The 144,179-nt window shown below is 37.2% G+C and overlaps 4 protein-coding genes across 14 annotated transcripts in view; 2 read left to right on the top strand and 2 right to left on the bottom strand.

The window, feature by feature from the left end:
* Positions 1-10,824, top strand: part of LOC115217090 (tigger transposable element-derived protein 4) — a 15,062-nt gene extending 4,238 nt beyond the window's left edge. For both annotated transcript variants that reach the window (XR_003882154.2, XM_029786687.2), the window contains exon 2: positions 10,621-10,824. The gene's annotated coding sequence lies outside the window, so the exon portion shown is untranslated. The remainder of the gene's footprint in view (positions 1-10,620) is intronic.
* A 13,487-nt stretch (positions 10,825-24,311) lies between these two features.
* On the top strand, positions 24,312-48,099 carry LOC115217019 (solute carrier family 35 member E3). Of its 8 annotated transcripts, none has more exons than XM_029786551.2 (7): positions 24,312-24,860; positions 29,811-29,921; positions 33,837-33,989; positions 38,094-38,176; positions 39,658-39,770; positions 40,707-40,830; positions 47,909-48,099. In XM_029786551.2, exons 1-6 carry the CDS (start codon positions 24,474-24,476, stop codon positions 40,811-40,813), a joined length of 954 nt encoding a protein of 317 aa, XP_029642411.1. In that variant the 5' UTR covers positions 24,312-24,473; the 3' UTR covers positions 40,814-40,830; positions 47,909-48,099. The 8 variants fall into 8 exon arrangements, with proteins under 8 accessions (XP_029642411.1, XP_029642413.1, XP_029642410.1 ...); XM_029786553.2 differs by lacking the exon at positions 47,909-48,099 and adding an exon at positions 42,920-43,370 and having other exon boundaries at positions 40,707-40,777; XM_029786550.2 differs by lacking the exon at positions 47,909-48,099 and adding an exon at positions 42,920-43,370 and having other exon boundaries at positions 40,707-40,835.
* Positions 48,100-51,986: 3,887 nt separating this feature from the next.
* On the bottom strand, positions 51,987-66,839 carry LOC115217210 (m7GpppX diphosphatase). The gene is made up of 4 exons (XM_029786850.2): positions 66,422-66,839; positions 61,990-62,135; positions 59,035-59,259; positions 51,987-52,558 (listed from the first exon to the last, which is right to left on the bottom strand). The coding sequence occupies exons 1-4, from the start codon at positions 66,735-66,737 to the stop codon at positions 52,235-52,237; spliced, it is 1,011 nt and encodes a 336-aa protein (XP_029642710.1). The 5' UTR covers positions 66,738-66,839; the 3' UTR covers positions 51,987-52,234.
* Positions 66,840-76,191: 9,352 nt separating this feature from the next.
* On the bottom strand, positions 76,192-135,553 carry LOC115217129 (COP1-interactive protein 1). Of its 3 annotated transcripts, none has more exons than XM_036507547.1 (27): positions 135,369-135,553; positions 132,151-132,194; positions 127,771-127,856; positions 126,898-126,965; positions 126,414-126,481; positions 125,268-125,463; positions 124,006-124,080; positions 123,258-123,409; positions 119,840-119,878; positions 115,255-115,378; positions 114,072-114,189; positions 111,768-111,873; positions 111,170-111,395; positions 109,730-109,893; positions 108,025-108,321; positions 103,372-106,786; positions 101,089-101,279; positions 100,594-100,845; positions 99,929-100,075; positions 96,168-96,393; positions 93,225-93,329; positions 91,422-91,524; positions 89,995-90,065; positions 87,282-87,496; positions 85,591-85,716; positions 84,148-84,234; positions 76,192-76,992 (listed from the first exon to the last, which is right to left on the bottom strand). In XM_036507547.1, exons 2-27 carry the CDS (start codon positions 132,184-132,186, stop codon positions 76,930-76,932), a joined length of 6,756 nt encoding a protein of 2,251 aa, XP_036363440.1. In that variant the 5' UTR covers positions 132,187-132,194; positions 135,369-135,553; the 3' UTR covers positions 76,192-76,929. The 3 variants fall into 3 exon arrangements, with proteins under 3 accessions (XP_036363440.1, XP_036363441.1, XP_029642596.2); XM_036507548.1 differs by having other exon boundaries at positions 123,258-123,397; XM_029786736.2 differs by lacking the exons at positions 84,148-84,234; positions 85,591-85,716.
* Between the last annotated feature and the right edge of the window lie 8,626 nt (positions 135,554-144,179).

Below are 144,179 nucleotides of genomic sequence, written 5' to 3'. Positions count from 1 at the left end.
TTATGATTCTTAATGCAATGTTTCTTTTGGATAATTGAACTCTTTCCTGTAAATAAAGTATAAGTTTGCATTTTGTTACATATTGTGATATTGACAATGTGAATAATGAAAAGGAGTAGTATTTGTTTTTTAAAAAGAAATTGCCTTAAATTTAGAATCAGGCAAGTTTTCATTATCACTAATAGACCTCACATCGTGATTGGCATACCTAATACATGATAAGCAGAACATGCAGCATGTTTAAAGTTTTCAGAAATATTTTGAAAGAAATTTTTACAGAACAAGAAAATGCATGCATGCATTCTTACACACACACACACACACACACACACACAGATAGATATAGATATGTACTTTCATTTTTCTCTTTTTTCTTTAGTCCATTTTCCAATTTTTACCATTTCTGATACAAGGCCCTATTTCCTTTTCCAAGTGTAAAGGATAACATGTTTTACTGATTTCTAAAAAATGTAAACAAACATACATGCATGCATAATTCATATACTCACACATGCATACACACATGTATATCTATGCATATCCATAGGTATATATGAATATGAGTATAAATGTGTGTGTGTGTGTGTGTGTGTGTGTGTGTGTCTGTATGCAAGAGAGAGAGAGATATGTCTGTGCATTTATATGTGTATATAAATGTATGTTAATATACTTTGTGGTGGCATCTGTGTGTGTGTATATATATGTATATAGGTGTATATATATATACGTGTGTATTTATATGTACATATATATGTATATGTACAGATGTGCGTGTGTGTGTATATTCACACATTATAATCGTATCTGATTGTTCAAGTGATTCAATTCTTTGTATGTACATATACTTACTAGATTGCTGACAATTATTAATGGTTTATCTCATATTCTATCATTAATAAAACTCTGCATATTTCATGACACAGGTATGCTGGTGTGTGTGTGTGTAAATATACACTGGCGAAAATAAATTTAAGACCGATGATAAAAGTTCTATTTCTTACAAAATATTTTGTTACTAACACCATACAAATTATTTTTATCTTTTACACCTTATGCAGAATGTATTTCTCTTTTGAATGATGCAGACAATAACTATTTTTATACGACTTGAAGAATTCTAATGCTAAATTAATATAAATGTTTCAAATTTACCGGCAAAATTAATTTAAGACCATGTAATATGTATGCAAATTTTTTTGCCAAAATGGGTGATCACACAACTAGCCTAACTGCACTATATAGTGTTATAATTTAATGTTATTATACAATTGATTAATAATGGGAAAACAACGTAGCTTCAGTCCTGTCATAAGAGCAAAAATTGTATTGCTCCACCAGCAAAAAGTTTCCTTTACATAAAAATATGTAAAACAAATGATAGACGAACAAAAGACAAAACAAATGAGGTCATGAAATGGGATTATGCTCCAACCCCACGAGCCCTGTCCCACCACTGATACTTGTGATAAGGTCTATGGCATGTTCATGAGGTATCTTTCACACTCAGCACTCATGCTACATGCTTCCATCTATCTTTGAACATTTTCTCTGACAGGCATTTCCTTTTCAGGTGAGAAGTGAAAAAACTCACTAGCCCCAGACCAGAGATGAAATTGCCTGTTGCCATTCCTTTCATTCTCAACTTCCATATCACCTCTCTTGTGATTGCTACTACCATGGGAAAACAATTCTTACCTTTTTTTGTTAGAAAATCAGGTGGGTTAAATTTTATAATTGACTCAGACGACAGCTGTACTCTTCTTGTGTCAGACAACAGGTGTTCTGTATAAGCCCACACTTCTGACACTTCCGGACATTGAACAATAGTGTGCAGGATGGTTTCCCTATCCTGCTCACATCTTGGACAGGCCGATGGGCTGGGATGACCGTGTCTAGTAAGCTTATCCCAAATGGGTAAGGCCCCTCAGTAACATTGCCAGGCCAGAGACTTTTGGAAGTTATCCAATGTCTTCAGCCCAAACATCCATTGGAACAGACTGTCCAGTTGATTATTATCGAGACCCAGGGTCTCCCCTAGGGCATCATCACATCAAGACTCTACCAACCTGCTATAAAATTATGTGGTTGTACCAAAACCACTGGCATTGCCCGAGTGACAGAAAAGCAGGAGAGCCTTACGACACTCCGTGTACAATGTACCCTATTTCGATCTTCGATGGAACCAGTTTTCTTGTCCACCAAAACTAGTGAACCTGGGAAACATCCGTTTCGTCAGTGAAGACCACACCCATTCACCATCCAGGAGGAGCCAAAGATGCCTCAACCTCAGCACATGTTTGCGCATCAACAGCCAAGGTATCCCTAGTCCACACTTCAATGGTGTTTGACAGCAGATAGAATGTCTCACAAGTGGAGTCGAGCCTTTCCACAAGAAGTGGAAGATCTGTCTCTCCAACTTGCCCAACAATAAATCTTATATGATTCCCTTTGAGTCGAATGTTTGCATTTATACATGATTTTTTGACAGTCTTTCCTCTTTTTTTTTCCTTATACTGTTCATATTTCACTACAGACGGTGGAGTGTCATGCAACCATATCCTGTCCATCACACTTACCAATCCACCGAATGCATCCACAAATCCATCAAACCCCACTGTCCCGCACAAGAACTCCTCTATCATCTCTGTCAAACTCCTCTCTCAGCAGCTTCACTCTCACCAGTCCCTTCCACTCTGCCATTCTTTTCTCCACCTCCACACTCCTTTTGCAGACCATCAGAATCCCTTTCAATTACATTCCTCTTTCTTTGTTGTTCCTCTTCCTGCTGCTTGCGTACTTTCAAGTTTAGGTTGTTCCTCAACCCTTTGTGGCCTCCTCTTGGCTTCTGTTGCTGGTCCCTGTTCTAGCCTTCCTTCCTCTTTTGGGGCCAACAAACCCATCACTCCCCTCCTCGACCTCTTACCTCAATTCCTTTCTTCTCCCTTGCATCACTGCCACACTCAATATTGCTCCTGTCCTTCCCTGTTTCAGCTCTCCCATCTCCTTTTCCTGCTCCCCTTCTCCTACCTTCGAGCATGCTCAAACCTGGAGCACTGTGTCTTCACATGACCCCTCACTCCACATATACAACAATTGGGTTGTCGTCCCTCTACAACAACCTTCAACACACCTTCCTCTGCTATCTCAATCTGGTAGGGGACTCATCCTATGTCCCCAAACATGGCAAAAATCCATATCTCTACACTGAATCCCCACCAGTTTAATGTATTTGTCTCTCCCATTGGTCCCAGTTCTGAACTCTCCTCAGTGGCAGCCAGAACAGCCACTACCAACCACTCTGTCTTGATTTCAGGCAGCACTCTCGCCACTCTGACTCGAACTCTGCACTCTCTCCCGTACATGGGCAACAGTGCTACCCTGCTTGACCACAGAATTGAGGTGAAATGTGAGGCTGCCTCCTCTTTGGTGACAAATCTCACCTCCACCGTGCCGTATCCTCCTCCTCTGCCAATAAAAGTAGCTTTCCTCATTACGTCTCCCAGACACTCCTCAACATCGTCCTCCAACAACCTCTCCATCCTGCTGGTGGCGACTGCTTGTGTGCGGTACACTACCGTCCCATCGCTCCCATCCTTCACTGTTTTCTGTGGAGGGACCAGCTTGATAGTGTCTCCTACCCTCTACATAAGTTGTTCACCTCTCAAAACCTCCTCCATATCAACCTCCATCTGCCTTGCTTCCAACAGTGCAGCAGTCCTTGCATAGCTTTCCATGATAGGAAAAGCTAAGCCTTTTCTCACCCACAATAGGGAGAAAAACAGCAAATAACAAATACACATAAGTCACTTCAACAGTAATGATAATTGTAATAACAACAGCAAGTCTCAAAAACACAATTCTCCTCCATTACACTGTGGTCAGAAATGACTAAACTAGAAAAATGGCTGCCATCATACTTGATTCTTTATTATCCACTAGGGGCCAACATAGATGGGGATAGTACAATCTGAGGGGTCAGATACAACAAAATGAATTTTACAAGAAAATGCAGTTAAAAATTTATATATAATACATACAAAAAATGATGACAACACAACAGACAACACAGATGGAGTGGTGTTTGGGTTCAGCTCTGACCCCACGAGCCCCAATTCACCACTGATACCTTTAAGACACTTTATGGTATATTCACACAGTTACAACCACTCGCAACACTCATGCTACATATTTCCAGCTTTCGTTAAACACTTTCTCCAACAGACACCTCTTCTCTATCTTTGTAAGGCAAGGCCAGAGATGAAGCTGCCTGTCATTACTCCTTTCGGCATTCCTTGACAAAACCAAAACAAACATTCTACTGTTTCTGTGACAACTCCACAGACCTCCGTGACAGCTGCTAAAATGGGAGGAGGAGAAGAAAGCTAATGGGTTGTGTGTGCGTGCTTTTTCTTGTCTGTGTGTGTGTGCATGCTTATTCTTGTCTACACACAGACAAGAACACGCACACACAGACAAGAACAAGCACGCACGCTCACACAGACAAGAACAAGCACGCACGCACACACAGACAAGAACAAGCACGCACGCTCACACAGACAAGACCAAGCACACACACACACAGACAAGAACAAGCACACACGCACACACAGACAAGAACAAGCATGCACACACAACCCATCAGCTTTCTTCTCCTTCTATTTCAGCAACTGTCACGAAATTATTTGAAGTGAATTGTCGAGTTGTCATGGAAACAGTCAAATGTTTGTTTTGGTTTTGTCAAGTTAAATCGAAGGAACACCTTCCTTTCATTTTTGTCTTCCATACCATCTCTTTCGCTATTGGTACTACAGTGAGAAAGCAATTCTTACCTTCATTTGACAGAAAATTAGGCGGGTCAATTTTTATAATTGACTCAGTCGATAGCTGTATTCTTCCTGTACCAGACAACAGATGTTCCGCATAAGTCCACATCTCCGATACCTCTGGACACTGAACAAAAGCGTGCAGGACGGTTTCTCTATCCCGCTCACATCTTGCGCAAGTTGGCGTATCACATTGACTGTGTCTTGGAAGCTTATCCCAAACCTCTGTAACATTGCCAGGTCAAGGACTTTTGGAAGTTATCCAGTGTCCACAACCCAAACGTACGAAAAAACAGGCTGTCAAGTTGAATATGCCTGAGACTCTGAGTCTCTACTGTAGTACTGTCACCACTGGCATTATCTGAGCAATGGAATAGCAGGAGGGCTATGTGACACTCCGTATGCCATTCACTCAACCTAGATCTACGAAAGCACCAGGCTTCCCATCCACCAAAACTAGCAAATGAGGGATACGTTTGTTTCACCAGCAGAGACCACACCCGTTCACCATCCAGAAGAATCCATAGATGTCTCAACCTCAGTGTGTGTTTGCGCATCAACAGCCAAGGCATCCCTAGTCTTCCCTTTAACAGTCTTTGACAGCAAATAGAGCGTTTTACAACTGGCTTTGAGCCCTTCCACACAAAAATGAAAGAGCTGTCTTTCCAACTTGATCAACCATGAATCCAGCAAATAATAATGGTTAGACGGTAGGCCAATGTGTTCATCACATTGGTCATTACAACCGATGCGAGGAACACATTGGCCACCTCTGCCCGCCCTTTCAGGGACAGCCACTGTCAAGACCAGGTTCTGACTATGTGAGCCACTCTGCTCGTAACTTCAGCCCAGTTCTTCTCTACATGGAGGTCTTGACCAAACCAGAACCCTAGCAACTTAACCGGGCCCTCTGTCAAAGTCCTACGACGCTGTCTGAAGGCATCGACTTGCCCCTCCAGGTACCAAGTTGCAAGCCGACCAATTTTTCCAGGTTAATCTTTGCTCCTGCCACCGTCTCATAAACCTCAATGGCCTTGCCTACCTCCTGTAAGTGTTCCATTTTCGTCATCTGCATAAGCTGAAACCGACTTTCAACATCCTGGCACTCTTGGGATGTCACTCAACCTTTTGCAGTAACAGCTCAAGAGCCAAAACATACAAAAGCAATGAGAGTGGACACCCTTGGTGACCGAGTGTTTGATCCAGCGGATCATGCTAGCTCCATTTCTTTCAAGCCTACGCGTGTCCTCCGCAGTCATGGCCCATGTTTCACTACTGTGAAGCATGGCAGTTCGCACACATGCGTTGTACAATCTACCTTTCACTCAGAACGAGAGACCCTTTGTTGCCAGTAGAGGAAGAAGCTTTCTAAACTTCGTCCAGGCTATTTCTTATTCTAGTGGTAACACTCGCTGAGCATCCACCCCAACTAATAACTTGGTCACCTAGGTAGCGGAAGCTATCAACTACTTCTAGTTTCTTCCCCTGGAGTGTGATGGAATCTGTTTTCTGAGTATCTGTGGTGTCTATTACCCCTGTGCGTCTGCCGTACAAGAATGCTATCTTCTCGCTTAATTTTTCTTTGATGTTGCTGCACTTCTTATGTGTCCATAGCTTACACTGGGTACATCTTATGGAGTTTCTACCTACACCTTTTCTACATATTGAGCTGGGCCACCTACCTAAGGGGTGTGTGATGAGTTCACCTTCCTACTTACTAGAACTTTGGTCTTTGCTACATTGACTCTAAGGCCTTTTGATTCTAAACCTAGCTTCCACACCCAAAATTTCTTTTCTAGTTCCGGTAGTGATTCTGCTATGAGGGCCAGGTCATCAGCATTGAGGAGCTACCAGGGGCAACCTGTCTTGAATTCCTCTGTTATTGTCTGGAGGACTATGATGAATAAAAGAGGACTGAGGGCTGAACCTTGGTGGACCCCTATTTCTACCCGGAATTCTTCACTATACTCATTGCCAATCCTAACCTTACTAACGGCCTCTCTGTAAAGGGCCTCTACAGCCCTTGTTAACCATTCGTCAATCTCCAGTTTCCGCATCACCCACCAGATAAGAGATCGGGGGACCCTGTGAAAGGCTTTCTTCAAGTTCACAAAAGCTTAGTATAGGGGTTTATCTTTAGCTAGGTATTTCTTCTGCAGTTGTTGAACCAGGAATATGGCATCAGTGGTGCTTCTACCCGGCACAAAACCAACATGCATTTCATCTAAGCAGACACTCTCCCTAATGAGATGGGCTATGACCCTCTCTGTGACTTTCATCACCCGATCCAGCAGTTTGATACCCCTGTAGTTAATTCTATCTAGCACATCACCTTTACCCTTGTAGCAGTTGACTATGGTGCTGCTACGCCAGTCGTTGGGTATGACTCCATCATGAGTACCTGGTTTACAATGCGGGTGACTAGGCCATAGCCCACACCACCAGATGTTTTAAGCATCTCAGCAGTGATTTCTGATGGGCCGGGGGCTTTTCCTGGCTTCATACCCCTTAATTGCTTTATCTACTTGGGAGCTGTCTATTTGGATAGCTGGTCCCTCTACTGGGTCAACACTTGGCAGCCTCTCCTCCTCCCATTCATTCTCCACATTTAGTAGTCTTTCAAAATAGCTTCTCCAAGCCTCTTTCTTTTCAGAATCATTAAAATCAAGTGCACCATCATTCATGCACATTTCTCTCCTGTGACATCACAATTTTCTCTCACACAGTCTTGCAATCCGAAATACCTCAGTTCTTTGGCCCTCACGTTGCTGGACATTGGCAAGCTTCTTCTTTTCCACCTCGCTCTTGGCTGTGTATACCTTCTGCCCAGCCTCCTTTTTGGCTACCTGATACAGTTTCCTACAACTCCCATTCTTCCGGGCTTTCCAGGCCTGTTTCTTTGCTCTAATGGTCCTGTCTACCATACTATTCCACCACCATGTAACTCTAGGTCTGGAAGGGACTTTGCACCATCCGCAGACTTAGTCTGTAGCACTCAGCAAGCTGTCCTGTAGGAATTTCCAGCTACCTTCTATGTCCAATGTTTGTAGCTCCTCCTCCCTCTCCTCAAATTTTTTGATGAGGATATCCCTAAATCTTTGACCATGTGAAGGGTTCTTTATGTTCCAAATCCTTCTTTTTTGGATTGGTCTGCTTCTTGGTATCCTTCTGGTCTCGAGCCCAAAGTCACTAACGACCAGCCTTTGCTGGGGAGTACATTCTTCACCCGGAAGGGTCTTTGTATTTAAGAGTAACCCTGCGTCCTGTTGTCTGGTGAGTATGAAATCAATTTGGCTAGCAGAGTCCCCTGATTGATAGGTTATAAGATGGCTGTCTGGCTTCCTGAAGTTAGTGTTGCAGATTAAAAGGTTTCACGCATCACAAAACTCCAGTAGCCTGGTTCCCTCATCGTTTCAGGTGCCAATACCATGGCCACCGTGTACCCCAGTGAAGACACCAGATTCCTGCCCAACATGCCCATTAAAGTCTCCAACCACAAAGATGAGGTCATTGCCACTCGTCTTTGAGGTAGCCTGTAGAAGGGTATCATAAAAGTGGTCCTTCTGATCATTTTGTGGTCCTGCATGTGGGGCGTAGGCAGAGATAATTGTAGCTGTGCTGTTCTGCAGGACTAGCCTGAGCTTAAGCACTCTATCGCATACCCTAACAACCTCTATGACCTTATCCACCCATTTCTCTGTGAGGAGTATGCCTACATCCCTTACACCATCCATGTTGCCTTGCCAGAAGACTTTATACCTATGTACCTTGCCTGTGAGGACCCTAGCTGAAGCTCCTCTCCATCTTACCTCTTGTATGCAGCATACATCAACCCGTCTCCTTTCAAGTATTTCTGCAATCTCACTAGACCTACCTTTCAGTGTGCCAACATTGACAGTGCCAAGTCTGAAAACTGGGAAGGGAATGTAGGGTTAGGTTTGGGGAGGAGGGATGTTATTCAGTGTCTGAAAAGAAGAGGGTTGTTGCGGTGTTCGTTTTTTAGGCATGCTTCTTCTGTTCTCTCTTCCGACCTGACAACATTCAAGCATGTTAAGATTGTTGCCCCTACTGGAGGTAGGAGCCGGTGTTAGCGTTGTAAGCATAAGCATTATGGTCATCGAATGATGTAGATTCAAGCGGTGTAGCAAAAATATGGATATTCCAATGTTAGGTTAGGAAGGGGTCAGCTGAAACTGGTTGTGTTTGTTCCGGTAGAGGGGGATTGCAGGTATAATGGAGGGTACCACCAGCAAGGAAGGGTTCAGACAGAGAGAGAGGAAAAGCTCATTCCTATATATACACAAGCACACTCACACACAGGAACAAGCACACAAGGACAGCCAAATAGCTTTCTCCTTCACTTCGTAAGGCCAAGGAAAATTCCTGGGTAGTTGTTGTCATGTTTCTATACAGAATGAAAATGGAATGAACGATAGCTGGTTAAGTAGGTGGGCAGATAACTTGGTTGCGTTTGTCCCAGTAGAGAGATAGTGAAGGTGCAGGTAATAGAAGGAACAGCACCAGTGAGGAGGGGGGAATTGGGAGAAGAGATAACTGGAAGGGGTGGTGACAAATTTCTAGACAGAATGAAACGTAAGATAGTCAGTGAAGTGGGTGGGTGGATGAGCAGCTGGGCTGGTTGCATTTGTCCTAGGAGAGAGAGAAGTGAAGGTAATATATGGAGAACAGCCCAGTGAGGAGGAGAGTGGGAGAATAGACACAGGTAATGGTGGTGGGAGAAGGGATATCCAGTGTAGATGGTGGGAAGATAGAGATATCCAGTATTGGTTGTGGTGGTGGGAAGATAGAGATATCCGGTATTGGTGTTGGGGTGGGTGCACTGTAAACAAGCAAAGATTTGTTTGGGGGACAGAGGAGAAACACACATATGTGTACAATGTATGGCGGTTTAGTTCACAGGTGATCCCAGTGATTAGGTATGCTAGGTAAGTGCTGTAACGGATTACTAGGGCTCCAAGTTTATAGCCAAGATGGCAGTTATGGAGACATTGCAGATTTCCGATGCAGTGGATATATAATTGTTAAACAGGTCAACAAACATTAAGGCAAGGCAAACATCTCGAGTGATATACACTATTATTATAACAAGAAATTCAAAGTCTTATAGCTGTTTGGGGGATATTCCATCATCACAAAGAAATAGCGGGTAAAAAATATGGAAAATGAAAATGGTATATATCAATATGATGACAACATAGAGGAAGGGTGTAAAAGAATAAGGAGATGGAAAGCGAGAAGAACAAAGAAGCATAAAAGTTCATAGTTCAACTTTCTGAAGTTACAGACACCAGAGAATGAGTCCTTAGGTGCAATCCTACGTAGATCTATGAGTGTAAGTCTTTTGGTGCAATCCTGCATATATCCATGTGGGTTAAAGTCCTGATATAGTAGACATCCCAAGCAAAAGACGCGAATATATCAATGTTCTATAACAGAATGGTAGCAGAGGTAGCTATTAATTGGTGAAAGTAAAGAAGAAGAAAAAAGAAATAGGAAGATAGGTAGATAGAGTGAGGGGGGGGATTTCAGGATCAACTATAGGACAAAGTAAGGTGCATATGTGTATGGGGTAGCCGAGAAGATGAGAAAGAAGTAGAGGTACCCTATCTTTCATCCCTTTTCATTTCTTAGCCCAAGTGTTGATAAAATAAGTGTTATTGATATTGTTATTAACATAGTTTATTTAATTCAGCTACATGCCTCTTGTCCTAAAATCAATCTCTTGTACTTAACAAAAGAAATTGGTGGTTGAAGTTCTATATATTTTACATTTCAGGTTGTGGGAAGCACGTTGAAAGTGTGATGAAAGATGTTCCAGATGAGGACAAATGTAAATGTGAGGTTCACAACCCTAAATCATGTTCAGCAATTTGAAAATAAGTTTATTCCTTCAGTTTATCAACTGAAAATGCAGTAGCATGAATATTTTGTTATCTCTATTTTCATCAACCATGAATCATTAAAAGTGTTAAACAATGTCGATTTTGTTGAAGTTTTTCTTTCATATGTTTTCTCATGAATAATACCTGATTATCTTACTGCACTTCTGTTTTTGATGTGGCAGTATTTCACTTGAATAATGGTGTTGCTCTAGTGTAAGTATTACAATCCAATTTTAGTTCCTAGTTAAATTTCCTTTACATTTGTAATGCATTTCAAATACTTGGCTGTTTTAAATTTTTATTCTTGTCCTCATTTTTATGAGGATGAGACCTGATTTTATACTGCTATAAAAATACAATTTGGTGATCAGAGTTTTTTTTTATCTAATCTTACTTGGAACAAGAGTCTAGAGTTTTTTAAGTAAAATTCAAAAAAAGTATTTAGATATTTGTACATTTATTCAACCACATATGTCACGTTTTGTTCCATTACCTTTTGCCATATTTAAGGCAGTCTCATGATCCCATTCTCTCAGAACTTGGCATCTTTCTGGATCATGAACTGTTCTAAGTGGTTTTTACGAACTTCCAAAGAATCGAAGTCTCTCCCATTAAGAGAATTTTGTAAGGTTTGAAATAAATGGTAATCTGAAGTTGCAAGATCGGGTGAATACAGTGGATGTGGTAGGGCATCCCAACCAAGCTGTACCAATTTCTGTTGGATCTGCAAGGAAACATGAAATCTAGTGTTGTCCTGAATGAAGATGACACCCTTCTGATTGACCAATTCTGGATGTTTTTCATCAATTGCCTCCTTTAATTGGTCTGATTGGCAACAACAATTGTCTGAATTCAACCGCTGAATTTGCACGAGCATGTAATACACAATACCCTTCCAATCCTTCCTGATACTGAGCATCAACTTCAGATACTACCAGCTTTTGGAGTGATTAAAGGCGGTTCATTTTGTTTTCTGATGAACTTTGTTTACTGTACATTGTTGTAAATAATCCATTTTTCATCATATGCGATTGTTCTATTCAAAAATGGCTAATTTTTGTTGAGTTTGAGCAGAGAATTCAAGATGGAAATGCAGTCCATTAGATTATGAGGCACCCAAATATCAGCAATTTGGGTACCCAAATAGTTGTAAATACGTTATGACACTCATAAGAAATATGTGAAGTATCTCTGCAACATCTTGTCGTGTGACCTGGATTATTTTTGATTAGCATTTCAGTTTGGTTGCCATTAATGCAAGGATGTTCATGGTCTTCCAGTTCAAAATTTTCACTCCTTAACCTCATGATGACTTACAGTCCTCTCAGCTATGGTACTATCTCCATAAATTGTATCTTTTTTGCTGTTTGTACAGCATTTTCCTCCTTTCTGGAAAAAAAGAGCATCAAACGATGAAAATGTATCTCATATTCTTCCATTTTCATTTTTAATGTAAAAACAGTAGAAATGGGTGGGGGAAGGAATCATAGAGACGATGCATATCCTGCACACAAGGTTAAAATAAAATTTAATTTAATAACTATATTCTTAGACGAATTCATATTTCAACAAAATGACATCAAGAGTTATTTCCCCTCCGTATTTATACAATATGTAACAAAGTATAAAAAAGGCATTTTGATTCACCCGTCCACCAAAATTTTATGAGTTCAAGCCTCTCAACCAATGAGTATTTCTGCCAAATTTGGTGCAAATCCATTCAGCCGTTTTCCAGTTATAAACTATTCCCACAGTAATAATATAGAGACTTGTTGAAACGTCACCCTTCAGAAAATACATATATGTCATATGCTTCTATCACATGAGATTTAAATCACCTTGTTTAAATGCCACCAATTGAAAAGTGAAACAAACTTGTTCCAGCTCTATGTCCAACTTTTTCTCTTAAACTGTTGAGTTATTTTGTATTAGATATAAAACGTCCAGTGATGGCTGGAAGAACTGTCTTTTTGATGTCACTTGAGTAAATCCCCATGCTTATTAACAAATCAAAAGTTTATGCATGGTCTGTTATTGGCAACTTATGACTATGTTGTCAAAGTTGTATATATTTTCTTAATATGCACAGATATTCACATCAAGGAATACACATATATGATGTGTAACAAAAACAACTGATCAATGCTTTTAAGGGAAACAACATTGGAGAAGGAAACCAGGTGTGTCTTCTATAAGGAGTAATGAAGTAAAACCATGAAAATGGTCTATCACACAAACTTCTTTTTTCACATCAAAAGAATAGAATGAATGTGTTTACAGTCTTATACCCTCGCAGCTAAGCATTCTAATATTTAAAGTTTTATTTCTTTTCTAATTCATGCTGTGTTGTGCATCATCTATATTGTTTAATTAATGAAAATCTATCTGAAGTACTATTATGCACATTAAGCTATCCTCTTCTGTGTTAGCACAATCTATTACTGCTTTACATGCTAAATATCTCATGGGAGGAAGATACTGGGTATGTCTTTTCTATGGAAGAATCAACAAACCATGAAATTTTCCACCAGGAAACTCTGCTGTTCTTTTTTGTTCTGCACAGTCTAAAAATGGCTGGACAATTGTGAAACATGAAGAGGGAGCAGGATGCCCACCAGCCCCTACCACTGACAAGAAAATTCAACACTTTCAAGAGATGGTTCTGGCAAACCAGTGAGTGACCATTGATGAGATAGCATGTTCTCTGCAAATTAGTCATGGTTCTGCATACAAAATCATCCATGACAGATTTCACCTCTGCAAAGTCTGTGCAAGATGAGTACCAAGAGAGCTTTCTGAAATGCATAAGTAAAATTGTGTGGAGATCTATCAATGCTTAGTTGACCACTACAATGGTGAAGGCAAAACTGTTTTAGGAGAAAATAGTCACAGGAAATGAGACCTGGGTTCATCATTTCAAGCCAAACTCCAAAAGGCAGAGTATGGAGTAAAAACACCTGCAATTGCCAGTGAAAAAGAAATTTGAGACAATAGAAAAAGTGGTAATAAGTTTTTGGGGATACACAAGGGCCTATACTGGAATATTACCTGGAAAAGGGGGTTTACAGCCACCAGTGAAGGGTTTGGCCAACAAACTGAAACAAGTAATTTGCACCAAACACCAAGGTCTATTGTTAAGATAAGTGTTATTGTTTCATGACTAATCATGCCACACCATTGAAACCATTGAAAAATTAGGTTTCAAGTTACTCGAATACTCTGCATATTGTCCAGATCTCACCTTTTCTGACTATCACCTCTTTTGACTGCTCAAACTTCCTTTATGAAAAAGCTCAGAAAGCAGTGCATAAATGGCTGCATTGATGAGATGGTATGTTCTCTGCAAATTAGTCATGGTTCTGCATACAAAATTATCTGTGGTAAGCTTCACTTCTGCAAAATCTGTGTGAGATGGGTGTCAAGAGAGCTTAAGCAAGCTTGTTGGCTGCTGGAAGAAGTGCATCAAAAAGCAAGTAGACTATGACAAAAAATTATGTAACTGTTCAATGCCGTGCTTTTGTTTTAATAACTTAGAGAAACAAGAGTGTGTGCAATTATTGACTTACCTGCATATATGTTTTTTTTATTCATTTTCACGTGTGTTTTTTCTACTAGCATGTATCGATGTATATATTATTGAGACATTGTTTTACAGCTGGGTACCCTTCCTGTCACTAAACCATGCTAGGTTTCAAGAAAAGGATCCCATAATTTAGATGTCTTTGTGTGAAGTGAGTTGATAATTCATTGACAGCAGTGCCAACAACACTGTTCATAGCTCGCAACTTTCAAGGAACACATGCAAATAAATACACAGATACATATACATACATAGACACATACACGTGTGTGTGTGTGTACATATATATATATACATATATATACATACATTTATATGTATATATCTATATACATACGTAGACGTAGGACCAGCTTGCTTATGAACCACATGGTTCTGGATTCAGTCCCACTGCATGGCACATTGGTCAAGTGTCTTCTACTGTAGCCTCGAGCTGACCAAAGCCTTGTGAGTAGATTCGGTAGACGGAATCTGAAAGAAGCCCATCGTATATATATGTGTGTGTCTGTGTTTGTTCCCCCAACATCACTTGACAATCGATGCTGGTGTGTTTACATCCCCGTAATTTAGCGGTTTGGCAAAAGAGACCGATAGAATAAGTACTAGGCTTACAAAGAATAAATCCTGGGGTCGATTTGCTTGAATAAAAGGCGGTGCTCTAGCATAGCTGCAGTCAAATGACTGAAACAAGTAAAAGAGTATATATATATATAGATAGATAGATAGATTGTCAGTATAGCTTATATGAAAAAAAGCACACTCTAAAGAATAGCGCAGTAAGTATTAAAGCAAAAGTTAAATTTTGGTCATAGAGTGACCAATGGTTTCGTATCCACAAAAGTTACAGCCTTGTGCACAGCTCTTTAGACTCTATACAAAGGCAAACTTAACTTTTCCCTTCCCCGATGTGAGGAAACGCTAAGATATCGAAATCTAGTGGCTGACCTACAAAAACGTTAAATCTCCCCTTGACCATTGGATAAATAGAAGCTATAATCAAAATCTTTACGGTCTAATAGTTTAACCAGCAAATGGGGAGATCCAATTTTCTAGTAACACATTTTGTGAAAATTTCTTTACAACTATTTAACGTACCAGCTAAATTGACCAATGTACAGGGAAGGGCAGAGAGAATAAAAGATGCAGTAAATAATAGTAAAGGAGTTGGTGACGTGATGGGTGGTGTTGGAGAGGTAAGGGCAGGTGCCACAGCACGAGTGAGAGCAGAGTAAGGAGCCAGGCAGGGGTAGGGGAGAAACTGGACCAGGAGGTCACGCAGGTTGTGGGCTCGTTTGAAGGAGGGAAGGGATAGCTTAGTGAAGATGTACAAGGTGGAAGAGTCGGAGAATGATGCATTGGAGGGGTAGGTGAGGGGAAACAGGAGACGGATAAGGGCGGTGTGGGTGTGAAGAGAAAGAGGAGAGGCATGGTCCACAGACTGTGCCCAGGTCAGGGTATTGTGAATAATATATATATATAGAGAGAGAGAGGTGTAACTATGTGGTAAGAAGCTTGCTTCCCAACCACATGGTTCCGGGTTCAATCCCACTGCGTGGCATCTTGGGCAAGTGTCTTTTAATATAGCTTCAGATCAACCAAAGCCTTGTTAGTGGATTTGGTAGATGGAAACTGAAAGAAGCCTGTCATATATATGTCTGTGTATCTATGTTTGTCCTCTCACCATTGCTTGAAAACCAATGCTGGTGTGTTTACTTACCTGTAATTTAGCAGTTCAGCAAAAGAGACCAATAGAATAAGTATCACGCTTATAAAGAATAAGTCCTAGGGTCAATTTGTTCGACTAAAGGCAGTGCTCCAGCATGGCCACAGTCAAATCTCTGAAACAAGTAAAAGAATTAAAAATAAAGAGATATATATTGTATAGAGGTAGTGATGGATGTGCAGCATATACCACTGGTAGACCTGCAAAAGATCTTCCTTCCACTCCTTCACATCAAACTTTGCCTCATGGAAAACTTCGTAAAAGCAATGACACACGATGGTTGTGCTTCCAGTACCCTACAAGTAAACTTGGTACAGAGCAAAGTGATGCAAAACTGAAAGCAGGCATTTTCATTGGACCCGAGATCAGAGAATTGATGTCTGATAGCAAATTCAGAGATAAACTGAATCTAGTTGAGTTGACGGCATGGGATTCATTTGTGTTAGTTGTACAGAACTTTCTTGGAAATCATTGAGCTGAAAACTATGCTGATTTAATAAACAACATGTTAACGATGTATGAAAGAATGGGATATTGAATGTCTCTTAAAATGCACTTCTTGCATTCTCATCTCGATTTTTGCAACGAATCTTGGTGCCATTAGTGATGAGCATGGTGAGAGGTTCCACCACGACATTGATGGAAATGAGGTATCAAGGCCAGTTCAATCCACACATGATGGGTGACTATTGCTGGTTCCTACAATGGGATGCATAAACACAAGAGCAAGTGTCTCAAACATTTTTTACCCATATTTGTAAGTACTCATTTTCCCTCTCCTTATATCTTATTCTTTTTCTCTCAACATACTTTTCTCCTCTGCTACCATGACCCATACTGCTTTACCTCAATGCTTATTTCTTCCTGCCTCTTTGTCTGGTCTGATGACATTCCTAATTGAGTTATGATTTGCTTAGCATTAACTTTACCACCTGTAACATTTTGTTTCAGTTGGCTGATTTTAATTTTATTCTTTGCCCTACTCTCTTCTCACTGTCTCTTCTATTTTATCCTTCTTCCTTTCTTCTTATATTCTAGAAGTTCTTCCTCTTATCCTTGATTTTGTTCTGCTTCCTCTACCTGTAACTTTTCTTTTTTTTTTTTTGCTAACACTACTACTATATGAATTGCATTTGCCAATCTTCTCTTGGTAAAGGAAGCCAGACATATTGTAATATCTTCATATGACTGGTTACATACCTATGATTTTTTGCATATTTCATTTGCAAATCATGATTATTATCATTATTAGGTGACTTTTGGCTTCCTGAAACAGATGTCAAAATTACAGCCATTATGAGATTACATATTTTATTCTATATTTTTTGAGCTCCATATAAATATATTTATATCAAGCCTGTGTTTATCTCCATTACTACCTCCATATCAGGTCAATTTGGATTTTTCTTATAACCACTGTATGCCTTGTCCTGGATGAAGACTTTGCAATATAAGTTCAAAACCTTTTGAGTACTACTATGTGTTTTCAATACTAAGCATGCACAGCTCTCACCTCTTGTCTGCATATATATATATATATATGCTCATGTAGAGCACTTGTGAAATTAATAGTGACAGTTGTTTGTTTAGAAAACATCTTAGTGAGAAACTAAAAACTGCTCTGTCACCCTTCCTTCACTGTCATCTGAAAATTTTATATGGGAATGTTATATCTGGTGTATAGTTTCATCAATATAGTAAAGAAGAATCTAGTTCATTTCATAGGAAATACTATGTAATTTATAGTGTTTTCTATTAATACTCGCTGACTGACATTTCTTCAATGGTCAGCTCTCTGGTCTGATTCAACAGTGAAGTTATGAGAGATGTTATAGTGGAATATGAAACTGCTGTCATGAACAAATTCTTTCTTAAACACACACACACATGCTGGTATATAGGTGCAAAACAAGTTGAAGAAAATAGCATTCAAATATCAAAGGTAGAGAAAAATATAGTATTATTCTATTGAAGCCAAAAATCTTTACAAACTGCTACTTAAAGTTTCATGTAGCCAATCAAGAGAAAAGATCTTTTGAAGCAATAGGATGGTTTATACATGCTTTTAAATGGTGCAAGTTATAATCAGTGGTATATACTCATAAAGACAGGAAGGCGTAGAATTTGATAAGATGGAGTACTCCACATTGATCCTTCAGTTATGTGTCATTCTTTGTTAATAACTGTTTCCTGTTGAAGTATTTCTTGGTATAGATATAAACTTTCTTTGTGACTAATTAACAGATGGCATATTCAATAGAATGTGAACTGATGCTGACTGATCCTGACTTAGTTGACACATGGTTAGAATGGTTTTTGCCTCCTCAAGAACAAAGAAATTGCATGATGGTCCAAAAGGGAGAACAGACACATATTTTATACTGAAAGCTGATATCACAACTATACTGAAGACATTGCTAATGGTTCATCTGAAAGAGCTGGGGGACATGTGCTCAGCAAAATACATATGATTATAATGAAGAATATGTGGCTTACAAAGAAACTGGTCATTGCTGAACACAAGTGTCAAGAATTGTCTGAGCCCATTGCAAAGTTTTTGCACCATGTTTGTAACAACTTGATATTGTGAGTTTGATAACATTGGCCAAAGTGACCAAAGTATAAAAGAAGAATTAATATAAATGAGGCTATTGAAGGCATTTACCAAACTTTCCATAAATCAAGACTACTGGAATAAGTACAGCTGAGAAACATGTCATTTGATACATGGGTGAACTCCATACAACAATAGATGATTTCTAAGATATCACTACCAATAACAGCCCTTCTTGTTTCTTGAGATGGACAAGTATGTTACATGGCATGAAAACCACAAGTGCCGTTTTCCAACATTCAATAAAAAAAAATTTTTTTAAATGGAAGCCTAGCTATATGGTTTCGGGTTCAGTCCCACTGCGTGGCACTTTGGGTAGGTGTCTTCCACTATAGCCCCGAGCCGACCGCAGCTTTGTGATTGAATTCGGTAGGTGGAAGTTACTGCCGTGTGTGTATGTGTGCGTTTAGCTGCTCAGTGCCTCTCCGAAAGAGAGAGAGAGGGGGATATGCTCATCACAACAGAATTGAGATCCTAAAACCAAGGAGCCTCATAAAAAGCATTGGTATAGGTATGGGTGCTGGTGCTATGTAAAAAGCACTGGTGTTAGTGCTATGTAAGAAGTACCCTGTACACTATATGGAGTGGTTGGTATTTTAGAACAGCATCCAGCCATAGAAAGCAAACCAAAACAGACTATGGAACCTGGTGCAGTCCCTGGCCTTGCCAGTTCCTGTCAAACTGTTCAACCATGTCAGCATAGAAACTGATGTTAAATGTTGATGATATACATACATATATATATATATATATATATATACATATATATGTTGATGATATACATACATACATATATATATATATAAAAACACACATATGTTTGTATGTATTTGTGTGTGTGTGTCTGTCTGTATGTATATTTATATATATATATATATATATATATATATAGGATCATCCTATAAATAATGCAGTTTTTTTATACTTCTTTTATTTTTCAAAATTAAGATAAGGTTCTCTTGTCATCTAAAATATACTCTCCTTCTCTTTCTATAATGCTCTTTCATCTATCTGGTTAACTTGCAAGCTCCCTCTTCCAAAATTCACTTGCCCGTTATGAAAAATACTCCTCTAGTACTGTTCTGACCTCATATACAGAATTCCTGCTTTTTCTGTACAAATGATTTTGAAGACTGTGGAATAAATGATAATCAGATGGGGTAGTGTGTGGCAAATATGGTGGGTGGGGCATTATTTCCCATTCAGAATGATCCAGCCTTTCGAATGTCATCCTAGCTGTATGTGGCCAAGCATTATCCTGATGGAAGAACACCGTTTGTCTTCAAACCAAAGATGGTCGTTTTCCTTCTAGTACTGACTAGAGCCATTCAGGCTGCTCACAGTAGATTTCCTTTGTTATCATTTGGTTTGGGTTTAAAAGTTCAAAGTGGAATAAACCTTTCATATCCCACCAAACAGATATCAACACCTTACATGGGTGAAGACCTTCTTTAGCTTGGGGTGCTGGTGTTTCTCCTTTCCCTACCTACTGTCTTCGGCACTTGACATTTTCATAGAGAACCCATATTTCATCACTAGTCACTGTTCAGTCCAAAAAAGGTCCATACATGAGACATGACAGCAAAGAAAGCATACATTCACTCTGTACACGTAATTAGACTCAGAACGTTTGTAAGGAACCCATTGACCCAATTCGCTGACTTTTCCAATGGTACACAGGTTGAATGACCAAATCCAAGCTTCTCTGCTAGTTCCTCAACAGTTACGATGGGATTTGGTCCACCAGGGTATTGCAGGATGTCCTCATTGAGCTCTACAGATCTTCCAGAACAAGGCTCATCTTCTAGGCTGTAATTTCCAGCTCAGAATTTCAGGAACCATCCTTGACACTGGCTTATGCTTATTGTTTGATCCCCGTATACTGCATTAATATTCCTCACACTTTCCATCACATTGTTGCCTTTATTGAACTCATAAAGCAAAATGTGGTGAATATGCTCCTTTGCCAGCTTTGAAAAAATAACTGTTAAAATCGAACTGCACTCTTCAAAACTTTCACTAAGAATAAAGACAAGGTAAAATTACTACCTGCTTTTATAGTAAGTTGATGCAGGTAGTTTATCCTATCCCCCTCTGACTTTTAGTTCATGCAACTGAAAAAAAACCGCATTATTTATGGGATGACCCTATATATATATATATTTGCATGGTCAATTGCATCAAATTGACTATGATTTGTTTATAGTGATGAAATGTATGAGCTGTACATTAACTCACTCTCCCACCCACCCCACCCCATCAAATCCACTGCATACTTAACCCTGGAAGAGTGAAAAGCAGAGTTGACCTGGCCGTGATTTCTTAATTCAAAATTTAATCCAATGGTACAAAATATTTTATCTGATGCTCTACTGAATTGCCCAACCACCATTCATTTATACAGTATTTATATTGTATAAATTTGTCACTATCAAGGCATGGCTGTGTGGTTAAGAAGTTGCTTCTCAACCACATGATTTCAGGTTCAGTCCTGCTGTGTAGCACCTTGAGTGTCTTCTATAACCCCAGAATGTCCAAAATGAGTGGATTTGGGAGATGGAAACTGAAAGAAGCTTGTGTGTGTATGTGTGTGTGTTTCTGGATTTTAATGAACTAATGCTCACATCCTCCTCCTCCTTGTCATCACCACTATCATCATCATCAGCAGCAGTTTTCAAAGGGACAGAAGCTAAACTGGATTCCTGTAATGTTGGTTTAGATACAGTTTTGATTGACTCCATATATTCCACAGAAGAAGCTCCAGAACTTTCGATTTCAACACAAGATTTCTCTTTTTCTTTTCTTGATCATCAATGAGTTTAATGGTTTCTTTCTACCTATCTGAAGATAGTTTTTCACTTTTAATAGACAAGACACTAGCTATAAAGAAGGATTCTGTATACTGGTTAGTGTACAGGATTGGAGCTGTGAGGAGTTAGATTATGAACAATGTGTGCACCTGGTGTAAGTGACACAATACCATCCAACTCTGCAATGCTGAGGTCAGTGAAGTGTCAGTAGAAAAAGCAGAGTGATGCAATATCACATTTGGGCTAGAGGTTGGCATGCGTTGCCAAGCAACTCTTTAGAAATCTGTCTGGCAGCCTTTTTAACAATGTGGTGTAGGATGTCCAAAAGTATAGCAGTATAATCCTAGATATGAGAGCAGTTTTCTATTGTGGGTCTCATTTGAATTTATAAGAAAGTTAAAAACTGTTGGAAGTTAATGTATTTTCTGACCCTAAAGAGGAAGGCCAGTCTTTAGGATGTAATTTTTGCTGCGTTGTGGATGTGGAACCACCAGAGTTGATCACTAGTGAGTGTGAAACCTTGTAGTTGTAATAACTTTGATTGTCCATAATGTCACTGAGTAGATGTGGTAAGATTCAAGCCAGTTTCTTTGTTGTGTACTTTATGCTGTTGAAAGTAACAAGATGGATTGGCTGCTCCATTGGAGAATGTTTGCATAGTTTTTGTTCATGGAAGCATTGCAGGTTTTTCATGAGGTGTCTTAAGTTGCATGTGAACAACACTTATGATATGCAAATATTAGGTAAGAGTGAAGGTGAAATCATTTGAACTGAAGGTGATGGTAAGTAGATTGTTGTAGTAAAAAATGGAAAAGTTTGGAAATATAACTTAATTTCTCCAGATGGAGATATAACTTAATATAACTTAACATACATACATATATAGATACATACGTACAAACATACATGCATGCATGCAGGGATATGTAAGGTTTTTGAAAACACTGGAATTTAATGGAGAACTAAATTTTCAGCAAGTTTGTTAACAAAGATTATAACTCAACATAGATTTTGTGCATGATTCTCAAATGAGAATTTTATACAGGAGTGCCCCTCTTAAAACTGTACCTAGAATTGAGTTACTTGTTAGAGAGAACCAAATTCACTTATCTCATTGAAAATGTAACATTAAATTGAATGAAATTGACTGCTTTCTTACAGAGCACTAAGTCACAACTTCTGAAGTGGGGAAGGAACAGTCATTACAGTAATCCCTCACCATATCATGGTTCACCTATTGCAGTTTATTATTTAAGCTTACGTCAATTCCTCCATGGTGTTGTTTTGCATTTATAATAAAATAAGCATGTACAAATTATAAAAATAATTCTAAAAAAATACAGTACTGTTTCTACTTTGTAGATTTTCACCAATTGCGGGTGTTTTTGGAACATAACATCTGAGATATTAAAGGGATTACTGTTTATTGAATCCAGTACTTGACTGGCACTTTATTTTATCGCCCATAAACAGATGTGTTGCAGTGCTTAGCATTTGAAACAATGTCAGCCCTGTAACAGGCAAAGACTACAACATATCAGGTGATGTTAACTTACATTTTAGCCAGTTGGTGTCCTGGTACATTTGTGGGAACATTAAGAGCAATGGAAAATTCCATGCACTTTCACGCTGAATGATTGTAATAAATTGACATGCACATGAAGTACAAACCAGAGGTATTATTGGTCAACAGGTAGTTATGCTACCTTGAGCTCATGTTAAAAGACCGCCTTGCCCAACATGAAGATTTACATTTTCTCCTCTTGCCAAACACACATTCTCACACACTAGCTACTGGCATTTGGCATAACAGCCTTTGGCAAGTAACCTTTGTAGTGTCATTATCGAAATAGATATAATTCGTCATCATCATCATTTAATGTCCATTTTCCATGCTGGCATGGGATGAACAGTTTCACAGGAGCTGGTCAGCTGAAGAGATGCCCAGGCTGTTTTAGTATGGTTTCTATGGCTGGATATCCTTCCTAATGCCATCCACTTAACAGAGTATACTGGATGCCTTTATGCAGCATTGGCATGGGTGCTTCTACATTGCACCAACATGGATACTTTTTACATAGCATCAGTACCCATGAGTCTGCAAGATTAGAATCGCTCAGCTGTAGAAGGATATAGGGAACTTGCCTGTAAACATTGACAACCACAATTTTTCTTAGCTTGATATGTATTCTCAAGCACAGCAAACAGCCAGATGTCGCAGTCCGTTGTCATTATTCATTAAAATTAAATATCGTTGATTGATTTTATGTGGGAAATGACACAGCTTGAACAAATTTTCAGCTCCCAGCTGACCATAGCAAGTTTGAACTTGTTAAATTAATAACAAATAATATGTGTCTACTGCCTTTTCTATTGTATATAATTGTTTTACACTACGCACTGTTGTTTTACACTGCCAAATGTGACGAAGGGGCGTGCCGGAAAGAAAAGTTGAAAGTCCCTTGCGTTACACCACTTTCCAAAATTTCTTTTGACTACTGTCATATTGAGGACAATGATGGTGAAATTTGTAGTGCATGACTATAATTGTACCATCTTCTTCGAGAGTGATTTTAATGTACTGGTAAAGAGTATTAGATAGCAAAACATTATATGATTAGAAAATTGTGTTCTTTTTATGTGAATAATAGAATTTTAAAAATATATATTACATCGACTAACAGTGTATTTCGCACTTTTGGAACGTAATTTGTTTTCCCTTTAGTTGAGAGGCTGCGTTAACACAATCTTTCGGTAAAAAAAAAGAAAAGAAAAATATTTATTACTCTAAATGTTTAATTAGTATCAGTGTGCACGTTTCTAGGAAAAGTTGAATATAGCTGTTGTTATACTTTAAAAAACCAAACATTCGAACAGGAATAAGCAATTGTATTTGAATAAACAGCTTGTCAACAACTGAGAGACTGTTACGCCGGGTACCTGCTGGCAAAGTGGTCTAGGGTACCGTGTGAACGAAAGAGAGAAAACTTGAGTGACATTAGAGAGCTCGGACTGGAAACATGGCCGCTCCCACATCGCAACTAATTACTCTGTGTTTATCTCTTAACCTCGTTTGTTCTATTGTGATAGTCTTGCTCAACAAACTTATATATGTGAATTATGCCTTTCCTAACATGACTTTGACGTGTATTCATTTCTTCGTCACTTCTGTGGGTTTGTTTATTTGTCAGCATCTCAATGTTTTCCAGCCGAAACGTCTTCCCTTCTTAGATCTATTGCCACTGGCCGCTTCTTTTTGTGGTTATGTGGTCTTCACAAACCTTTCACTACAGTATAACTCGGTCGGTACTTACCAACTCATTAAGGCAATGACAACACCGTGTATTATTTTCATACAGACGTATTTTTACCATAAACATTTCTCGTTATATGTCAAATCGACATTGGTAAGTAGCATCAATCACATGTTCTGTTGTTATCACATAGCACTTTCATTTAAACATTCTGTTAAATTACGATATTTTTCTCGCATTACAAATTTATTAGCAAAGACCGTGGAAATTCCACTGTAGAACGAAAACAATTTATAGATACTTTTGCAAAAATTTTGATTTACATTTAATATTTTGATTTACAAGCATTTAAGTGCATGGATGCCATCCATCATAACTTGTAAGACGATACAATCTATCACTGATATAATTAATATTTTAAAACATGCAATTGAAATTATAAAGATATTAACGGACATCTAGGAATTATTCGAATTTTAATAATGAAATTTCTATGATTTTCAATATAATTGAGCGCGAGTAATATATATTTTCCTGAATTATCTTTTTGTCAGTTATACAGATTTATCATACACATCAACAGTATTAGAAGTCGAATAAAACCAAAATGTATTAAAATCTAAAAAAACTTTTAATCTGTGTATTTGATATATCTAGATTGAGGATGTTTTTATGTTTGCCAACTTTGAAGACAAACTGCTCTCCCTTTTACATTAATGTTATTTTTCTTTTTCGCCGTTTCTCCTAATTTGAAGATAATTTTCTCATTTTTTATCCATAGTGTCACTTCTTTGTTACATCCTTTCTCTATATTGGTTACCTATTGAATTTCTCCCGTCCCATCGCAATTATTACTTTGGTCTTCTATGCCCTTTTTGGCAGTGCTCGCGCCGTATATAGGGTCAACCCACCTAACTGTCCCAAGGACAAATGCAGCTGGTTTGCATTCCAGACGATTACATTATTCCAGGACAGCACTCACACGGAAGTGGTTGCCTTATGTATACGAATCTATATTTGCCGAAAATGCCCTCCACCCCCTCTATTTTGTTTTAAAAAGTTTCTTTGGATTCGTGTGATGCGTCTAGCTATATCAGTGGTTCCCAACCTGTGGTCCGTAAAGCTAGTACTGGGGGTCCGTGAACAAGTTAAGCTGACAAACCTTTCAATTTCCTGGGGTCCGTGGGAAAATTCATTTAAATAAAAGAGGTCCTTGGTAGTGAAAAGGTTAGGAACCTTTGAGCTATGTAAATATATGGATGCGCATGGCTTAGTGGTTGGGATGTTGCACTCACGATTGCGAGATCGTAGTTTCGATTCCCAGACCTGGCGTTGCGTTGTGTTCTTGAGCAAAGAACTTCATTTCTCGTTGCTTTGAGATCATTTCATCATTTGACATGTGGCACATGGTGCACCTGTACAGGTAACGTCGATATGATGGATGGAGTGAGCTTATTTGAACACAAAAATTTGATCACTATAAACAAATCATCTGTGTGGTTGTTCAGCAAGAAATTGCCGAACCCTCATACATTGTCTAACGACAGGAGAGTCCATGATATATATATATATATATATATATATATATATATATATATATATATATTTTGGACTAATGGGTATATGTCGAGTAGTGTGTTGGTGTGTTGAGTAAAGCACTGGTATGGTTTGGGCTACCTGGTGTCATCCTCAATTGAGGTATATTTCAGTTGGATCTACTTCAGGAATTCCGAAGTGTTAGTTGAGATAATAATAATTAAGTAAACAGAAGATGGATTTGGTATTGGTCTTTCTTTTTTACGCAGATGGGTCGAAACGATCATTATACAAAATAAACCACATGGTTCCAGGTTTAGTTCCACTGCGTGGTAACTCGGACGAGTGTCTTCTATTATAGCCTCGGGTCAACCAAAGCCTTGTGAGTGGATTTGGTGGACGGAAACTGAAAGAAGCCTGTCGTATATGTATATATATGTGTGTGTGTATGTGTTTGTCCCCTGCATCACTGCTTGACAACCAGTGTTGGTGTGTTTACATCACCATAACTTAGCTGTTCTGCAAAAGAGACCAGTAGAATAAGTACTAGACTTAAGAAATAAGTTCTGGTGTCGATTTGTTTGACTAAAACCCTTCAAGGTGATGCTTTAGCATGACCGGAGTTAAATGATTGAAACAAGTAAGAGAATATATGTACACACACAAGGTCTTCAAACATTTGTTGTTTTGGGGCATATGGATATATATATTTATATATAAAGCAACAAATATATGAAGAACCTCAAAATAAATGACATTTTTTGTTCAAGTCACTCTTTGTTCCATGTCTTGATTGTCATTTCTGTTAAATGTATGAACATTGACATTATTGAGATACTTGTGTAAGCGCTGGTTGCTTCAGGAATATTTTGATTTTGTCAAATTGAATCCTTTATAATGTGATGAGTGTTGGTATCACTAGGATTCAGTGAGATTCTAGGAATGAGCATACTGTCACCTCTGTGTGAACCAGTGATTAAAGATGCCTCAACACAGTTTTCATGGAGTTGTAGTACTTTCAAATATGTGCACTATATATATATGTATATATATATATATATATATAGAGAGAGAGAGAGAGAGCAATAAGAAAATGGAGGGGATCAATAGGTGGTTCATCAACTTTTAGGCATTGTATTATGTCAATTTATTTATTTATTTACTAAAATGACAATTACAAGAATATGCATACATGTACAACATAAAAGTTGATGAACCACCTATTGATCCCCCCTTATTGCTCTATAAATTAATGGTAAAATATCTCTTTACCCCCACCCATTTAGTACACTCTGTAATGTAATTTCAATGCAATAAAAACACTTGTGTATTAATAATTGGGTATTCTACCAGCAGTATATTGGATAGATATGATAGATATTATCCCTTAGTTGGTTGGATTCACAACCTCTAACTTTCTTGGAATATATATATATATATAATAAGACCTGTTTTCTGAAATTCTTTGACATGTGCATGTGCCACAGTTACACACAAAATGTCTTTCATTAATGTCTCCCATTAATTCATTAAGTTGAGCTTTGTAGACATATGGCACTAATCTGATCTGTTTTAGTAAATTCTGTGGAGCTAAGATTGTTGGTGACTTGGTTGCACATATATGTTAAAAACTATTAGGTTTCTCATTATTGCAAGTAATGGCCATGGTATCTTGATAGAATTGCTGCATATTTCTAAATATATGAACACATAATCTTCAGATTGGATACCATTCAAGTTAATTTGTTGTTAAAAGGAGGTAGGAATAATTACCTTAACTCTCTTAATATACAAGCAGAGAGGTATAAAGTTAGAAGTGATGGACTATCAAGTGGACTGTCAGGTTCAGATGCATGCTGGAAAAAAATTCTTCATGTTTTTTGCATAACTTTGAATTATTACATCCTTCACTGATCTTTAAGTAATTAAATCTGTAATCAATTTTCAATCAAATTCATTACCCCATAACATGCTAACAGATCCTTGCGGGATTACTACAGCTTATAGTATTGCTTTACATCAGCTATCTATTATATATGACTATTGTTCATCTACACTTACAGTTTGCATCTCCAGTCTGAAATCCCTCACTTCCTAGGATATCCATCTAGTGAAAGCTGTCTAGAGGCATACAGCTAGATGAATATCTTCCATCTTTGCTTACCATATCCTAAATGTGTTGCTTCTCTGGGTGTGTCTGGATATCAACACACAAAGGCTTTGACATTTAGCAGCAGCTGCTGAATCATTAGAAGCCTTTGAGATTATCTGCCATCTTTCCAACAGCAACTTTGGTCATCATTTTTAATTCAATATCTCTACCTCTTATCGACACATTTATAAAATATTTTAAAAAATCCCAGCTTAGCACATAACTTTCAGAAATATTTTTTAATGCCTTGTATTGTTAAAGCATGGAATAAACTACCTATGTTAGTTGTTTTCTGTCAGGACACTGCATCCTTCAAAAATATTATGGTTCTTGAAATTCATCAAAATTATTCCTGATGTGTCTATGCACCTTTTTTCTGTTTGTGATTCTTTTACTGTACACTTTTGTCTTTTGTGTATAATTCTGTGTACTATTGCATGCAATTTTAGCTTTTATTGCAGTCTTTCTTTACTTATTGCTACCCTCTGTCCTCTCTTTTACCCTTCTCTGATGAGTTATAGTGCACCTGAGCTCTATATAATAAACCCATTATTATTATATTGATCCCAAGTACCAGTTGAGCACTGGGGTCAATGTAATCAACTTAACCTTTCCCCAAAATTGCTGGCCTTGTACCAAAATTTGAGACCATTATTATTTTTATCATCATCATCTTCATTTGTTTTATCTTAGGTTTTGTTGTAGCTCCTGGAGTCTTGCATGTGTAGTGGGCTTGCTATCTGTAGCCTGTGGTACCATGCTCTCTGTTCTTTTCAACTATTTAATACTTTCCTGATCATTCTGGCCATGCCAAGGAGGCAAACTTTTTGTAACAGTTCTACTGGGCACTCTATTCCGATTTCCTTTATATTGTTATTATCATCATCATTATTATTTTGGTTTGGCTCACTTTGGTCTTATTCTTGGTAGAATTTATGTGGGATACTACCTGTAACCTTAGGTATCCACAAGTTTTCAACAGTCTAAGAACCCTCCTGATAATCCTTGCTGTCTCTAAGAAACAAGCTTTCTGTAGGAGCGCCACTGAGCATTCTATTTCAATCTCCTTCAGCCATTTGTCTATATCTTTGCTTACTGTTCCCAATGCACCAATTATTACAGGTGCAACCTTTACTGTTTGCATGCTTGCATGCTCCAAATTCTTCCTATTTCAAATTTTAAGGAATTTTTTTGTTTGTTTTTCTTCCTCTTTCTTTACGATCCTGGAATCAAATAGGTATGATGGGTTAATAAGTAAGCATCTTTGCTTTTCCTTATCTATAATCATTAAATCTGGTCTTATTATTATATATGTTAGTGTGTTAACTAAAATTTTCTGATTCAACTGATTATATTACATTTACTTTACACTATTATTTTCCCCTTGCAAATTATATTTTCTATTTTATTTCAAGATCCCTATCACCATTGGTGTGTTCTTAAACAGTTACTATGACATCAAGTACAATCATTTAGGAGTCATTTTTGCAACTGTTGGAGTCTTGGTTACATCACTCTATCAAGTGGTAAGTTGTTTATTCAGTTATTTTTAGTTTTCTCTTTAACAGTATTAAAACATGAACCATGCTTCCTAAGTTCAAAGTACAAATGTAAAGTTACAGTAATGTGTACATAGAAAAAATGTGAAATGAAAATAAAGTTGGTGAATCACTATACCAATTTCACATGGTGGCAATTATATGTGAAACAAGATATTATACGTTTCTTTTATATTTTCTGTTGACCGTTCTAAAAGCATACAAAATTAGATTAAATATGGAAGGACCATCGAGCATCATCGTTACCAGCGTCGCCTTACTGGCACGTGAAAAAACATTCGAGTGAGGTCATTGCCAGTGCCGCTGGACTGGCTCCTGTGCAGGTGACATGTAAAAAATACCATTTGAGCCTGGCCGTTGCCAGTACTACCTGACTGGCCCTCGTGCTGGTGGCACGTAAAAGCACCCACTACACTCTCAGAGTGGTTGGTGTTAGGAAGGGCATCCAGCTGTAGAAACTCTGCCAGATCAGATTGGAGCCTGGTGCAGCCATCTGGTTCGCCAGTCCTCAGTCAAATCGTCCAACTCATGCTAGCATGGAAAGCGGACGCTCATCATTTGCATAAGAGTTAGCTTACTAAATATTGCGTTCACCAATCTGGGGGAAAACCAATCATATATATGTAATATTCAGAGTTGAAAAACTTCTATTTACCGAGATACTGGAGTCGATTCATTTAACTAAAAATTCACCAAGGCGGTGCCCCAGCATGGCCACAATCTAATGACTGGAACAAATAAAAGATGCATTTTAGAAGAGAAATGTTTCCTCTACGAGTGTTTAAAAAGGAAAAAAGGTGGGGCGGGGGAGAGACCCAACAAGGGAGGTAACTCTATCAACTACTTCTCCCTTAGCCCTACTGGTCATATTTTATTTTAATGCTAACATGGGTTTGAATGGACATGGGGTTTATTTGAGGCAGAATTTTACGGCTGGTTGCTCTTCGTGATTATTTTCCCAATAGGTCTATGAAAGCGTAGAGACCAGTCATAAGGTCAACGAGGAATATATATATATATATATATATATATATATATATATATATATATATATATATATATATATATATATATATACATACATACATACATACATATCGTTTAACGTCCGCTTTCCATGCTGGCATGGGTTGGTCGGTTTGACTGAGAACTGGCAAGTCAGGAGGCTGCACCAGTCTCCAATCTGATCTGGCAAGGTTTCTACAGCTGGATGCTCTTCTCAGCGCCCACCACTCCAAGAGGTTGGCGTTAGGAATAGTGGATGCTTTTTATGTGCCACTGGCACTGGCATCAGCCACGCTCAAATAGTGCTTTTACATGCCACCGGCATGGGTGCCAGTCAGGTGGCACTTGACTCAACAGGTCTTCTCAAGCACAGCATATTGCCCGACCATTGAAGGGTACTTTTAAACAGGCCGGTTATGCGACACTGGCCACGGCTACAATCTCACTTGGTTTGCCAAGTCTTTTCACGCACAGCATATCTCCAAAGGTGCTTTATCACCTCATCTCATGTCTTACTGGGTCTACCTCTTCCACAGGTTCCCTCCGGTGTCACAACACTTCTTCACAGCTGTCCTCATCCATACACAATATATGACAATACCAGCACAGTCGTCTCTCTTGTGCACAATACCAGCACAGTCGTCTCTCTTGCGCACCAAATCTGATGCTTCTTATGTCTAACTTTTCTCTCAGGGCGTGTACACGCTGTAGTGTATGCACACTGGCATTACACATCCAGCTTCATTTTTTTCAAGCCTATGCATATCCTCAGCAGTTACAGTCCATGTTTCACTACTGCTTAGCATGGCTGTTTGCACACATGCATCATACAGTCTACCTTTCACTCTGAGTGAGAGGCCTTTGTTACCAGCAGAGGTAGGAGCTATCTGAACTTTGACCAGGCTATTCTTATTCTAACAGCTACATTCTCAGAGCATCCACCCCCGCTACCGACTTGGTCACCTAGGTAATGGAAGCTATGAACTACTTCTAGTTTTTCCCCTGGCATGTGATAGAATCTGTTTTCTATACATCTTTGATGTTTATTGCACCTGTACATCTGCCACACACAAAAACTATCTTCCCAGTTAAACTTACTTTGATATTGCTGCGCCTCTTATGTGTCCATAGCTTACACTAGGTGCATATTATATAGTTTCTACCTACACCTTTTCTACAGATTGAGCAGAGCCATCTACCTGATGGGGTTTGTGATTTGTCTGCTTTCCTACTTATTAAGACTTTGGTTTTTGCAACATTGACTCTAAAGCCCTTCGATTCTAGATGTTGCTTCCACATCTGAAACTTCTTTAGTTCTGGTAGTGACTCAGCTATTAGAGCAAGGTCATCAGTATAGAGGAGCTCCCAGGGGCATCCTGTCTTGAATTCTTCTGTTATTGCCTGGAATACTATGATGAATAAGAGGAGGTCGAGGACTGATCCTTGGTGAACCCATCCTTCTACTTGGAATTCTTCACTGTACTTGTTACCAAACCTCACCTTACTGACAGCATCCCTGTACATGGTTTGTACAGCTCTCACCAATCACACCCCTAGTTATATATGTGTGTATGTATAACAGGCTTCCTGCAGTTTCTGTCACCTAAATTTCCTCACAGGGCATTGATCAACCCTGAGCTAGAATAGCAATATTTAGCCAAGTTGGCATACTGTGGGATCAAACCTGAAACTATGTGCTTAAGAAGTAAACTTATCTAAAAGCATACAAAATTAGATTAAATATAGAAGGACCATCGAGCATCATCATTTCCAGCGTCGCCTTACTGGCACTTGTGCCGGTGGCACGTGAAAAAACATTCGAGTGAGGTCATTGCCAGTGCCGCTGGACTGGCTTCTGTGCAGGTGACATGTAAAAAATACCATTTGTAGCATGGCCGTTGGCAGTACCACCTGACTGGCCCTCGTGCTGGTGGCACATAAAAGCACCCACTACACTCTCAGAGTGGTTGGTGTTAGGAAGGGCATCCAGCTGTAGAAACTCTGCCAGATCAGATTGGAGCCTGGTGCAGCCATCTGGTTCGCCAGTCCTCAGTCAAATCGTCCAACTCATGCTAGCATGGAAAGCGGACGCTCATCATTTGCATAAGAGTTAGCTTACTAAATATTGCGTTCACCAATCTGGGGGAAAACCAATCATATATATGTAATATTATCTTATATTTTTGATTTTCCTGATAGATAAGATCTGGTTTAATTTTAGTGCTCTTTCCTTGTTTTTAGTGGCCAACGTTATTCTTTATGAAATGTCTGAAGCTAGTGGTTGGGAGGTAAGCTTCTTAATCACACAGCCATTCCTGTGCCTGTTTATATATCATCATCATCATGATCCTCTTAATGTCTTGTTGCCAACCTTCACTTGTATCCAAGCAATGAAATATTTCCCCATAACCAGAAGATTGGAAATGAATGACACTACTTGTATGGCATTAACCACCATTTTATAACTATCATGTGATGTCAAAACAAGGAGACACAATCACACACACACAATAGATGTTAAATGATGATGATGATGATGATATATGTGTGTTTGTGTGAATACACACACACACACACTGAACTTCTTTCAGTTTCTGTCTAATAAATTCACTCACAGGGTTTTGGTCAGCCCAGGGTTATTGTAGAAGACACTTGCCCATGGTGCCACACAGTGGGACTGAACCCGGAACCATGTGGTTGGGAGATGGACTTTGTTGAGGTAGATTTTCTACTGTCAGATGCCTTTCCTGTTGCTAATCCTCACCCATTTCCAAGCAAGGTAATATTTCCCCATAGCTGTGTGTGTGTGCATTTTTTTTTGTCAAATGTTTCTATAACAACAGTAATATTTTATCTGTATTTATATTCTTTCCACAGTGGGTTGGAGAAAAACAACATGAATTACAAGTGAACTCTATGCAGTTGTTATATTACCAGGCACCAATTTCAACATTGATGCTCCTTTTCATAATTCCATTCTTTGAACCAGTTTTCAGTTATTTATTACCACCTTGGAATCTGCATGCAGCAGTATGTATTTCCGTTTTATTTCTTAAACTTTATTTTTGAGCATAGCCCCGCTCATGCAAATATGAAGGAAAATGGATTTAAAATGATGATATATGTATATATATGTATATATATATATGCACAAGTAGAGACATCACTAAGGTGACTGAGGGTGCTAGTCAGCACCAGTATTGCTAGAATTAAGAGTCAGATCAACTCTTAGCAATGGGACAGCAAGCGAGACAGAACCATATCATTGATGATTTGGGATTTATATATCATCATCATCATCATTTAACGTCCGCTTTCCATGCTAGCATGGGTTGGACGGTTCGACTGGGGTCTGGGGAGCCCGAAGGCTGCACCAGGCCAGTCAGATCTGGCAGTGTTTCTACTGCTGGATGCCCTTCCTAACACCAACCACTCCGAGAGTGTAGTGGGTGATTTTATGTGCCACCGACACAGGTGCCAGACGAGGCTGGCGAACGGCCACGCTCAGATGGTGTTTTTTATGTGCCACCGACACAGGTGCCAGACGAGGATGGCGAACGGCCACGGTCGGATGGTGTTTTTATGTGCCACTGACACAGGTGCCAGACGAGGCTGGCGAACGGCCACGCTCGGATGGTGTTTTTATGTGCCACCGACCCAGGTGCCAGACAAGGCTAGCAGACGACCATGCTCGGATGGTGTTTTTTATGTGCCACCGACACAGGAGCCAGATGAGGCTGGCGATCGGCCACGATCGGATGGTGATTGTTACGTGCCCACAGCATGGAGGCCAGTCGGTGCGGCACTGGCTACGGCTACGTTTGGATGGTACCACAAAGATACAAATTCCATTGATGTTCATCTATTTTGATTTTGTTTAATTTTTTGATTTGATTTGATTTGATTTTCACTTGCCTCAACAGGTCTTCACAAGTGTCACAAGAAGGAAGGTATGCACAGGTGGACTTACTACGTCCCAGGTAGGGGCCACGGGTTATGGCCTGACTAGTCTTGCCGGGTCTTCTCACGCACAGCATACTTCCATAGGTCTCGGTCTCTAGTCATTTCCTTGGTGAGACCTAAAGTTCGAAGGTCGTGCTTCACCACTTCGTCCCAGGTTTTCCTGGGTCTACCTCTTCCACAGGTTCCCTCAACTGCTAGGGTGTAGCACTTTTGCACACAACTATCTTCAGCCATTCTCGTCATATGACCATACCAGCGCAGCCGTCTCTCTTGCACACCACAACTGACGCTTCTTAGGTTCAACTTTTCTCTCAAGGTACTTACACTCTGACGATTATGAATACTGACATTACACATCCATCGGAGCATACTGGCTTCATTTCTTGCGAGCTTACGCATATCCTCAGCAGTCACGGCCCATGTTTCACTACCATGTAGCATGGCTGTACGTACACATGCATCATACAGTCTGCCTTTTACTCTGAGCGAGAGGCCTTTTGTCACCAGCAGGGGTAAGAGCTCTCTAAACTTTGCCCAGGCTATTCTTACTCTAGCCGTTACACTTTCAGCACACCCACACCCACTACTGACTTGGTCTCCTAGGTAGCGGAAGCTATCAACTACTTCTAGTTTGTCTCCCTGGAACGTGGTAGAAGTTGGTCTCTGCACGTTTCCAGAGTTTATTTCTCCTGAGCATCTGCCACATACGAAAACTATCTTCCCAGTTAGCCTACCTTTGACATTGCTGCACCTCTTATGTGTCCATAGCTTACACTTGGTGCACCTTATAGAGTTTCTACCTACACCTTTTTTACAGATCGAGCAGGGCCATCTACCTGAAGTCGTTTGTGGTTGGTCCACCTTCCTACTAATTAGGACTTTGGTTTTGGCTAGGTTGATTCTAAGGCCCTTCGATTCTAATCCTTGTTTCCACACCTGAAACTTCTCCTCCAGTTCTGATAGTGACTCAGCAATTAGAGCAAGGTCATCAGCATAGAGGAGCTCCCAGGGGCATCCTGTCTTGAATTCTTCCATTATTGCCTGGAGGACTATGATAAATAGGAGGGGGCTGAGGACTGAACCTTGGTGGACCCCAACCTCTACCCGGAATTCTTCACTGTACTCGTTGCCTACCCTCACCTTACTAGCAGCGTCTCTGTACATGGCACGCACAGCTCTCACTAACCATTCATCTATCCCTAGTTTCCTCATTGACCACCAGATAAGGGATCGGGGGACCCTGTCAAAGGCTTTCTCCAAGTCAACAAAAGCCAGGTACAAGGGCTTACCTTTGGCTAGGTATTTCTCCTGCAGCTGTCTTACCAGGAATATAGCATCAGTGGTACTTTTCCCTGGCACGAACCCAAACTGAATATCATCTAAGCTTACTCTCTCTCTAATTAATTGGGCTATAACCCTCTCCGTAACCTTCATTACCTGATCCAACAGCTTGATGCCCCTGTAGTTATTTGTATCTAGGGCATCACCTTTACCTTTGTAGCAGTTGACTATTATGCTGCTACACCAGTCATTGGGTATGACTCCTTCGTGTATCACCTGGTTAACTATACGGGTGACTATGCTATAGCCGACACTACCAGATATTTTGAGCATCTCTGCAGTAATTCCTGATGGGCCTGGGGCTTTCCCTGTCTTCATGCTTCTAATTGCCTTAGCTACCACGGAACTATCAACTCGGATAGCTGGTCCCTCTGTTGGGTCAACATTCGGCAGACTCTCTTTATCCCATTCATTTTCCTCATTCAGCAACCTTTCATAGTGGCGTCTCCAAGCCTCTCTCTTTGCATCCTCATTTAGCGCAAGTGAACCGTCATCCTTGCAAACACATTTCTCTCCTACCACATCACGATTCTCTCTCACACACTGTCTTGCAACACGAAATGCCTCAAGTCTTTCATCCTCACGGCGCAGGACATTGGCAAATTTTCTCTTATCTGCTTCCCCTCTGGCTAGATAGACCTGTCTCCTAGCTTCCCTTCTGGCAGTCTGATACACTTCCCTGCTACCCTCGTTCTTCCAAGCCTTCCAAGCCTGTTTCTTTTGTCTAATAGCCCAGTCAACAATATTGTTCCACCACCACGTTATTTTGGGTCTTATGCACATACACAAACACTTTTTCCATATTTTCAGGTTCAGACAGAAGTCATTGAGGTAGATTTTCTTTCAGATGCTTAGAAGACTTGCTAGAAGTGGTTGACAACATCTGCTACCTTAATGACCTAATAGTTAGGAGCTGAGTGTTGGGACAGTGTAGGAACTAGGATAATGGCATAGTGAAAAAAGTTGAGGGAGCTGTTATTTTCTGTTGGCAACAAAAGAATCCTCTCTAGAAGTGAATAGCAGATTGTATGATGTTTTATACAAAGGCTGGGAAAAAACAAGTTATGTTCTACTAGAAGAATTGGCTGTTGTGTGCAAGAGAGATAACTGCACTGATATAGACACATGCACATGAGGGATGGCTGCAGAATTGCTGAGTAAACCAAGTAGAAAGAACTTGAGAGAGGAACAAATGTTGAAAGCTAACTTTAGATGTTGAATTTCACAAAGGTGTAAGGTACCTTGCTAGAGAAGACTGATCCAGTCCATGCAAGCATGGAAAAAAGAGGTGAAATGATAAGGATTGAGTGCTGTGTCTACTATCTTTTATAACTAGAGCTTTCCATTAGCAAAGCATTGTACCTTTTAAGCAAAACCTGAAGCTGTTTCCTTATTCTACAAAAGAATAAATAGCAGTAAAATAGCAGTTTTAAGTAGAAACTGAGATGCAGTTATAATCAGACAAAGATTAAAGATTGCAATGACAGGGATTCATTGCTTATGTAAATGGATTTTACCATACTGGCTAAGACACCATTAATTGTTTTTGTAATATTGTGATATATAGGAAACAAATAATTGTTAGAACTTATATTTCTTTAAAATGTTATACAATTGTTATCATGTGTGCACCCTTTGGTGATTAAATATATGCTTCTTTATAGATTACCATAATCTCAGTAGAAAGCCAGTCTTGGATACTTTGCTTGTGAAATCTACAAGCACTCTTTTGGGCTTAACCTCAAAATTATTTTAGAGGAAGTTTGTATTTTCTTTTACAACATTCGTTTACATTATGTTGTCTTACACAATATTCTTTTCTATTTTCAGGGGATTGTTACATTGTCTAGTATTGTAGCATTTTTAATCAATTTGACTATTTATTGGATCATTGGCAACACATCACCTGTTACGTATCCTTCACTTTGACTTGTTTACTTGATCTTGACATTTTCATACAAATTATTTTTCTTTTTTTTTTGTGCTGGTTTTTTTTTAGCTGAGTTTGTTTCTGTGCAGCTCTTTGCTACTTGTTGCAGTTCTTCATATGGCACACACAGCAACAGAGAAAACTGCCAGTCTTTGTTGTGAATGTTATGGTTTTTACATGTAATAAAGTGCTTCTGTGATTTATAGGAAATTAATTCAAATTCTGCAAATGCCAACTTAGCATTTCATCCTTCGATGTTTGAGGGGAGAAAAAATTAAACATATAATGTGATTGATTTAATCAACTGCATCACTTTCAATAACTGAGTGAATACCAAATAAAGTGTGTCTGTCCTTTTATATTCTGAGTTCATATCCAGTAGGAGATGGACTTTGCCTTTCATTTTTCTTGGTGGTTCAATAACATCAAGCAAGAACCAACTGGTGTTGGTAATGCCTCCAGTCTAATTTGGCATGGTTTCTATGGCTGGATGCCCTTCCTAATGCCAACCATTTTACAGTGTGTGCTGGGTACTTTTACATGGCACTGCACTGGCACTTTTATGTGGTGCCACACAAGTGCTTTTACATAGCACCACACAGGCACTTTTACATAGCATTGCATGGGCACCACCCTGGTGCTTTTATGTGACCCTGCACGAGTGCTTTACACCACCATTCTAATTTCAAATACCTCTGAAATTTATTTTGTTTATTGTTCTTCTGGATAAATAGCAATAAGAGTAGGTGATGTCAGTATTGATTGGTAAAACATCAGATGTAATATCTTTCAATATTTAGTTTCTGCTATTTACATTGTGAGTTCAAATCATGTTGGGATCGATTTTACCTCTCAGCCATCCAATGTTGATTTATTGACTAAAACTTCCTTCAAAATTCATTGCCATGTGCCAGTGGAAGAAATTATCATTATCATTACCATCATCATCATTAATTATTATTATTATTACTTCATAGTTACCAAAAAGTGAGAATAGGGTAAGAGTCAAGTACAGATGAATATAGGACAAACTACAATGTGATTTAGATGGGATCAACTTGTTATCCTTCTATAACTAACTTCACAATCTCAAAGGATTCACCTTGCAAACAATTTCAGATGTGTTATCTACCAACATACCATTTGGTTTAACATTTCCATCTGGTCCTCGGATGTCTTTTACAAACTCCCATTCACATTTTTCCCTGAGATGCTTGGGTTATAGTAGTCAGCTACATTAATCCCATCTGTCTCACTTGGCTTACAAAAATCATGACCCCCATTCTTCTAACATATTGAAAATGAAAAATTGTATGACATTCTTTTAATACTATTTAAAGCAATTTCATTAATGATGGCAGTAGTTTTTCCCTTCCACATTTCTAAAAACCAGTAAAATTTTAAACTTTGTATATTGTTCTATTTTTGCAAATTTTTCTTTTTCTTTTCTTAACTGACCTTCAGCTATAATATGGTGGGCCACCTGAAATTCTGTCTGATTCTTTTTGGTGCTTATCTGTTCTTTAATGAATCATTACATTTTCTTCAACTCTTGGGAATTTTAATCACTCTTTCTGGTAAGTTTAGAATACTTTGTCACAATTTTTTGTTGAAAACAAATTTTTTATGGATTTTATTTGTTGCTGTATTCATACATACATGCATGTACGTATGGAGATAATAAAAAAATAACTGAAGCCAGTACAGTAACAATCTTACAGTAACAGTAAGATTGATTGTTGTCTTGTCCTAATGTGAAAAATTATTTTTATCATTAGGATGGTGGGTAGTAGAAATGGAAATGTGCTAAACTTGTGGTTTTTGTTTGAGTTCAAATCCTACTAAGGCTGACTTTGCCTTTTATCCCACTGGCTTGATGATTAAATACCAAATACATCAACATACATGTATATATGTAGTGTATATAAGTAATCAGCTCTGAGAAATCACCATTTTAATGTTAATGTTTAAAATGTTTGTTGTTAACATCTCCAGATTTTCAAAACCAGACCCCATAAAGGTGGGGTGGAGTGGAATTCTGAGATTTAAAAAGCTCAACAGATGAGTGGAATTGTGTCAGTGATCAGGTCATAGATGTTTGATGAAAATTTTAACACCACAAAATTTAGCTAAAAGTGAATATGATAGTGTTTGTGAGTTATGTGGATTAAAATGGCTCTCTCAATATAATTGCTATCTATGAAATAGTTAAATATTTCTGCAAATTCTGATACTTTGGTATGACTTATTAGGTAGATGTTTTTAGAGCAGGATGATCTTAACCAGTAAGAGTCGAGTCAGTTTTTTAGCTTTAAAGATTGAAAAAAAAAAGGAAAGTGTCTTCTTAAAAGTACAATAAATTGACCCTTCACTAATGTGTTATTGTGGTCTGCAACCTGTGCCAATAATAAGAAATTTTAAGTGTTTTTAATTGAAAACTTGGAAAGATTGCTAACTATCGGTTTTATTACTAATGCATAGTTCTTTTAATGTAATTTCTTTCTTTCTTTCAGGTATTATTCTTTACACGCACATAAAGATGGCAGATCAAAAGACAAAGAATACATTACCACTACAGACAAATGTCAGTGAAAAAGACCCTAACTCTGTCATTTCATAGCATATTCCATCAACCCTGTACAGTAAGATTTTGTTGTGTGTACACCATTTGAATATGTTAATTGTCTCTTTGTCAGGTTCTATTTTAGGCAGCATTCAGGAGAAACTATGGAAAAACAATCTCTTTCTCAGCTATATTTTCTAACTTTACTATTTTCTTATTATTATTAAATAAGTCTTCAGTAGTTGTTCTTGAATAAGCCCATAGCTTGGAAGTAGTTAATCACACATAAATCCTAGTCTTGGTATGTGCTGAAAATCAATGTTTGGTCAGGATTATAGTTATGACCATTTTGTCCTGTTGCACTTGAGAACTTCAGAGAATTGTCGCTAATTTTAAAAATGGTAGGATGTTTGTTGAGGAAGTATTTGCTGGCTCATTAATTTTACAGTCTTGCTAGATTATTAAAGTTACTTAATACTCTTTGCTTTTTTGACTTTTAAACCCATTAAGTTGAGACTACACTAAGAGGTTTGGCACTTACTTATTTTATAAAAATTCTGGTATGAGAATTACATTAGCTACAAGTTCCTAATGGAACTCAATCTTGAATACCAATCTTGTTGCTTAAAGGACTGACATTGGGAGGATTTCAAAAGCAGATCATTTTCTCACTGAATTTCGACCTAGTACTTTTGGTTTCACAATCCATTCAGCTTCACCTAATTTCCTTGCTGCCCATCAGAACATTCAAACATGTCAAAGAGAGAGGAACTCAACCTCCTAGAAATAGCAACCAAATAGCAACCTCAAATTACACCCTTTTACTTAAAAAATAGGGAGGATATAGATAATTTAGTCCTAGATATCCCTAAAAACAAGATGGATACAGCTGGAATCATAGGTTTGCTTGAACAGGTCTAACCTGGAGATAAACAGTTACAATGATGTTAAAGGCTTTTCTCAAGCATTCTTTTATGTTTTTTAAAAATCATATCACAAAAAAAAAAAACCCTGTGATTATCTCCCTGAAAAATAACATCAGTGGTTCTCTTTGGTGCATGGGGTGCAATGATTGAAGTGGAGGGTGGGGACAGACAAATTGCTGATCAGAATTAAGATTGTTTTGAGCTTTTTTCAACACCTTACTAAAGAAAGAGAATTATATAGATGCAATCTATTTTGTTTTCTCATTAGATAATGGTGGTGTGGCAGGGGTGGGGGTTGGTCAAAAAAATTGATGAGGATGGAATCTAGTTTGAGAGTCATTAACAGACAATTTCATATGCTAATGCAAATCTATTTCTTTATCCAACATCTTTCTTATACTAAATTTATCCTGACTCTATTAGATTTATGACTTGAATTCCAATTTTGAATGAATTTTGTGCATCTTGCTTATTTTTCTAGCACTGATTGATGACATAGTCTTTGGTCAACCTTGATTAAGCTGTGATGCTAGTCATTGAGAAAAACAGCAACTTTTAAGCACTATCTGTGTTAGTAAACAAGTAATTTTTTGCAATACTAACCCAACTGTGTGCTTTTGATGTCTTAGTAGTTCTAAGTAAATCAAGCAGTAACAGTTGTGAGAACCACTAAAAGTGAAACACGGTTAAATGCAAAATAGGAAGTCTATGACATTCATGCATAATACATATTTGACCCATTATATATGTCTCCATTTTACACAAAGTTATTTTCAATCTTATCATAATATTTATATTTATATTTTACTGTTAATTTTTGCATCCCCCAACCACTCAACTTATAATGAAAATTGCACCATTATGTTTTGAAAATCAGCCACATTCTCAAATTTAAATGCTTATTTGTTGAGTTAAATTATATTATATCATGTTATATCATCTGTCCTATCATGATTTTAAAATTCAGTATTCATGGCAAAACTGTCTGATGAATGGGAATGTGAAGTGCTGAGTAACAGTTTTGTGAAGATTCTGCAGCTTTTAATAAAAGTATGTATATATATATATATATATATATATATATATATAGCATTCAGAAACACTAGAATCATTGTACATTACTTTATATAAATCAGGCACTAAATTAAAAAAACATTTTTTTATTATTTATGTCTTATTATATAGCTAACAGTAAAAATAAAAATTAAGCATTTATTATTTTCTGTTTTGTTTTTAGCCCATGAAAAACTGATATCAAAGCCCTTAAAATATCTGTGTTAACTAGTTTGCTTAGCTGGTGGAGGTAAACACAGTAATTTACAACTACATACACAAGAATATAGGAACTATTAAAAATGGCGACTTTTTCAAGGAAGTAAATTTGGTGGACTCAAACTTAAGCCTGTGATTTTTTTCAATGAGACACCTCAATTTCCACATTAAAATTAACTCTTTCTAACAATACTTTAACTAATCCATGAAATACATTTTTATTAATCAAATACTTCCAAAAGCATTTACTCATATTAAAATATGTCAGTCCAGAAGTGGTTATATGTGACGGCACATGGCTCAGTGGTTAGAGCATCAAGCTCACGATCATGAGGTAATGAGTTTGATTCCTGGACTGAGCTGTGTGTTGTGTTCTTGAGCAAGACACTTTACTCAACTGTAGAAATGGCTTGTGATGTCACTGGTACCAAGTTGTACTGGCTTTTGACTTTCCATTGGATAACATTGGCGGTATGAGGAGGGGAGGCTGGTATGCATGGACTACAGCTGGTCTTCCATAAACAACCTTGCCCAGACTTGCACCTTGGAGGGGAACATCTAGGTGCAATCCCATGGTCATTCATAACCAAAAAGGGTCTTGAAAGTGTAAAATAGCATGTCATGTCTATACTCTGCAGGTTTCTTTAGCATCGAGTGAGTAATCTTTCTTTAACTAAGACGATACTTGAACAAATACTATTGACATGGTAATTGTGAATTCAATAACCCTAAGAGATAGTTGGAATTTTCCTTTTTATATATTTTTTTGAGTTAGACTAGGAAGGAGGGGCAGGGCCTGTTATCTTTATCTTTATAGGCCCTCCCAGACAAATGAGACTGATGCAGCTGATTTTCAGTTTGAACATCTGCAAGAAAAATGTGGATGAGTAAAGAATTCCTGAAAGGAAAATTGCAAAGCATTTTGTGTGGTATTCAGGTGAAAAGGGTTTCGTGGTATGTAGAGCTCATAGAACCCATGCCTCACAAAAGTTTTCATATCAGAATTCAAACTCAACACAGCAAGCTAGTGAAGAACACATCCATTTTACTGTGTTCCCATAGCTCTATGCGGTACATTGTATACTCTTTTCTCTTTTACTTGTTTCAGTCATTTGACTGCGACCATGCTGGTGCACCGCCTTTAGTCGAGCAAATCGACCCCAGGACTTATTCTTTGTAAGCCCAGTACTTATTCTATCGGTCTCTTTTGCCGAACCGCTAAGTGACGGGGACGTAAACACACCAGCATCGGTTGTCAAGCAATGCTAGGGGGACAAACACAGACACACAAACACATATACACACACATATATATATATATACACGACAGGCTTCTTTCAGTTTCCGTCTACCAAATCCACTCACAAGGCATTGGTCGGCCCGGGGCTATAGCAGAAGACACTTGCCCAAGATGCCACGCAGTGGGACTGAACCCGGAACCATGTGGTTGGTTAGCAAGCTACTTACCACACAGCCACTCCTGTGATATGCTACCAATTTACAGCGTAATTGATTGAGACATTGAGATTTAATACTTTTATCAAAGATACAGAGATCTGTAGTATACAAGGAGCCAACTTCCAGTTCAGTCAAGAGACCGTTTTTTTTTTCTTTTGTAACTATTATCCACTTAGACACTATGTAACTGTTATAAATTATAAATATCTGCAGGTATATTTTATCTTTTACTTGTTTCAGTCATTAGACTGCGGTCATGCTGGGGCACCATCTTGAAGAATTTTTTAGTCAAATGAATCAACCCCAGTATTATTTTTTTAAAGCCTGGTACTTATTCTATTGGTCTGTTTTGCCAAATCACTAAGTTACTGGGATGTAAATGTGCCAACACCAGTTTTCAAGCAGAGAGAGGAGGTGGGGCAAACACAATGGGTTACTTTAAGTTTCTGCTTATCAAATCCATTCACAAGGCCCAAGGCTATAGCAGAAGACACCCAAGGTGCCATGAATTGGGACTGAACCTGGAATCATGGTTGGGAAGTAAACTTCTCACCACACAGCCATGCCAAACAACAAAATACAATTGCGACACATTATTTGAATTAAAGAAAAGTCTTTGAGAAAATGGACATTGTAAATAAGTATGAATTATTTGCTTTAAGGTGCAGACAGTAGAGAACTGAATATGGTATTTACACCAGAGCCTCACTGTTCTGAATTCAATTCTCACAAGAATCAGTTTGTAATAATTGTCTGTCAGGTCAGATGTGGGGAATGTGCCATTGCAATATGTTGCTGTAGTTGTCATCGGTTGGTATATTCTTGGATCCTCCTTGGTGCCTGTCAAGCAGAGTCTCACTCAGTCTGCATCTGCACAATTAACAACACATTTTTACTTTGTAAAACTGGCCATATCAAAAGGTATTAATTTTAAATTGTAATTGCTGTGCAATTGACCAATTATTTTTTTTTGTAACCTAGCAATTTGGAAATTGGCTTTTATTGATTAAAAGGTATGGAAGGATTTATGTTCTGTATGTTGATGAGAAACTTGCTTAAACAACTTTTCTTAAAATCTTTTAGCCTCATGAATTTTTTCCCAAGTATGCAGATGTAAATTAACATAACTAACAAATCTATAACTTCTTGTATCACAAGGAATATCACAATCACACTTTTGTAGCTTATGTCTTCAATGCTATACCATACAGTATTAAGTGTTGACATTTTTATCTAGGCATTTTTTGACAATTGTGACCCTTTTCATTGCTCTATTCTTCTATTGCCTGTAACATTTAAAATTTTTCTTACATAAGACAAAAATTATTAGCTGAGTTCTTGAGGATTGGAAAATATTTTTCACTTAAATGTTTCATAAGGTGATGCTCTGTTTAATATAATAGTTTTCATTTTGGTAAATTTGTTTCATCAATACACAAGGATTTTTATATGTAACTTCAAGGATTAAAATTAAATTTCCAATTTTGTTTTTGCCTCATGAAGAAAAATATTTAATTTCCTCACAAATGCAGTTAATAGATATAAGGAATTATAAATTCAAAAGACATGTGCTGCAATTAAGCAAGTGATCTGAACATTATTTTGATTGCTGAATTAGATATAGAATTCCTAAAAATAAATAATTTTCTGTTTGATAATATTTCTCAATGTAATTTTATGAAAGATTTGCTTACTTTTCTCATTTAATTCAGTAACTAAACCTTGTTATTTTGATACCAAAGTGGGATTGTTTTTTCTGCATTTTTATTTATTTTCTTTTATGATCAGTATTGATGGAATGATTTTTGGTGTATTTTATCTAATTGTCTTACAGAGAAAGCATGCTCTTCTCCATGTGATACTACTTTTTTTTTTACATTTATTTTTATCCTTTATAAGTTTATAAAAATAATCATTAAGAATCACCTCTTATAATGAGGTGGTGCTGTTAAGAGATGATTTTACAATCTTATTAACAAAAGGGTAACATGAAAATTTCTCTGCTTCATATGTGTACAGAATTGTAAGCCCTGTTACAAGCATTCATTACGTACAGTAAAAAAACAAAAAGAGCTGACTTCTTTGTTGACACCCACTTCTGAAAATGTTCAAATCATCACCATGATGTGCCTTCATTGTAACTATTTTCCATTTTTAAACTTTGTTTGCACTTAACTCTGCTTCTCATTATTTGCACATTTTCTCTCTAAATAAGCCTATTACAATTAATTGACTCAAGAAGTAGGTGCCTAAATGCATACAAAGCCAACCATCCACATACATACATAAATCAAAAAAAAAATGTATATATAAGCACACGAATTATTTTATACAATTTACAAGCCTTAAATCTATATAAAATACTAAGATTAATTCAATCAACTTTTCCCATCTCCTGTAGATATTTTCCTTGCATGCCTAGTCAAAGGATTGTAAAAAAAAAGCAAGGCAATTACTATAAAACAAAGCTGGCTTTCTCCTACTTTAGAAATAAAGTGTCATGTGTCTATTGTAATAGAACAAATTGAAAATGAGTGGGATACAGAAATGAGTATTGAAGAAACATTTCTTTGTTTGGTTTGGGACAATCTGATACAATTACAAACACAAGTCCTTTCTGTCTCATTATTATGGCCTTTTGTGATATAGTCTATATTGATTTAAAGTCCATATAATCAGTTTTTGTTTTTTATGATTATCAAAAATGGCCACCATGAAGTATAGTTGTCTTTGTTTTTAAAATATCAACTTCAATGTGTTAGCTTTGTATGATTTTAGTTGTCTACATTCTTGTAGCACTTTTATTCTTTCACATATATTCCTGGAATACACTCACTCTCTCAAGCCCCTTATTTTCAACACACCAATCTCATTCATCCCATTTACTTAGTTTTCTCACTCCCATCCCAAAGTTTTCTTTATTTCTTCTGTTATAAATTATGCTAACTGAAAACAAAATTCATTAGTATTAAACATTGCCTTATATTCTAGGACTGGTTTCACTCTTCTGGAATGAGGCATCACTTTCAAGACTTCTAATTGATTATATTGATTTAGTACTTTATTAGCTATTCCATATATCAACTAGACCCATGAAGCAGAAAAGCTCTTCATAAGAACTTCTCACTACAATAAAATATACACTATGGAACTGTATATTGAGTCCTCATTTGAACTATGGACTTCCCAGATCTATACTGGCCATATTCCCATAATTAGAGAGTGATAACATAAACTAATTTTAGCTTAAAAGAACATAACTCTAATAACTGAATGCCATAGGGTAATTTTTGTACTATGATTTATCAGCATCCCTTCTGTGCAGTCTTTGTCTATCAAATTTTTACCTCAAAAGCTAGAGTAGAAGACACATGCTCAAGATACCATACAGTGGGATTGAATTTGGAACCATATGGTTGTGAAGTGAATTTCTTAACCACATGGCTATGCCTGTATTAATTTTCTTTTTTGTTTTGTTTCATTTTTTTTCTTTCAGCGGTTGAATACATATTTCTGAGAACAGTAACCTAATGAACGTGGAAGCAAACTTTTAAATATAATCATCATTGAACATATATCTTTGTATTTTTATTTTATGGTGATCATAGATCCAAAACCTAATTCAACTGCTGAATATATATCAAATGTATTGAAATTTTCTTTGAAAATATAATATCGATGCCTTCATTCTTGTTTTGTATTTATTGGGCAAACACTTGAACTGGACGACATATTGCATGCATGGGACAATATATTACAATTTCCTTTAGAATAAATTATTAAAAATCAAAGGCATAAATTATTGATTCAGCTGCATTTCATCGACAAAGTTCCTTACATACCCGGGCTATGCTGCTAGTATATATATATATATATATATGTGTGTGTGTGTGTGCGTCTGTATACATCTGTACAGATGTGTATATATATATAGATGTACATGTATAGTATAGTAGATGTGTGTGTGTATATTCATTTCCGGCTAAACCTGTTGCTTATTGATCTTTTTACACAGCTTACATGATATACAACAGTCATATAGAAAAGATCAAGATCAGCACCTTATACACACAACAAGCTTCCATCAACTAATGACTAAAATCTGAGAGTTAAGCCCCTATTAGGGAGTCTTAGAATCCTCGTGAGAAGCGGAAACTTTGGGAATACTTCTCAATTTATGTCAACTACCTGTGGTTGAAATTTCATTAACATCAGAAATTTATGACTTTTCATTTCATGGGAACCAAGTTTCTTACCACACAGCCACACCTTGACCTATATATATATGTGTGTGTTTATATACATGTATAAATATATGTATGCATGTATATGTGTACATATTACATACATATATACGAACACATATACATACATACATAAACAAATCTATATATACGTGTGTATATATATATATATATATATATATATATATATATATACACACACACATCTACTATACTATACATGTACATCTATATATATATACACATCTGTACAGATGTATAGACGCACACACACACACACACATATATATATATACTAGCAGCATAGCCCGGGTATGTAAGGAACTTTGTCGATAGGCAATGCCCTTTACCTTTTTACCCTTTTTTTGTACTCATTGAATCGTTATTTTGTAAAATGAAGCCTAAAAGGCATTAAGGCACCATTCCCTTGCATGCATGAAGAAAATCTATGACAGTCAAAGTGCATTTTCTGGTTTTGTTTAGCACACCCAACCCAGTTCTGCGAGATCAGTGTCACGACGGGAACGCATGGGTTGGGAGTTTGACAGGCAGAGGTGATATGGTTGCACATGCCGGCCCTTTTGACCCCCCCCCCCCACAACACAAGTTAGGTTCGGACCACAGCTAAGCCCTACCTAATCCTAACTTAAGTCTAGCGAAAGGGGGCTCGGGAGCCTCCAGTAGGCAACGACTAATCCCTCTAGGGAACGAAGGCGCATGTGTAGGTTGCAATGTCTTCTCTTCACTCCAATACTTCTGTGTATACAACGTTTCTAGCTGTCCCTTTGGGCGAAAACATGAAAACATCATTGCGCCTCCCAACGCGTGAACAGCCCACGTAGAGTTGACCATGGGCGAAGCACTGTTCGCCCAAATGTAACCCAGCGACTTGTAGCATTTGGCCTTGGGATTTATTGATGGACATTGTGAAGCAGAGTTTAACAGGAAACTGAGAACGCCTGAAATGGATTGGTAGGTCAGCGCCCGACGGTTGAAGGTGCATGACATCATCTCCCTTCCCACAACCGGTAAGTATTGTGGCCATTATTAAATGTGGTGCCAAATGTTTCACAACCAGATGTGTGCCGTTGCACTGTTTAGGTGGAACCAAATTCCTGATGAGCATAATAGGCGCGCAGACTTTTAACTTCAGGATGTGTGGCGGTTCAAGTGAATTCAGGAATTCAACAGGATAATCGGCAAGCTTGGCAGGGTCTGCTGTATATATATATGTGTGTGTATGCAAAACGTATATACGCAGATACATACGTTCATATTATAAAATACATGTAAGTGGCAACATATAGTAAATAAACACAAAATAATAGATATACACACACAGATGACATATAAGATCCATACCCAGATATGCACACATGGTTGTAGACATGTAGTACACCAAGAAGTTCTATATATGCATACATGTTTGCATATATCAGCAGTAAAATATATTTAATTATCAGATTTGTAGACGTGGACATCACCAGGAATAGCTTCAAGTAGCTGACGGTTGTATTTTTGGGTGCGAGAATAGCTCTGCCTGCCAGCCATTTTAGGTCGCGTAAATTGTTTTGTAGGTTGTGGAAGACAGCGTCCCGGAAGCTAGCAGGGGTGTCGACAGTGGTGCAAAGCGAGTCCAATTGAACGCAGCCGGCATCCTATTTTCACCGAGCGATAAAAGGTCTCTGGAGAATGCAGCGGATCCGCTGTCACCAATCAACTGCGTGTGAATGTTAGTTTGGAGGTGCAAGGGCCGCACATGTGCCCAAAGAGCTAACGACTTAAGGCACGCATGCACGGGTTCCTTTAGGAATAACAGGTAGAGTCTGCCTGAAGTCTCCTGAAAAAAGTAACGTCAATCCTCCCATGGGGGCCGTAGAGTCTCTGATGTCTTGCAGGGACCAGTCCAGTGCCTCAAGGGCGCCTTTGTGTGCCATAGTGCACTCGTCCCATGTTCTGAGTTCTTGGCGATGTTGCAGATCGGACTTTGCCAGATCGAGCGGGAGTCTGAAGGCAGAGTGGGCAGTTCTGCAACCCAGAAGCAATGTGGCCGCAATACCAGAGGAAACTACAGCCAGGGCAATGTCCGTGTTGCATCTGACCTCCGCCAGAATTAGTTTCGTGACGAAGGTTTTGCCAGTGCCGCCAGGTGCGTCATGGAAGTAAATCCCCCTACGTTGCTGGTCGTTAGTTTGACATTTAATGCAAACTTGATGTCCAACATCGGTGTAGGGAAAATTCATGGGAACTTTCAAAAAATATATCAGAAAAATCGGTTTGCTATGTGTGCCATATATGATGTAATTAACCGATTTTTTCTAGTAATAACGTATCCTATTGGAATCAAAAGGGACATGATGCTCACTGTGAATTTCAAAAAAATTCCTGCCAATTTGTTAAAGATATTGTCGAAAATATGTCATCTTGAATTTGAATGCGATTTCCCAAAATGACATGATTTTATCGATTTTTTTCTGATGGTAAGGTATTGCATGGAAAACTAACAACAGAATTAAGTTCCTTAGGGTAACACTAAGCTTCACCATGAGTTTGGTGAAAATTGATTGCAAGTTGCGAAAACTACAACAGAAAATGTGTTGCATATGAAAAGCTTAGATTCTCGACCCCATGTCGAATTTATCGATTTTTTTCAGAACTGGGGGAACTTTTCAAAATTTTCACTGCGTTAGTTTTGAATTATGACATTGGGCTATGTGTGTGTCAAGTTTCATCAGAATCGGTTGAAAGCCATGGTCAGGGTGAGGGTACAACCTGACAGATACACAGACAGACAAACTGTCTTTTATATATAGAAAGATATATGTATGTATGCCTGTATATATGTGAGATTTTAGTATTAATAATGAAACTATTGAAGTGAAGGTATCTGACATTACAAGAGAAAGATGTTATTGTTTCACTTTTGACACGTAATACTGAAATAGTGGAAGAGATTAGCGATCTCTCTGGGCACGCATTAGGCAAGAATATTTTTTTGCCCATCACACTACATAGACCCTAAGTAAAACATGTAAAATTTGAATGAAATCAGTTGGGTAGTTCTCAAGTTTTAGGGATTCACACAGACACACAATCTCATCTTTATATATATATATTGATTCAAAGGTTGACTTTGCATTTCATCCTTTTGTGGTTGACATAACCAACATACCCAGCTCCTCAAACTGCTGGCCATGGGCCAAAATTTGAAACCAATATCAAGATGTCTACATACAATACAAACTATTGCTGTCTTTAAAATTAAGTTGCTATATTCAGTTACAAATACAACAAAAATTTCAAAATATTTTAAAATATAAGGAACAAGTATTGAATAATTTCAAAGAATTTCTTTAATTAAACCATTGTCATCAGTCTGGTGACTCATATTTTGTAAGAGTACTTTCATTCTTTCTCACAATAAGCATCACACCTGTGATACCAAATATCAACGCTCACAAGACAAAATGAACCACTGCAGTCAGTTTTCCAACCAAAGATTCAATACTAAAATCATGTGATGGAATGAGCATAAAAATACTAAACTCAAGTGATAAAATGAATATAAAAATGAAATATTATTTCTGTGATTCCTCAACCAGATCTTTTACTTCACATGGGTTATTTTCATCTTGTCCTATATGACCAGCACTTTTCAGTTGCTCATACAACAACGTTTTCTGTTTTACCTGATATGTTATTGTTCTGTCCAAATAGTAAGTACTTTTAAGTTGAATATTTTGAATAATATCACTAAGAAGGTGAGCTGCATGAACAGTTTTCCCAGGACAGTCCAGTTTGATGTTGTTTATATGCACATGGAAATGAGGATAAGATGGTTTGTAATGACAGTACATATATAGTTTATATGCTGGCACACCATATTTCTTTTCAATGATTATCTGGAAGAAAAAAACAGAAAAAATAAGCACAAGTATAGCTGTGTAAAAAATTTTGCTTGAAAATACATGGTTTGGGGTTCAGTCCCCACAGTGTGGCATCTTGGGCAAATGACTTTTATTATAGCCCCAGGCCAATCAATGCTTTGTGAGTAAATTTGGTAGAGGGAAACTGTGTGGAAGCCCACTGTGTGTGTGTGTGTGTGTGTGTGTGTAATCGTCCAACCCATGTTGGCATGGAAAGTGGATATTAGACGATGATGATGATATATACAAGTGTAAAAAATGGAATTTAGATTTGTCCTTTAATTTGGAGGTTGCCAAAAAAGATTTCTAATATTGATTCTTCATATTTTGCTGGTAGTTTACAGGCGTAAATTTGCGAATCTGAAAATAATACTTGTATATGGTGTGTTGTGAATTTATGGAAAGAAATCCCATAAAACTCAACAATTTAGTTAACAATGGAGAAGAGAAGGTGTTAAAATATATAAGAGAATTTTAATTCATGGAGATGATCATTTCGTACAGAGATATAAAAATAATGCAAATTCATGGTTGAACTGAATTAAATAACATCGCCTTACTGGCACCTGTGCTGGTGGCATGTGTAAAAGGATTCGAGCAAGGTCGTTGCCAGTACTGCCTGACTGGCCCCCGTGCTGGTGGCACGTAGAAAGCACCCACTACACTCTCGGAGTGGTTGGCGTTAAGGGCATCCAGCTGTAGAAACTCTGCCAAATCAAGATTAGAGCCTGGTGCAGCCATCTGGTTCGCCAGCCCTCAGTCAAAATCATCCAACCCATGCTAGCATAGAAAGTGGACGTTAAACGAACATTAATTACATATCAATGTACTCTTCAGTGCAAGAAGTATAAACAAAATTTTGACAATGAACTTGAGAAAGGAAATAGCAGAGAAGAATTTAGGGGAGTCATTTTTATCCTTATGAGAAAAAGAGATACAAGTCTAGTTTTGTATTAACTATAACTAAAGGCTATAACGGTTATTTGATAATATAAGTAAAAAGAAGTTACAGAGACGTTCCCTTTATAGATGAGTTAGGATATTAGAAATTTGACCTTCAAATAAGTTGCAGAGGGCAAAAAATTGTATAGAAATATCCAATGGAAAGGCATGGCTATATTTGAATTAAGATATGACCTGAAAGTTAAAAACATTACTTAGTGTGGTGTATATTTAAAAAAAAAAATCATACATGAGAATGAAGTTAATATTGAGGAGATAGTGTATAAAGAGCTACTAGATAGTTAATGTAAAAAAGTGTTAGAGAGGTAAAAAGGGTTAAAGAAAGAATAAGATGCGTAAGATGGACTTACGTTTGCATAAGAACTAATATTCGTTAGTATGTATTAAATATAAGGTAGAAAAATAAGTAAAAAAAAAAAAAAGAAAAGAAAAAATAGCTGTTAATATTACAATTTAGATAGTAAATACTTGATGTGACTATAAAGATGAAAAAAGTAAAGTTGAACTAGATAATGGGTGCTGGAGTACGGAAAAATAAAACAATGTAGGGGAGATAAATGAGCTGGGAATGAAAATAAAGGGTTTATTTTATATGTATTGATATGTAAGGTTATACAGTAACTATGTTTTAGTATAAATAAAAATGATGAGGTAAGAAACTAACCTGGCATAATGTGAGAGGGATATTTAATGTTATTATGGTAGTATTAATATTCAAGTAATAGAAGAGTATTGCGTATTATGAATATAAGAAAAGGTACGAGTATAGGGGTGCACATAAGTATACAAAAAATTTATACATAACGTCAGAAAAAAAAAATCTTATAAGGAAATAAGTGTTTAGTATATTTACTCATACGTGAGTAGAGGCATATTTGCACATTAGTATACATAGATATATGATTTCTAGTTGTTTTTTGATTAGGGTATACACAAAAGAAACACCATACAAAACTACATACTCATACCGGTGCAAAAAGAGAAAGGCGCACACATATAAAAAAAAAAGTATATATATATATGTGTGTGTGTGTATGCAAAACGTATATACGCAGATACATACGTTCATATTATAAAATACATGTAAGTGGCAACATATAGTAAATAAACACAAAATAATAGATATACACACACAGATGACATATAAGATCCATACCCAGATATGCACACATGGTTGTAGACATGTAGTACACCAAGAAGTTCTATATATGCATACATGTTTGCATATATCAGCAGTAAAATATATTTAATTATCAGATATAGTGACAAGTAACATAAACCAGAATGGGTATGTTGAGGGAGTTTAATGGACACATAAAGCAAATAAAATAAAATAATTATAGGTATATACTAAAGAAAGATATAATTTTTTTAAAAACCCCAGACACATTGAAAGAAAAGGAGGTGTAGGGAGAGATAAAGTGTTAGCCCAATGTCAGTGTGCACACGCATTGGAGTGTAAGCACCCTGAGAGAAATGTTGGACATAAGAAGCATCAAATGTGGTGTGCAAGAGAGACGACCGGTAAGTAAAGTGAGATCACAGCAGTAACCTATACCAGTGTCACATAACCAGGCCATTTAAAAAGTATCTTTGCATTGTCACGTGACACACTGTGCTTGAGGAGACCTATTGAGTCAAGTAAAATCAAAAATGACACATCAAGTCACAATCAAAAATGGAAATTGTAGCTGTGGCCAATGCCAGCACTGCCTGACTGGCTCATATGCTGGTCGCACACAATAAGTACCATTCATGCACGTGTCATTGCCAGACTGGCTCCCATGCTGGTGGCATGTGAAAAGCACCCACTACACACTCGAAGTGGTTGGCATTAGGAAGGCATCCAGCTGTAGAAACATTGTTCAGATTAGATTGGAGTCTGATGCAGCCTCTTGGACTTGCCAGCCCCCAGTCAAACCGTCCAACCCATGCCAGCATAGAAAACGGATGCTAAACGATGATAATATATATATATATATATATATATATATATATATATATATCATCATCATAATCGTTTAACGTCCGTTCTCCATGCTAGCATGGGTTGGACGGTTCGACTGGGGATCTGGGAAGTCAGAAGGCTGCACCAGGCTCCAGTCTTATCTGGCAGTGTTTCTACAGCTGGATGCCCTTCCTAACGCCTGCCAATGTTCTGAGCCATGAGGATGAAAGACTTGAGGTATTTCGTGTTGCAAGACAGTGTGTGAGAGAGAATCGTGATGTGGTAGGAGAGAAATGTGTCCGCATGGATGATGGTTCACTTGCGCTAAATGAGGATGCAAAGAGAGAGGTTTGGAGATGCCACTATGAAAGGTTGCTGAATAAAGAAAATGAATGGGATAAAGAGAGTCTGCCGAAAGTCAACCCAACAGAGGGACCAGCCATCCGAGTTGACAATTCTTTGGTAGTTAAAGCAATTAGAAGCATGAAGACAGGGAAAGCCCCAGGCCCATCAGGAATTACTGCAGAGATGCTCAAAATATCTGGCAGTGTTGGCTATAACCTAGTCACCAGTATAGTCAACCAGGTGATACACGAAGGAGTCATACCCAATGACTGGTGTAGCAGCATACTAGTCAACTGCTACAAAGGTAAAGGTGACGCCCTAGATACAAATAATTACAGAGGTATCAAGCTGTTGGATCAGGTGATGAAGGTTACGGAGAGGGTCATAGCCCAACTAATTAGAGAGAGTTAGTTTAGATGAGATGCAGTTTGGGTTCGTGCCAGGGAAAAGTACCACTGATGCTATATTCCTGGTAAGGCAACTGCAGGAGAAATACCTAGCCAAAGATAAGCCCCTGTACCTGGCTTTCATTGACAGGGTCCCCCAATCCCTTATCTGGTGGTCAATGAGGAAACTAGGGATAGATGAATGGCTGGTGAGGGCTGTGCAAGCCATGTACAGAGATGCCGTAAGTAAGGTTAGGGTTGGCAACATGTGCACAGAAGAATTCAAAGTAGAGGTTGGGGTCCACCAGGGTTCAGTACTCAGCCCCCTCCTATTTATCATAGTCCTCCAGGCAATTACAGAGGAATTCAAGACATGTTGCCTCTGGGAGCTCCTCTATGCTGACGACCTTGCTCTAATTGCTGAGTCACTATAAGAACTGGAGGAGAAGTTCCAGGTGTGGAAGGAGGGTTTAGAATCGAGGGGCCTTAGAGTCAACCTAGCTAAAACCAAAGTACTAATAAGTAGGAAGGTAGACAATCCACAAATGTCTTCAGGAAGATGGCCCTGCTCGATCTGTAGAAAAGGTGTAGGTAGAAACTCTATAAGATGTACCCAGTGTAAGCTATGGACACATAAGAGGTGCAGCAATGTCAAAGGTAGGCTAACTGGGAAGATAGTTTTTGTATGTGGCAGATGCTCGGGAGCATTAACCTCTGAAAATCTGCAGAAAACAACTTCCGTCACTTTCCAGGGGGAAAAACTAGAAGTAGTTGATAGCTTCCGTTATCTAGGTGACCAAGTCAGTAGTGGGGGTGGGTGCGTTGAAAGTGTAACTGCTAGAATAAGAATAGCCTGGGCAAAGTTTAGGGAGCTCTTACCTCTGCTGGTGACTAAAGGCCTCTCGCTCAGAGTAAAAGGCGGACTGTATGATGCATGTGTACGAACAGCCACGCTACATGGCAGTGAAACATGGGCCGTGACTGCTGAGGACATGCGTAAGCTCACGAGGAATGAAGTAAGTATGCTCCGATGGATGTGTAATGTCAGTGTACATACTCGACAGAGCGTTAGTACCTTGAGAGAAATGTTGTACCTAAGAAGCATCAGTTGTGGTGTGCAAGAAAGACGATTGCGCTGGTATGGTCATGTGGCGAGAATGGATGAAGATAGGTGTGTGAAAAAGTGCCAATCCCTAGCAGTTGAGGGAACCCGTGGAAGAGGTAGACCCAGGAAAACCTGGGACGAGGTGGTAAAGCACGACCTTCGAACTTTAGGCCTCACTGAGGAAATGACCAGCGACCGAGACCTTTGGAAATATGCTGTACCTGAGAAGACCAGGACAAGTGAGCCCAGCCCACTTATGCATGCCTTTCCTCCCTTGGACATAAAGACCTGTTGAGGCAAGCGAAGTCGATATCGAACCTCATCCGACGACAGGCACCCATGCCAACCCCCTTTGCTTGCGAAGACATGTTGGGGCAAGTGAAATCGAAATTGGAATTGATATTGAACCAATCCTATGACTGGCACCCGGCAGATGCCAGGACCCCTGGACTGGTGGTACGTAAAAAGCACTATCCGAATCATGGCCGATGCCAGCGCCACCTAGACTGGCTTCCGTGCCGGTGGCGTGTAAAAAGCACCATCCAAATAGCGGCCGAAGCCAGTGCCGCCTCGACTGGCTTCCGTGCCGGTGGCACGTAAAATGCACCAATCCGACCGTGGCCGCTGCCAGCCTCGCCTGGCACCTGTGCGGGTGACACGTAAAAAGCACCCACTACACTCACGGAGTGGTTGGCGTTAGGAAGGGCATCCAGCTGTAGAAACATTGCCAGATAAGACTGGAGTCTGGTGCAGCCTTCTGGCTTCCCAGATCCCCGGTCGAACCGCCCAACCCATGCTAGCATGGAGAACGGACGTTAAACGATGATGATGTGTGTGTGTGTTTTTGTCCCCCACCACTACCTGATAATAGGTGTTGGTTTGTTTATGACCCATAACTTATTGGTTTCACAAAGGTGACCAATAGAATAAGTACAAGATTTAATATAAGTGCTGAGTCAAAGGTAATGATGATGGTTTACATAGCAACAAGCAACAAGTTTGTCAAGGAGTAGTAAACTACATCAATTCTACTGCAAACTGGTGTTCATTTCTATTTACCTTGATATGACTTGAACTTGAAATACACAAGTTCAACATTGCTATATGGACAATGCTGTTCAGAGCACTAACATTTCTGTTGGTTCAATAATAATTCATATTTGATGTAATTAAGCACCCAAAGAGGGTATTGAACAAATTTTGTTACATCAGTTAAATTTTATTACATTTTATATATTTATTTTTATTTATAATCATTTAATACATCCAAATATTGATGAAGCCCACAGAAGGCCAACTCAGTTGGAATAAATCAGCTTATTAACTAGTTTGGTTACAGAAAAATGAACCAACCAAATTGGTACACTGTTAAGAAATAACCAACAGAATGTTTGAAGATGGCAAAACATGAATCAAATTAAATATTATGAAATACAACTTGTGGTACATTCATGTTAGCCATTTAAGTGTTAAGATGTATGTGTGAATTTAGTGGCTGCCCGACTACCACAATGTAAATTATTCGGTTTCAACAGATAATAGCAGATTGATAACAGATATGGAAGGGGTACAACTCCATAATAATATAAAATGTCAGGCATACTGTAATATTTCCAAACAGCTGAATTATTATTATTATTAATTATCACTTATTAATTAATCTTCTAATGACAAATAAGAAAAGAGAAAGAAAGGGACAACTTACAGGACATTCAGTGAGAATAGACTTGAGCATTGGTAAATGTGACTGGTTGAGATCACGAATTGATTTAATGTTACGTTTATGGACAATGGCTACAAAGTACAGGGAATCAATATCAGTGCCATTCCATTTAAGATCAGGCAATAAAATGAATCCCTTTTCAGGATCTGGGTCTTCATATAAAATTCTCTCCTTTTCAGATTTCTTATTCAATATGTTATATACCCACTGAAAAGAAAACCAAAAGATAGATAGATAGAATGTATGTATGTATGTATGCATGCATGCATGTTAAAATTTACTACATTTTATATATTTATTTTTATTTATAATCATTTAATATATGCATGCATGTATATAGGCGATTCTGTTATTTTAAAAATTAGTTACATTGGATAGTAACAGAATTAATAATATCTTTGCAAATCAACTTTTTGTGAATTATTTTTCTCGTGAATTGTTTGCTCCTGTATCGAGATATATGTGTGTGTCATATACATATTTCATTGTTTGATAAGTGCCACACATGAAATTCTTTTGCTCTTGAATCCCTTTGTAACTTTTGCCAATTAAAAATAGCCAATAATTATTATATATTATTAACATCATTTAACGTCCATGTTCCTTGCTGGTAGGGGTTGAATGGTTTTTATAGGATCTGAAAGGTCCCAGGACAGCATTGTGGTCTACTGTCTACTTTAGTATGGTTCCTATGGCTGGATGCCCTTCCTAATGCCAACCACCTTACAGCATGTACAGGGTACTTTGTGTGTCACCAGCTCTAGTGAGGTTGCCACTACCTTCCCTGCTTATTACATCACCTAGGTAATAAAAAGCTATCAACTACTTCTAGTGAGCTATCTGGACATTTAAGAGAATCTATTTCTGATTGCTCATAATACATATTGCTCAAGTGCATGTCACAAAGCTTACTTTCTCTATTAGATTGCCTGTGATTCCACTACACTTCTTATGTACCCATAGCTTACATTGATTACAACATATGGAGTTTATACTCCTTTCCTGTATATTGAGCAAAGTTATTTCCCTGAAGACACCAGGGTCCCATCTTTTTTCCTACATACAAAAACCTTACTTAGTCTTTGCTAAGTTTGTGCGTGTGTATGTATGTGTGTGTGTGTGTGTGTGTGTGTGTGTGTGTGTGTGTGTGTGTGTGTGTGTGTGTGTGTGTGTGTGTGTGTGTGTGTATATATATATATATCACCGTGACCGACCAGGCTATCAGATGTTGCTACACATCACTGGTCACAATGCACTTCTCATTGTTTTAGCCTTCACATGATGCCACCCCCGCTGGCTAAGCAAGCAAGCCTACAGGAAAAAGAGTGAAAGTTGTGACGAAAGAGTACAGCAGGGATCGCCACCCCCACCCTGCCGGAGCCTCATGGAGCTTTAGGTGTTTTCACTCAATAAACACAATGCCCAGTCTGGGAATCAAAACCGCGAATGTGCTGCCCTAACCACTGGGTCATTGCACCTCCACATATATATACATATATCATCATTGTTTAACGTCCATCTTCCATGCATGCATGGGTAGGACAGTTCACAGGAACTGGCCAAGTACAAAAACTACCCTATGCTACTGTCTGCTTTGGCAGGGTTTTTATGCCTGGATGCCCTTCCTAACACTGACTACTCTGCAGAGTGGACTATAAATATATATCATTCATAGTACACTGCTGATAACAATGTACTTCCAATTTTGTCGTGACTGCACCATTGTTTTCTATCTTGACCCAAATTGCTTGACTAAATTGTCTTCCCATATCATGGTGGCCCTTTCCAATCTCTTGGATACTACTTGGCACCTTGCATGGATCCACCTGTTGTCTGTGAATCTTGCAACATGTCTGGCCCAAACGGAACTTGTGCTTTCAGTACTCTGTGATCACATTGTTCACGGCTCCATTCTCAAATCTCATTTCGAATGTGTTCTCTTTGTGATGTTCCTAGCATGGATCTTTCCATAGCCCTTTGTGTTGTAACCAATCGATGTTCAATCCTTTTTGTAGTAGTGCACATCTTATTTGCATATGAGGGCACAGGTAGAATGGTGCTACTGAAGAGTCTGGCACATATGGCATTGTCTAGCTTTGTTCCAAGCACATCCTTTATTGATTTAAATGCCATCCATTCTGCTCTTATTGTCTTTGAGATTCCAGCATCCATATCTCGGCACATATTCATTGTGTGCACTACCTCCTCGATTTCATCACTTCTCACTTCTATTCAGCCTTGTGTTAAAGGTAACAACATGGCTTTCAGCAAAATTCTTAAAAGAAAGGGATCTTTTAGTGGGTGACATATAAGTGTTGGATTTGGTTCTACAGTAGGAGGAAGAGAGTGAAGTGGATGGAAGTGTTTGTTTATAACTGTTTCCATACTCCTTAAGATGGTAGAAATGAGAGAAATTGGTCAGAAATGGTTGGGTCAGAGAGCTTAATCTAAGGAGTGATGAGAGACATTTGAGAGAGTGAGAGACAGGATAAGACTGAGTTTTGCAAAGATATCAGCTAGATTTCAAGGACATGGAATATAATGGAAGGGATATTGCCAAGTTTTTGAAGTCAGTGTCACATGTGAACATGATGGTGAGACTGATATCACTTTTATTTCATTACACACACAACAACTATATTGTCTGTGTGAGTGTGTTTATAGACTTTATTAGCATGACTCTTCTGAATTATAACAATATTGGTCTTAATACAGTTTTGGATGAAAATTTTTCCAAAATAAATTAAAAATAGCAACATCATAAAATAATTCTTTGTAAATTAAAGAGCTGGTTTTTTTCATTTCTATTTCATATAAAATGTTCTAAGTTTTCAGTATTTTTTTTACACTTTTTCTTTATGAGCTGGAAGCTATTCCATGGCCAAAACACTGCAAATTAATTCCTTGGAGAAAAAAAAAGAAAGATAAAATACATACGTCTATACAAAGGGCTTCCTTTTCTAAGGCTGGCAAAGCAATTTTCTGATATATCTCTGGTGTTTCATGAACAACAAAACACTCTTGCTGAGTATATTTGGTAATGTGCAAGTCTGTGGCGGGATTAATAAATGTTGCTTTTACATCTGCAAAGAAAAAAAAAAACTTATGTAAACAAACAGCTGAAAATAACAAGTCTCTATGTGGTCTCTCAGACTCCTGAAAACAGCAACCAGAATCATACCTTATACAAAAAATACAGGATGGTAACAGTCAAAACACCTTTGATTCTAGGTCTGATTGATCAGGATTGGCCAACAACTGTAACCATTTTTCTTTAACCCTTTAGCATTCAAACCAACCATATCCACCCCAAATAGTCTACCAGTTTTATGTTCAAACCAACCAGATCCAGCCTCTCACCCCAACCCTACAGGGTTGTTCTAAAAATAAACAATCACTGAACATACTGGTGAAGTAAATCCAATGGTGTGAAGAATCAACACAGCATACAAGTGGAACACAACACAATATGCAGTTGTCATGGTAACAAGCTGTAGCTTGGTTAAAATTACCCAAATTTCCCAACTTTAATTCCAAATAACATTAGATTCTTTAATTTATAAGATAAAGTAATTAGTTGATCATAATCAAAATTCAGAGTTGCATTGATACACCAAAATTGAAAGCAATCTGAGCAAAATTAAAGGGGGTTAATTTTGTGAATGAAAAAGACTAGATCCATGCTAAGTCATATTCGCTTTGTGAGTTTAAATGTGCAGGGACGAATCATGATGTTGTCGACTTTAGATGTAGTAAGAGCTAGTAGTGGCAATGTTGGCAGTGATGAATTTCATTGTCCTAATGCAGAGAAAGTGAGCAATTAGCTACCTGGAGGCATATGCAAACTAGACTTCTTAAGTTGAGCAAAATTGATCTATTTAAGGAAATTACTGGGCTCCATTGCGATAGTAAAAAGTAGTTAACCATTTAATAGTTTTAGTAAATTTATACAGAAAAAGTATTATACCGTCCAGCATAAATAAAAGTCAACTTCATTATATCTGTAAAAACCTATTCTGACATTAAATGAGTCAACTTCCCATACGAATGTTTATAATTTGTATGTCATTTTTCAACAAAAAAGATTTCTAAACAAAATCTGGAAATAATTCACTCATGTAACTTACACACCCACTAAAGTTTATTTTTGTTTGTGAAAAAAGTGCATAAATTACATGGGTTTTTTAGGTAATCTTAAATTTTGGCCTAACAACTACCTGGACAATTTTGTATAAGTAATGAACCTATTTATTACCTTATGACATTTTCAATGACACACCTGATATTTTGCATACATTGGTGTAGTTCCCTGGAAAAGGGCTCATAAAGTTGGGAAATTGCAAAAATATGCTCATATGTCATCCACATAGTAAAACTATCTAATTGTTTTTGTTTTCCTCAAAGCCATTAAAGCAGTTGATGTTATTTCTGGAAGACACCTGTGCTTGCCTTTCTATCATACTTTAGCCTTTCAATAACTGGCATAAAGATACCGCCCCTTCTCAAATACTCTCCACCCACTTAGCTATACACTAGTGGAGACAAGAATATATTTATCAATGGTTTATTACTTTACATACATCAGGGCTTAAGTCGCCAATTATTTATGTTTAGTCTGTTTAGTTAATTCAGATTCATTTAACGCTCACTGCTAACATTATTTTGTCTCCCTTCTCTCTTTGCAAGTCCACTTCGCTGCAGACCAACTCCCCAGCTAGCCCGCAGCGAAATTCCTGTCTACAGTTCATCTGTTATGAATCCTGCCCTAAATAGCTCCCCACACAGAACTGTTGACTGTCATTGGAACTGGGAAGGCGTTTTAATTGTCCTGCCCATGCATGTGGTTACTCGGTTCTTTGGTGGCTGTTTCTTGTCAAGGGTTGGTGTGATCTGCCTAGGGCAGTCCCTGTTGGGTGGTTGGGCTACCTGAACAGGGCTGTCAATATTGAGATGGGCTAGTTTCATAGTTGCTCTGGTGTGTTGATGGACCTTGCTGATGCCATGTAAAAAGTACCCAGTACACACTGTAATGCAGTTGGCTTTAGGAAGGACATCCACCCTTAAAAACCACACCAAAGCTGACACTAGAACTTGATGTCGCCCTGTGCATAGAAAACAGACGTTAAATGTAGATAATGATACTGATTCAGTGAAAATTGCTGAAGAATCCAAAAGTACCGTTTGCCTATCCATCGGTTTATGTTTAGACAATCAGGTCTCCTGTCTAATGTAGGACTTCATGAATATCCCCCCCCCCCCAAGCCAGTCTCATCACGAGAACACAAATTACTTTCCTTCATAAGTCCAACACATTATGCTCCTGCAGCAACTGTGTCTCAGTTGGCATCTTCGCCATGTCTCGTAACAATGTTAATCCCAGAACGTTTTTTGAACAATTCGGGTCCAACTTCGCTAGTTTTAAATTCCATTTATTCTCCAAGCTGTTCGTAAACAGAATTAGCTCTTTTGCAAATAAATGATCCAGTCACCCACCTGCTAAATAAACGGTGTGTATAACATTTACAAGACGGTGGATTGGTGACACGGTGTTTGATCTAATCTAGTCTCCAATTGACGAACAACCCTGGACAATCGGAGCTAATTCGAAATATATTAGATATAGAAATCGAGAAAATAGGCATCAGTGTTATTAAGCCTGTTATTGTCGCACTTTTTAGCTAATACTTTTCCCCTCAAAATGATCAAACCCGTCGGAGAAAATTTCGTAACATGAGTTTTAAAATAATTTTGGTAAATTTTTATCTAAGGAAATCATTCGTTGCCACACTTTTATTCATTAACAAATTAATAGAAAAGCATTCGTTACCAAGCATAACTACAGATGTATACCCCTCCCCGACTTTTTTATTTTTGGAGGTTATGAACCTCCAAAAATAAAAATTGATACTTTTCAACGAAACTTTTAACAAATAATCGCTTAGATCCTGTAGATTGAGTGTATGTAAAGATTTGTTTGAAAATTTTTTTCCGAGGGGTTAGGAAGAGGAGTTTCGGAAAATTCACACGACCCGAAATTTTCCCCCTCATAACTTTCAGGAAAATGGGTATTTTTTAATGAAATTTTATACAAATACCTTTCAAACGGTGTAGATTAGCAGGATCGCCCTTAAATCACACATTTTCCTCTGAAATTATTAATTTTTTTTAATCAAAAATGTTTCTCTCACGGTTAGTGTGTAGTGAAGAAAAAAATTGTCAAAACCGGTCCAGACTTGGTGAGAGTAAAAAAAAAATAATAATAATATTTTAGTTTTCGTGAAAAGATGCCTCCCATCATTCCGAAGACTGTGCTGAAAAGATCCCCGTCAAGACGGAGAATTTCCAACTTACGTTGGTCGTCTGATCCGAACCCCCCCCCCCACACACACACACAACCTTCCAAAAAATTTTGCCTTCAAATTTTTTTGTAATCGTAATCTACACCGTTTGAAAGGTGTTTGTATAAAATATTTCATTAAAAAATACCCATTTTCCTGAAAGTTAGGAGGGTGGGAAATGTCGGGTCGTGTGAATTTTCCAAAACTCCTCTCCTTAACTCTTCGGAAAATTTTTTTCCAACAAATCTTTATATAAACACAATCTACAGAATCTAAGCGATTATTTGTTGACAGTTTCGTTAAAAAGTATCCATTTTTCTGGAAGTTATGAGGCAACAAAGTCGGGGTGGGGGTGAGAGGGTATGTAGTTATGCCCGTTACCAAAGGAGTCACAGTGTGAAGAGAGAAAGAGAAATTTGCCGCCGTAAAAAAAAAAAACAATAAATAAGCATCTAATAAAATTTTCAGAAAATATTATGACATAACCTTGTAAAAAATACCCAAAAGAAAAGAAATGTTGACTTTTTACAAAATAACGGTCAATAAAGTAGTGACATTCAACGAGCGGGAAAAACGAAATTATTGAAGGTTTACTTTTGTATGCAGGAATGAAATTAAGAAAATTCCAAATATCAGCTATGCTATTGCATTTTCAGGGGGTATCCTCGCTTTTACGGTCCTAAATTCAAATTGGTCTTTTAATACAGTCCTATATATGTCTATTTCGTTGTTGGTTAGTTCTCTGAGAGATGAAATTTCGCTAATTTGGATGATAAAAGTTAAAATTGTGAACTTACATACATGCATATAGCGAAACACCGACTCCTAGAAAACCACACAAATACACATACATACACCAATTTGAATTTAGAACTATAAACACGAGGATAACTTATTCTCTTACTGGTCTCATACTTTTCTTCAAGTTGCACCTATTTTTTCATATTTATGCAAAAATAAAATCATGAAAATGACGGCGAATAATATATCGAGAAAATATCTATTTAAAATAAATGAATGGTATGTTTTACCGTAACTTGGTTTAGAAGGCGCCAACAATAAAGAATAATAACAATCGTTGCGGAAGCTGACATCCATATGATCTGAAAGAACTAATTCTTTGGCATATTCGATATTTATTGGATTTCGTTCAAGAAACAATACGGCTTTGTTTTCGTTGCTAGTTTCATCAGAACTGTCTTGTATTCTACCTTCGACGACCAAAAGCTTTTTGGCAGCATCTTCTCTTAAAACTTTGATGACTTGAAAGTTACTTAGATCTTTCTTAACTTTATTAAACTCTTCTACTTTCTGTTTCTTTGAAGCAGGTTCTCCACTCTCCGCCATCTTTCTTTATACGCAATCATGGCCGAATAGTTAATTAGCATATTTCATAATCAGGAGATCCCGGGTTCGATCTCAATGCCTGAAATCATTACTAGGTGTCTTTTAATGTAGTATTTGTTTATTTAGTCTAGCTAATTAAATTTATTAGAGGAAATATTTATTATATTATAACTGTATTTGAAATGTCCAGCCATGCCACACAGTCATATTAAATTTGTTCGATTTACCTTAATGGGTGATCTTTCGGTATATGTACGTAAAAACGCCCGTAACCCACTTGGTTCTAGGTTCAATCCCACTCCGTGGCATCTTAAGCTGGTATCTTCTACTATAACCATCGGCCAACCAAAGCGTCATGAGTGGATTTGATAAGTGGAAACTGAAAATGTACTGAGTGAGTGAGTGAGAGAGAGTGTGTCTGTGTCTTTGTTCCCCACCATTGCTTGGCAATTAATGCTGATGTCTTTACGTTCCCGTAACTTAGCAGTTTGGCAAAAGATACCAATAGAATAAGTACCAGGTTTTTAAAAAAAAGTAATTTGTTCAACTAAAAAAAGTAATTTGTTCAACTAAAATTCTTGAAGGCAGTGCCCCAGCATGGCCATAAGGCGGCAAGCTGGCCGAAACGTTAGCACGCCGGGCGAAATGCGTAGCCGTATTTCGTCTGCCGTTACGTTCTGGGTTCAAATTCCGCCGAGGTCGACATTGCCTTTCATCCTTTCGTGGTCGATTAAATAAGTACTAGTTACGCACTGGGATCGATATAATCGACTTAATCCGTTTGTCTGTCCTTGTTTGTCCTCTCTGTGTGTAGTCCCTTGTGGGTAGTAAAGAAATACATAGTCTAATGACCGAAACAAATGAAAGATGTATACAATATTTATGGATATCTAAAAAAGTTATTGCACTAATTACCTTCACCAAGGAAGGAGGTTATGTTTTCATTGGCGTTGAATTGTCCGTCTGTGTGCAAAATAACTCAAAAAGTTGTGAACGGTATTTGATGAAACTTGCAGGAAAAGTTGGTAATGACACAAGGAACAGAGGATGAAATTTTGGTAATGATCCTTGGAATTTTTATGGATTCTTGAACGATGTTTCATTTGTTATATTTACTTTACATGAAGTATTGTTACGTTCTTTAATTATCTCCCTTGAAAACACGTTCCTCGTACATAACCTATGGTGACGTTGCTGTTTCCAAAGTTTATTTTCGTTTCTCCATTATTAATTTTACTTGCGTATCTATCTTAAAATGAGCTTGGCAGAGGTCTGCACTCTCAGAGTGCTTTTCTAGTTTCAACTACGATTGTTATATACAAGTAGGAAAAAACATTCTTTGGGTGGTTTGCTGCTAGCTTCTATATTTGTATTGTTTTTTCACATATATAGAATTACATTAGCTAATGTATGCTTTTGTAGAAGGACCGTGCGAAGGAGAGGTGACTAGAATAGCTCCTTTAATACACCATGGAAAAGAGAGACAACCAATAGAATGTTTAAGAGAAAGATTTTATTGATAGGTTAATATGTGTCTGTGTGTGCGTCATATATGCATAATAATAGACAGGGTGTCTGTATACAAAGTGTGTATGTCTGTGCATAAAATACAGAGTATTGAAAGAGTCTATAATAGGACGCTAGAAGAATGTTCAGACACAAGGTTGATAAATACCAGTTCGTAGTCAAAGTGCACGATAGTTGAAGTGCTGTAACAAGAAGTTGAGGCTGCAATTAAGAACCAATTGAGGCACATGTCGTGTGGGAAGCTATGGCTACTATGCAGAGATGGCTACTTGGTACAGAAGGTTCTCGCAGGTTGTACTTGCTGTTAACCATGGTGAAGTAATTCACGAACAGTGCCGAGATAGAACCTGTGCAAGTGCTGCTGTGTATGAAGAGAGATGTTGACAATGTTAAGATGACAGAAGTGATGAAGAAAGTGACTGCTGTATGCTGTTGGAAGAGTGTTGCTGCATCTCCATGTGGCTGCTGTTGTGTTGTCGCTGGGATTGGCTGTGCCCTGTGTAGTCAGTGGCTAGACCTAAAAAGGTCTGGAGCTGAAAGACATCCAGATGGTGTTGAAGCTACCATTTTATATCATGCTATCGGCTCACCGGATGTTTGGAAGAGACTGTCTCACATGACCTTATCAGAAGGCTTCGATTGGTTGGGTTGCACATTGGCGCGAAACAGAGCAAGAGACAAACTGCACCAATACCAACCAATCAATCAGAGTAGTGGACACAACAGGGTCCAAAAGGGCAGCCAAAGGCTAGCTGTTATCTACTACATCTGTACTTATATATATATAACAGAGAGAGAGTCCGCTACACTTTCTTAATGTAAGATGGTATGGTGTGATTTGGAGGAACTTGGTTGTATATAATACATCAAGTTTCTTTGATTTTTGTAAATGTGTGTGTATATAAGGTTAGGGAGTGTTAGTATGTGGTGTAGCACTGGAGAGTCATATTGCTTCATGTGTTTCCAGGGTTGTCTCTGATCCATATTCTATGAACTCTGGTGAACCCCGAAGTTTGATTATGTCTCATACATTTTTTCTTTTGCATACTAATGACAGCACATCTGTGTGTGACTCTACACTTCACTTTAGTATTCTACACATGGACATCATCCACAATACAAACTAGACAGCTCACTTAGATTTGTTAAACTCCAGCGTTGATTTAAATTTCTCTCGTAGGAAAAGACAGCAATGATAGACTGGTGTCCTGTCCATGGTGAGACTTAGCTCTCATCCCATTAAAGCTACAGAAACAAGCATTGGTTCAGTGAATCATAAATATCCATGATTCCTGATACTCAGAGTTCACTCAACAATCACTTTGTCAGTATCTCCATTTTTACCTATGTAATTGATTGACATACAATAAATGAATCCACATCTATATGGAATAATTGCACCTTAGAGGGAAACCCAGGAAGATGCGGGATAAAGTAGTGAAGATTGACTTCAAGGTGTTGAACCTCATAGAAGAGATTTCAAAGGACCTAGATGATTGGTGATTTATAGTGATCAAGAAGACCTGCTCATCTCAGTAAAAATGAGGCCCTAAAAGTATATTATTTATATGCTTTTAGGGCCTCATCCCAGTCTGTTTGTGCTAGGTCTCTTCCTCACAACTCCTCTCCTTAATGCCCACCCTTCTGATTGCAGTATTGTTCACTCAGTTGCTGTAACTATATGAGAATACAACTGTACATATTTCATCCCCCTTTTGCGCTACTAGTTATCACTTTCATTGGAACCACCTCCTTTTGTTACCAGTATTCTCAATCTCATCCCTTACCACCTTACTTTCCACTGAATTCCCCTCTCTTTTGCTCCCACTTTCTCTTGTATACCCTCCCACATCTGTCAACAACAGCGCCCACTACCTTGGTCCTTCACTCACTATTTTCACTCCTATACACCTGACCATCTCTCTTACACACCCATACACATTCGTTTCTACTCTAGGCACAAAGCCTGAAATTTTGGGGGAGGGGGCAGTCAATTACCATAGAAACTGGTACTTAATTTATCGACCCTGAAAGGATGAAAGGCAAAGTTGATCTCAGAACGTAAAGACGACGAAATACTGCTAAGCATTTTGCCCAGTATGCTAACATTTCTGCCAGCTTGCTGCTTTACACCCACATGCATATTACCTCCTTGACCTGCTCCTATTTCCTTTGCCTTATTCTGAACTGATTGTAACCATTGACTACACCTCAACCCATACTCACCAGTCACTGCATTCACTCCTATCCCCATCTTTATCCACCAGCAACTCTCCTTTCACACTCTGGTGAACTTACCCACTCAACCTGTCCTATCCTCTGTTCCACTTTCCCCTATATTCACCTTCTTATACCTTGAAAGTAACCCTGATTTCTCATCACCAACATATCTTTTTTCCCAACTGGAGTAATCATGTATTTCCTCTATAGCAAGAAACTTGTTTCTGTCCTTCTATCATATTTTAACCTCTCAACACCTGGCATAAAGCCATTTCCTTTAACATCTCTACTCAGTTAACAGATCTTGTCTTGTAAAGTTACTCAGTGACCTTACTAGTGCAGGTTCTATGATAAAAAAAAAAAGTACTCAGCATCCTGTAAAATGGTTGGTATTAAGAAGGGCATCTAGCCATAGAAACTATTCCAAAGCAGACATTGAACCTTGGCACTGTCCTTTGGTTCATGGGTTCCTGTTGAACAGTCCAACCTATGTCAGCAAGGAAAACAGACATTCAATGATGATGATAAAAATGATACTGTTCTTAATGCTTCTCCCATATATATTTTAATAATTTTCTCAAAAAACACCCAATATACTCTGTAAAGTGGTTGGCCCTAGGAATGGCATCCAGCTGTAGAAACCAAGCCAAAACAGACTTATGGAATCTGTCAAGCCATCCAGCCCACGTTAGAATGGAAAACAGATGTTAAATGATAAGGATGATATTTCAGATCATATCTTAAACATATTCCTTTTCAGTGTGTTCCTGACTGCCAAAGTGAGAGACAAAGAAGAGAAGAGACTGGTATGCAGAGAGAGAGAGAGAGAGAGAGAGAGAGAGAGAGAATTGGGTGGTGAAAGTTTAGGTTGAGATATGGTCTCTGTGTATATGTATGATGTGCACAGAATGAGGCTGAGGTGTATGGGAAGGAGTTCTCAATAGCAGTTATCTAAATGTCTTTCACTTCTAGCTTTACATGTTGTACTTAGTTGACAGGTCTTTTTCTTCTACTTCTAAAACAGCCATCCAATAAGAACATTGCCCTTGTTGGACAATATGCATGGAGCTTCCATGGTGTACATGAAGGCTATGATTTTGGTTCACAAAATGAGGAGGGAACCATGCTGCTGGAGTTCTGAGATGAAAATGATCTTATGGTTTGCAATACTAACTTCAGGAAACCTTCCAGTCACCTACCGATCTGGTAGACACACTAGCCAAATTGACTACATCCTCACCAGAAAAAGGAAAAGATGGCTGCTTATAAATTCCAAAACCTTCTCAGGCAAAGAATGTGCCCCACAACATAGACTGGTAATTAGTGACTTCAGGATCAGGGCTAAGTGGATGCCCAGAAGACGACCAGCACGGAGGAGAAGGGTCTGGAAGCTTAAAGATCCTGTGAATGGACAGAGATTTAGAGACGTATTACTCAAAGCTTTTGATGAAGTAGGGGGGGATATAGCATCACATATGTGTAAGACAACCTGCTGAGGGCCACTCACCAGATCTGTGGATGGTGCAAAGTCCCCTCTCAACCCAAGGTAACATGGTGGTGGAACAATGTTGTTGACAGGGCCATTAAGGAAAAGAAACAGGCATGGAAGGACTGAAAGTGTAGTGGTAGCAGGGAACTGTATCAGACTGCCAGAATGGAAGCTAGGAGACAGGTTTATTTCGCCAGACGGGAAGCAGATAAGAAAAAATTTGCCAATGTTCTGCATTGTGAGGACCAAAGACTTGAAGTATTTTGTGTTGCAAGACAGCATGTGAAAAAGAATTGTGATGTCGTAGGAAAGAAATGTGTCCGCATTGATGATGGTTCACTTGCATTAAGCAAGGCTGCAGAGGGGGTGGAGACGCCACTAAATAAATAATGAGAGTGAATGGGAGAAAGAGAGTCTGCTGAATGCTGACCCAACAGAGGGACCAGCTATTCGAATTGACAGTACCTTGGTAGATAAAGCAATCAAGAGTATGAAAACAGGGAAAGCCCCTGGCCATTCAGGAATCACTGCAGAGATGCTCAAAATATGTGTACGATGTCGGCTATAGCCTAGTCACCCGTATAGTTGATACACAAAGGAGTCATACCCAATGACTGGTGTAGCAGCACCATAGTCAACTGCTACAAAGGTAAAGGTGATGCTTTAGATACAAATAATTACAGAGGTATCAAGTTATTGGATCAGATAATGAAGGTCATGGAGAGGGTCATAGCCCAACTAATTAGGGAGAGAGTCAGTCTTGATGAGATGCAGTTTGGGTTTGCACCACTGATGCTATAAGACAGCTGCAAGAGAAATACCTAGCCAAAGATAAACCTTTGTACTTTCATTAACATGGAGAAAGCCTTTGCATAGGGTCCTCTGATTCCTTATCTTGTGTCAATGAGGAAATTAGGGATAGATGAATGGTTAGTGAGAGCTGTGCAAGCCATGTACAGGGATGCTGTCAGTGAGGTGAGGGTTAGCAACGAGTACAGTGAAAATTCTGGAGAGGGGTCCACCAAGGAACAGTCCTCAGCCCCCTCTTATTCATCATAGTCCTCCAGGCAATAACAGAGGAATTCAAGACAGGATGCCCCTGGGAGCTCCTCTATGCTGATGACCTTGCTCTAATTGCTGAGTCACTATCAGAACTAGAGGAAAAGCTTCAGGTATGGAAGCAAGGATTAGAATCAAAGGGCCTTAGAGTCAACCTAGCTAAAACCAAAGTCTTAATAAATAGGAAGGCAGACAAACCACAAATCCCTTCAGGTAGATGGCCCTGCTCGATCTGTAGAAAAGGCGTAGGCAGAAACTCCATAAGATGTACCTAGTGTAAGCTATGGACACATAAGAGGTGCAGTAATATCAAAGAAGGCTAACTGGGAAGATAGTTTTTGTATGTGGCAGATGCTCGGGAGCAATAAACACTGAAAATGTGCAGAGAACAACTTCTGCCACATTCCAGGGAGAAAAACTACAAGTAGTTGGTGGCTTCCGTTACCCAGGGGACTAAGTCAGTAGTGGGGGTGGATGCTCTGAAAGTGTCGCTACTAAAATAAGAATAGCCTGGGCAAAGTTCAGAGAGCTCCTACCTCTGCTGGTAACAAAGGGCCTCTCGCTCAGAGTAAAAGCCAGACTGTATGATGCATGTGTATGAACAGCCATGCTACATGGGCTGTGACTGCTGAGGACATGCGTAAGCTTGCAAAGAATGAAGCCAGTATGCTCCGCTTGATGTGTAATGTCAGTGTGCATACACGACAGAGTGTAAGCACCCTGAGAGAAAAGTTGGATTTAAGAAGCATCAGATGTGGTGTGCAAGAGAGAGAAGGCTGTGCTGGTATGGTCATGTGTTGTGAATGAATGAGGATAGCTGTGTGGAAAAGTGTCACACCCTAGCAGTCGAGGGAACTTGTGAAAGAGGTACACCCAGGAAGACCTGGGATGAGGTGGTGAAGCACAACTTTTGAACATTGGGCCTTACTGAGGCAATGACTAGTAACTGAGACCTTTGGAGATATGCTGTGCTTGAGGATACCCAACAAGCCAAGTGAGACCATAATCCATGGTCTATGCCAGTGGGTGTAACCAGCCCACTTAGTACTTTTCATTCATTGGACAATAAACTTTGCTTGCAAAGACCTGTTGAGGCAAGTGAAATCAAAATCGCTGACGTGGCCAATCACAGTACCACCTGATTGGCACTTGTGCCAGTTGAACGTTAAAAGCACATCTGAGTGTGATCGTTGCCAGGGTCGCTGATTGGCTCCCATGCCAGTGGCACATAAAAAGCACCATTCAAGCATGGTTGTTGCCAGTGCCACTGGACTTGCTCCTGTATAGGTAGCACGTAAAAAACACCTTTTGAGCGTGGTCGTTGCCAGAACTACCCGACTGGCCCTCGTGCAGGTGGCACGTAAAAGCACCCACTACACTCTTGGAGTGGTTGGCATTAGGAAGGGCACCCAGCTGTAGAAACTTTGCCAGGTCAGATTGGAGCCTGGTGAAGCCTTCTGGTTCGTCAGACCTCAGTCAAACCATCCAGCCCATGCCAGCATGGAAAGCAGACATTGAACGACAACGACAACGATGACCTCATGAAAAGTGAATGATTCATATAAAACAGATTTTTACTATGATCTTCTAAGCAACTTCACCAGCTCAACTATCCTCAGTTTACATTTTTATTCTTTTACTGGTTTCAGTCATTCGACTGCGGCCGGGGTTTTAGTCAAACAAATCGACTCCAGGATTTTTTTTTTTTTTAAAGCTTAGTACTTATTCAATCAGTCTCTTTTGCTGAACTGCTAAGTTACAAGGATGTAAACACACTAACACCAATATCAAGCTGTGATAGGTCAAACACAGATGCAAAGACATATACAGACATTTCTGCAGAGTAGTTGCTATGTTAAAAATATGTAATGTGAATGCACAAATAATGTCATATTTGTAATGGGCAGATAACCATGAAAGTAACTTTAGAAGAAATCAAATCTTAAAAAAAACAAACTAACCATTATATACAAGATGTCACTTGAAGACACACCAAATAGAGCTGTAATTCAAAAGCCATTCAAAAAATGGAACATCAAAACAATGATGATTTAAAGTTTTTTAATGTTTTCCTTTAAATTAAAACCATTTCATAATTGTAATTTTTTTTAGAATACCGTCAAGCAGATGTATTTTAGTTCTTATTTTATTTCTATTAAAGGTTGGTTGATTTACAGAATCCTTGTAGTATTTAGTTATACTTTACATTCTGAGTTAAATACCAAGGTCCACTCATTCATCCAAGATCACCAAAGTACTAATTGGTTATGGGAGATTAATTTAACTGACCAAAGAATTTGTAGCCTTGTTTCAATGTTAGAAATCAGTATTTGATTCAGTTAACATTGGATATATTTAGCCACAAGTATTGCTCAATTCTCTTCCTCTTCACATTTCACTCTTACATTTTTCTCACCCATATTAACACATTTCAAGATCCCAGATTGAGGAGAATAACTAACTTGGAATATTTGTCTTAATTGTACAAAATGTCTTTTTACAGTTAAAAATCTGGAAACAAAACATTTGTTGACATAAAAATTTATGCTGCTACAATACGTTTTACACGAAAAACTGGATGTTTGGAAGACAGATAAAAATAGGTAGTGTTGCTAGCACAGAAAATAGACGTTAAACGATGATGATGATGATGATGAAATAAGAAACACTTTCATGTCACAGAAAGAATGACTCATTTAACATTCCAATAGCTTTCAGTTTTAAGGAACACAAGTTGTGAAGTTTGACACACAACACAAGCACACACTGGTTTATTGTACATAATACCCAACTTCTCAACCTCTTGGCTAGAAACATCAGCAAGCTTTAGTTATTTCAAAGAAGGATAAGTGGAAAACAAAATCTGCCAGTTTGAGAGATGAATGTAAAATTGTCTTAATTGTACAAAATGTCTTTTTACAGTTAAAAATCTGGAAACAAAACATTTGTTGACATAAAAATTTATGCTGCTACAATACGTTTTACATGAAAAACTGGATGTTTGGAAGACAGATAAAAATAGGTAGTGTTGCTAGCACAGAAAATAGACGTTAAACGATGATGATGATGATGATGATGAAATAAGAAACACTTTCATGTCACAGAAAGAATGACTCATTTAACATTCCAATAGCTTTCAGTTTTAAGGAACACAAGTTGTGAAGTTTGACACACAACACAAGCACACACTGGTTTATTGTACATAATACCCAACTTCTCAACCTCTTGGCTAGAAACATCAGCAAGCTTTAGTTATTTCAAAGAGGGATAAGTGGAAAACAAAATCTGCCAGTTTGAGAGATGAATGTAAAAAAAAATGTTAATTCATCATCTACTGACTGAGCTATGCGGGCGGGCTAATGTAAAATGCTTTCTAGAGTAAATTTTTGTTGAATCTTTTTTAAGAGAAAGTTATGCACTAGAAAATATGCATTTTTGTTGGTCCAAAATTAAGAATTTATGTACTTGACAATTTATATTTTTATGTATGTTCTTATTGCTTTCTACCCTTTTGCTAGTAAGTATCTGGTTGGTTCACATAGAAAGGACCATTTACTCAAAGGAAGTTCAGAGACAGCCAAATTCAAATTGAGTTTATTTGCGATTAAAAACGTTTAGAAACAAATTATGATATTTAAAAAAGACCTTCAAGTAAAAGAATATATATATATATATATATTAAAATATAAAATAAAATAAAATATAAAACAAAATAAAAATAGTGAAAGAGGGTAGAGATTTGGATAAATAAATATTCAGGGACAAAAATAAAAAAAAACAAACGTTTTTTAACTTTCACTCATTCATCAGTGTTAATATTTCCCTGGTAGACTTCAGATTCAGATTACACAAGCATGGCCCAAGTTACATTAACAATTACACTCAAAGATACTAAATTCAAAGACTTGTTTGTGTGAAATTTCTTGTTCTCAAGGGTTTTCTCTCAGGCTGAGCTTCGTGCTGAAATGACAATTTTAAGTTAACATTAAAAACCAAAATATTTAATCAATTCTAATTACAAGATTTCAAAGATTCTGTAATAACAGTATACAACAATAAAATTAGTACGAAAAAATACATAAAGTGGAATATTTTGTTGCAGTGTGAAGTAGAGGGAAATTAAGATTTTCAGCAGTGTTCTTTGTCATTTCTTTAAGGCAAGACCAACATCTCAGATGTAGGAAAACACTCCTAAATTGACGATGTTCTCACTCAGCAGGAATAAAACCCAGGCAAACCAAATATGGCATATATCAAGAACAATGTTAGTTCTATCAAAAATCATAATATTCAAATTTTCATATCTATTCATGACCTAATTATAAATTCAAAATGACCAACAAGGCAAACACACCCTTATTTTAGGTCAATTTTTCTACCAAACTATCAAAGATAATATGCTCTAACTTGGAATACCAACAGATTGGGGTACAGACTAGATGCTGAATCAAAGACATTGATGAAGTTAGCCTAGATTTCATTGTGGGGTCGCTCATAGCCATATGCAACAGTTCAAGCGATTTTGACCCCTGGGTAGTAGCATTCAAGTGTCTAATCACACTAGGCAAGTATCAAAGTAATACATGCAAAATTTCAGCCTATTACATCAATTATTCTCAGAGATATCGTGACCTAAAGATTGCTACTCATAGTCAGAAATGTCATTTTGAGAAAAACGCAGAAAATGGTGGAAATGGCTGATTTTACAACTGCCCAACTACACAAGGATAATATCCACATTTTAGTGAAGTATTTGCGGTTTTGCCGAGTCTGATAATACCCAGAGGCATATCCTTTGCTATTTTTCTGAGATTTTGCTATCTGAAATCTGAAGTATTAGTCTTGCCTTAATGAAAGGTGCTCAAAAATATTAGGCCTTTCTTCCCATCATAACTTACTTGATGTGATATGTTTTATATGTAAAAATCACCAAAAGATCTCATGTATCACATGAGAAGTGAAAACTTACATTTTGTAGATGAATTAAGACACCATGTGTCTGATAGTGAAATTGTTTATATTTGTTCTCTGCATTCTAAACAAGGTCCTATTTGTTTTAGTCCCATCTCTTTAATACCAACATATTTTATTGACACCTTTTAAAGATGATTCTGTTTTGCAATACAAGTTGAATTAAAACTGAAGTTTATCATTAACATCATTGCTATTTAATGTCTGTATCCCATGCTTGAATGGGTGAGAACAGTTTGATAGGAACTGATGTGTCCAAAGACTGCATTGTGCTCCAATGTCTACTTTGACATGATTTCTGAGTCCTTCCTAACACCAACCACTTTACAGGGTGTACTAGATGCATTTTTCATGCCACCAGCACTGGTGATGCTGCCATGCAGTTTCCAAGACTATAAACCCCAAAGAAAGGCAGCTTTATGCAAGGAGATGAGAGGTTAAAGTATGAGAAAAGGGGCTAGAGCAAAACAAGTTTCTTGCTGTAAAGAAATTTAGAATAGGGAAGGGGTAATTGAGGAAGAGATAAATTAGTGGTGAAGAGGTAGCAATGCGAACCCTCAAGATATGAGGTGAGTAGAAGTGAATGAGCGAGGAAGAACTGGGAGTGTGGGTAGGGAGAAGTCGAAAGAGTAAATGGGAGAGTGTGAGATGGAGAATGGCTGAGGTAGTGAATATAATGGAAGAAGAACGAGTGTTGAGTGTATAAAGGAACTAGCGAAGCTTCCTCTTCCTCTTTTTCTCTAATCAAGTGAAAACTCTTCAGGACTATGGAAATCTAGAGTTTATGGTGCAATTTTAGTTATGTGATATACAAATGGTCACCATGAAAGACTGATAACTATAAAGATTAGTATTTGAATGGAGAAGAGAATTAGCTGTATTAACTAACTGTAGACAATAACAAGAAATAGAAGCTAATTTAGAATCAACAACAATAAAGATCACAAAACTGGCTAAAATGATTTCAAGAATAACAGGGTATGGCTAAGTTATATAAATATAAATACAAAAAAAAATTAATAAATGATAGAAAAAATTTGGAAAGTACTCCTCTCCAGTTCTCAAAAAAACAAAAAAATTGTTATAATATTTTGGGTTGGAAGAATTTTCTGTTAACAATCACAATACAAAATAAATAATAATGTTGATTTCTTAGTTAGGCATAAAGTGACAGATTAATGAATGATGTTAGCAGTTAGAGAATTATTTAAATATCAAAACTTTTGAATAGTTTCAGTATGGTGTCAGAAACAGACATTGATAACACTTAGCTAAATAATAATTATAAACCATTTTAATCAATAAATATATTTACCAGAATACTCCTTATTAGACTCTAATGAGTGTGGGTATATAATGTAAAGGTTGTAATCTGATAATTCCTAAAGAGAAAACCTCAAATTCAGAAGCATAGAAATCTCTCTCTCTCACCAGGTAACCATGTACACTCTCTATAGCAAGACACCTATTTCACTGTTACACTAAGCTGTCATCATATGATACTGGATCACCTCCTCTAATGCTCCTTCCGTTGAGGCAGACACCTGCTTCAGTCTCTCTGTCACACTTACCTTTTATCCTCCGACACAGGTTCTCCTCCTCAAATACCCTGCCCCTCTCACAATCCCTTGATTTGTGAGTTAGTTGGTTACCTTGCCAGTGCTGGTGCCATGTTAAAAGCATCCAGTCCACAATGTAATGTGGTTGTTGTTTGGAAGGGCATCCAGCTGTAAAAATCATGCCAAAACTAACTTTGCCTGTGCTAGTGCCACATAAAAAGCACTGAGTCCACTCTGTGGTATAGTTGGTGTTAGGAATGGCATCCAGCCATAAAATCCCTGCCAAAATAGACACAATAGCCTTGGGTAGTTTTACTACCTGGCCGGCTCCTGTCATCCATCCCACCCATGCATGTATGGAAGATGGACATTAAACGATGACAATGATATATATATATATATATACACACATATATATAATAAGATGAGAAAATAGAGAGGTAATTAATAAATTATTATTTATTGATTAAAAAATTGACAAGCATCCCTTACAGCTGTTTTAATTCCAGACTTCAGAAAATTAATTCAATTAAAAATTTGAAAGTTGAACCTCTTTAGAGGTAGTTAAGGATATACAAAATAATTTTTAATTTAATTTTCTGAAAGTCTGGAAGTGAAACAACTGTAATGGATGTTTAATTAATAAATAATAATTTATTAATTACTTCTCTATTTTCTCATTATAATAAATGAGATCTATTAAGTCAAGTACATCAACAACAAAAAATCAAATGGAAATTGTAGTTGTGATACCTGTGTAGTTGGCATGTAAAAAGCACCATCCGAACGTGGCCGATGCCAGCGCCACCTTGACTGGCTTCCGTGCCGGTGGCACATAAAAAGCACCAACCAATCATGGCCATTGCCAGCCTTGCCTGGCACCAGTGCCGGTGGCACATAAAAAGCACTCACTACACTCACGGAGTGGTTGGCGTTAGGAAGGGCATCCAGCTGTAGAAACACAGCCAGATCAGACTGGAGCCTGGTGCAGCCTCCTGGCTTCCCAGACCCTGGTCGAACCGTCCAACCCATGTTAGCATGGAAAACGGACATTAAACGATGATGATGATGAAACCATGGTTTATATAGTTACCTTGCAGTTGAGCATTAAATGTAATGTTCAATATTCTTTGTATAGGTAACCAGTACTTTTATAGGATTTTGCTATCCCTGAATGAGATTTTTAACCTTTAATTGTACTTCCGTATGTATGTATGTGTGTGTGTGTGTGTGTGTGTGTGTGTGTGTGTGTGTGTGTATATATACACATACATAGGACAGTTTAGTCCTTCAAGTCATGCTTAAATAAAGTTACACATTTTTCATAACTGATTTTAGAAGGCACTAACCTTCAAGTTATTTACTAAAACTATATAATTTAAAACCCCTTTCTCACCAATACACCCATACTTCAATCATTAGAGGCAAAATAACACATAAATGGCATTCTAAAAGATTTATTCATACCAAGTGCTTTAGGGTGTGGTGGTCATAAAACTGATTAGAACTCTAGCATTTGATGCCTCCACCATAACTCAAATTTGTAGTAGGTAATGTTCTAAGATAAAGTAAATTGTTAATTGTACAATGTTTCTGCTAGCCTCTATGCTAAACCATATCTTCCTAATCATATCTATTTAAAGAGAGGCCATGAAGATACTGCAGTATTGTGAGGACAGGAATTATCAATCCGTTCCTTTGTAGACACACTATTGTCATGGTCATCTGTAGTCACCATAAAATATATGTTTTCCAAACAGTTTTATGAAATAAAACAATACAAAGGCAAATAACATCATTCTAACATCATACTCAGCCTGTTTACAAGTGTCACACAGCTCTAATTGTAAAAAAACAAAGCTAAATTTTTATAAAAAGGTTTTGTAATTTTCTAAATGTCTTTCAACATTTAATTTACAAGTCAAACAACAGTTCTTGTGCATGTGAATTGAAATTGTTTTAAGTAACACCATATATCTACAACTGACCAGATCTACACCAAATGCACAAAATATCATTTTAAAACCACATCCCTTCCTATTGTTATCTCTGCAGTGCCTCACTCCCTTTTTGGATCCATATTTTGCCTCGTGCTAACCCCACCACCACCACCAAGTCTCTTAATTCATATGAACAGTAAATGCTTTAACCCTTTAGCATTCAAACTGGCCATATCTAGCTTAAATACTCTAAATGTTTTATGTTCAAACAGGCCAGATCAGGCTTCAAACACCTGCCCTACACTGTCATTCTAACAACAAACAACCACATCATTGGAATCTCATAGCTATGAGATAATACATAACTAATTCAAAACAATATGAATAAATGAGTATTATATTTGACAGAATAATCTGAATGCTAAACGGTTAAATTACCCAGTTATCCCTATTTTCAGACTTAAAGGGCCAGAAAAGTCAGTAAATAATATCCTTGCTTTTTACACATACACCAATAAAACATTTCAAGAATTTTGTTACTTTTCAATATTGGGTTAATTCTGGGCAACGTTTGTTATTTTGACATTATTTTAAATGATGCAAAACAACATAAGTATTGATTACTGATAAGATCCAGAATTAGCTTTCAGCTGATGGAAAAAAAAAATACCCTGCAGGTTCTGGTAATAAGGATAGAACTTGTGAAATAAAAATGTCACAACATTCAGTATTTTGTAATAGGAATGTCAATACGGAATTAGTGGTTAAGTTAGGGCAAATGAAAATCTTACCATTCACTTGTGAGCTGAGATAGAATTAAACAAAAACACATATTGTATATATACAAAGATTTCAAATTTTGGCACAAGGCCAGCAATTTCAGGGGAGTGGGTGAGTCGATTATATGGATCCCAATGTTCAATTGGTACTTATTTTCTTAACTCTGAAAGGATGAGAAGCAAAGTTGACCTTGGCAGAATTTGAACTGAGAACATAAAGACAGAAATGTTTCTAAACATTTTGCTTGGCATTCTAATGATTCTGCCAGTTCACTGCTTTATTGTATATATATATATATATTTGAAATCTAACATATCATGTGATATGACCTGCAACTGAAACTAGATGCATTCCACTCAAAAAAGATGAAAAAAAAGTGGAAGACCACCAAAACCAGCTTAATTTTCAATTTTCTATGTTGGCAAGAGTGAAATAAATTTGTTTAATGGCATATTTGCCATCATCCCTACCTGAACTAATTTCAATGTGACCAATTTAAATATTCTCTTGTGAAGATCCTATCATTTCAATATGTCAGCATAAGGTGAACAAGTTTGCAGTACAGTATATGTCTGAATGTTTTGATTCTGCATAATCTTTCACAAGACCCAACATCCTCAAATGTGACCCATGGTTTCTTCCGGATGACTTGGTTTTCTTGCTTACACCATGGATAGCTTCCACTCTGTTTGCAGAACCCTATTAATTGGCAGGTATTGTCAATTGCCCCCAAAGTTACTTCTGTACATATTGCACAATTCTGTCAATGTAAAACTGCTTTCTGGTTCTTTACATTCAGTTTTTTATGTACATAATAGACTATACTTAGCTAGACTATACTTAGCCTGTTTTAAACAGAAATTGGTTGTCCTTTGGAAAAGATTCAGTTAATATACATTGCAATAATGATTTTAAAATGAATAATTTGGTGCTAATAAGTTAATGCATGTAGCTCAAGACAGCCCACCCAACCTGAGGCTAGTGGATGAATGAGGATTGATGATCAGAAATAATAGGCGAACAAGCTTTAAGCTACAGCCAAAAAGTTAAATGGTTTCTAGCTAATTATATATCATCTTTCCAGTCCACCTGATACATTAGTCTATCCTGTGTCTTACTACATTAAATACTATACCCAATCCTTTTACCTCCAGTATTTCATACCTACCAACTTATTTTCAGTAGACATCCACTTACAGATATTGAAAATGGACGTAAACTAAAGAGTCAGTAAAGGTTTTTGGGCTCCTTTGACCTAAGTAAACCATATAAATAAATGTCATCTAATGAGGAAGGTATATTTTGAATATCTTGCTAATTCTTGCTAACATTGAAAATAAAACAGAAAAGGCCTATGATGATCTCAAAAAAAGAATTCAATATTTAACAAGAATGAAATTTCTGAGAAATAGCAAAACAAATATTACAGTAATGTTTTTAAAAAAAATTTTTTTTTTCTTAAAGCTGAGCTCTCAAGTGAGTTAATTTGATGAAATATTTATAAGTAATGGTAGTAAATAGAAAATGCTTTCTAAAATTTAAATGCTAAAGGCATCAAAGGAAATAGTGTAGCAGCCGTAGTGACTTGCTGCAACAGCAGAGGGTGTTAATAGAAGCCAGGTAAAGAAAATCTACTGTAATACAGAGTCAATGGGAAGATCATGTAGGGGAGAATCAAAATCAGGTCAATTATTGATCTGAAGAGAAATCACTAGAATGATCTTTAGGGCGAAAATTCTTTGTACAATTGAACTTCTTCAAAACAAAATAAACATACAAACATTGAACACACAACCATACAAATGTTAATCACACTTGAACATAGAATGTGTAACATATTTTTCCTTTGTTCATATTTAACTTACTAAAATTGTAGACCGCCCTTTCTGTCTGCGACGAGCTAATTTGGGTGTGTTGCTTATATCAAATGCCATGCTTGGTCGGCCAGTATACTGAAAATGAATACATTGTAAAAACCTTCTTAAGAACTATGGTTCTATTCATGACAAAATAAAAGATCAGACAGAGCATGCACACCAAAATAACCTTTTATAAACATTTTTAAGGTTTTCCAAAATTTTCAAAGGGTTTACATCAAGAAATAGCAAAATGGCAACCATGTATCTTTGGGGCAGTACATATTTTTCTTTTTATGAATTCATTCTCCATGTCCTCAAAGAAATTAACATTCCGCCAAACTAAGATGCCTAAATTAAATTAACACAAAGTTGAAACCACTTTGTGACTCAATAAATACTGCTTCCTTCTACACATTTCAAAATGACATTCATCCTGAAGTAGAGATGTCACAATGGCTGTGTGTGTATGTATGCAGGACATTAAACTGTATTCAGTGATGAGGCTCCAGCTCAGGAGTTCTGGAGAGTATGGAGTCATTCCTTAATTACCACAACTCCCAGGTTTGTTCTGCCAGGATCCCATCTATGGGTTAAATAGATTTCTCAGAGATAGAAGAGGCTCCAGTTATTTTTGACAAAACTGTGGGGAAGGCAGCTCTTCTAAGAGAAAGATACTCTGATATAAAACTTGCAGTCAAAATAGTACCAGTCATCTTGTAATGCTTGTCACTGGAACCTACTATGGCACCAGAGAGAATGGAAAAAGTGTTGTACAAGCTTTTGTCACTTAAATCCAATGACATACAGATATCTCACTATAATGTGAGACAGTTATCATCTGACAAGTTGAGGCAATCTTGTATATATGTGTGTATCATTATCATCATCATTGTTTAATGTCCGCTTTCCATGTTGGCATGGGTTGGACAGTTTGACATGGAGCTGGTCAGCTGGGAGCATATAAGTTGGTTGTGTTAGGTAAGAATTCATCATCATCATTTAACGTCTGTTTTCCATGCTGGCATGGGTCAGATGGTTTCATCGGAGCTAGTAAGCTAGAAAGCTGCACTAGGCTCCAGTCTATTTTGGCTTGTATGGTTGGATACCCTTTCTAACACCAACCACTCTACAGAATGTACTGGGTGTCTTGTGTCAACAGTATGGGTGCCTTTCACGTGTCACCAGTATGAGTGACCTGTATGTCACTGGCATGGATGCCTTTTACATGTCAACAAATATGAAAATTAAGTAATTTTGTCTTTAGCATGCAAAATTTCAGAATACAAGAGCATCATATAGATATTTCAATGCAATGATTCAAAATCAAAGGATCATTCATTAATCTTTTGTTTAAAACTGTATGTATGAACTTATTCAGTGGGGTTAGTAGGGATTTTTATTTCATGCTATCATGAGTGTGTTTTGGCATGAATGTCTGAAAGATCTCACCTCCTTCTGCCCAATGGGTGACTTTATTCGTAATCGTTTATCAGAACGAGGTGTGTTTTCATCGTTGATTTTTTTAATTCTCGCTTGCTGTAAATTATTTTGACCTCCACTTTTAACATGTCTTTTCTGAAGATTCAAGCAAAGGAAGGGGTAACAGATAAAAAAATGAAACAAAAATAGCAATACAAACAACCATTAATGGTAAATTTTACTGTCTAATTGATTCCAACATAAGCACATGGCCTCAAATTTTGGGAGTTAGTGAAATCAATCCCAGTACTTGGCTAGTACTTTATAGATTTTGGAGGGATGGAAAGGCAAAGTTGACCTGGGCTACATTTGAACTCTGAATATAAAGAGCTGGAAGGATTATTGCATGGCATATTGTCCTATATTCTAATGATTCTGCTAATCCACCATCCCACTTAACACTATAAAGAAAAGAAAGCTGGTTTATAGAATCAGATGTATGAAATAAGAACTTCCTTGGTTGAAAAACAAGAAAAGTTAGCAATAGGAAGGGCATTTGGCAGTAAAACAAAACCTCAATAAAGACATTTGTCCAAACTGTGCTAGCATGGAAAAAAGTACGTCTAAATGAATGATATATATATATATATATATACACACACACACACACATTGTATGTATATTTGCGTATAATATACTATGGACTCTCACTCTGACAATAGATGAGGGTTCCACTATTTCTTGCTGAACAACCAGATGGTTTACTTATTGTGATTAAATGTTTGTGTTTAACATAAGCTACCTCCCACCATCAAATCGACACTGCTTGTACACATACAGAAGTGTGCCACACATCAGATGTCAAAATGACTGCAGAGCAATGTGAAATGAAGTGTTTTACTCAAGGACATAACACACCACCAAGTCTAGGAATGGAAATCATGATTGTGAGTTCAACACCTTAATCACCTCTTCATTATGCAAGTATATATATATATATATATATATATCTCATCATCATTTAATGTCTGCTCTCCCATGCTGGCATGGATTAGATGATTTGACTGGAGCTGATGAGTTGGAGAGCTGCACTGGGTTCCAGTCTGATTTGGCATGGTTTCTACAGCTGGATGCTCTTCCTGGTACCATGATGCCCTTCTTAATGTCAATATATATATACATATATATATACATTATACATATATACATATATATATACACATATATATATATACACATGTATATATACACATATATATACACAAATATATATATATACACATATATAAACACATATATATATATGTGTACATACACACACATGCCCCTTCTAATGCCAAATAATGTGTATATATATATATGCACGTACACACATACATAATATGTACAACAACATAATATATAGTATTGCCTTGGTGTTACAGTGCTCAATTGAATCTGTCTTCCACAGAAACAAAAGTAGAACCAGGATTTCATTAAGTATAAGAATGAATATATACACACCCATACATACAAGGAAAAGGGAATGGAGATGGTAGGAAATTGAAAGCAATTAGTGTAAGGTAAATTTGCAGGTGAAGGGAAAAACTGTGAAGTTAAAACAAAAAGAAAAAAAAAGAACTAGGGAATGACTAAAAGAAGCAGAAAAATAACAGCAAGAACATTTATAAAGCAAAAGGAGAAACAGAAAGGAATGGCAATAGTAGAATAGAGTATGTTACCTGAGAACTGACAGGACTCTTCCGCTTGCGTTTGCTTGCAGATTTTGGCAGAGTGATGTCAGCTTTAAATGGACTTGGAATGTTCTGCAGCTCAGCAGGATATGTTGAACGAAGGTGAGCAGGGACCATAGTGTTTCGTCGCTTAATTTCAGTGAGCCGACTCCAATCATAAGTGTTAGGTTCATCCTCACATGCAAACATTTTGCCACAGCCAGCTGAAAATAAAATGGAACAAGAGTGATTTTGTGACATTGCAGATAATTGGATTTTTGCTTTGAGAGAAGATTCAACAAAGTTGTTTGTTTTCTCACAACTTTTGGCTCTCCAAGAAAGCTGAATTGCAACATTGGATTATGTCCCTTTAATCGCGCGCGTACGCAGAGGGGAAGAGAGAGAGAGAGAGAGGGGGTAATCCTGAATTGTAAATAAAAGTGATCACGTGTAAAGTCTGTCTGTTTGACTTATTGAAAAACAACAACATGACATAGATGTAATTGTTTTTCTCGTTTTTGAAGGAATGGTCGGTGTCCATGGCCTGTGTTATCTTTCTGACAACACTGGTCAGACTGATATGATTTATGTTCATATTTAGATATTATTTTGCAAGAAAAAGTGAGTAGGAGAAAATTTCAGAGGGTGACAAATTATGGAAATGGTTAGTGTAGGGTCTAAAAGTGGATTGGACTATTTGGGTTATTGGAAGAGATGCATGGGCTTTGGTGGGAGATAGTATGCAAGTAGCTAGGTTCAGGGGCTGCTGTTGTTGCTGCAGTTGAAGAGGCAGATTAAAGAGACAGCATGTTTTTGGGCCACACGTAAGCACAAACATAGCTGTGAGTATATGATATTCACTTTGAAACTACTTGGTTTTGAATTCAGTTCCGCTGCATGGTACATTGGGCAAGTGTCTTCAATTATAGCACTGGATTGACCAAAGCCTTGTGTGTGGATTTGGTAGATGTAAGCTGAAAAAAGACTGTGTGTGTATAAGAGAGAGAGAGAGAGAGAGAGAAAGAGAAAGAGATAGTTCATATTTTCCTCTATCTTCATGTGTGTTCGCTGGCTATAAACAATGACCTTGTTGTTTATGTACATGGTGTAATTAGTTTCCAGTTCTTTGTGTAACTATGCCTGTGCTGGTTATTGTCTTGTAGACCGGGAGATTATTACTTCACCAGGAAACAGGTGGTAGTTGGCATCAGGAAGGGCATCTGACCATAGAGAATTGCTCTAATGAACTCCGGTCTGACTCATGCAATCATGGAAAAGAAGATGAATGCATGTGTTTGTGTATATTTGAGTTTGCTTCCATGAAAGTTGCAATCAAGGAGGTATTTTAAATAGTCTGCAGATGTGAATTGAAAATTTCCTACGGTTATATTTTGGAGAAAGAGCTGTTACTCCACCAAGCAGACTCATTCAAGCTATAGAACATGGAATTGAACTGTTTATTAGGGACTCAATAAACAGGTAGATTTCCAGCTTTGTGATGTAAGAAGACTTAAATTTATGAGCTTGCATTCAGTGCACCAGCACCTTAGCATACAGTGAAATCTGCTGACTGACAAAAGTATCAAGGCATCCAATATTTAGATCAGCCAAGAGCAATCTGCAGGACTTTCTGAATTGAATGTCCAATGAAAAATAACCTTGAAATTTTTAGTGTGACCCACCTGATGAGTCATGTCTCATGCAATCCACTTTTCAATAAAGGTTACCCATGCCTAATTTAGGTGAACCAAAAGAGGAATAGTTCCAGACAATGGAATTTTTTTTTGGCTAACTTTTGTATAATCTAGGGTTTCATCATCGTTTAATGTCCGTTTTCCATACTAGCATGGGCTGGACGGTTTGACTGGGGTCTGGGAAGCCAGGAGGCTGCACCAGGCTCCAGTCTGATCTGGCAGAGTTTATACAGCTGGATGCCCTTCCTAACGCCAACCACTCCATGTATGTAGTGGGTGCTTTTTATGTGCCACCGGCACAGGTGCCAGGGGAGGCTGGTAACGGCCATGATCGGTTGGTGCTTTTTACATGTCACCAGCATGGAAGCCAGTCAGGGCGGCGCTGGCATCAGCCACATTCGGATGGTGCTTTTTACATGCCACCGGCACAGGTATCACAACTACAATTTCCATTTGATTTTTATAGGGCGACCTGCTGTGCTTGAGGAAACCTATTGAGTCAAGTACATCAAAAAAATCAAATGGGGTTTCAACTATCAAAAATACTATACTGAACTCTGATAGTGGATAGTCAAGTATATTTTTGGTATTGTAGGGTACTGCTCAAGGACTTATAACAGATGAATTGTAGACAGGAACTTTGCTGTGGGTTAGCTAGTGAGCTGGTCTGCAGTGAAGAGAACTTCCAGTTAGTCGGGATTTCTCCTAAGAGCAAGATGACCTATTGCTTTCACCCAGATGTGTCCAACCAAATGAAACTAAATAAATCCTTCATAAACATACTCTTGTTTTCCATTGATTTTTTTTGTTTACTTCAATATGTGAAGCGAGAGCTGTTGTTCTTATGGTATCACCAGTTATAGCTTTTGTTAAGCTATACACAAAAAAATAAACGGAGAACAAGGGTGTGTTTATGAAGGATTTATTTAGTTTCAGTATTCTTTTCATCAATTCTCTTTCACCCAGAAGAGTGATGAAAGGAAGGGAAATAACAATTGAGCAATTAGTCTGAGTAAATGGATACTTACAAGGTACTGGTGTCCTTGATGAAGTAGAGGCATTAGAAGCAAATGACTTTATGCTTGAAGTACTATACACACTGGAAGAGATTAAATAATTAATACATCAACTGTTTAAAATGTTGTGGTGAATAACCTTACTTATATATCAAATGGAAAAAATAAAGGAAACGCATAGGAAATGACAAAAAATTAAGACACATTCTTACATGGACAAGAGATGCAGGTATGGTTGTCTGGTTAAGCAGTTTGCTTCCCAACCACATGGCACTTTGTGCAAGTGTCTTCTACTGTAGCCCCAGGCTGACCAAAGCCTTGTGAGTGGATTTGGTAGATGCTCATCATATATATGCATTTATGTGAATGTGTGTTTATGTCTTTTTATCTTGACAATGCCTGATTGTTGTAAACGAATGTTGTTCATTTCAAGTATTCTGTGAAAACGTGTAAATATACAAGGCAGGCCAAAAGTCATGCACCAAAACTTATCTGCCTCAATAAACTCCAGCCAACCCAAGCAAGCATGGAAAAGTGAATGATGAAACAATGATGGTGACGATGCATAGAACCACAAATTTTGGAAGAAAGAGTCAGTTAAATAAATCGCAGTGCTTGAATGGTACTTTATTAATTCTAGAAGAATTAATGGTAAAATTGACCTTGCTCTAATATGAACTCAGAAGTCAAGGGCATGTCAGTAAATACTGAAATATCTTACCTGGTGTTCTAGTCATTATCAAGCATCAACACATAACATCTATATTCCACACTGGCATGGACAGGATGGTTTCCCAGGATCTGACAGGTCCAAGGACTGAATTGTGCTCCAAAGTCTGCTTTGGCATGGTTTCTATGGCTGGATGCCCTTCCTAATATCTGTCAGTTTACAGCAAGTAATAAGTGCTCTTGTTGTGGCACCAGTACTAGTGAGATTGTAATGCAGCTTAAAAGACTAAAGTCCCTTTAATTGAGTGAGACTTCAGTAGAGAAGGAGGTGGATTTATAGGAGGGATTAAATATGAGAGAAGGGGACACAGAAAAGAAAAGGTTTTTTGCAGCAGAGGAGCTACATCTACATGGATACTAACATTTTAGAAGAGAGGGTGGGAGTGAGTGTAATGGAGCTGGAAAAAGATGAAATAGTGGTGATGAGGCATCAAAGTGGACCCTGGTGCCACAACAAGGACACTCAGTGAGTAGAAGTGAATGAGGACAAGAGAACAGGGAGTGCAGGTGGATGGAGTTTGTGAGAGTGTATGAGAGAATAAAAGCTGGTTTAACGATTATGCTAATATCCAATGCACTTGCATTAGCAACATAAAAGTATCCCAAGCTGGACTGTAAATCATTGATGAAAATTCTATGAACTACTGTACATCCTAAGCTGTAGATAGAAATAAACTTGAGTGATATAATCAAACGTTGAGCCAACCAACCTTATTGGTGATAAGTTATAATCTTTCATCTTGTTACTGCTTCTGGACCTCAGATCATAAGGAACTTTATTTAATGTGCTTGAGGCACATTCCAAAGAGTCATCTAAAATTTAAAAGACAAAATTACCAAAACAAAACTGTTCATGTTATGACTAATCTATGTTACAATACGAACTGTGTTTCTAAGTCTAACCATAACCCATCACATGCTATCTTCAGAGCAAAATGATTTTCAAATAATAATTTTTTTAATCTTCTAGCACTGGTATGGTCATGTACTAAGGATGGATGAGGAGAGATGTGTGAAGAAGTGCCACTCCCAAACAGTTGAAGGAATCCGGGATAGAGGTAGACCCAGGAAGACATGGGATGAGGTGGTCAAGCATGACCTTCAAACGTTGGGCCACACAGAGGCAATGACGAAAGACCGAGATCTCGGGAGATATGCTGTGACTGCGAAGACCTGACAAAGTGAATCCATGGTGTATCCTACACCAGCTTCACATAACCAGCTCCAGCCTATTCAAAGTACCTTGGATCGTAGGACAAATAAAATTGTCAAAACAGCTGTTGAATGTTGCAAGACAATATGACATGGACTTGATACTGGAATTGGCTGTCAATGTAACCTGTCGTAGTTGTGGTATGACTTAATGGATGTGAGATGCTATCATTGTAATGTATTAATGTTCATAGAAAAGTGCACTAGGAGGAACAGTGGCTAATTGTGATTTTGGTTACTGCTGTAAATCTGGTTTAATCTGTATTCTAAAAGTACCAGATTTACCTGATGAACAACATCAATTATTTATACTTGACTGACCAGAAGTAAATTATTTATCCCCACTTAAATGTGGATGTTCTATTAGACAGTGGTTCCCAAAGTGGGCAGTGGAAAGATCCAGGGGGCAGGTTTGAAGAAAAATGGGACAATATTGGGGTGACCAAAATGGGACAATGGATGTAAAAAAAAAGCAAACAAAATAAAGGGGTAATTAGGTTAAGCTTTATTTGTGAAATACTGTTGTTTTGAATTTGTTGCAGAAATGGTCTCTGTCTGTGAAGGTGAGAGGGGGGGCACTAGAAATGTGGCCTTAAAACTAAGGGAGTGGCAGCCTGAAAAATTTGGGAACCACTGTATTAGAACAAACTATACTGCAATAGCTACCATGAGAGAAACTCTCATATTGGCTTTTAGTGCAAAATGCAATCTTGTTTCTAGCACTTGCAGGGAGATAAATCTCTGCCACCTTCAGCACCAAGACCACTAGGTCATGTGATTTTGAACTTCCTTGGTCTATCAGTGATGGATGTCTGACTGCTAGAAATAGCAGTAAATCATCTCCCTGCCAGTAATATATAGAAAAACAGTGCCAGAACAGGCACTGGTATTACAATTAGCCAGTTAACTTGTTATCCTACATGGCAACTCCTCTAAACGTTATGTGACAGTCATGGATTTGGTGAAGAAGAACAAGACAACCAGAAGAAATAGCAGAGATGCTCGATAGAGTATACTCTGTCCATCTGTTACAAGTAGAACTCTTCTATTTGAAACTATTACTTCATTACAGAGCTGGAGCTAAAAACTTTGATGATTTGCAAACAGTTGACAATATTCCTCAGGAAAGAATTTTAGTAAATTTTCCCAGCTATAATGTACATATTCCATTAGTGCAATTAAAATTTAAGACCACAAAGATAGTACTAAACATTAATCCAAAACTGTTTCTAGGTTAATGAGATTGACATGATGAGTATCTCAGTAAATGTTGATAAGTAAAACAAGCCACACATACTTACTGGCCCAGTTTGGTGATTGAGAAGTGTTAAACAATGCCATTTCTGCCTTCTCAAGCTGTTCATTTAATATCACAATTTTTCTCTTCATATCTTTACATTCTTTATCTGGAAATGAAACACAGTAAAATAAGTGTTGAGAATATGGTCCAATTCTTAAAATAACAATAGAGCTTTATATTTATGAAGGTACCTTATTGAAATTCACAGCTACTCAGGTTCCTAGAGTGATGAGCAACTAGTTGAAGGGTCAAAATTCATATCTCCTTCAGAGTGCTGTAGTGAATGGTTTAAATTTAAATTCAAAAGGGAGATTTTTATAAGGATGCCAAGCATTTAATCTTGTATCTAGGCATGGGTGTATGGTAAGAAGCTTGCTTCTCAACCACATGGTTCTGGGTTCAGTGCCACAGTGTGGCACCTTGGGTAAGTGTCTTCTACTATAGCCTTAGGGCGACCAAAACCATGTGAGTAGATTTGGTAAACGGAAACTGAAAGCCCCCCCCCATATATATATATATATATATAGATATGTATATATCTATGTGTGTGTGTCTGTCCTCCCCTCATCGCTTGACAACTGGTGTTGGTGTGTTTACATCTCTGTAACTTAGTGGCTCAGCAAAAGAGACCAATAAGATAAGTACTAGGCTTTAAAAAAAATCCTACAGTTGATTTATTTGACTAAAAAAAAAGAAATTCAAGGCAGTGCTCAAGTATGGCCACAGTCAAATGACTGAAACAAGTAAAAGAATACTGTTTCAACTAATGTGACTAACAAGTTGTGTGTCACAGTAAATGTGACACTTAACTGAAGTATCAGCTCCTATGGATGATATGGCTCTCATTAAAATAGAAGAATCATCCACAGATCTGGAAATTGAGATAACCCAAATGTGTGTATGTGTGTGTGTATAAATTGTAACTATTTCTAACCTCACTTTTAACATGCCTTTTCTGAAGACCAAACATAGGAAGAAAAAAAAACAAAAAAACAACAGTATGAAACAGTCATTAGTGCTCAGGTTTATCTTCTAACCCTATAATTAGTTCCAACACAGGGACAAGACCTCAAATTTTGGGGGTTGGAGTTAGTCGCATTTATTATAGGACTTGACTGGCACAAAGGAGGAAAGGCAAAGTTGACTTTGACAGGATTTGATCTCGGAATGTAAAGAATCAGATGTTCCAATAGGTATTTTGTCTGACATTCTAATATCAATAATTATGATAATAATAATCATGGTTTCAAATTTTGACACAAGGGAGGGGCTAAGTTGATTAAATCAACCCCAGTGTTCAACTGGTACTTACTTTTATGACTAAAAGGATGAAAGGCAAAGTCGATCCCAACAGAGTTTGAACTCAGAACATAAATACAGACAAAATACTGCTAAGCATTTTGCCTGACATGCTAACAATTCTGCCGGCTTGCCTCCTTACTATTACTACTACTACTACTACTAATAATAATAATAATGGTCTCAAATTTTGGAACAAGGCCAACAATTTCAGTGGAATGGGCAAGTTGATTACATTGATCCAGTGCTCAACTGGAGCTTATTATATTGACTGGTACTTATTTTATCAACCCTGAAAGGATGAAAGATAAAGTAGACTTCTGCAGCAATTGAACTCAGAAAATAAGGACGGACAAAATACCACAAAGTATTTTGCCCAGCATGCTAACGATTCTGCCAGCTCGCTACCCTCCTCCTCTCCCCAATAATAATAATAATAACAATCCTTTCTACTATAAGTACAAGGCCTGAAATTCGGGGGAGGGGGACTAGTCAATTGTATTGACCCCAAAATGATGAAAGGCAAAGTCTACCTAGGCAGAATTTCAACTCAGAACGTAAAGAAGGATGAAATACCACTAAGCACTTTGCCAAGCATGCTAACGATTTTGCCAGCTCACTGCCTTAATAATAATAGTCCTTTCTACTAAAGGCACAAGTCCTGAAATTTATGGGGAGGGGACTAGTTGATTACATGAACCCGTGTTTCACTGGTACTTAATTTATCGACCCCGAAAAGATGAAAGGTAAAGTTGACCACTACGGAATTTGAACTCAGAACATGACGGGTGAAATACCGTTGAGCATTTTGTCCAGCATGCTAACGATTCTGCCAGTTTTTCGCCTTAATGATAATAATAATAATAATAATTTATAAAAGATTGACATAACTCTTTACAATAATAAATAGACACTAAGAAGAGCATGATGCGATTTGCAATAGATTGTTTATTTAACAGTTTGAACAGTATTTTAACAGATCATCTGTCTTCTTCAGGCTCAAAATGTAAAATGAAAATAACCGCAGTAACACAAAAATTCAAAATATGAGGAAATCCTGTATTGCTATTTTGATAACTGATAAAAGAAAAAAAAAAAATATTTAGCTGAACAGTTTTTGTGTAAATGTCATGAAATTCGTCCATCATTTTATTCATTCTTTCAGGACATGATGTTAGTAATTCACAAATATATTTGTCATCATGCATTTTGAGGACTGAAAGTGTAGTGAATTACTTACATCATGCCCTGGAGGAATGAATAAAATGACAGGTGAATTTCATTACATTTAAACAAAACTGTTTAACTAAATATTTTTTTCCTATTTTTTCTTTCTTCTTTTTCCTTTTACCAGTTATGAAAGTGAAAACTGTAGCAATGCAGGATTTTCTCATTTATATTTTGAATTTCAGTGTTTCTGCAGTTATTTTCATTTTACATTTTGAACCTGAAGACAATCTGTTGAAATATTGGTGAAGCTGTTAAATAAACAATCTATTGCAAAATGCACCATGCTCATCTTGTTGTCTAACAACAATAATAATAATAATAATAATAATAATAATGATAATAATAATAATAATAATAATAATAATGATGATAATAATAATAATAATAATAATAATAATAATCATAATAATCATACAAGTTTCTTGGAATTTAGTCTGCTCTTTCTTCAGTATCTCCGAGAATGAGTATTTCTCTTTCTCTAACTCCATCACTTTCTTCATCAATCGTTCATTATTCTTCTTTTCTTCAGCATCACGCTCATTCACCTTGGCAAGGAGGTTATGTTCGTGTGTCTTGTAGTGTTTTATTAATTTCTCAAGGTTCTCAGTTTCAAACCGAGACTCTGAATATTTCTCATTGAGCTGAAAATACAAAGGGTCTGATAAGAAGTTGCCAGGCTTTGAAACAATTTTCCTGCAGCTTTTGGACAATAATGCATTGTACAATTTTTTTCCTTTTTGAATTGCATTTTGAAAGATTACTTGTGTGAACATACAAACACACACACATTATATACATGAGTACACATACATAAATTCATCATTGATATTTATACACTTGAATTTCTTTGCAGTTCTGTGTCTATCTTGTTCAGCATTATTTGCAATATGTCATGTAAGGCCTAACTACAACTGATTTTTTTAATAAATTCTTAGTGAAAATAAAAATTAAAACTACTACGTTCCCTATTACTGTCAACTTCCTATCAACTGAAAATAACTGATCTGACATAACCTGGTTTTGTACTGACATAGCAGCGTGAAGCAGGGCTGCGTGCTTGCCCCCACCCTGTTTGGCATCTTCTTTGCAGTCATGCCAAAACATGCATTTGGGACATCAACTGATTGTGTTTACCTCCACACGAAGTGGCAAACTGTTTAGTCTGTTGAGGCTGAAAGCAAAATCCAGGGTGCATCAGGTACTTGTCAGAGAAATGCTGTTTGCAGATGACGCAGCACTGACAGTGCACTCTAAAGAGCAAATGCAGCACCTCGTGGACAAACTTTCAAAGGCCCATCAGGAATTCAGTCTGAAGAAGATGCAAGTAATGGGCCAAAGTGTCAAGTACCCCACCACCATCAACAACTTACAAGCTGGAGGTAGTCCATCAATTCACCTATCTCAGCTCTACCATTGCTGATGACTTCTCCCTGGACCCTGAGAACAACAGGTAAATTGAACAAGCATCCTCCACATTTTCCAGGCTCATAAAGAGAGTCTGGGAAAACAAAAAACTGGCTGCTAACACCGAAATTGCTGTCTATAAAGCATGCATCCTTAGCACACTACTTTATGGCAGTGATACATGGAGCAGTGGCAGCTCATGTATAGGCACTGCGGAACTACAGTCCCCTCTATTTCCACTCGATATTATCGATAACATTGAATATAATGAATCCTCTTTTCTTTAATTCTTTCTTTATACTTGTACATTATATAATCCTTAAGTTTAACGTCAGTAGCCATCCCCTAGTTTATGAAAAAAGTACAAAAATCCTTGTATAGAACTGTGCACTTTACAGTTCCAGCGATGTGGTGTTTGGCTGTTGTGTGCATGCTCACATGTCTGAGATAGGAAGCTTTATGCTAGGAGAGAGCACTGTCATTCCTGTGTGGGCCTGTACAGCCACAACAAATGCTGCACCGCTATCAGCAGCTGACATGATTTCTTTCTGGCGCAGATCCATGGCCTCTCAAGACCAACGGATAACGACGACTACTACTACTACTGCTGCTATTACTACTACTACTACAACTACTACTACTACTACACCAACACCATGTCTTTATATTAGTGTTCCTTTCTCTATATCCCCCACAGTTCATCATTCCACAGAATAGTCAATAGTTGAAGAGATCTAAAATATAAAACTGATATGAATGTACAGATATTTCTTTAGTTTGTTTCAGCTATTGTGGTTAAGGCCATACTAGAGTACCACCTCTTGGGGCTACACACCCAAAGTATTAACTGTTTTGGTGGTAGTATTTTAAGATGTCTTTGGCTTTCTCTGTTAGAGTGGTTGGTTGCTAATTGAAAGGGCTTTAAACTTATTAAATATGTAAAACAAAGTATGAACTCATGTGTATATGTCTGGGTGTAAAGAGTCAACAGATGAGATCCAGAGATTCCCAATATAGAAAACACTTGGTGAATTGCATCTGCCAACATTATGAAGTAACTCTAAGCCCTCTCCAGAAACAGCTGTTGGACTTGTAACACCATACCTTCTCCCCTTTACTTTTCTACTCTGTGTAAGTTTGCTCTGTTAATATATAAATATCTATATATTTATACTTGAGTATTCATCATTTGAAAATTTTCAATCCTTGCTTCTTTCTATTTACATATATACAGGTGTATATATATATATTGTATATCAAACCCAAGCAGTTTTAATTGTTTATGTGTAGGTGTATGTTTATAACTAAATTTTTTTTTCACGTGTTTTGGGTAAACTACAAGCAAGTACCAATGTTCTATTCACAGTATTTTTATGAAGACAAATACTCATTACAACAAACATGAAAATTTTAAAATCTAGCACAAGAAAGCATTCTTCTTTAAGTGTTTACAACTGAGATGCATCTTGTGATGCTATGCCACAAATCTCTATCTCCAATTAGCTCTGGTAGATACTCAGTTACATGTGTGCGTCAACCAATAACATCAATGTAGTTGAATGGCATTCTATTATAAAAGTATATCTGAACTATATTCCTCTTGCTATGGAATGAATCTTCAGTATATCTCAACTTGTCAGCAAAATGGTATTGAACCACTAGTTTCTAAACCATTTCCTCTCATCAGGTTCCGCTGAAGCCAACAGCTATACTGAACTTACAGTTAAATAAGAAATGCTTCTTACCTTACAAGAAAGGAATCAGATAATTTTTTTTAACAAACTGTGGTCTCTCAGCAGAACAGCAAGGTTACACAGCAAAGTTAAGCAATATCTAACAGTGTTTGGTGCTTCAGAAACCTAATGCTCCAGGAAATTGGAATGTATTCTGCCAAGTTTCATTTCACATCAAGACAAGTACAGGTTTCAATCATAGAAGCACACTTTGGTGCACTAAGCTTATAGTCAGTAAATGAATAGAGATATCAGAGAAGTATCCAAAAGTTGGTGGTTCGTATCACGTTACTGGCCTAGGGTTCAGTCCATAACCAGAAACTTGATTAAGCAAATCAGTCAGTCAAATGTTAATTGGCGCCACAAGGTAGAAATAATACAGTGCAGTTAATAGTGGGAGACAAAGTTGATGTATATTTAGTTAGATTGCAATATTGAGTTTAACAAATGTAGGTTTAGCCTACAGAAATGAAAGGTTTTTTCCAAGTCAACATATTTTCAATACAATATATTGAATTCAAATTTTGCAGAGGAGGTAAGTTGATTGCAGTGATTGCATTGACCCCAGTACTCAACTGGTACTTACTTTATTGCTCCTAAAAGGATGAAAGGCAAAGTTGACCTTGGTAGAATTTGAACTTAGAACATGAAAACAGATGAAATACCACTAAGCATTTCACCCAGCATGCTAACAATTCTGCCAGCTTGCCACCTTATACACTATATTAAGAGGAAACCTTTACCAATAGCCCACAGACCCAACTAATTATGCAACTCACAACCACACACAGAAAAACTTTACACACACCCATGAATTTCAAGCAGACATGCCCATATAAATGTGTGTATGGGGAAGACAAACAACATTTCCAATTATGTAACATAAATGTTTACAAAGCATAAACAAAACCTATCTAGCAATACAACAATACTGATGAACTATACAACAGCTTGGTTAAAAAAAAAACCAATCAAACAAAAGAACTGCAATGACAAAACCTAATACAGGAGTACAACTTATTAATCACTCAGCTACTACCTTTGTTACTTCCATTTCAAGTTTGTGTTTTACGTCAGAGAATTCCTCTTCTTTCTGTAGATAAAACACTTCATAGTCTTGTAATTTAGTAACAACAGCCTGCTTCTCTAGTTTGGTTGTCTTGAGTTCTTCTTTGATATTTTCCACCTGGAGAAAAAAATAACAGTTGAAATATTGAAAACAGTGTTGTGTTTTGTTTTCATACAGTATATTTACTATAGCCTACAGATTATTGGGTCGAAAATATACTGTAAAATCCACTTGACAGGTAAAGTATATGACTAAGACATTTAACCTTCAACAACCCAGTACTTCTGACTACTAACAGAGAGTATAGATGACTGCTGTAGAAAGAGTAATGTCAGCACTGGACAACAGATGAATATTTTGTTGGTATCCAATACTTACCATATTTTCTGGGATATCTAACGTTGCATAAGACCTATTTACCAAATATATTTTGTGAAAAAAAAGCCAAAAGTCAAAAACAAATTTAGTATGTTTCATCACACACTTATTGAAAGATATTTCAAATTAGTTTTGTAAGGGGAATATATGATTTATAAGTTATGCAAGTTATAATTAGTTAAGAAGCTGGTAAAGGTGATATACTCCCATGGTTACAGTTCAATGACCGAAACTCAGTAAAAGAAGAAAAAAATTACCTCAGCAGATATATTTTCATGCTTCTTTTTAAATATCGCTAACTCTTTGTGGGAAATCTGTAAGCGACTGGCCAAAGAAGTATTCATTTCTTCAGCCTTGGACAAAGTCTTGGTGTGATCTGTGATTAACTTTTGTTCTCTGCTATGGAAAAAAACTTCAGTGCTGCTGATCTTCTTTTTCAGCTGCTGGTACTCTTCTCTTGCTTCATTTATGATGCTATTTAGGTTCTTAATCTCTTCTCGATGGTTTTCCTAATGATAACATCAATATTGGTAATAATAAAGATGATAATACGAACTGAAACACTGCTTTTTTTTAATTTCCACTCAACCTTTCTTGCATGTTAACATGATACAACCAAGCCTCAATCTTCTCAACCACTGAAAACGATTTACATTCACTGCACCAATTTCACCAGGAATCAAAAGGTTTTTTTTTTTGAAAAATCAAACAAATGAATCTTTTCTAAAGAGAGATGAATCAAATAAACTTACCTTGCTTGAAGCAAGATGTTTTTCAAGCTCAGCGTTGGCTTCCTTTTCAGTCAACAGTTGCTGTTTAATGCCTGCAACCTGATGTTCTTTCTCAGTCACAATTTTCTCATAGTTGCTTAAGTTAGCACACTGAGTCTCATTAAGTTTCTCCCACTTGGTTTGTGATAAAGTCAATTCTTCAGAATGGGAATCTTTACAAAAAAGATAATATTTGTAATAAAGAAAGCATAACATGAAAGTCATTGTTAGTGAGTAAATGTTAAAAGCAATTATTCAAATTTAAGGAATCTAACTTTTCTTGTCTCAGCATATCTGTTTCACAATCAGTCCCCATTTATATTTCATATAAATACTTACTGAGTATTCCACAGACAAAAAATGTAATTATCAAGTAAGTTCAATATGATACTCTATGACAATGTTTGGCAATCGTGAATTACAGGTACAGTCCATAAGGTTTCTATACAATTTTTATCAACTCAATTTTACTCTCAAGGTTTGAGATGACAGTGCTCAATGCTGCTGGGATAAAGCCCGAAGAACCAGATGACTGTGAAACAAACTTGTTCATTTGTTCATGTCCACTATTCTGTAGCCTTTAAGTACACTTTCCATCTATGAAAATAACTGCATCTTTAATTCCATATGTGAACTTGTATATTGGTTTCAAATTTTGGTACAAGGCCAGCAATTTCGATTACATTTACCCCAGTGCTCATCTACTACATATTTTATCAACCTCAAAAGGATGAAAGGCAATGTTGACTGGCAGAATTTGAACTCAGAATGTAAAGAAAGATGAAATGTTGCTAAGCATTATGTTTGGCATGCTAATGATTCTATCATTTCACTGCCTTATTCCATACCCAAATCTCTATATTATTCATATATCTGACACAGTGGTACCACATATTCAAACATTATACACTGACAAGCCTTCAATTTTTCAACACACCACACTAAACCTTAGACCCATTAGTGAGACATGGTTCCTTTCTGCTACTATAATGAATATTTTAGAGTTAGTAAATTTACTAACTCTAAAATATTCTTCACCTAAACACATTCAAAGTTTCCACTTCTCTTACCATATCTTCATCTTGTCAACATCAACAGGTATTATTATACAATACACTAAATGCTATCCTTCTACGCTTAGAAGCACACACTATTAAATTTTATTTCAGGTCCATGTTTTCCTTCAAAAACACTAACCCGTAAGATTTCAAAGCAGACACCAACCACAGTTGTCACTATATTCTTGTCTGAAAAGTTGTGAGAGGTACATGCACACCTTCCATTCAGTGTAATTAATTAAAAAAGAAAGTGTAAATTTGATAGCCCAGACAACTAATACTAGGATGGAAATATCAATACAACAACTAGTATTATTCTGTCCTTCCTTAAAGAGTAGAAGGTATCATGGCCACTGCCAGCCTCCCCTGGCACGTAAAAAGCACCCACTACACTCACGGAGTGGTTGGCGTTAGGAAAGGCATCCAGCTGTAGAAACACTGCCAGATCAGACTGGAGCCGGGTGCAGCCTCCCGACTTCCCAGACCCCGGTTGAACTGTCCAACCCATGCTAGCACGGAAAACAGACATCAAACAATGATAATGATGGTAATATTAATATTAGCTGATCTTAAAGACCCCCTTCGGTCATGAGTGACCATGGGTTTGCACCTAGAGAGTTACCCTCTGAGGCACAAGTCTGGGCAAGGTTGTTTTTATGGAAGACCAGTAGTCGCCCATGCATACCGGCCTCCCCTCTCCACGCCACCAGTGTTATCCAAGGGAAAGACAAAGGTCGATACAGCTTGGCACCTGTGACGTTGCAACTCATTTCTACAGCTGAGTGAACTGGAGCAACGTGAAATAGAGTGCTTTGCTCAAGAACACAACGCACAGCCCGGTCCGGGATTCGAACTCACAACCTCACGATCGTAAGCTCGCCGCTCTAACCACTGAGCCATGCGCCTCCTTACCATATTAATATTGTCTGAAGTTAGTTTTCATCCTGCTAAACTTCTTTTTTTAACCCTTTAATATTTAATCCAGCCATATCAGGCCCTAATATACTTTATATTCAAACTGACCAGATCTGGCCTCTCTCATCTGCACAACAATGTTATTCTAAAAATATACAAGCACATCATCAAAATCTTGAAGCAATGGGATAATGCATGAGTAATTCAAAACATTGTGAATAAATAAGTATTATATTTCATAGAGTAATCTGAATGCTAAAGGGTTAAGAAGATATCACATTATTATGGTTACCTTTCAAGTTGTTTATCTGTTCCTCCAGTGATTTACACTTGGTAATCTCATCTTCATAAGCACTTTGTATTTTCACCATTTCTTGTTTGTAAGTTTTCATTTCTTCATCTTTATCACTCAGATTTTGGCTCTGCTCTCTCTTCATTTCATTGTATTCCCGTTCAGCTTTTACTGTCATCTCTGCAATTTGTTCCTGAAGACATTCAATTTGCTTGTTTCGGCTTTCAATTTTCTTACACATTTCTGTGACCTTTTTCTCATATGTCTTTACTGATGTCTCATACTGTTCATTGACTTTGTCACAAGCAGCAACAACTAAATCATATTCAGCTCGTTGTTTAGAGAACTCTTTTTCCTTCTGACTTAGCCTAGCTTGGACATCTTCAAAATCAGATCTCACCACATAATTAGTTGCAATATTATCTTCAAATTCAACCGCTTTTTTATCAATGGAAATCTTGTGTGTTTCATTAAGTGACTCAAGCTTCTCTTGATATAAAGTTTGTTGTTCTAGAAGGGCTGTAACATGCTTTTCTTGTTCACATTCAAATGTTTGTTGAGGTACAAAGTCAGTAGCTATTTTCTCTTCATAATTCAAAGTAACTTGAGCTAATTTTTCCTCATGTTCTTTCAATACTATCTGTAATTTCTCTTCTTCTTCAACATATTTCTGTTCAAGTTCTGTATACTTTATGGTCTCATCTTTTAGCTTAGCTTCAAACACTTCGTTTGAGATATAATTTTTGGAGATATTTTCCTGAAATTCTACCATTACTTTTTGCAAAGCTTCTTTATGTTCTTCATCCTGGAATTTTATTTTCCCTTCATATTCTTCAAGTTTTTCTTTTATTTGTATAACTTCTTGGATATGTTTTTTATTTTGTTCATTAATCTCACCAACTGCAACATAATCAGAGGATAATTTTTTCTCAAAGTCCTCCGAGACAGATTTTAATTTCTTTTCATATTCTTCAATAAGGCAGTAACTCTTCTGGTTGTATTCATGATGTAGTGTTTCTTTAGCAGTTTCCAATTCCTTTGAATGTTCTTTTTCTTTTATTTCCATCAAAGACTTACACACATAATCGCTGGTTATCTTATTCTCATATTCACTTGTAATAGAAGAGATTCTTTCATCATATTCCACTTTGAGATTTTCTTGCAATTTTCCAATTTCAGAAACGTGTTTCTGAGAGATTTCTGAGACCTTCTGTTGCATCTCTCCAACAAGAGAAGTAAGTTCATCAAGTTTAGCATCTTTCTCACTGATGGTGCCTGATTTTTCTTCTAACTCCTTTTTCAGTAAATTAGTCTCAGTTTCTTTCTCAGAAACGTTCTCTTTCAAGCTGGTAACAATTTGTGTCAGTTCATTATTTGAATTTAGATATTCCTCAATAAGTGAAGATTTCCCTGTTAAGACATCTGATAATTCACAGATTCTCTTGTCCTTGTCACAAAGTTGTACATTGACTTGTTCCACTTCTTTAAGGGACTCCATATGTTTCTCCTCCATCAGTAATGTATAATGTTTGGTTAGTTCTTCAAAATCACCCTTAAATTTACTTTCTTGTTCAATGGCACTTTGTTTCACAGTTTCTAGTTCAGATTTTAAACCAGTTGCAATCTCTTTGGAATTTGCAGTTTCTTGTTCCAACTTTTCTAAAATGTTCTGTTTTTCTCTTGTAAGTTCCTCAATCTGTTCTGTTAGATCCTTCTTAATGGATGTATTTTCTTCCAACTGTGATTCTATAGTTTCATGTTTTGCCCTGATACAGTCAAGCTCTGTTTTAAAATATTGTTCTTTATCTAAGAGTTGATTTTCTAAGGCAGTTTTGGCTTCTTCCAATGACTGCTTGACAATTATATGCTCTTCAAGTGCTTTTTCTTGTTTAGCTAGTTTATCTTGCAATTCTCTGTGTTCACAGACATTGTTTTTAAATTGATTTTCCAAAGTTGCATAAGATTCCTCATGAACTTTTAACTGACTATCAAAGTTCTGCTTCATTTCCTCAAGATTTACTGACTGAGAACTAAGCTGATTCTGTAAACATTCACGCTCATTCGAAGTTTCCTCAACACACTGATACACTTTCTGATGCAAGAAGCTGATCACATCATTAAGATCAGTGGGTAATTCTAGATCTTCTGTCAAAACATTGGGCTTAATGGCATGGAAAATTTTCTCAGAAAAGTTATGTAAAGAAGATTTTGATTCCTCCAACAGCAGGTGTTTCTTTTCAATTTGTTGATTCAAATTGATAATCTCTTGAGACAAAGCTTGCCGAGTACTTCCCAATTCACTCGAGTGTTTTTCTTCCATTTTTAGTTTCTCTGCCTGTATGTTGGTGAGTTTCTTTTCAAATTCAATACATTCAGTCTCTTTTAAAGTTAACTGACTCTGAGTTTTGGTACAGTTGTTATTTAGAATGTCATTTTGTTCTTGTAAGTCTTTATACAGATTTTGGAGTTGGCTTAACTGGTCCTGAAGAGACTCATTTTCATCCGATCTCTCTTTTATATCAGTTTTCATATCCTCAGTTTGATCCATTAATTCTTGAAGTTTATTATTCAATAGAGAATTCTCTTCTGATGACAACCGCAACTGCTCTGACAACTTCTCCTGGACAACTTTACTCGTTTCTAAAATCTCACTGTTCTCTTGTAACAAAGTGTTTAGTTTGGCTTCAAAGTCCTCCTTTTCTGTGCTGTTCTTTTTCATCCAATGCTGAGATTCACTAATAGCTTCAGCAAGTTTATTTTCGACATCTTGTATTTTTTCATGTAGCTGTGTCTTCTCATGATCACTTTTGCTAAGTTTATCATTCAGCTTCACTGTAGTTTGTTTTAGTCCCAGTATTGTTTCTTCCATAGCTTTTAATTCTGTTTGAAGTGTGATATTCTCTTGATTGCTTGTGCTCACATGGGATTCTAATTTTGTGATTTTGCGCTCTAATTCAAATTTTATTGTTTTATGTGATTCAATCTGAGAATCAAACTCTTTTGTCTTCTCACGGATTGTACACTGTAAGCTATTTACTTCTTGTTCATATTTCTTAATATCAGTCTTTAAAATATCAACATTATCAGCAAGCTCTTTTGCAGCTTCCTCCCGTTGAGAGACCAATATTTTCTCAGCACTCTCACGGAGCCTTTGTTCAACACCAAGTTGACGTTCCAGCTCCTGCTTTTCAAGCAAACTATTTTCATTATCTGACATCAACTTTTGCTGTTCAGCAGAAAATTCTTCTTTTGCCGATTCCAGTTGAGTAGAAAGATTTTTTATCTCTTCTTCCAGTGCAGCCTTTTCAGAGAGAAATTTCTGTTGTAGAGATTTTTTCTCACATTTCAAAGAATCCATAGACATAATCAGTGTCTGGCGCCTGTTTTCATTGCTCTTTGTATCAGATTCAACTTGCTACAAAAATAAAAACCACCTTGAGTAGAATAACAAACCAGACAATAATATTTCAAGTTAACATTAAATAATAATTGACAGCTGTGACTAAGATACTGTATTACAGAGCAATAAGCTGAAGATCTCATATAATAAACACAATGTTTTTTCTGAAATAAGAAACACAACTGTTCAATTACACATTTGGAAAATTGTGATCACTTCAAGTATTTCATCCATCCATATTATAATTGTTTCTAATTAAGTCACAAGGCTAGCAATTTTGAGAGGAGGGGCTTAGTTGATACTATTGATCTAGAACATGACTAGTAACTTGTTTTATTGAGCCTGGAGGGATGAAAGGCAAAGCTGACCTAAGTGGGATTTGAACATGGACTGTAAAGAGCCATAATGCCTCAAAGAATTTTTTTCACACTAGCCATTCTGTGAATTCACCGATTTGATACATCCTTATAATAATGGTTTCCAATTTTGATATAAGGCCAACAATACTTGAGGTGGGGCTGAGTTGATTACATCGACCCCAGTGTTCAACTGGTCCTTATTTTATCAACCCCAGTGTTCAACTGGTCATTTTATCAACCCCAGTGTTCAACTGGTCTTTATTTTATCAACCCCAGTGCTCAACTGGTCCTTATTTTATCGACCCCAGTGTTCAACTGGTCCTTATTTTATCGACCCCAGTGTTCAACTGGTCCTTATTTTATCGACCCCAGTGTTCAACTGGTCCTTATTTTATCGACCCCAGTGTTCAACTGGTCCTTATTTTATCGACCCCAGTGTTCAACTGGTCCTTATTTTATCGACCCCAGTGTTCAACTGGTCCTTATTTTATCGACCCCAGTGTTCAACTGGTCCTTATTTTATCGACCCCAGTGCTCAACTGGTCCTTATTTTATCGACCCCAGTGCTCAACTGGTCCTTATTTTATCGACCCCAGTGTTCAACTGGTCCTTATTTTATCAACTCTGAAAGGCAAAGTTGATCCCAGCAGCATTTGAGCCTAGAACATAAAGATAGACAAAATGCCACTAAGTATTTTACCCAGTGTGGTAATGGTACTGCCTTCATACATCCTCATAATAATAACTTCAACAAGTCATACAAATACCTCTGGTGATCCACTGAATACATGCTGGCAGAGGATCGTGAGTGGGTGTTGAGAATAAGTTTTCTTGTTTCCCTACACAAAAATGTAGGGAAATAAAATGAATATTTTTAAAGTACCCTAAACTTACCATATTTGTTAATTTCAGTTCAGTGCTTACAGTAGAAAGCTCTTGTTGTATCTGAGCTACCTTTGCTTGCTGTTGTTGTAGTTCTGATTTGTATTTTGTTTCAGCCTGTTGCCAATTAGATTCCTTTGCAGAAAAACATTCAAGCTCTTCCTTCAGTTTTTCAATTGTATGCTGTTTATCCAAAATGTGGCGCTGATCATTATCCTGTTCAATTTTTAGCTTTTCAATCTGATTCTTCAGTATGTCATTGTTGGAGTTCAGATTTAGAGATTCTTCATGTAATTTCAATAATTTGGACTAAAATATAATATGAAAATTATAACACACACTCACTTGCATATAAAATACAATTAAATTTATATTTTGAATGATCAAAGAAAATGTCTATATTTTCTAAGACAACTATCAGCATCTTCATTATCATTTTAACATCTATTTTTCTATGCTTGCATGGGTTAGATGAAATTCATTGAATCACTTATTGGTTAAGGTAGTTGACTCACAATCGTAATGTTGTGAGTTCGATTCCTAGTGGCATGTTTTGTCCTTGAGCAAGACACATTATTTCATGTGGTTCCAGTCCACTCAGTTGGCAAAAATGAGTATTACATGTATTTCAAAGGGCCAGCCTTGTCACATTCTGTGTCACACTGAATCTCCCCAAGAACTATGTTAAGGGTATGCATGTCTGTGGAATGCTCAGTCGCTTGTACATTAATTTCACAAGCAGGCTGTTCTGTTCATCTGATCAGCTGGAACACTCATTGTCATAACTGGCAGAGTGCCAGATTACATTTTCTACAACTGGAAGCTCTTTCCATCACCAACCCTCACATTTCCAAGTAACATAACATTTCCTCTAGTCCTTCAAACATCAAAAACCCCAAGCCATGATGGTTTACAACTAGTGTATGACATCAAGACAGGAAAACACAAACATACACATATTGCGAGTTATAGCAATAGACACTTGCCCAAGGTATCATGCAGTGGGACTGAACCTGAAACCACGAGGTTCCAAAGTAAACTTTTTAACCATATAGCCACACCTGCACCTAAACCCAAATATACTTTGTTACATCTGACTCAATTGAAACACAAGCTCTTTTGTTTCTTGTGCCAAGAGCAAGTGCTTGCTATGTCAGATACAAGTGCTTGCTCCCAACAATCAATCTGCAGAGACACTTGAGATGTTATCCCTGATGATGTAGCAACTTCAGAAATTCTTAAATGCTAAGTGTAGTTTAGTTGCCTTTTGCTAAGTTTGTTTCATAGTTACTCATATATTTGATGGAGTTGCAAACCTGGGTCAAGCCTCCTTGAAAACTGGGCATCTGGAAAGTTATCAGATACTTACAGTCTTCTACCAGTAGAGTAATGTAATTCGTAGAATATCAATCCTTGCATTCTAAGCAGCTACTGCTTTCAACTGTTGATTTGAAAAAGTTAACACCATCTAAACAAAGTTCATGCTACAGATTAATACAACTATATATGAGCCAACAAGGAAGCTTTCTATTTGGTAGCTTAACCTACAGAAAATAGCAGATAGATCCTACAGTCTTAAAAAAGGCGGGACATATTGAAACATCATAGAAAGATTGTTTCTCAATAGCAGACATATGTCTGCCTGATTGTGGTAGACCTGAAGCTATATAACTGTATACATACTTCCGACAACAAACGCATTCAGAAAGTATCTTACTTCTAAGATGGCTCGTTCAGATGTGAGTTTCGAGAGATCAATTTTTAACTGCTCATGAATATCTGGAGCAATCCATGTTGTCTTGATATCGTCCAGTTCTGTCTTCAATTCAGTCATTAAATAGTCTGTTACAACACTCATATTTTCTCCAGCTGGTTGATTTTCTGAAAGAAAAAAAAAAAGCTTATTAACTAACAGCCATCATCTACATTACTCCACAAACTTCTTGCTTTCTGTGCACCAAGATACTATCAAGTTGTAGGCGTGATGGTGTGGTAAGAAGCTGGCTTCCTAACCACATGGTTCTGGGTTCAGTCTCACTGTGCAGCACCTTGGGCAAGTATCTTCTACTATAGCCTCAGGCTGACCAAAGCTTTGTGAGAGGATTTGGTAGAAGGAAACTGAAAGAAGCCTATCGTGTGTGTCTGTTCCTTATTACCACTTGACAACTGATGTTGGTGTGTTTACATCCCCATAACTTAACGGTTTGGCAAAAGAGACTGACAGATGAAGTACCAGGCTTTAAAGAAAAAAGATACTGGAGTCGAGTCATTTGGCCGCAATCTAATGACTGAAACAAGTAAAAGCTAAAATTATGAAATGATTAAATATTTTTATTCTAAATAAGAACAAATTGTTTTATTGATTATTTGCAGATATCTTGTTCTGGACAGTTTTACTATAATAATCCAGTAATTATTAAACAATCAGTATTATTTGATGAATATATGAAGAGATTTGGATTATGATTATTCTTCACTGTTATTTTTTCATATTTCTGCAATCATTCTCCTACGTTTCTTTGAGCTCAAACACAACAGGTTTCTTTCAGTTTCTGCCTACCAAATTTGGTAATTATGTGAATGAGTATTTTACCAATTGAACAGTCTTTATGGAGTTATATAACATTTTCAATCACTGACCCAATGGTAGATATAAATCTACTTTCAGGGATTTATCTTTTACCTTTTACTCATTTCAGTTATTTGACTGTGCCCAGACTGAATGGTTTTACTTGAACAAATCAAACCCAAGACTTATTATTTCGTTTTCAAGCTTAGTACTTATTCTATCAGTCTCTTTGGCAGAACCACTAAGCTACAGGGATGTAAACACACTAACACCTGTTGTGGGTGAACACACACGCACACACACACACACATGATGAGCTTTTTTCAGTTTCTGCCAACCAAATCCACTCACAAGGCTTTGGGCAGCCTGAGGTTATAGTAGAAGACACTTGCCCAAGGTACCATGCAGTGGGACTGAACCCAAAACCATGTGGTTGGGAAGCAAACTTCTTACCACACTGCCAAACCAAATTTAATTTTGCATAAAGCCATTTCACAGAATTGTGTGTTTAGGTGGAGTTTGTGGCAGTTTCTTTTGACTGTCTGTCTGTCCCCTCTTAGATCATTTAGAAATAAAATTTATAATCACCTGACTGAAATGCAAGTGTTTCTTCATGATCTCTCTTCAATACTTCGTACATTTCTCTCAGTTTTGCCAAATTGTCTTCTGTAAAATTCTTGCTCTGAATTGTCTCATCCAAGATTTTCTGCTTGTGATCCAAGTGCAATTGGAGATTAGAACTTTTCCTCTGTTCTAATTGTAGCTCCTTCAAGTTCTTAACTTGGTCTAACTGAGCCACCTTCAGTTGTGATTTCTGAAAGATGTGAGGTGACACAGTGACAGCACAACCATTTTCTAAACAGTGAGGCATTTATATAAATAATTACAAATATTGATACATATAAATAGGCTAAGTCAACAGGTATCTCAATGTTGACTGTCTTATTCACTTTGCTTAAGGATGCAACTTTAATTAAAATTATCCTTGGGTATGAACTCTACTTGTTCCACATCACTTAGCTAAGAATTAGCAAAATTAATTGCCAATTATCTTGTAATTAATTTATCCCACCTTATAAATACAATATCATGTGCTAACTAAAAAGTAACCAATGTGGAACATAGTTAATAATCAAAACATCAACTCAACTAACCATTAGATATTTTTTTACCAATTTTTACTTACTACTTCCTTCAGTTTCTTCAGTTCTTCATACACTTCAGCATTTTCATTCTTTAATGAAGTGTTTTCCAATTTTAATAATTTAAGTTCATCATGCTGACTTTTCACCCTAGAAAGAAAAATAGAATAAATATAAACAAATATACAACAACTTGCACTATGTTCTGTCTGTATCTTCTTATTTGTGAGGCACTGTTTACAAGTTCATTTCTCTGTATCCTTTGAAAAGCACAAAAATAGAATATTTCTAATTCACAAGATCAACTTCGATACCAGAAGTCTTGTATACCAAACACTCTGTTTCCACTTTCCTGCATGGATGTAAAATAGAAACCCCATACAAGTGGCACATACAATCTTTAGAGATTAGTGTTCCCTGAAGATCCTTTCAGTTACCCAGTAATATAGGATTACTCACAGAGAAATCCTCATTTGAACCAACACCAGAAGCACTTGAGAGAGGTTAGATATGAACTGTATATGTCTAACTCTTATCTTCCTTGTATGATATTCTATGCTCAGTAATACCATAGTAGGAAGCAAAGAAATGATGAAAAGAATTTTGAAGGGAAGTAACTTTAGTTCTTCCTAAATATAAGACATTATTGTTTGCCATTCCCTTTGGCAGTCTCATTGTTGGAGAGTGGAGATATAGTGGAGAAATACACAGGTCACTATCAAAAAAAGAGAGACATACTCAGAATTAGATCTGCAACTTCCAACTAAACATTTACATGTCCTACTTACAACTGGAGCTGTACATTAACAAGTAAGATGTACGATCATCAAGGATTCAGAAATGAAGACAAAAATGGTCAGCATCAGATTCCACAAACAATAATCCTTTCTACTAAAGGCACAAGGCCTGCAGTTTTGTGCGGAGGGAACTAGTTAATTACATCAATCCCAGTGTTTCACTGGGACTTAATTCATTGGCCCCGAAAGGATAAGTTGACCTCGGCAGAATATGAACTCAGAATGTAGTGACTGACAAAATGCTGTTAAGCATTTTGCTCACCACACTAACAATTCTGCCAGCTTACCACCTAAGACTCCATAAATAATAAGCAACAACACATGCAAAAGTGCAAGAGTGGACATAAAAAAAACAGTGAACATGATTTGATTTGTGCACACACACACACGCAAGCAAATATTTGTTTTTCTTTGTGTCTTAAAATAGAATACTTGATCTTATGTGTATCAGTTTACCTTGCTTTTCAATGAAGGAAATGTTGACAGTAAGACAACATATCAAAATAACTGAAATACAATATCTCACAAAAATTACAGAATAAATGCACCTGTGCTGGTGGCATGTAAAAAGCACCCAGCATACATTGTAAAGTAGTTGGCATTAGGACGGGCATCCAGCCATAGAAAACACGCAACAGACAATTGGAATCTGGACAGTTCCTTGGCTGACCAGCTCCAGTCAAACTGTCCAACTCATGCCAGAATGGAAAATGGACACTAAATGCTGATGATGAACTCGGAATTCTAGCAGATAAAAACAAAATTGAACACTTGAAGTTTTATAACAGACAAGTGATCTGTAAAGAATCAATAAGATACCAGATAGTGTGCTAGATGTAGATATAGATAAAATTAACAATAATGGTTTCAAATTTAGGGGTTAGATCAATTACATCAACCCCAGTGTTCAACTGGTATTTATTTTATTCCCCACCCCTCAAAAAAAAAAGAAAAAAAATGAAAGGCTAAGTCAACCTCAGTGGCATTTTAACTCAGAACATAAAGATAGATGAAATCCCACTAAGCATTTTGGTATTGTAATGATTCTGCCAACTTGCCACCTTAATAATAATAATGGACTACAGAAAATATTGTTCAATACCACAGATTTGATTGTCAGTTGTTTGACCATAACCAGTTGAGTATGTCCCTTAGTGGCTGACAATATGTGCATCTCAGATCACAAGCAGTGGGGGAGCATCATAGACATGTGTTGAAAGGAATTCTTTGGGATTTGAATAATTCACCTCTGGAAACATGGGTGTTTTGTTCATCATTCTTACACAAACTTTATTTAGGGACCTTTTGAGCAGGATGGGCTACTTGATCTGAAGGTCATGTGCTGTTTATCTTGACATAAGGTAATCATGTCATACACATGTGGTTGTGATGCATGTGCCTGGTGTAACCTTATCAGACGGGTAGTTCTGAAAGGTATATTGGGCTTTGTATATTTGCACCCCAGTGTCACTTTGATAGCATGCATTGCTCCTTCACTCAATAATAATAATAATAAAACAGCAATCTATCAAATGATCTAACTACACATACTTATCAGCATCAGCAACTAATTGGTCGTATTGATTCTTAATGTTGTCATATTCATCCAACTGGTCTTGCAACTTCTTCAAATCTCGAATTTGGTTGTTCAGTTCTCGAATCTTGTCATCTAAAGAATCCAGAAAATAGAGAAGAAAAAAAAACCCAAAGAAATAGAAATAGGAAAAATAAAAGTGAACACAAAATAATGAGAGAATATGTATATATGTGGGTGGATGGATGAGGACAGCTGCTTAAAGAAGTGCTAATATCTAATTGTGGAGGGTACCTGTGGAACAAGTAGACCCAGGAAGACATGGAATGAAGTGGTGAGAAAGCAAATTAGGTGTATGTTTTATAAAGCTTAAAACATCAAATATGCATTCTGTATTTTAGTAATATTGTTACATGATTCATATTCTCATAGAAATTTATCCTGAAGTTTGATGGCCCTCATCTAACTGCACTGGATACAGGAGGAGAGCGAGGAAATGCACTACTGAGTCTGGACTTTTGGTTACACGACACACTTTACAGTGCATATATATGCTTGTATATATTATTTATAGCCTCGCCTGGCCCTCGTGCCGGTGGCACATAAAAAGCACCATCCGTTCGTGGCCGTTTGCCAGCTCTGTCTGGCACCAGTGCGGGTGGCACGTAAAAAGCACCCACTACACTCACGGAGTGGTTGGCGTTAGGAAGGGCATCCAGCCGTAGAAACACTGCCAGATTTGACTGGGCCTGATGAAGCCTTCTGGCTTCACAGACCCCAGTAGAACCGTCCAACCCATGCTAGCATGGAAAACGGACGCTAAATGATGATGATGATGATGATGATAATGTCTGATAAGAAGAGTAATGAACACTTTGTGTATAGATGAATGTATTCATATCCAATGAAAGGGTTCATATGGAATATCTAAAGCTTGTCAAATTACACTTTTACATGTAAAATATCTAGATTCTAGCAATAAGGAAGTCTCTTAGTGATCACCCAACTTGTTAGAAATAGCAGCCAAATTTCTTTCAAACCACACACTACAATCAAGAGCACGTATGTAATCAGGGATATACACAAATATGGAGTGATCACAAAAGCTTGCTAATTTTGGTCAGAGGCTTGTTTAATCCAGGATAATCTATGGTTAAACTACATCAAACACCTAGAAAGGAGAGGTATATATTAAATTACCTTTCAAAGATATAGTTTTGTTCTTCTCTTCAAGATCATATTCTATTTCAGACCGAAGATGTCGTTCAGTATTCAAATCACTGCCCAGTTTCCGGAGAAGGATATTTTTCTTATCAATTTCTTCCTAAAATTTGAAAATGTTTAAAATAAATACACAGAATAAAATTTTTGAGTATGCTGTGATCCAGTCTACCTAGATACCTTACTGACTGACTCACTAGGTTTCCTAACAACCTTGTTACTGTACATATATGTATGTGTGTATGTATGTTTCAAAGCCACTAGGCTATTCAAGTTGTAAATTCTCATCAATTGGAAATATATTTATTTTTTTTACTTTATACACATACATGCACTTACAGGGTTTTGGGGCTAAATTTGATGATTTTTTTTTAGAAACAGTTTAGTGTATTGGTGAAGTCAATAGCATTGGAGAGCATAAAGATTAAAAAGTTAGCTGACATGGAGGACTGGAAACCATTTGAATATCAGAAAAGAGTTACCTGTGTCATGATGATTCATATGGTATGTCAAAATGCTGACCTCATGATGATTCACAATGCTCTGTGAACACCTGTAAACGTTGTAAGACATGATATGGACAGCTGTAACAGAGTCTATAAAGCCATGGCAAGCAAGAAGAGGCATAGCAGATCTTCTGACTGCATCTACAGGTTAGAATTCATCCAATAGCTGCTGGACAAGGTGATGGAAGATTTGAGCAAGAGAATCCAGGCTTTGGCAAGAGAGTCCCCAACATGAAGCTAGCCCTAAACAAGGACCTTCACTTCCATTTATACAGGAGGCATAAGGGACAAATTCTAACAGCCAAGGCGAACCACTTGATGAAAGTAAAGTGCTTGAACAAGCTGAGGCATCCCATTGAACTGGGAATGATCTGGGTTTTCTCAGATGAAAAATACTTTGTCATGCTGCCACACATCAGTGACCATGGCCTTAGGCTCAATTCAGATGGCCTACATGAAATTGGAGACTGTGGTCAAATCCTGGCTGGAGAGGGATGCTGCTTGAAGGTCATATGTGAAGCAGCAAGATTTGGCTCCTTGCAATACCTTCAGAAAGAGTCAGAAGTGGGGGTTGGAGAATTTCTACAACTTCACCAACCCCAATTTCCAGCTTCCCAATTCCCTTGATTCTAATCTCATGGATTACTATGTCTGGAGTGCGGTTGAGAAATACACCAACTGTTTTGCCTGCAACACCAAGGCTGAGCTGGTGGCCAAGATAAAGGATGTTTGAAGATCTTACCAGGAACAAAATGAGGAATGCATGTACCAGGTTCATGAGCCATCTGAGTAAACTGTTATCTTCCAGCCATAATTTAGTTGATATATTTCGATTTAAAAAAAAAATTCTTTTATTTTTAGATAGGGTATTATTTTCTTTTCCTTTTTTGCAAACTGTCAAATTTAGCATGAGCACCTATATATATATATATACACACACACACAAACACACACTCATTTGAAGTAAACATCTAAATTCGATTTTCCTTGGTGCCTTCAATTCTTCCTCAATAAATATATTTGGTAATGGCAATAACTTCATAATTATGTAGATACGGCAGCAGGTTAAGATGGACAATTTACCACAGGTGCAGGTATGGTTCTGTGGTAAGAAGCTTACTTTTCAACCCTATGGTTCCAGGTTCAATCCCATTGCATTGTACCTTGGGCAAATGTCTTCTATTATAGCCTTGGGCTGACCAAAATCTTGTAAGTGGATTTGGTAGACATAAACTGAAAGAAGCCAGCTGTATATTTATCTGTGTGTGTCTGTCTGTCCCCAACCACCTTTGACAATCAGTGTTAGTGTGTTTATGTCTCCATAACCTAGCAATTTGGTAAAAGAGACCAATGGAATAAGTACTAAGTTTCAAAACAAGCCCTGGAATCAATTTGTTTGACTAAAACCTTTCAAGGTGGTGCCCCAGCATGGCCACAGTCAAATGACTGAAATAAGTAAACCCCTCTAGCATATCAAGTCTTCTAAAAGAAAAATGTTAATGGTTTTGACATTGCCATTACATACATCAGCATTTACATCTGAGAAAATGATATTGAATAATAAACAAAAATATTAAAAATAAACATGCAACAGTAAACAATAATGCTAAGAAGCAACAAAAAAAAGCAAATAATTTCTAATTTAGGCACAATGCATGCGGCTTGTAAGAGGTGATAAATCAAGGTTGTAGTAAATTGAATTGATTATTGTACGTTTCTAGTTTTCCTTTAATCATCCTTAAATGGATGAAAAACCAGATTAAACTCAGAGGGATGAAAAGCAGTTAACACACTGGACAAAATGCTTAATGGCATTTCGCTTGGCTTATTACAATCCGAGTTCAAATATCATTGAGGCCAGTTTTGTCTTTCATCCTTTTGGAGTCAAAAAAAATACTGGAGTTGAAGTAACTGACTACTCCTCCCATGAAAATTGCTGACCTTGTGTCAAAATTTGAAACATTATCATCATCATCATTATTGGGTCCATAGTTTTTGACTAAGCCAATAAAACAATTATCTAAGGACAGCAAATTTGCAAAATTGCTAGAACGTTGGATAAAATACTTTGCAGTATTTCTTCAGGCTCTTTTATAACTCTGAATTCAAATCCTGCCATGATCAACTTTGCCTTTCAATCCTTTCAGGGTTGATGAAATAAGTACCAGTCTAGTACTGGGGTTGATGATAGCGACTAACCCCACCACTTAAAATTGCTGGTCTTGTTCTGGGAGTCCATGATATTAACTAGTCCATCTTGCTCCAGATTTCAGGCCTTATGACTAAAATAGAAACATTTAATAGTGATGGATTAACAGACTTATTAGAATATCAAACAGAATGCCTTGCAGCATCAGTTTTTGAGCTTTATATTCCAAGTTCAAATCCTACCCTTTTGAGGTAAGGTAAAATAAGATACCAGTCAAATACTGGGCTCAGTGGTGTCAATTAATATCCTCCCTTCAAAACTGCTAATCTTATGCCTAAATCAGAAAATAAAAATTCTAGCAAAAATATTTTTATCCACAGTATATGAGAAAATATACAATAAAATTTCATTTAGTTAGATTACAATTTGTAATCCCTATGCTGTGGTAAGTTAACAAATGTGAATACACCTTATTCTTTTTGTATACAGAAAAATAAGGAAATTGCCCTGATGTGTTTTATGGCTGATTGGCTACTCTTCAGAGAAAAAGTAGCCCCTCATCCTTCTGCCTACAATAGCAATTGCTGGCTTTCTGTGTGAATAACAGAATATATTCACCTCTTTAGCTTTGCATAGCATTGGTTACAAACTAGCCTAACTAGATTAAATTTGTTTTGAACAACAACGATTGTAAGAAGAAAAAGAAGGATCTGAAACTGGAATAGAAATTTGGGACAGTTATACATTTTCCAAGAGTATCCACAACATAAAATAACGGGCTCTAACTATAATTTGATCTCCACAAATAATGATGTCCTAAGTTGGCACCCCACCTCTTCCATTTTATAAATAGTACATGAATAGTATTTATTTTATTTACCATGGATGTATGGAAAAAAAGTCAACTTCAATGGGGTCAGAACACAAAAAGTAGTGATAAAACTTAGCAATTTATAGTCAGTTGCTCTATTTGTTTTCTTTATTTTTTCTTTGCTTCTCAACTGCCCATATATAAAATTTTCTTTCCACTAAACTCAAAATAGAATATTGTGATGTTCATATTTTCCTAATCACTTAGTTTAGGAGGAATGAAGTGAAATAGCTTAACTAGTGATTAAAACCATATTGCAATCTTGGCTTAATGGCAGCTTTAACACTTGCATAATTCCATATTGCCAGATAATGAAAATATTATTAAGAAAACAATAACCAGGCAAAATATTAATGTCACTTCAGCAACATAAATGCTACAATTAATTGGATACAAACACTTGTTAGCATGCAGGAGGATATGAATGGTATAGCACTCAAGAAGTGAAGAATGCTAAAACGAGAAAACATGCCTACCTGAGAAAACATGGTACAGTAAATATGCAAAAATGAATGCTACAACAAGCAAGCAAAATTAAGTGACAGAGGAAACAGATTAACACAAATGCTGCAGTAAACAAATAAACAACAGTTATGAATATAATTGATGTAGAAAGCATTGGGAATTAAAATCCATGTGAAAGCAATGAAACATGAATATTATAGCAAACGGGCAAGAGTGAATGCTACAGCAAGTGGGCAAGCATGAATGTGGCAGCAAGCAGGCAAACATGAATGCAATAGCAAGCAGGTAAAAAATAAGGATGTATAGGCAAATATGGAAGCTACATCAAGCAGAAAAAATAGAAATACTACAGCAAGTAGGGAAATATGAATACATAAGCAACTATGAAGGCTACTGCAAACAATTTAACACAAATTCTAAGGTCAACAATGAAACTTTATACTACAGCAAGCTATGAAGCATGAATAAGGAAAAAATAAAGCAAAGCTGAAATGAAAGCAAGAAATAATGCGCTAAAACAGACAAAATAAACACATAAACCAAGCTAACACAAAATTGAAACAATTTAGTCACCTCAGTTTTTTTCCGTAAATTGCGTTCTCTCTGTATAATCTAATACAAAATTAAAAGAAAACATACCTTACAACCAGAAATACATGCCGTAGCAGAAATTTATATTATAGGTTTAGATACTGAAAATTGTATGTGGTTGGCAAGTAACTTGATATAAGTTCTTACGTTAAAACTAAAACAAGTGCATTCTGTTTGGCCCTAGAAGCCATTTAAAATAATCATTACTAGGCACAGCCATAGCTGAATGGTAAACAAGTTCACTTTATAATCATGTCAACAACATTGATATAACCCTTTAGCATTCAAATTACTCTGAACAATGTTATACTTATTCATTCACAATATTTTGAATTAATCATACATTATCTTGGAGCTTTCAAATTTTTATACATATACATACATGTGTGCACAGGAGCCAGTCCAGCGGCATTGGCAACGACCTCGCTCTAATGTTTTTTTCACGTACCACTGGCACAAGTGCCAGTAATGCGACGCTGGTAACGAGCACGCTTGAATGGTGCTTTTTATGTGCCACCGGCATGGAAGCCAGTTAGCTGCTCTGGTAACGATCATGCTCTTAGCGCTCCACTAGCACGCATGTCATTCATCGAATTTGATTTCGATTTCACTTGCCTCAACAGGTCTTTGCAAGCAGAGGTTAGTATCCAATGAAGGAAAGGTACTCATAAGTGGGCCGGTTATACCCCTGGCATAGGCCACGAAGTTATGGTCTCACTTTGCTTGCCGAGTCTTCTCAAGCACAGCATATTTCCAAAGGTCTCGGTCATGATTCACCACCTCATCCCAGGTCTTCCTGGGTCTAACTCTTCCACAGGTTCCCTCAACCACTAGGGTGTGGCACTTTTTCACACAGCTATCCTCATCCATTGTCGCCACATGACCATACCAGTGCAGTAGTCTCTCTTCCACACCACATCTGATGCTTCTTAGGTCCAACTTTTCTCGCAAGGTACTTACATTGTTGAGTATGCAGACTGACATTACACATCCATCGGAGCATGGTGGCTTTATTTCTTGCGAGCTTACGCATGTCCTCAGCAGTCACGGCCCATGTTTCACTGTCATGTAGCATGGCTGTTCGTACACATGCATCATACAGTCTACCTTTTACATATGTATGTATGTATGTATATATATATATATATATATACACACATACATATATACATACATATACACATACATACATATACACATACATATATGTCAGGTCATCCCATAAGTTCTGTTCGATTTTACCTTTTTTTTTTTATAACTGAATGAAATTTAATATTTTAGAATGTCTAATGGAATTAAAAAATCATTTTTAAGCATTTGTGTACATTTAAACTAATTAAATATTATTTTACAGAATAATAGAATTAAAATTTCTTTGATTAAAACCCTTTCTAACATGGAAGTATCCAAAGAGCATTTGAGGCACACAATGCTTTATGAGTACAAAAAAGGAAACTCTGCAGCTGAAGCAACTCGAAACATACATTTAGTTTATGGAAAAGAATGCTTGAATGAAAGAACTTGCAGAAGATGGTTTGCAAAATTCAGAAGTGGAGATTTCAGCCTTGAAAATGAAGGACTATTATTTGGAACTGCTTAAAAAAGAAATTCCAAAAAACTATAGGATTACCGATAAAAGTGTACCCAGGAAAGCCAACCTTGAGGCTAAGAAAATTATGAGAGGTATAACTTACAGATGAAGACAGAAGCACTTGATCCTAAGCAACCTCGTTTTATTTTGAAAGATCATCAACAAAATTTTTTTAATAACCCATCCTTAGGACTTATCTGTCCTTCTAGCTCTGACATTGGTGTACTTAGTAAAAACATTCTAGATAAATATGTTCTTACCTTAGTTAAAAAATTAAAGCTTAGTTTATGGTCCAATTCATTCCAAGTCATCGACTGGTTTAGTTCTATTACTAATAAGAGAGGCACTAAGTTTATCCAGTTTGACATTTCTAGTTTCTATTCCTCCATCAACCCAATAGTACTTAACCCTTTCGTTACTATATTTCTGACCAAAATACACCCCTCATGAGTTTCAATTAAATTCTGAAATAATCATGAATCTAGGCTTGTTTCATTAAATAACTGTAACTTTTTTACTTAACATATTAATGTGATATTTGGAACATAATTAAAGAAAGGGTTCTTAATCAATTCTATTGCATAACTTTTGTCTCAAAGTGACTTTAATTACAGGTAAATTGAGCAAAAGGTAAAAATATTAAAATTTTGTTTAAACATCACCATAGAAAATGAATCATCAGCTAATATTCAAATGGGTATGCAACAAAATTTTGATAAAGAAGAATTGTGCACATCACTATATCATCAGTTGAATTTAATGCACAACAGGTGTACCATAAAGGTGGAATAAAGTGAAATACTGGAATCCACCGCAAGTTTGGCCGAACTAAAGAAATCGGTCAAAAAATAATATATGGCCCTGGTTATGGTATGGAAGTGATAAATTCCAGACCACATCGTTCCCTAGGCCATGCTGACTAACATTATTTTCCCTGTATAAAAACTAAATCCACACAGTACCCAGTATTCGCTTCACAAATTTTCCGAAATTTGAACCCCCATTTTGTGTTTGTTTACATTCTGCGTAAGTTTGTTTCTGCTTTGATCGCTTCAAACAATAACTTCCAGACCACATCATACCCTAAGCCATGCTGACTAACATTAGTTTCCCTGTATAAAAACTAAATCCACAACAGTACCCAGTATTTGCTTCACAAATTTTCCAATTCGGAATCAATGCTTGATAACATGAAACTCCTATCCATCTTCAAAGTTGAAGAAAAATCGATGCCGAAAAAAATGAGGAAAAAAATCTCCCAAAATTCAGGGAATTAAAATTACACTTCGATCGTTGTACAAAACTGTAGATTAACTGTTTACGAAGTATAATCACGTGTTTTCACGAATGTACTAAAGAGATTTGCTCTGATATTCTCATTTAAATATGAATAGGTAAATACGGGCGGCTTTGGGCGGTTTGCCTTCTAACAAGATACTTATCTACACACAACTGACCTAGAGATAGCAGGTGTGTTGTGAGTGGATTTGGTAAACAGAAACTGAACGAAACCCATTATGTATGTGTGTGAGTTCCCCATCACCATGTGATAACTGATATTGGTGTTTATGTCCCTGTGACATAAACAGTTCAGCAAAAGAAACTGACAGAATAAGTACCAAGCTTAAAAAAATAAGATCTGGGGTCGGTTTGTTCAACTAAAACCTTTCAAGGCAGTGCCCCAGCATGGTCACAGTCAAATGATTGTCTCAAATACTTATGACAGAGACATTTTTACTGAGCAAATAATGAAGGACATAAAAGAATAAAAGACGAAATAAAAATAATCAAATCTTAAGGAAGACTTACCCTTCCATTGAAGCCTGATGATGTAATTAATGTGTGAAGTGGTGTTGAGGGTGTTGAATAATTCACATTTATCCTCTGGAATGGTGAGAGGATGTCATTCAGGGAATTGGTATTTGGAGGCTTGTCAGTGGGCAGCTCTTCTACAAAAGAAGCTGAATATAAAAATATTTTTATATGTATGTGTATACATGCATGTATGTGTATATACAAACATGACAACCTAAGGAGGTGTCTTCTACCCTAGACTAGCTGAAACCTTGTGAATAGATATAGAGGCAAGGAACTGAAAGAAGCCTGTTGTGTGTATATGTGTGGGTGTGTTAGTGTGTACAAGTATGTATGTGTGTGAGTGTGCATATGTGTGAGTGCACGTTTGAGTGTGTCAATGTGCATATGTACCCTTATTTAGACAACACTTGATAGTTATAAATGAGCATCATCATCATACAAGTGAGGTTGCTTATTTCCAATCTTCCATGAAAACTGTGCTTAGCTATGGGAAAATATTACCTTGCCTAGAAACAGGCGAGGATTGGCAACAGATGGGGCATTCATTCATAGAAAATCTATCTCAACAAATTCTATCTGACCCATACAAGTATGGAAAAGTGGATTTTAAATGACGACTATAATATCACTAGCAGGACACACTGATTACAGAAATACCGTTATTTCCTGTACTGACTTTGTTATTATTAAGAGCACACATTGATATATAACAAAATTATAAAATAAATTGTAAACTAACCTGATGGAGATTTTTCAGAAGACTTATTCTCTTGAAAACTATTTTCAGAAGAATTCTCTAAATCATAGGCTTCCACTGGAAAATTTTAATTGGCCAATTAGCAAGAAATCATGACATAGTGATATAAATCTGTATCACCAATAATTAGTTTCTGTCTCAATTGAAAGTGATCTGATTTAAGTATGCATAACATGGGTCAAGAACACAAGGAATGCTTTTATCCTTATATATTCCATCCAAACATAAAATTACACATTTGATAGTACTGTAACCCTAGATCAAAACTGGTCAAGTTGATCTGTGAGCAAAAGCATTCCATAATCAATGTCTTTTAGTTAGGTGTAGTGTAATCTAAAATTATATCATCGAATGTGATGGCTTTAAGCAAATGCGATGTGATTTAAGAGAGAGTTGGATATTATTGCTAGTAGGCAAAGTGAGTGCACTGAAGCTTCCTAGTGTATGTAACTTATCAATTTCTATTACATGCAGTCTAGACACCAAATTTTGAACTACAATGAGTTTACAAGAAATAATACATTGTGAATGGCAGTGTTATTTCTATATAGCCTTATTATCTTCTTCTCAACATTTTTATACATGTTTAACCCAATAGCATTCAGATTTCTCTGTCAAATGTAATGTTTATTTATTCACATTAATTTTGAATTAATCACACATTACCTTGTAGCTTTGAGATTTTAGTGATGTGATTGTTTATTTTTAGAATAATATTGTAAGGTAAGTGTGATAGGCCAGAGCTGGCCAGTTTGAGGATAAAACAGAGCTGAATACTGAAGGGTTAAACAAGTGAACAGCATATCTACAACTCAATTGTAACACACTAAGAATACAGCTAAAGGTTAGTTATGAGGCTCTGAAAACTTTAACAATGTACAGATGGATCAGCTTATTTGGGAATTAAAGTTATTACAGTCCCAACAACAATATTATAGACAGAATATGCAGGAAACAGCAACTACAGGAAGTTTACATGAAATTCAATGTTCTATGTGTTGTACTAAGAAATGTGCATCTGTAATAAAGAAAATTAAAGAAGCTGATAGATATGTTGGAAATTAGATATTTACAAATCTTCGTTATTATTTCTTGTCATGTAGTCATGGAAATCCTTTCTGAGTTCCTGGCCATTCCATCAAAGTAGAAGAATGGACTAAGTCTAGATTAAGAATTGTTATGATGGAAGATACTGTACAAACTATAGAACTTGAGCTAAAAATGTGAAAGGTATAATTACTTACAAGATTTATTTATTAGGATATTATCTAAATGAAGATCAGATGAAACAACATGAAGATCAGATGAAACAACATTCAAAATTTCTTTCAAGATGCCCATTATCTCTAACTGTGACCGCTCATTCAATGAGAGAGCTGCATTCATGAAGACTTCCCGGGTTTCCCCTTCCACCCCAACTGCCAATATAAGTACAGCAATCTAAAAGAAACCAATTAGAGAATACAATCAACTTTGATTTAACAGCATTCAATAAATAAATAGACAGAGAGATAGAAAGATAGAAAAAAAAAACAAAGAAAAGTGGGATGAATACCTCAAAATCTATTGGTGAAAACCGAAATCATCATTGTCAAATTGAAAGTAAACAAAATATAATATAAAAGCATTTTAACACTTTTCCATTGCTTTTGTTACAATTAATTTTGAAAATGAAGAAGACTTAAGTAAAATAACTTTGTCATCATTATTAAGATAGTGTTTGGAATGTAAATTAGCATGAAATTTTGATGGAAGATTTGAATTTAGATCACATCAGAACAGGAAGTTTGTATTGTAGAACCAAAGGCAGTCTCAGGCAGATCGGTATCAACAGGGTTAAGGTCATTTCTTTTTTTTCTGGTTAAGACAAGGGTTAGCTTTGTAGGCCCTGCGACAGTTTCCTTCATTTTGCCCTTCCCACTATATCATCTTCCACCAACATCAGACCTTTTCTTCCACATTCATTTCAATTATTCCTCACACCCAGCCACATTCATCCTTTCTTGGCTCATGGGGAGTAAATGTTCATCATTGGATAAAAATCAATATTTACAGTATGATATGGTTTCATTTATTGGGAACTGATTCAAATTCAAAACAAATCATACCAATATGAGACAATAATTAAGAAACAAAAAGGAATCCAGCATGGTGAATATACAAACATATTGAATGTTGATGGCAAAAAACCCATAATGGAGAGGAATTGAGAAGGGACATTATTTGAATAAACTACAAAGACAATTCCTGAGGATAAAAAATTATCAGTTGGAATGTTCTTGTTAAGCAAATAAAATAATACATTAAAGTTGTCATTTTAAATCACACATTTGGACAAAAAACATACATACACACAATACGAACAAAAATGACATCTGTACACAACCTACCTTGGCAAGATCCAGTTCATTATCTCTGTCCAAATTGACTTGTTCAATAAGACTATGATGATAGTTATCTAGGAAAAAGATTTATAATTTCTTAGTTATGCTAGCAAGAGTTAAAATGTAAAGGAAGAATTAAAAGATTACCATTTAACATTATTAACTAAAGGCATTCAAACCTTTTAACATTCAGATTACTTTGTCAACTGTAATGCTTATTTATTCACATTATTTTGAATAAATCATGCATTATCTTGTAGCTTTGAAATTTTGATGATGTGATTGTTCATTGTAGAATTACATTGTAGGATAGGTGTAAGAGGCTAAATCTGGCCAGTTTGAACATAAAATATTTGGCCTGATATGGCTGGTTTAAATGCTAAATCTCATTATGTTCATTTTTACCACTTTTTCTTCAGTTTCTTCACTGATGTGCATACAAAGAAAACAAACTAGAACAACAATGAAGTAATAATATCATAAAACATACCCTCAATAAACTTTTGTATAATTTCAAAACGTTCTTTCTTTGTGTTCGCATCATAAGAATGGTCTTTTCTATATATATAAAAAAAAGAAAGAAATAAGAACAAGTATGGATTATATTTTAGAATAAAGCACTGTTAGCTTATCTTTATTTTCATCAACTTTGAAATCTTCTGAAAGCAATAACTGACTGAAAGAAAAAATATATGTTTAATGTACTATGGTTGAACCAGAATTACCTATTATATATACAACCTGTCAGAAGCGTTAGCATGCTTTACGAAATACTTAGCAGTATTTTGCCCATCGCTACGTTCTGAGTTCAAATTCTGCTGAGGTCAACATTGCTTTTCATCCTTTTAGAGTCAACAAATTAAATACCAGTTGCGTACTGGGGTCATTCTAATCGACTGGCCTCCTCCCACCAAATTTCAGGCCTTGTGCCTTTAGTAGAAAGGATTATATATACAACATGTAATAAGAACCAGAGCCTTCTAAAGCCTTCTCCAGTTCTGCATGGTGAGTTGAACTTAGTGCTACAAGTCAATAATACTATAACTTTTAAATACAACAATGACTTAGTGGCAACTTGTTCCTCCTCTGTAATATCTAATTACAGACAGGCACGCTAGACTGCTTAAGAACAAAGTGCTTCAAGTATTTCTGTGCAAGGTACATAACTCTGCCTCAGTTTGTTTGCCTGACAAGTACCACTCTTGTTTCATGGCTAAGTAATTAGTAATAATGAAGCAGTTAAATTTAACATAAGGAAAAATATTAAAAAATACAATTTATTATAAATATTTTTTTTTGTATGATGATAGATCTGTTTATATAAATAAACAAATGAAAAACTATATTAATAAAAAGTACTTACATCTTGTTCAATAAAGCAACAAACTGCTCCCCTTCTCTCAAATCATAGAGTGATTCTATGACAAGGTGAGGGTTTAATTTGTTCAGCTGGAAAGGAAGAGTGAAAGTTAATTTCTAAAGATGTACATGAGATTAAATTCTTTTAATAATATTGAGGTCGAGGTGGTGAAGCACGACCTTCGAACTTTAGGTCTCACCAAGGAAATGACCAGAGACCGAGACCTTTGGAAGTATGCTGTGCGTGAGAAAACCCGGCAAGACCAGTGAGAACAGTCAAAATCAAACCAAATCAATTCATATATCAGAAAGCAGAACCAAATTGAGGTCGATCAACATCAGTGGGAATTGCAGCTGTGGTTAAGTGAACCATCCGATCGTGATCGTTGCCGGCGCCGCCCCGTCTAGCCTCCGTGTCGGTGGCACGTAAAAGCACCATCCGTTCGTGTCCGTTGCCAGCCTCGCCTGGCCCCCGTGCAGGTGACACGTAAAAGCACCATCCATTTGTGGGCATTTGCCAGCTCTGTCTGGCCCCCGTGTCGGTGGCACGTAAAAGCACCATCCGTTCGTGTCCATTTGCCAGCTCTGTCTGGCCCCCCGTGTCGGTGGCACGTAAAAGCACCATCCGTTTGTGTCCGATGCCAGCCTCACCTGGCCTCCGTGCCGGTGACACGTAAAAGCACCATCCGTTTCGTGGCCGTTTGCCAACTCTGTCTGGCCCCCGTGTTGGTGGCATGTAAAAGCACCATCTGTTCGTGTCCGTTGCCAGCCTCGCCTGGCCCCCGTGCGGCACCTGTCTGGCACCTGTGCGGGTGGCACGTAAAAAGTACCCACTACACTCACGGAGTGGTTGGCGTTAGGAAGGGCATCCAGCCGTAGAAACACTGCCAGATCTGACTGGGCCTGATGAAGCCTTCCAGCTTCACAGACCCCAGTTGAACTGTCCAACCCATGCTAGCATGGAAAACGGACGCTAAATGATGATGATGATGATGATGAATATATCTAAACTCTGCAATACCTCAAAATCGTGTAAGACAAATGACAGTATAATTTAGAGATTTAATATCCAATCCAAGGAGATCTCCTAGTAAGCTAGTGTCATTTAAGGAGACATATTCATCATCATCATCATTTCACTGGGTTGGCATGCTGGAAAGCTGCAGTCTATATTTGGCATGGTTTTCTATGGTTGGATGCCCTTCCTAATGCCAACCACTCCAAGAGTGTAATGGGTGCTTTTACATGCCACCAGTACAGTGCCATTTGTGTGACACCAGGGTGCTTTTACATGCCACCAGCACGAGTGCCAATTTACATGACACCGGGGTGGTTTTACATGCCACCAGCATGTGTGCCAATTTGTGCGACACCGGTATTTGCCTTGACTGATTTTGCTTGGCTTGAAGGGTTTTCTCATGCACAATGCAATGCCAAAGGTCTCTGTCACTGCCTCCATAAGACCCAACACTCGAAAGGAACTCAGCCACTTTGCCTCCGTGAGGCCCACCGCTTGAAAGGAACTCAGCCACTTTGCCTCTGTGAAACCTACCACTTGAAAGGAACCCGACCACTTTGCCTCCATGAGGCCCAACGCTTGGAAGGTGTTCTTTACATGCTACCAGCACGGGTACATTTGGCTTGACGGGTCCTCTCAAGTACAGCACCTTACCAAAAGTCTTGGTCATTAGTCATTGCCTCTGTGAAGCTCAAAGTTTGAAGATAGTGCTTCACCACCTCGTTCCAGGTCTTCCTGGGTCTACCTCTACCACAGGTTCCCTCCATAGAGATAGACACTTCTTTACACAGCTGACCTCGTCCATACGCATCACATGACCAGTCATCTCTCTTGCACATCACATCTGATGCCTCTTATGTCTAACTTTTCTCTCAAGATGCTTATGCTATGTCAAACATGCACACTGACTTTGCACATCCAGCAAAGCATACCAGCTTCATTTCTTTCAAGCCTACGCATGTCCTTGGTTGTCAGCCCATGTTTCACTGCCAAGCAGTATAGCTGATTGTACACAGACATCAAATAATTTGTCTTTCACTCTGAAAGAGAGGCCCTTTGTTGCCAGCAGGTTTAGGAGCTCTCTGAAATTTGCCCAGCCTAATCTTATTCTTACAGCTACACTCTTAGAGCATCTACTTCCACTACTAACTTGGTCACCTAGATAACGGAAGCTATCTACTACCTCTAGTTTGCCCTGCTGGCAGTTGATGGAGTCAATTTTCTGCACATTTTCAGCATTTATTGTACCTGTGCATCTTCCACATACAAAAGCTAGTTTCCCCTCTTAACCTTCCTCTGATTTTGCTGCACCTTTTATGTGTCCAAAGCTTACACTGGGTGCATCTTATGGAGTTTCTACCTACACCTTTTCTACATATTGAGCAGGGCCATTTACCTGAAGCACTTTGAAGAATTTTTAGTCGAATGTATCGCCTCAATACTTATTTTTATAAAGCCCAGAACTTATTCTATCAATCTATTTTTCTGAACCATTAAGTTACAGGGATGTAAATACACCAAGCAGTAGTGGTAGTGATAAAAAGACACACACACACACACACACACACATATATATATATATATATATATATATATATATATATATATATATATAGAGTCAAGTACGTCAACACCAACATGAAAATAAAAATCAAATGGAAATTAGAGTTAAGATACCTGTACCGGTGGCACGTAAAAAGCACCATCCGAATGTGGCTGATGCCAGCGCCACCTGACTGGCATCCGTGTTGGTGACACATAAAAATCACCAACCAATTGTAGCTGTTTGCCAGCCTCCTCTAGCCCCTGTGCCAGTGGCATGTAAAAAGCACCCACTACACTCATGAAGTGGTTGGCGTTAGGAAGGGCATCCAGCTGTAGAAACACTGCCAGATCAGACTGGAGCCTGGCGCAGCCTCCTGGCTTCCCAGAACCCAGTCGGACCATCCAACCCATGCTGGCATGGAAAACGGACGTTAAACGATGATGATGATGATGATATATACACACACACACACACATGACAGGCCTCCTTTAGTTTCTGTCAACCAAATCCACTCAAAAGGATTTCATTGGCCTGAAGCTATAGTAGAAGGCACTCACTCAAGGTGTCACACATGGATAGTCTGACAGGAGCTGGCTAGGCAGAAATCTGCACCAGGCTTCAGTGTTTGTTTTGGCATAGTTTTTAGGGCTAGATACCAAAACAGATATGTAATTGTAAAAAAAAAACTAGCTTTGCAAGAATGTCTATAACATATCATGAGCATAAAAATGGTATGCTTAATTTAAATAGCTATTTGTGAAAAGATCCCTTTGTCAGAAAAGAAATGAGGTGAATACTTCTCTGATGAATTGTAAACAAACTGTGAAATCCATTGGAACACATGCCTACATTTTGATGTGTATGAAAAGAATAACAGCTTAAAAACTGCAGTTTAAATACTTTAATTGTATCTTAGGTTTTCTAAACCATGCAATGTTGTGTGTAAATATTAATTATTTAGTATGAAAATTAAATCCTTACAACTAAGTTATAATTTGTGTTTAATTTAAAAAAGCTATTTGTGATAAGACCTCTTTGTGAGCAGAGGAATAAGCTGTCAACAAACCATGAAACATGTCAAGACAATCTCCATGTTTTTGTGTATGAAGAGAAAGTCAAGTTGCATCTATTTAATGTTCACTGACTGTGAACTGCACAGCACCTTGGGTAAAAGCTTTCCACCATAGCCCCAGGCTGACCAAAGCCTTGTGAGTGGATTTGCTAGGTGGAGACTGAAAGAAGCTTAGCATGTGTGTGTATGTCATGTCTCCTTGTCTTGACAGCTTGTGCTAACTATAAACAAGCACCATTGTCATGTAAGCAGGGTTGTTCATTTCCAGGTATTCATGTAAAACATGTATGGCCATGATTGTCCAGCTTGTTAGATTTACAACTGGTTTGGTTTCTTCACAGTTGAGAAGTTAACAGAAGAGGCATCCTGCTATAAAATAACTCATCCAACAAAACCGATCTGCCCTGCAAGCTGCAGCACCTCACTAGTGCTGGTGGCACAAAAAGATAAAAAAAAAAAAAAACATCCAGTATATGCTGTAAAGTGGTTGGTGTTAGGAAGGGCATCCAGCCATATAAACCATGCCAAAACAAACACTGGAGCAGGATGCAGTCCTTGGACTATTGGAACTTGTCAACCCATGCCAACATGGAATCATCATCATCATCATCATTTAACGTCCGCTTTCCATGCTAGCATGGGTTATGGACATTAACTGATGATGATAACATGAGTATAGCATTTTAACTGCTATGGCATCTTTTCAATAACAGATATTAAAATAAGCATAATCATAAAGTCTACTCACCCACTGGATTAATGTATCTTTCTTGCTAAGATCCATTATGTATTCTACAGAAATAAACAAAATTCACAAGGAAATTTATCATTTTGATATAAACACATTTAGTGATCACATTTAAATAGGGTCATAAAGTTCATACATTCAAGTAAAGAAAACATTATTTTTTGCCAAAGTTCTCAATAGAAAGCAGCTGCGAGTAAATAGAAGGGATGGTCTCTTATGGATCTGACTTGATGTAAAACCTTTAAGGTGGTTGTTAATGGGAGTGAAAAACATGTAATAACAGAGTTTAACGTGAGGATGAAGTTTAATGAAGGCATGTGGTGTTTTAGTCAAAGGTCACCAAATGTAAAGACAGTCACCAGTTATATAGACAAAATTTAATGCAATAATGTACAGGAGAAATGTAACAGGCTAAAAATGTCAGCAAATCATCAAACAGAATGAAGTTTTATGATACAGTTATAATGATGGAGTTTAATGTGAAGATGTATCAGAGAAAAGAACAAAGAACAATATTTGCTTGATTATTTATATGATCATTTATTAAGTTGATTATAATATTTATCACCATCATCATCATTTAACGTCCACTTTCTATGCTGGCATGGATGGTTTGACTGAGGACTGGTGAGCCAGAAGGCTGCACCAGGCTCCAATCTGATCTGGCAAAGTTTCTACAGCTGGATGCCCTTGCTAATGCCAACCACTCCAAGAGTATAGTGGGTGCTTTTATATGCCACCAGCATGAGTTGTTACAATAAATATGATATATACAACTTTGAGTTTGTGTGTACACAGTTTGTTTGTCAATAGAGTAATATATTTATCTCTGGTTCTTTGGTTCATTGTGTATGTTAGTAGTTTAGTTTCATCTCTGTGACTGCTAGGGAGAAAGAGTAAAATAATCAAAGCAAAATGATACAGTAAGATTCTGTAGCTGTTTGTAAGAGAGATATTTAACCCTTTAGCGTTCAGATTAATATGTCAACAGTAATCCTTATTCATTCACATTTTAAAAAATTAATCTGGTATTATCTTGTAACTTCAAAATTTGAAAAATGCAATTGTTTATTTTTAGAATGACATTGCAGGGTAGGTGTGAGATGCTGGTTCTGGCCAGTTTGAGCATAAAATGGTTGGAATATTTGGGCCAGATACAGCCAGTTTAAACACTAAATGGTTAATGTATTGTAAGAAGTGGTTGTTTACAAGTGATTCAATCATATTAGATGTGCTGAATGGGAGATTTGTCATGGCAAGACATAGCACAGTAGATCAGTAGAATCATTACAGTGTTGGACAAAACTCCTTGCAGTATTTGGGAGTGAGAGGACCTGGATGCTTAAAGCTGTAAACCTAGTAGGGAAGATAGGAAAGGAGAAATGGGTAAAATAAGTAGATTAACGTGTAGTTTGGTAGTGATGAATATGAAGGTAGTTGAGTCAACTAGTTCAAAGGCAATCGTGGTAACAATGGAAGAGAGTGGGGGTGTAGTCAGGGCCAGATTTATGTATGGGCTAATATTGACCATGGCCCAAGGACCCCCATGCATGCGGTGAGTTGAGGCCTTTAACTCAAAGAAGCCTAAAGCTTTATTTTAAAAATTCGACGATCTTTCGTCTCTAGTAGACCTTTCCGTCGATTTCCGTAAAAAAATATTTTTTTTTTTACATATGGGCTTGCGGGAACTTTTGAAGTAATATACATACATATACACATACACCGAGTAGTGTGTGAAAGAAAGAGATAACTGAAATTTTTTACTCGGTGTATGTGTATATGTATGCATATTACTTCAAATGTTCCCGCAAGCCCATATGTAAAAAAAAAATATTTTTTTACGGAAATCGACGGAAAGGTCTACTAGAGACGAAAGATCGCCAAAAATTCAGATAATATATTTACAGCAATCGAATAATTTGTAATTTTTTTCACTTGTTTAAAAAATTTATTTTAATCCGGTAAAGTTCTTTTAAAATTATTGAGCCTTCTTTTGATTTATTGGTCCCTTTTAGATTTAAAAAAAAAGGGACATTGAATTTAAGTGAATACTTCTGAACCTACTGAAACCCATTTATGTAATAGCAGTTCTGTGACAATTGAGACTGAATCCGAGTGAATGCCAAATCCGGCCCTTAGTGTAGTTACCTTCAGGCTGGAGGTCTAGCTTTTTGATATTATGAAAAGCAATTGCAAGACTGATTAGGACTGACATAGGATGGTGGGTATACCTACACAAAGCGGGCACTAGTTACATAGAGCACCCGATGCATTTACGTAACGATGTGTTTACAATATACAGCCGTAAGGGTTACGTAGATGCGTCGGGACCTCTATTTAAGTAGAACCGTTAAGGGATCTCTGTATTTAAGAAGTACCCACGAGCGCGCCCCTTCCAACTTTGTTTCCTCATAACGTTCAGAAAATGGATACTCTTAAATGAAATTTTCTGCAAATACGCTTTAGATGGTGTAGATTGCGATCGGAATTTATAATGAAAAAATTTTCCCGGGGGTTGAGAATCTATACCATCTGAAGCGTATTTGAAAACTTTCATTTAAAAATATCCATTTTTCTGAAAGTTACGAAGAAATAAAATCGAGAGAACACACTTGCGTAGGTGTGCCAGACGGTGCACCTGCAGAAAATTCAATATGGAATGCTCACTGCATAATCTAGATCGAATTTAAATTGATTTGAATTATGTCGATTTGTTTTTCTATCAGTAAATTCATGTTTTATGTTGTATGAAAGAAAATTTTCGGAATTCTTAAAGCCCGCACATTTAATTTTCGTATCGCATAGAAAAAGTTTTTGTAGAATAGCAAAAGTGTGAAAAAAGAATACAAAGAAACCAGCAAAGAGACGAAAAGAATGGCTATGGAGGGGATTTCGAAGAAAGTTTTGTTACTTTTTACTGTTTCACTCATCTCACGGAAAAGTGCACAGAACTATAGAGGTGGAGGTCAAATAGGTAGAAAAAAAATTAAATTAAATTTTTTAGGACAAAAATTCTTTCGTAGGCTTTAAAAGAAATTGAAATTCACTAAAAGTTAACGACGACAAAAATAAAGTTATTATTTTAGTAAAACTCGTTTACTTTTTAATTGAAGATGTTTAGATCTTTCAAACAACCCTGAATATGAACAATTCAAAATATCGTTTACAACAAAACAAAATAACTTGTCAGTTAGATTTGAATAGAATTATATAATTACCTGAGGCAACACCATACAATTTAAAATAAAAATGTTAACTGTTTCCTTCTTTTCACGGACAAACGTTGAATGAAATAAATTCCATTAAATGAAATGTAAATAAAACAATCAGAGAACCATAGCAGATCTGGATGCCTTTCAGACGTTTATTTTGTAAATTTTGGAAATTGAATTTGCCGGTTAAAAGCCTCGTTTTCGTTTTCGTGTATTTATTTTCTCATTCGTTGCATCCTGGGATTTATATTTACATACTAGCGGTTGGTTTGAATAGGCTTTAGTCGAGTTATATCCCGTGTGAACTGACACAGCGTAAACCCCCCACCTCCCCCCGATACCTTAATCCTTGTTACTATAGGCGCGCCAGGCCAGCAAATTTGAGGGAAGGGGCAAATTGTTTACATCAACACGAATGCTCAACTGGTACTTATTTCATCGATCCAGGAGGAATTTGAGCTCAAAATGTAAACACGGACGAAATGCCGCTAAACATTTTGCCAACCCACCGCCTTATAGTATCCTAATAATTATTGTCTCAAATTTAGGCACAAGGCAATTTTAGGGCTTCAGTAAATTAAATCGAGTCCAGGACTTGACAGGTGCTTTATCGGTTGTCAAGCAATGCTAGGGGGACAAACACAGACACACAAACATACACACACACACACACACACACACACACACACACACACACACAAACACACACATATATATATATATATATATATATATATATATATATATATACATATATACGACAGGCTTCTTTCAGTTTCCGTCTACCAAATCCACTCACAAGGCATTGGTCGGCCCGGAGCTATAGCAGAAGACACTTGCCCAAGATGCCACGCAGTGGGACTGAACCCGGAACCATGTGGTTGGTAAGCAAGCTACTTACCACACAGCCACTCCTGCGCCTATATATTGATTTTTTTTTTTAACGGAATCCACGATTTTGGTTATGGAGGATCTGATTCTGAAAAAAAAATTTCAAAATTTTGACCCCACCCCCTCATCCCCCTTCCCTCAGTTTTTTCGGAAATTTTTTTTGCGAAATGCGTAGTAAAATACGAAGATTACAATTCTGAAAAAAAATTGTGGCAAGACTTCTTTTTGTACCCCCCTCACAAACCCCCGTTTTCGGCTACGGAGAATACGATTCTGCAAAAAAAAAAAAAATAAATAAATTGGCAAAAATCGGCATTTTTAATGAACCCCCCCCCCCAACTAAATTCCACATTTTCAACTTTTTTCCCCATTTTTTTTTTTCAAAATGTGGAAAAATACCGAGATTATGATTCCAAAAACTTTTCTACTTAGGGTTAGGGTTTTAGGGTTAGGGTTAGGTTTATGGAAAAAGTAGAAAATGGAGAATTGGTGGGAGTAAGGGTGGGGGGACAAAAATTTCAAAATTCCGATTTTTGGCAATCTTCTGGAATCTCGGATTCCGAAAACGTGGGTTTTTGGCAAAAAAAATTTTTTTTTAAATAATAATTTGCGAGAAAATGAGGGTGGGGGGACGGGAGGAAGTCTTTCCAAATTTGTTTGTAAAAGTTCAATTTTTCAACAACAACAAAAAAATATATATATACCCCAGGACTTCAAGCAGGCTAGCCACATGCTAGAAATAACAGCCAAATTCTCACAAAACTGCAATAACATAATGTAATCAATCTACTCTCCTTTCTGCAAAGATTTCTTTCAGAGTAATATGACAAAGTAATTCATGTGAAATAGTCAAAACAACCGTTCATTTTCACTTTTAGACAGCAGGGAGGAGGGGAATTTTGAGTTGGAGTTTTTCATAAAAAATTTTTAATTAAAATTTGAATTTGTGTTTATTTTTTTCCATATTCTTAATCTCCATATTTTCCTACGTAGATTGATTGAAAAATAGTTCGAAAAAGGTTTTTAAAAAGTTTTTAAAAAAGAAGCCACTTTAATTTCACATGAATTACTTTGTCATATTACTGTGGGAAGTCCAAGACTATAGATCTGGAGAGGCGCATAGAGTGGCCTTAAGCTGCCTATGAAAGCGTTCGACCATCCCGTTGGAGGCTGGATGGTAACTGGTCGTACGAATATGATGAACACCCAGGATTCATGACAGCTCATGAAATAAAGAGGCTTCAAACTGGCATCCACGATCAGTAGTTATTTTGGTTGGAACACCAAAGCGAACAATCCAGTGAGAGACGAAAGCTCGAGCAACTGATTCAGCAGAAATGTCCACTATTGGAATGGCTTCAGGCTGATGGGGGAAGCAATTGATACATGTTAATACTTAAGAAAACCCGCGACTCACCAGCCATGGTCCAGCCATATCAATGTGGACACGGCGAAAACGGGTCTCCGGAGGAGAAAACTGTGGACTTTGGAACACTGACACTTTGTACAAGAGCGTGCCCAAGCGATGATTATGCAGCGCATATTAGGCCGGAAGAACCAAGCAGTGATAAGCTTCAATGCAGTGATGCCTGGATGAGACAATGAATGCAGGGCATCAAATACAGAACATTGGTGGTTCTCTGGCACAAGTGGCCTGGGAGAACCAGTAGATGTGTCACAAAGGATTGTGCCTTCAGCTGATGAGCTGATCATGCAAAGTAAATTTGACTTTTATGGGCAGGTAAATTTAATTAACAGGTGTAAATCCACATTATGGATAAACACTAAAATTGAAATTCTTAATGGATCATACCTGTTTGATTTGTTTCTAAAATGGGGTAGAAAGGGCTCCTTAGCCGTAGTGAAGGCAATCTATCTAGGGAGATAACCTTACAATAAATCACTGGGTCCGTAGCTTAGAAATACTGGGTTGACGTCCAGCGGGAACAGCTTTGTTTCATGGAGGAGGAAAGATCTTCTTTAGTACTTGGTTGTACAATGCTTTCCACTGTGTGTAGTAGTGGCACGCGCACACATTATTAGCCATTTGAAAAGACTATGAAAGTCTCGACCACGGTCGAACAATGATGATGATGATGATGTTTCTAAAATTATTCCAGATGGCAACTGACAAAAATTTTGCCACTTTTCAAGATTAATTTGAATTAATTAAAATAGCGGTGTAATCGGTACAAGATTTTATTCTTTTGGTAAATATGTACCTTGGTGTGGAATAATTTTTTTCCAGTTTTTTTCGGGTACATTCAATGTATTTGACTCCAAACCCACTGCAAGCCACTTTTTTCCAGAAAAGAAAGGTGGGAGGGGTGGTGGGGACCTCGAAGTTTCCCACCAAGGTAGGTTTGTTTTGTGGGTCTGTTTTTTCTTTTCCAGATTATTTTGCATGCTTTCAACTAATGTGATATTGAAATCAAATGTAAACGGCTCCTTTTACAGAAAAGGAAAGATTTGGCTGCTATTCCTAGCATGCCCTGCTACCATGTAAGAGCTATTTAAATTCATACCGAAATATTTACCAACTTTTTTCCCTTCCATTTATTGTTTCCACTTTATGGAAGTCGATGTTGACATCCACCTCAGTTAATTTTGCTTTGCACTCAGTTCTGTGCTTTCTGGAAGAAAAGCCCTCACATTATCTCAAAGCTACAAGAATTCACGAACATGACTTGTTTATTTTTTAAAAAGATTTCGTAGAGGAATTAGGTACAATGGTTATTTTTCTGATTTAAACACTAAGGGGTTAAAAAGTGCTAAAATTATAAAATCAGCTTCTCTTTTGACCTTTTTGAGGCCTTTAGAACCCTAAAATTATACATATATATCTTTTGTTTAGAGTTAAAAAATGTGGATTTTATAGTTTTAAATTTCAAAAGGCTGATTTCATGATTTGGGGCCTTTTTTAGGTTTTTAAAGGCTTTTAGAGCCAGAAAAGGGTAAAAAAAAATGAAACAATATTAGTATTAAACTAAAAAAAGTTTATTAATAAAGTGGCTGTAAAAAATCGAGAAACATGACATATACATAATTTGATTTTTCTTCTTCTCTTCCATTTTGTTGATAAGATTCATGTTGCTCTTCAAGAAAATTAACATACTAAAATTTTCATCAGGCAAGGTTGTTCTCTTGTTGCAGCACTGGAAAGGATGGCAGTGTTGAACTTGATGAAAAAGCCCACCGACACTTGCTCACTCAAGAAGGCATCTGTCAGTAGATCCTTGGAGTTGGTCTCCAACCAGGTCTTTACTAAATTCAGGGCCTTGTCCTTCAGTAACCTGTAGCTTCCACTCTCTTTTTGTTGGGTGACACCATTGAAGAAGTCATCCTCCACCTCTTCATTGTTGCTTCCCCCCACCATTGCTTCTCGCTTTCTCATACTGCTGCCTCATGGCCTCCTTGACTTTATCCTCCATGCTTCTCCTCATCTTGGTGAACTTGGTGTTATCATAGCCAGTTGGCATTCTTCATTGTCCAGGAGGGCTGTAAATCTTTTGTTGATACCTGCCAAAACTGCATCGACCAAGAGGCCAAAACTGCATTGACCAAGGGGCTGCAGTAGACAAGTTTTTGGTTAAGGGACTTGACTTAACAGAAGCTAAATGCCAAGTTTAATTAAATTTTTACTATAAATTTAATTTATAGAAAAACTTTTGGAGAAATACTCTGTTCAGTTTCTGACTAAGTACACTAAGCAGATCTTTTAGTTTAAATATTCTTTTAGGTATGTATTTTTTTTCCAGATAATAATAAAGAATAATAATAAAAAAATTATAGGCAATAAGATGTATTCTCTTTTCACTCTTTGAAAAAAAAAATTTGTCCACAGAAGACAAAAGAAAGCTATGCTTAGAAGTAGTTATCTCCCACTGAGCAGCAACTCTCTTTTGTTCTCAGTCTCTACCACAGTATATACAGCTTCTAGTAAGACCATCACATGTTTCTTTAGAAAGCTTCACTTTAGGGTAAAGGGTAAAGACCCTTTTCAGGTAAGGTTGTTTATGGAAGACCAGCTGCCCCTATCCATGCCACCAATGCTATCCAAAGAAAAGGTGAAGGCCAATACAGCTTGGCACCAGTGACATCGCAACTCATTTCTACAGATGAGTGAACTGGAGCAACATGAAAAATAAAGTGTCTTGCTCAAGAACACAACACACAGTCTGGTCCAGGAATCAAACTCACTACCTCATGATTGTGAGCCTGATGTTCTAACCACTGAGCCATGTGCCTTTACTAGCCTAGCTTTAAACATATGTGATTTCAGGTCTGCAAAAAACTGAATGCAAATTCAAATCTTTTCTGTTTAAACATAATTTTAACTATAACCTAAAACCCTAATTCTAAGTGTTAACAACAAATTCTACCTTTAAGTCTTAACCCTAATCCCTTACTTTAAACCCTAATGCTATGCATATCCCTAAAACCTAAACCCTAATACTGATCCTAAGCCTAATCTAAATTCTAACCTCAACCCTTGGTCCTAACCTTATTTTTTGAGTAAAGTCAATCTCCTATGTTAAAAGCTTACACTTCCTAGAAAAAAATTTGTAAATGAAAAGTTATTGCCAGATACATACTTTGAAACTAAGTGGGTTTAAAAAAAAAAAACGATAAAAAATTGTAATTTTGAAAACATTTGCAGAATTGTAATCTCTGATGAATGTTAGGATATTTAGTTCATGACCTTCAGCTCATAAGTTTGATTCCAATTGCACATTGTGTCGTTGAGCAAGATACTTAATTGCACCTAGATGTTTGCAAATTTTCTGTCCTCAAGGCCTGTGTCTTGTTATCATGTAGTATTGCAATTCTAACACAAGCAGCACATCAAAATTGATTTTTGTTTTTTAAAATTTTCTAGCATCTATCAAAATATATTAGAGATTTAATCTCAAGCTGGGGGTGTTTTTGAAATTTGTCTTTCTACTTGATAGGAACAAAAATTTTAAGTTTACAAGATGTTGGTAACAAACAAGACATTCATCATAAGGATAACTCTCATTTTTGAATAATCAGGCAAATATACACTGAAGGTCTGGTAATCATTTTACATTCCCCATTTACATACATTTTCCGTTGTGAGTATTTATCAAGACTTGTTTTATCAATCGAACAAGGTTACTTTCTCTGAGGTAAATTACCAAAATAATTAAAGTATGGAAGACACATGATAGCCATTTAAAAACACACAAAGACTGTTAACTTCACTTAAACAATTATGATTTGGTGTCAAAATTTTCATCATAGTATTTGCAACCTGGTCAATGATACAGTTCCACTGCATTTGGCCTGGAGTATATATAGGTTGCAGAGTTATAAATATAATCTAACAAAATATTCTTTCAAGGGCTGGGATATGTAGTGCATTGCCATACTCAGGAAGACCTGCCCACCACAACAGAATTGAGATTTTAAAGCCAAGGTGCCACATAAAAAGCATTAGTGTGAGTGTTGATGCCACATAAAAAGCACTGGTACTGGTGCCACATAAAAAACACCCAGTGCACTCTGTGGAATGGTTGGTGTTAGGAAGGGCTTCCAGCTGTAAAAATCAAGTCAAAACAGACTATGGAACCTGGTGTGGTTCCTGTCAAGCCATTCAACCCATGCCAGCATGGAAAATGGACGTTAAATGTTGTTGATGATGATGATTTCAGATTTTAACTGTAAAATAACATTTTCCGGACATGGTTTGGATTGATGTTACTCAGAGACTGTCTTTTCAATGACACTGTTTTTAGTAAATGTTTTCCAAAATTTGACAATTTTTATCAAATTTCTCTGTTAAACTCTGTAAGAACTACTTCTTTTATGAACTCCAAAGTAATTTTTGTCTATCTTTTAGGTTTGTACAAACCTAACTTGTGATCACTGTGATCAAAAGTTTTAGGAACATAAATATTTCCATTTTTTGTGTGAACATTTTGTCGTCACCTCTTCAGGACTACTGATAAACAACTGTAATTACTGGAAGATCTACTATTTTCTGTGAGTAAATTGAATTTCCCTCAAAATAAGTTAAAACTTACAAACCTACAGTTTGGGGCAAAAGTTTTAGGAACATAAATATTTCCATTTTTTGTGTGAACATTTTGTCGTCACCTCTTCAGGACTACTGATAAACAACTGTAATTACTGGAAGATCTACTATTTTCTGTGAGTAAATTGAATTTCCCTCAAAATAAGTTAAAACTTACAAACCTACAGTTTGGGGCAAAAGTTTTAGGAACATAAATATTTCCATTTTTTGTGTGAACATTTTGTCGTCACCTCTTCAGGACTACTGATAAACAACTGTAATTACTGGAAGATCTACTATTTTCTGTGAGTAAATTGAATTTCCCTCAAAATAAGTTAAAACTTACAAACCTACAGTTTGGGGCAAAAGTTTTAGGAACATAAATATTTCCATTTTTTGTGTGAACATTTTGTCGTCACCTCTTCAGGACTACTGATAAACAACTGTAATTACTGGAAGATCTACTATTTTCTGTGAGTAAATTGAATTTCCCTCAAAATAAGTTAAAACTTACAAACCTACAGTTGGGGCAAAAGTTTTAGGAACATAAATACTTCCATTTTTTGTGTGAACATTTTGTCGTCACCTCTTCCTTGAGTATCAGATTATGTAAAAATGCCTTTATTGTAACGCTAAAATTATGGACGTAAACACCTGCTAACCTTTATTTTCTTCTTGATCACAGTAATAAAACACGTGGAGAATAAGGGGCAAAACACAAAAAAAAAAAGTAAAAAGAAACAATACTCTTTATAGTTTCACTCTGTTCGTCCACAACCCTATTCACAAGTACTGTTTATAGTCGGCCCATCCTTGATTTTTCTCAAAGTCAAGGTCACTGTTCGCTAGTTCTATCAACACCATAGTAAACATTTGAACTCTCTTTGACCGACCGTTCTTCATCTCACTTTATGAAAACAGTAGCTGCTGCTATCAGAATTTACTGCTGCTACTACTATCGCTACAAGTTGATGATGACACCGAGATGTTTCTCCCCGTATCCCTTTCTTTCTCTGCGTTGGGAGAAAAGAGAATTTACAGTAAAAACATCCCTCAGCCCTCCCTCCACGTCAAATGATATTTAACCGTGTGGAATTTCCCTAACAAGTGCGTGCATTATAAACACACCAACCAATATGGAAAGCGAAAACAGCTAACAGCAATATCAACAACAAATAATAACATCTCATTTATCTGTATCTTCACTTTTTTTCTTCTTCTTCCTTTCTTTGTTTACCTTGCACCACAGTACGGATGGGCAGACAGAACAAAACTGCCACGGTATCATCCGCGGATGAGCCATGCGACAAAACTGGTCGCTGTCCTACAATAGAACGTTGCCCGGCAAATCACATCTGTCATCTATGCACAAAACTCGAAAATTCCTTCCGAAATAGATGGGTTGAATGCAGTAACTGTCGTGTTTCGATCTGCTTTCAATGTGCCACAAACTTTCAGAAGATCCCAGGTCAAAAGAAAGGACACCATACTTCTATGATGGATAAACTCTGGGAAATGGTCCAGCTACCAAACTGGTCGTTTCATTGCCTGACTTGTGTGGTGACTTGTGTGTCCCCTGCCACCATTGCTGCTGAACAACAACAAAACCCGACAACCGTGTCCTCCGCTGCCATTGCTGCTGAACAGCAAAAACCGACTACTTTGTCTCCCAAAACCAGCCCTGTTGATAAAGAACAACAGCAAAAACTGAATCCGCCCGTGTCTTCCTCCCCTGCAACAAAAATCGGCCATTCATGTTGATGAACAACAAAAACAGAAACTTAAACCCCCTATGCCTTCCTCCCCTATTGCTCTTGGACAACAAACATTAATCATTCCAGCCAAAGTACATCAGCAGGTACAAAAACCAACCATGCCCTCCTCTCCTG

This window comes from Octopus sinensis, linkage group LG11 (assembly GCF_006345805.1).
Source record: "Octopus sinensis linkage group LG11, ASM634580v1, whole genome shotgun sequence".
NCBI classification, from domain to species: Eukaryota; Metazoa; Mollusca; class Cephalopoda; order Octopoda; family Octopodidae; genus Octopus; species Octopus sinensis.
Note: the sequence above shows the minus strand (reverse complement) of the source record. Positions and strands in the feature narration are given on the sequence as shown.

Bases quoted from the DNA above. Each gene is read 5' to 3' on its own strand.
- LOC115217019 (XM_029786551.2), top strand. From the start codon at position 24,474: ATGGCCGCTCCCACATCGCAACTAATTACTCTGTGTTTATCTCTTAAC. The intron at 29,922-33,836 runs GTAAGTTGTTTA...TTCTTTCCACAG, and splicing joins TTACATCACTCTATCAAGTG to TGGGTTGGAGAAAAACAACA. The intron at 38,177-39,657 runs GTATCCTTCACT...ACTGACCTTCAG, and splicing joins GGCAACACATCACCTGTTAC to CTATAATATGGTGGGCCACC.
- LOC115217210 (XM_029786850.2), bottom strand. From the start codon at position 66,737: ATGGCGGAGAGTGGAGAACCTGCTTCAAAGAAACAGAAAGTAGAAGAG. The intron at 62,136-66,421 runs GTAAAACATACC...TTTTCTTTGCAG, and splicing joins GCCTTCTAAACCAAGTTACG to ATGTAAAAGCAACATTTATT. The intron at 59,260-61,989 runs GTATGTATTTTA...TTTTCTTTTCAG, and splicing joins AGGAAGCCCTTTGTATAGAC to TGGGTATATAACATATTGAA.
- LOC115217129 (XM_036507547.1), bottom strand. From the start codon at position 132,186: ATGGATCTTAGCAAGAAAGATACATTAATCCAGTGG. The intron at 111,874-114,071 runs GTATGTGTAGTT...TTTTCTTTCTAG, and splicing joins TTAGTTGCTGATGCTGATAA to GGTGAAAAGTCAGCATGATG. The intron at 91,525-93,224 runs GTAAGTATGTGT...TTTAAATTTTAG, and splicing joins TCAATCACCAAACTGGGCCA to ATGACTCTTTGGAATGTGCC.